The following is a 144,179-nucleotide window of genomic DNA, read 5'->3' as shown; positions in this document are numbered from 1 at the left end:
AACATAAAGATACAGACATAAGGAAGTGATACATCTCATAAACTTTAGCACTGTGTGTGCAGCGAGCTTGAAAGTTTATTCATATCCCCGGCATCGGGCAACTGAAAACTGCAGGTTAGAATGATGTTTCCACTGACTTTGACGCAGGAAAAATTCTGAACAAAAGGTCAACTTGAGGTTTTCTCACCTATGCAATGCAATGCAATATGGGTCTCGAATATGGTGTACGAAATTGCAACTTAACATTGGAAAATTACAGAGTAGGAGCCTATGCAAGGCAAGCCATCAGAAGTGTATTCATAGCAGAAGAAAAAAGAAGAAGAAGAGCAACAACAAAAACAAGAGAAACAATCCCACACCAAATAATGACATTTTTGCCACCGTGAATTTGAGAGCTCGCTCTCTTCACAGAAAATAAACAAAGCACCATTATTGTTCCCCTTTTCGCTACACAACTCTCAACAACACCCTCAAAATTACTTCCGCCCACGTTTAAATGGTCTACTGTGAAACATTTCACTTCTGTTGGGTCTACTGTTCTCTATATGCCTTCACATCAGTGAATGCATGGCATGATGTCTGATCTGTGTGGTTGTGTGCTTGTCTGTACTTTTTCCATCCAGAATAGTTCCACCTTGTTTAATTTTAGAAGGTACGTGTACGTCTATACTAACATAAGAGCTGCCTCACAAACAAGACAATTCCTACAATAAACAAATTGCTACTGTCAAAGATATTCACATCGGCATATAAATCATCTCTAGTGGCTCTAATTCTTACTATGCATAAAATTACAACAACAATACATTCTGATCAGCAACATCGCAAGAATTATAGACATACTTGATAAACAAACCAATGCAAGAACAGAGAGAAAAAAACGAAGAAAAAGTCAGAACCTGGACAGATGGTTGCTAGACAGGAATAAGAGGGTAAATGATTGATTACTACGCCTACCTAAAAGAGCTGCTGGTAGTAGGTAGAGGATGACATGACTGTAGCCGCGGACGAGCCTGAGGTACATCAACAGCACGAAGAGGACTACCTCCAAGCACTGTATATGAAAGGCGGATACAACAGACGAGAATAAGCTTGAATAGCAATGCGTATAGATAACATGCTGTCCCATGTCATACAAGTCGCTCCCATTATAACGAACACAGTACGAAATTTCGCCACAACGATTTAAAAATTCAGGTCTGAACTCACTGTCTCGTGTCATACAGGGCGCTCCCGTTACAATGAGCACGGTAAGAAATTACGTCACAACGATTTAAAAATTCAGGTCTGAACTCACTATCTCATGTCATACAGGGCGCTCCCGTTACAACGAACACAGTAAGAAATTTCGTCAAAACGATGTAAAAATTCAGGTCACCAAATTATTGTCAGCAACGCACACGGGGCAAAGTTCCCTTCGGTTATCATGAAATTTCCATATAGGAAAGAAAACTGTCATTTCCGAAGACTTCGTTACAACAGGAGTTTTCTGAACTTCGAGTTTTGTGCACACTTTGTGCATTTGATAGAGATGGACACTGACAAAGAATTAGGGCCTACATATTCAAGGCAATTAATAAACAGCGTCATAAAGTGCGAAAAGGAAGCATAATCAATTATCACATATCTTCGAAAGAATCTTTCTCCCCTCATTTGTAAAACAGAAATCCCCATTGTTGTCAGGTGAAATATTTAAGTTATTATACAATGCATCCATATATTAATATTGCTGTGGGCAACTTTGGTTGGTGTGGAGGGTAAAGACTACAGGCACAGTGAATTTCTGCGTTTACTCTGCACATTGCATTATTTGAAATAAAACAAAAAGCTTGACTATTTAAAATCCAAACAACTTTTGGATAGGAATGGAAAGTCCTGTGAAACTCACTAAGTCGTGTTACATTGAATTACTTGATATGGAAAGAGTACTATCATTATTCAGGTACACTAATTCATATATTGGTTTATCTATAACTCGGTGAAACAAAGGGTGCATGAACCCCACTTACATGCAGGCACACACTGCAATACAATGCTAGTGTGTACACACATTATATACTGCTGTGCTGTCTATAACTGCCTGAATAAGCTATTAACTGAGTATACATCCGCATAAAAATAATCCCACACAAACAAAATCAAAATGCCTACCTTATTATTGCCAATATAAGCACTATGATATTGCTACCACTATTACCATAATATTCATCATCATGTTAACTATATCATATCAGTATCATAATCATTATATAATATCATTACCATATTTAACATTTGTTATAATAATGTTAAATCATCATAATCATTAATTTTAATCATAACATTGATGATGTTTACAAGATGCCAGTTTAAGTGGATGCCAGACACAACGAGAGTTAACTCTTTTTCGGTAAACATCTGAATGTAGCCTCTGGGCGTTTTTCTTTCAAAATTTGAAAAAAAAAAATCTTATGTTTAAGTACTTAATACTAAATGATGGCGAATGAAAATCAGTTGTGAACATACTTACCAGATACACCAAAAATGGCCAGTAGGCAAGTCTTTGTACAAAGTCAGCGGGGTTCAGAGGAATTTCATCCTGAATAAAAAAAAATAGCACAATACCATATACATAATTACAAATGATGCAACCGCGTCTCATGTTAGGAGGTTTATATTTACACTCTGAGATCAAGGCAGCCACAATTTGGTCCTGTTTTGGAGTTGCTTTTATTTTCATTTTTTTATTTTCATTGCAAATACAATGATAGTAATGATGAAGGTAATAATAACACCAACAATAATAATAGTAATGATATTAATGATAATCATAATTTTAACATCTTAAATGTTTTCGAAACATGTTATTACAGATCTAAACAGTATTTCAGAACGAGATCATTTTAATCTTCAAACTTGTCCCATGAGCATGATTACTTATTTTACATTTTTCGTGGATTGGTAATGCATAGTGAGGTGCAGCTGTCTATGTTTGGTGCTGAGTGTAGTGTGTGATGAGTGCTTATGTTTGATGCTGCTGTACTGTTGAGAACATTGTTGTATTTTGTTTTCTTTCATAAAGCACGTAAAATTACTTTAACCCAATTTTCGGTAACCCAGGGTACAGCTGTATATATATATATATATATATATATATATATATATATATATATACATACATATATATATATATATATATATATATATATATACATATATGATATATATATGTATACATATATAAATTATTTCAACAAAATGGTGGATTTCTATTTGGTACCCCATGATACCAAATAGAAATACCAGTACGTATCGTTTGATGATCATATCACTGACTCCTAGAATGTTTGAGACGCATTCTAATGTGGTATGCAACTCCGCTATGAATGCGAATTGAGGTTGCAACTTTTGCTATGAGGCCGATGTCAATACACATTTTTATCATTATTCAGATACAGCAGGCATTCCTTGTGCGCGCGTGCATGTGTGTGTCCGCGTGCGCGTTTTAATCAACATTTTAATTAGCATTATGATGATGATTGGTGATGGTTATTGTTATCGTCATTATAATTACAACTTTAACTCTAATTATCTTTGTAAACATTTTTGCAGGTTTGCCACAGTATAATATGCAATGGATACCCTTACGATTCTGTAAGTTCACTGCCAAAACACTTTCATTTTCAAAACACATTCACTTCAAATCATTTTCATCTGTATCTTAAGAGCCATTACTTTGTGCCACAGTGGAATTCAATTTAGGGCCCACATCATCAGATACATAATCCTCAGCCTGGGCATAATACATGATTTGTCTGATGAGATGATTGGATAACACAGCGTCCCCAAACTTGATGGGCTATGAAAATGCGAATGATTATAGTGACCTGTTTTTAGTGGTTTTTTTTTTTCTTTCCAGAATGACCTAAAGATAAACACGCAAACACGTACTCACACACACACACACACACACACACACACACACACACACTCTCTCTCTCTCTGTCTCTCTCTCTCTCTCTTTCTGTATGTTTCGACGAATATTTGGTCCCTGTATATAATTTTATGAAAAACGAGGATATTTATAAGACCTTCGTCTCTCTTTGTATTCAAGGGTTGATATATTTGCACTTTGCTATGTGTGGGCGGAATTGACTTTTGAAGCACCAAACTCACTTCTTTTTTCAAATGCTTTCAAATTGACAACGTTTAATGCTTGGATTTGTTTGAATCCTCAGCCTCCTCCTTTTATACTCATATAGAATATTTTCACAATAGCAATGTTGGCCCTTCACCACGTACAAAGGTCCCCTGCTGAACTTTGCAGAACACATGATCTGTTTGTACTGGTCGAAGAAACACTCGGAAGCTGCTCACAGCAGGAAATTAGAGGGTTAGATATTTATGCGGATTTTCTGGATTTTGACTTACTGCCCACTTCAAGAAAAAAGCACCTCGTGATCTATATGATGATTACCATTATTGAATCGCTAGATTCAAGAACAGGATAGGTTGTTTCTCATCATATGACAATTCTGGTGATTCCTACCTATTGTGAAAAGATGTGTGCACACTAAATCAGACTTCCATACGTTGCAATGTACATACAAAACTCCATTTGCAGCCCAAACATTGACAGAGAAGTTTACACAAACTGAGCCATTTCAAAGTTAACAAGATTGCCAAACGAAGGTGGGTCAAACCTTGCTCTCTAAAACCAGAAAGGCAACACCCCTATTACAAGATTTAGCAGCCCTGCCTCTGTTATGATATTTAGAAGTTATCCATGTCATACTTCCTAGCCACGCAAAAATGTTAACCCCCCCCCCCCCCCGCTATGTGCATTCGAATTCTTCTGTGATGCATGAATGACAAAGGAAGATACTTTACAATCTTAAAAAGCTGCGGTTATATGCTGTTTTGACGAGCTTGATCATCTGTGACTGCCACTAATATTTCAGGAAATGTTTCGTATGATACATGACAGGATTTGCTTGCATGGGTAACGTGTAAATGCAATAGCCTGATTTATAAAATCCCAAATTTCACCCTGTTCTGTATATCTACACTTTTACATGAAATCTACTGCTTACTTTGTTAAGAAAACCTTTTTGCAAAATAACCACATAATAGTCCCATGATATGCAACAAAGACTAAGTGTTTGTCCCCGTGCAGCCAGTATGGTATTTTTAGATGATAGACATTATCCAATTATTCTTTTAAAGTACCTGAAAATGTAACTGAATGCTTTAATGCTCCTGTTCTTTACTGCAGGAAGCAAATATACAAACATTGACATTTATCCCACTTCGTATTGGTCGGGTTGTTTGACTTGCAAGCAATCTCTGCTGACTCCAAAAGTCACATCGTTCCGTCAGCTAGTGCCAAGCATCTTTTTTCTTTTGTATTTAAACATGAAGCTTATTCAAACTGCCATGCAAATAAAACACAATCCAAGGTAAAAGACTTACATTCCTTGCAACTATGATTTACACTTTAATCTATATCTCAGTCACTTTAAATGACATAACTAGCGGACTAGTACTTTTAAGGTACGCTCCATGCATTTTACGATTTCACACCATGCATTTTACGATTTCACACCGTGAGAACGATATTATAAAAGAATCAGCAAACAATGTGGTGGATTTGTCTTGAAGGTTGTTACCTGTGTTGAGAAAATGACGATCATGCAGGCTCCGATCACAATTATTACTGTTCCTGTTTGGGAGAAAGGAAAATGTGTGTTCAGTAAGTCTTTTTCCCCCTCCTGCTGTATACAATAAAATAATGTGAAAAGCTCTTCTTGTCTAGCCAGCAAACCATTGGTAATGTATGTTTTGCTCGGTTTGCCAGACACAAAAGATTTCGCAATCATTTTGACCATTGGGCTGCGGACAGTTATACTGGCCGCTAGATGGTTGGAGGACTAGGTAGAAACACGTTTATACTGAAAAAAGAAGATGTTGAAAAGGCTGGTACACTTATGGTCTGGTGCTTCACAATAACGGCCAATCTAAACAGAAGTATTCAGGTGTAACACAATCTGTCACAGGGCTTAAAGGGAGTCACCTCTCATTCTTTTTATTAGATAATAGAGCTTTGCTTTCCTAAGAAATACACACAATTGTAAGAAATTCTTTTGAAATTACAACAAGTCAGTAAACAAAGTAATTGCAGCATTTCATCAACAGCGGTAGCCATAAAAAGCAAAAATTTGACCTCAACATCAAGAATGACTGATTTATTTTCTCTGGAGACTACCTAGTAGACCAATATCCACCTACAAACAAAAAGTACTTTACATTTAGTAGCATTTCATCATGACACGTATGCAGTGGCGGATCCAGGCGGGGGTGCACCGGGCGCGAAATAGAATATAAAGAGAAATAAAAAGAAAAAAATGGGGTGGGGTGCGTGCGCCCCCATCCCCCCCCCCCCCCCTTAATTTTGCAATGGCGCCTCCCCTTTACGGAATTCCTGGATCCGCCCCTGCGTATGTAAGAATAATCATTACAAAACTACAATACAACAATCTCCCATTTTAACAGTGACGGCTGATGCAAAACTATTCAGTGTATGGTAGATGGCATCACTGAACCATCAGGGTGCTTATTCAGGGGTGGTCTGACGATGAATATAAAGGAATTTCTTTCATTGAAAGGACATAATTCATATCCATATAAGAGAATACAGAATATGGCTGAATTTTTGGCTTGCTTAGCCATGCAGGTATGCGTTGTTTGTCCATTGATGTGATGTGATGTCAAAGACTAAAGTTGTTCTATAACATCTCTAGCTTTGATCAATCCTTTATAGAGTAAGACATATTTGACCTATAACCCGTATACAAAGTAGCTCATTAAAGATAAAAACAGTGAGCTTTCCAATTTACTCTATGACGTCACAGCCAAGGACAATTTTCTGTGACATGCAAGAATTAATCGTTATTTAAGGGTAATGAATTAATTAATCAAAAATCTATGAGTTTTATAAAAGTTGAACAGGGACTGGACACATTGATAATATATCTAACATTTATATATGTTATGATACACTGACTGATTTGACGGTTGATCAAATATTTCGAAGTATACATAAAAGATATTTATCTCACCTAAAACGTCTTGACATCTCAGTTTCTCTCCGAAGCATCTTGATATATAAGCATTGGCTGAAAGTACACCAAAAAAAAGGAATAGAGAGGACTAAGCATTTATTGTTTCTTCTTAATTTCTTGTATGCATGTCATTTTGTAATGCGCAGTAGAGTATATCATTATAGTAGCTGCGCAATATAAATGTCCTTTTATTATTATTATTATTATTAATCAATCTACCCCACCCCCCCCCCCATCTCTTACGTACTTCATCTTGACATAAGAATGCCTGACAGGAAGAGTAAGCACATCATACTTTATACAACATCACTTATTTTGCTATGTAGCCTTTAATCAAGTGTATTTCTGCCAGTGAAAGCCTCCCTCATCTTAACTAAAAGGAAATTGTTAACAAAAACAAAAATCCTCGTTAAAGCACAATTTTCTCCACTACAAAGCATTGAATCATGGCAACACATACAAATCACTCTTCATATCACAACACCAGTATTGTTTTGTGACTTTCGTCAAAAATGGTTCTACATACATGCATTTTCTTACTGCTGCTCAAAAGAATACGTATATATACACTAAAACACACCTAGGCCTAATTACAAAGGACGTCACTTCAGATAAATTTTGCCTCCAGTCATATTATTTGAGGGATGAAAAGCACGTGGACCACAGCCATCTACATCGAGACAGGGAGGTGGGAAGTCTCTTCCCACCTCCATGATCGACATTAGCAGTGGCCCCACTTGGCCCGGGGCAACTAAAAACTGATGTAAGGCCACCAAATTTTCAAAAACGTTGATCATTAATGTGGCCCGATTTGGCAACTAAAATTCAAATGGATTGTTCTATTTAATTTTATTTCGGGTCACCAAAACTTTACATTTAACGTTTTAGTAGTCCGAATGGGGCCAACAGAGGAAGCTAAATAGTGTTAAGCCGTGCAGTTATACAATAATGTTATACGTGTCATTGGGCACTAACATCTAACGTTTCTCTCAGCTCAAACTGCACAATTCCAAAGCCACCTATATAGTATAGGGGAAAACGGTGCCTAGACAGATGTACACAATGTATGGATCAGGCACACCGCACCTCCAACAAAATGCCTGATACTCGATCTACAACAGTCCAGTCCATTGTCAATGAATTGAGTGGGTGCATGTCTGCCAGATTTGCAACAAAAGCAGAGATCTGTTTGAACAGCGAAACTATTTCACGTACTCCATGGGGCTCGGTCGTCTCCTTATGACGATTCAAAGAATCTAGTGTGACTGGCATATAATTGAGGAGTGTTGTGTGAAGAAAATAATATATAATAAATTCTGCTTGTGTAACTCTCTCAGGAGCCAGTGAGCTCTGATTCGAAAAGATTGGCTGGGATTCCCCCCCCCCCCCCCCAAAAAAAAAAAAACACCACCACCACCACCAACAACAACAACAACAACAACAACAAAAACCCAGATAAATTCTGTTTTACCAAAGCATTTTTTTCTTTTTACATTTAACTACTGTTGTACTGGGGTGCGGCAACTCCACAAAAAAACTGCATCGAGGTCCGTTCAATTAGAGAGGTCAACCAAAGCTAAGAGTGTAGCTCTCAAATTTCATGATATTTACAAAAGAGTCAGGCACAGAGATACACACACGCACACATGCACACACGCACACACAAAGAGCAAAGCGAATTTCTAGATGTTCAATGCTGGACTAGACTCGCTAGAGTTATAAGGCATCGTAGCAAGGCCAGAAAGCATGTAAAGGGAACACAGCTTTCTCTCTTTTACACACGACATTTCTGCACAGACGAATTTTCAGTTCAGTCTTTGCTAATTGCTAATTTTATACAATACCATGTCCCCCAGACTATCATATTTTGTTTCCTTCTATCCAATACTACTACATAAATTACATAGACTGGGTATATGCCACACGGGTGTACTTTCTAACAGAATGTCGTGTCTGGTCTGTGTGCCGCATTTTAGAAGCAAGAAAAAGAAATGAGCTATTACTGGCATCTGACTGCAGAATAAAAAGTGTTATGTGTCGCTACAGTAATATCTGAATCACAGCAGAGAAAACAGAACAAAACAAATGCTACTTGACATACACACTGGGCTTGGCAAGCATTCAGCCCAATAACAGACTGTATACCGAATTTCGATTGGAAGCACACAAAATCATCGTAAAGCTACGACATTATAAAACAGACTCGCGCTAGAAGTTCAGCACAGATGAAAATAAGTATGGTTTTATTCCAGTTTATTTCCTCTAAAATGGAAGAGAGTGAATACGCATATTTGTCAAATTTGTATATCACAGACCGTGTGTGATAAAGATTATGCAAAGAAATTTGAAATAATTGAAACAGGATTTAAAAAGGATGGGTCATGTGGAAATGTCTTTTATCATTCACAACTCATGTTCAAAATGTATCATTTATGACATATCACTTAGACAGTCAAGTACATTGTTTGGTTTGTACACCCACACAAAAATGTTAGCACACAATATAGTGATGTATTCTCAATCAATAGCTGTAGAAGAAATTACACACAACAAACCATATGGGGCAATGTGTTACAACATAATTATACAACAACATATGGCCAAAATTTTTACAGTTGAACATCTTTAGGTCTTTATGAAAAATGAATAGATTATCTAAATAGTATACATTTTCGGTTCTATTATCTCTTTGCCCCTAATAGGAAGATCGTAATGTGTATACTTTTACTTCTCATTAAAAGAAGATAAATGAATACTTAAAGACGAGAAAATCAAAAGAAATGGTTATGCAACATGCATCTTATAAGCATTGTATGGACGGAAATCAGTAATAGTCATCGACATTAAACATTGTATGCAAAGAACACAAAAGATTTAAAAGTGTTTGTTCTTGTTGTTTTGTTTGTTTGTTTGTTTGTTTGTTTGTTTGTTTGTTTGTTTGTTTGTTTGTTTTATTAAATTCAAATTCTATCACACATAGGACATTTTGGGAATAGATGTTTCCCCAGCATCTCTGAAGGAGAGATGCATATTCTGGTCATTTAAGAGTGATATCGCAAACATGCACACAGACAAAAACATTTAAGCATACATACATACATACATACAAAGAGATTCCACTCTCCCGTTTTCGACGGGAGATCTCCCGCCGAAAGCCCATCTTTGCAAAATCTCCCGTTCTCCTGTTTGAGATTTGATTTCTCCCGCCCTGGCTCTGTGTCTCCCGGTGGAAAGGATTTCTTACTTATTGCTATCGTATGTTGAAAAAATAAGCCTTAGATAGCTCCAGAGAACATCTAGAACCATAGGAACTTCGCGCTTCGCACGCATCAACTTGGAGTCTCCCGTTTGCTAGGGGTTTCGGCCGGGAGAATCTCCAGATCAGAAGGTGCTTTGGGTTGGAGACCCTGTAGAAATACATGAACATGCACACATATGCATATGTATCAACACACACACACACACACACACACACACACACACACACACACAAACAAACACACACAAATATATATACTGTGTATGTACGTATGTGTATGTTATCTATAAACTGACCACAATTTAAATTTCAGTATTATAAAATAACTGGTTTCATAAGATAGATGGGTTATATACTGGCATCAATTCGCTCATCACCACAAAGACATGAAATTTTATATTTGTCATAGTGCTTTCATATGAAATATTTTTCCTCGGGGCAATATTTCTTCTCTGAACACAAGCTCGTAACACTACTGTAACTCAAACATACCAGCTTCTATGCAGCGGAAGTCATATAAACTGCCTCATGTTTCTCCATCAAAAATCATCGCTTTCAAGGAAGAAATCACCTTTCACTTTCCATGGAATATATAGATTATCATACAAAGTTACTTCATGTCCAAATTATCTTAAGAAACAACACAAAAATAGTCTTTTTATTCCCGGGAGAAGTCCCACGGGAAAAAAAAGAAGAAAACAAAAACAGAGACAAACACCAATGCTCAACTGGTTTGAAAGAGATCTATTTTGCATTGTCTTGTCTTATTAAGTTTTCGTTTCTTATTCCTTTAGTTTCCTTCTTTTTTTTTTTCTTTTAGGGGAGGGAAAGAGTTCGAAGGTAATTCCCATCGGAACCATCCACATCCCTTCACATTCAAGGTTGTAATGCAAATTGTTCCAATAGTCAAATAAGTGTCGACTGTAAAGCAGCGGAAAGTTGCATTGCTCTCTCAGAATACAAAATCTTAATGAATTGCATCTGAGTTTAAATGCTTGAAAGGAAACTTTGGTCGGTCTTCAGTTCTCTGTTTCGTTTGTTGTTGATGGTGGCTAATTTGTATTTCTGAGATCACAATTGCACTGAAAAGTCACGTTACATATTCAAAGGATTGAAGATATGATTATGATGCAAAACTCATGGCACTGCGTACAGAATGTACCTTGTCAGAAAAAATAAATAAAATGATAGCCTATGTACGAGCTGTGTCGCTGGTGTTTATCTCCCGACAATGAAACTAATTTTTAATTTTAGTTCAGATTATGCAACGTTGCACATTTATTGTACTTGTGAAGGTTGTGTTGTGTTATGTAACAGAAAAATAGAAAGTAATCCAGCCAGGAATGTGGAGGATATAATCACTTTGGCAAAATCACAACAGGTTGACCAATCTGCAAAACGCCTTTTTTTTTTAAAAGTTGTCTCCTTCATTAACAGAGTAAACAGAACATAAGCAATTAAAAAGAAACTATTGTTGAAAGTAAGGATTAAAATGACTCTTCCGTTCTTATCACAGGCATTTTGTTGCCATTGCGTTTGTCTGTTTGTCTGTGTGTATGTTAGTTTTGGTTTGTTTGTTTGGTTTTTTTTTTGGCTTCTCCGTTTCCGTTTTTGTTTCTTTTGTTTCTGAGCGAGCCACTTCAGTGAATACTAGAAGTCACTGGACACTACTGGACACTACTGGACACTAGGGACACAAATTATTGTGTTGCTGTCCCCGAGACTGCTTTTCTCTTTACTTAGAAGGTCTCTTTCTTCAGAGGGAGACACTAGACGGATTTTTACAGATTAACGTTTGAGGGAATGAAGCTGTTACTGTGAAGAAAGTATGACTTTTTTTTTTTTACTTTCTGAAACCTAATATCAAATGAAATAAAAGAAGTCATGCATGGATCAAGGTAATCCTCGTTCCACTTCTCGGTTTTGAGGTGAAAAAAAAATGGGTTCTGGAACAGATTTTTAGTTTGCAACATTCTTGGGTGTAAATCCTTATCTACTGTAACACTTCATATTTTCACATATTAAAGGTTCTGTTTTCCTTTGGGAGGAGTGATTTAAAAATATGTTCAAGACATCACAGATATATATACACTCTGCAAAAAAAAAGAAGAAGAAGAAAGTAAACACTTTTTCGAGTTCATAGTTTTCAGAGAAGAATTTGATGAAATCAATGTCTTATATACCATATCAAAGGTAATTTAAGTTGCTATCAAGCTAGTAGATCAATACAAGGAAAAACTACGTGTGAGTGAACACATTCATCTTTGCCCTCCAAGGCACTAAAGTCAAAATTGCAAAATTTGACTTGTTGTCTTTTATTTGGCAATGCCTTCAAGATAATAATGACAACAGAAAGCAAGTTTAATACAATGAGAGACATAAATGAAATAGTGAAAAATAGTTTTTGTCCTCTTTATCTCGTTATAACCTCAAACGAAAAATGAAAAGGGGAAATATTCAATAGGGATATATATATAAATAGGGAGTAATGGCAGAATTACAGAATTTTTTTATTTCACTCTTTTTATTTTGTAATTTAAGGGTTCATGAGATAAATTTAAGAACCAAATATTATACACAACTTTCTTAATTTCAAAACAAATTGAAATTTCTACCATTTTCCGTCATATTGCTTCTTATCTTATTTCATTTGAATTTGGGTTTGACACAAAATTCTTCATTTTTCTCCCTTAATTTTGGCCTTTATTGATATTTTGGGCTTCAAAGATATTATTGAGATCAAAGGTTAATTTTTGCAAATTAATTCACGTATCTGATTGTGTTAAATTTATCTTTTGTTTTTACTGTTATATGGAAGAGCAGTTAGGCATGAATGACAACTTGTTCATTTTTGCAGTTTTTACTTTCGTACCTTAGAAAAGAAAAACAAAGGTGTTCACTCATGCGTAAAGTCTCCCTTTTCATTGACCTATCAGGTCGATAATCATTTAAATTACCTTCAATATGGTATGTAGTACATTACCTTTTAGCAAAAATTTTATGAGAAATATCAACTTGAAAAAGTGTTTACTTTGTGTGTTTTTTTTTGTTTTTTTTTTGTTTTTGTTTTTGTTTTTTTGCTGCGTGATATATTTGATATATATTTTTATGGCAAATTAATTACATTATAACTCCTCAATTCATTGAAATGAAATAGGTCGTGCGTGTATTAAAATGTAATCCTACTACATAACTCAAAATCTTAAGGGCAATTTTCTCTTTGGATTCCTTTTTGTTGTAGTTGCTTTTTGGTCAACATTCTTGGCTGTATTTACACGCACAGTAACACTACATTCCTTTTGCAGATTAATGTATACGGGAATGCTGTTTTACAAAAAAAAATATGGCATTTTGTTTGCATTCTGAAACTTACACTACTAAATGAAACAAAATAGTCCATGCTCGCATTACAGTAGTCCTTATCCTAGCTCTATAAGTTTTGAGGTGAACCTAGAAAAAAATTCTTTGACATGATTTTTTTTTTCTGCCATAGGCTATAATTCTCTGAACTGAAAAGGAATAGCATACATTTGCACTAATTTGGGTCTAAGAAGACAGGCAATGATGTGATACACTGTATTTATGCCAACGAGAAAGTGAAAGGATTAAAGATAATTGGATTTTAAACCATATCCAGTACCCCCTACAAATACCTGCACAATTTCCACAGGAGTAACATTAAATTGTCTTTTCTGAACTTTCATGTTCAAGTATATTGACTGATATGTTTTACATGTGAAGAATGATGAAATTGAAATTTCATGAATGAATTTCACAGATTCAATGATAATTTGTCTCTTTCTAATTGTGTGAGAAGATTAACACTAGGGTTAAATAAAATGAATATGAGAGACCAGTTTTTATGTTATACTCCACGCCTAAATTCTACCGCGGTGCGCCATAAGATGTACAGGGCACATTGCTGCTACGGAGACCTAATTTTTTGCAATCGGTGATAACGACCCAAGTGCTATTTCAGCATTATCATGACTTTTGCAACGTAATGGCAATGGTGAAAGTAACACTTTTTAAAATCATTGAGGAAATAACAGAGAGATAGTAAAATTTTCATATCATTGACAGAGTTATAGAGAAAATGTTTAGCTGGGTTAGGAAAAGATGCAGCTTCAATTCTTCTTTTTTAAGTTAATAATTCCACATAGGCAAACTTCAACTTGGCGCACAATGTCGGATTTTAAACCGCATCATTTAAATACATGTAAGAACTACACATATTACACTTTCATGTATATATCTCAAAGTAAACGCACCTATCCTGTAGTTTTAAGCGTGTGTCACTTTGAAAATGAATGAATGTATCCTTTTTATGCTTTACAATGTAATGAAATGAATTCATGTAAAAGGAATGCAATGGGTCTTCTGCAATGTATGCTAAGGTATAGAGGTGGCGGGTATAATATGTTAAAGGACAAGTTCACCTTCATAAACATAAGGATTGAGAAAATGCAACAATATTAGTAGAACACATCAGTGAAAGTTTGAGGAAAATTGGACAATCGATGCAAAAGTTATGAATTTTTTAAATTTTTGTGTTGGAACCGCTGGATGAGGAGACTACTACAGCTTGTGAGTCATATGCGTACAACAGTACAAAGAAAATATAAAAGAAAATTCAACATATTTTCACTTTTTTCGCATAATAAAAGAGCAATTGACTTGCCTCTTTCTAAAGGCAGGGGGAATAATATTACCCATAACATTTATCGGTAACGAGTCAGGGGGATGTGTACTTTTTTCAAAAGATGGAATTTTGTGAAATTCTCTTTATATTTTCCTTATATTGTTGTACGCATGTGACATCTAAGTTATTCATACACTGCAGTAGTCTTCTCATCCAGCGGGTACTGCACAAAAACTTCAAGAATTCATAACTTTTGAACGGATTGTCTGATTTTCCTCAAACTTTCAATGATGTGTTCTACTAATATTGCTACATTCTCTCAATCCTTATGTTTATGAAGGTGAACTTGTCCTTTAATGGACTAAACTTTGATCACTTCCGACTTCGGGCAAGTAATTTGATAGCTTCATACTGAACGAAGCAAGATCATGCTCAAGACCATTTTACCACTTCCTGCAACAAAGCTTCACAGACAGACACACATATACCAGAGGCGGATCCATTGCAGGAATTCCGTAAAGGGGAGGCGCCTTTGCAAAATTTGAGCGGGGCTCACGCACCCCCCCCCCCCCCGTTTTTCTTTTTTTTTTCTTTTGTTTTAACCAAAAATAAAGAGGGGGCCGCGCCCGGTGCGCCCTCCCCCGGAATCCGCCACTGCACACACATAAGCGCACACAGACATACATGAAATATCATGCATCTGTAACCACTGCAAACCACTGCACAAGACAGCAGCTTTCCAATCACTGTGCACGTGTGGCGTTGTGAGTGAATCCTACTCCAGGCATCTACTAGAGTGCGGTACCCTGTTTTTTAACTATTCACAGCCCAGGGGCGGATCCAGGAATTCTGTAAAGGGGGGGGGGGGCGTGACTAATATTTCTGGTGCCACTTCCGGGTTTCAATTCATTTTTTCTTTTGTTTTTAACGAAAAATAAAGGGGGGCGTGCGCCGGTTGCGCCCCCCTCTGGATCCGCCACTGAAGCCTGCACCTTTGTCATCAATTATGAGGGAACAAAAGGACGACAGAATCAGGACATGCAGTAAAGCATAGAATAGTCAAAAATGCACAGAGTGGTTGTAGGTACCAGCACTTCAGCTTTACCTTGAGTGGTAAGCCTTCAGGGCAGGAAAAATAATCATACATGTACAAAGAAACGCATTATGGTTAATCTTTTCAAAAATGCATACGGACGTGAGACATTATTACTGGCTTCGATCGGGATAAGGCATTTTTCTTTCCTGTCTTTTTGGGTTGAAGTTAACGTAGACATGCTGAAGTCCACATTATATTCTCTTTCAATACGTTTGGAAAGTACTGAGGTTCGACTTGATATTTTAGTTCAATCCATCTTATTCAAAATTGTGCGGATGCGAAAAAAAAACCCAACATTTTCATCACATAGACAGTAACAACGACTAATGGATGATAGTCATTACCTGGTTATGTATTCGAATCTCTAAGACTTGAAAAATCAAATCTATACATTTTATAAATATATACTAGTCATGACTTTAACATCATCTTAAAAGCTGCACCTTAAATACAGGAGAATACTTTTTTTGGCTTTGCTGTCCTGCATTTTCAGCAATTTCAAAAGTTTTGTTCAACATGAAATGAATTTCTATTTCCTCAAAATTATTATTTTTTTCTTCGCCTTCTGATGGATAAATTAACAAAATCAGGGATTCTCCTATCCCCTATGACCGTGTCATCACTAGCCCGTTGAAATTAAGCATTCAGTCAAATATACATTATCTTCCCTTTTAAACTTTTTTTTTTTGCATGTAGAGGCACTACTCACGATGGCAACACATTATTTTCACAATATCTATAAATCATCTTTTTCCTGCCAATGCAGCAATCTTTTACGACTGTGCCACATAGCCCTGACTGCTGCTTTCCGACTGTGGTAAGAACCAACCAACCAACAAACCAACAAACAAACAAAAGCAGGGTGTTTGCAAGTGGTAACAGGTGCCCATCCAGGCAGAGAGTTTGATAATAGACTTATTAATTTTGTAATATGATATCACCGATTTCTTTCTCATTGTTATCACTGGTGCAGGAAGGTGTATTTTCCGCACAATTTCTGGGCGGGTCTTGGCAGGATGCATTTTATGCAAAGAGTTCACGAAGAGTTTTATCGCAAAACGACCTAACTCCATTCTTCTTAAGTTGAGATATTTGTGATTAATGCTGCTAAAAGGAAAATAGTAAGAAAATACAGGATATTTTCAATCATAACTTCTAGAATATCTTAGGTCACAAGTGAGGTATTACTGGAAAGGTTTAACTTTGCTCTTATCTGATGATGGACTTGTCTTTGAAATGTTTAAAAATGGCGCTTAGCTCATTTTGCAATAAAACTCTTCAGATATACATAACTTTGGAAATATGACTGAAGGACTTTAACGATATAATCAAAGGGTTACAATATTTGCATAATCTAACAAACATAGTATCTGTATATCTATTCATTTATCTATTTCTGACATCTACGCAAGGGAATCCATTTACCAGACATAAATTATTGTAGGTGATCTTCTTCATGCAGGGCCCTGCTAAACACAACACTTATCATATGGGACACGTGCATTATCAATGATTCAATGCTAATTTTTCCTCTTTTTTTTTTTTACAAAAGAAAAAGAAAGTTGAGGAGACACCTTTACAGGTACTCTTATGCTACTGGGGATTTTTCTTTACAGAAGGATTCTACCCATATGCTGCGTGCTGATAGCAAAATATCAGCAGAACTTTAAAAACTCGAAAGTGGACTTACCCACAACTGTTGTTGTACCAAGAGGTGCGATCACAGAAGCGGGGCCGAAGCCGTAGGCCAAGAAATTACCCCCCTCTCCTAGGATCATGAGTCCAATACCAAGCCACCAGATCCAGCTTTTGAGATACTCGCTGTGTCCAAGAGGGTCAAGGCCTTGCGATGCTCTTCTCTCATGGATCTTCGTCAGAGCATATTTCTGGTGCAGCCAGAATATAATTCGACTTTAGGAACCATCATCAAATGGATTCAAATTGAACTAAATGGTTTGAACGGCATCTACCATGTATTGAATGTGTTTTTCATCTTATTCATACAGACAAGGAGTTGTCTAAAGCTGTGCATGCAGGTAAAGTAACTTTACGGGGAATGTAAGCATGGTAATTATTGTTGGATTAAAGTATATCAGAATGGTATTTTATGACGTGTTTAGCTCAAATAGCAATAAGAGTAATAATGTTATCTTCAGATCCAAAGACAGATTGTATCCATTAGGTAACATCAGCTATGTGTCGGATGGGATACTAAGACAAAAATTTCCTCAAGTATGCTGCATTATACAGCATGTTTCATCTTCGCTGTTTAACTATCAACAACATGTTACAAAACAAGAGAGCATCTATAGTCAAGGGCATTATTGTTAATAGCCTATAGCTCAGGTTCTCCTATAAGGGGGATGCTCTATGACAATAGCAAGTTAGATATATTATGAAAACGTTAGACTGTAGAACATCCATTTAAAAAAAAAATCATTAAAATCGAAGTACATGTATTCTCATTCTCAAGATTCCCGATCGACTTAAACTCTTCAATTTAGATAATAAAAGGACTTTTTGGAATGCTGTCATTCTCGAAATTCTCAAGTGTAATCAGTATTGCAGCGTATTCCTAAGGCAATGCCTTTAGATGCATGTAAACAAAGGGATTGGTCTACATCAACACAAGACTAGAACATTAGTAAAGGAAGAGCATCTTTCTGCAGGTATCCCAGAGTGAAAAGAAAAAATCTAAAAATCGAATACTACTCTGAAAACTAACTGCTCTGAAATCTGTGTCGCATTCATGAGGAACGTATTCAGCCTTTCACATGCAATCTGCTTATTCTCATTTATGAACATTTAGTTTTACGACAGCTAATGTATAAAGTATTTGTGTAGCAAGAAAGTTTGTGTACATGTTGATAAAAGTGTGTGAAGAATATGATGGACAAACATACAATGTAGAGGTATGTAAACATTAATTCCTAATCAAGTACAGCGTATTGCCACACCTTATGTATCACCTTAAACCTTACGAGAGTGACACAGACGTCAACATGTTTTGTATATATCTATATATTCAGGAATGTTGGAACTCTTTTATTCTTTTACCTGTATATTCATGGAGACGCTGATCATAAGGTTGCCTCCAATGGCCAAACATACTCCTAACACCAGTGACTACAATCACAGGGAAGAATAACAAAAACAAAGATCATAATAGTATCTGACCGAATCAAAAGCCCATTTTGTTGTGCAACAATCATAAGGGAAAAAACGGGAAAAAACAAAAACAAACAAAAACAAAACAAGGATCAAGAATGGCATATGACCCAATCAAAGATACAATTTTAAATCTATCTTACTTTGTTGTACAATACATATTATTATATTCAAATTCATGAAATTCTTCCATCGAGATGTTTGGGTACGCACACTCATGATTTCTTTTATCATGGCTACTACTAAAAAACACTGATCAATTCGGTGCTTATTTACGTCGATGTAGGGCAGTCTGTCAATCAGTTACAATATAGAAAAATATAATATACATAACATGCAGACGGAGAGAATAACACACTTTTTAGCATAATGAATCATGAATATGCTTCTCTTCCACAACGGGCAATACAATTATATAACATTAGTTATCAAACTGGATTGCCAAGAACATAAAGGTGGTAGCCCTGCGCCCATATTGCCCTCCTCCACCTGTACATAAAGTGAATAACTAATAATTATGCACTTGAAGGATACTTACCACCGTGACCACACTCACAGCAAGACAATAAGATTTTCATTATTTCTAATAGTCCTCATAACACAAATTTACACCCAGGATTTTTTCTTAAAATTGCATGACATACAATTATTCCACAACTATTTTGCGTTAATCTGATATGATTATCTCTATTAAGTCATCAATGCATGAAATTAAAGAATTCTGGTAAAGGCTTTAACTTGTGCAAGGTTCAATGGACATAACGGAGTAAGCTCACTTTCCTGTTACTTTGGTAAAGAAGCTGTCCCCCCCCCCCCCCCCCCCCAAAAAAAAAAAAAACACACACACAAAAAACACAAAAAAAAACACAACAACGAACAACAACAACAAACATATATATATATATATATATATATATTCATATATTTGATTGGTAGCTTCAAACTCTGATCAATCTTACAGCTACATAAACGTGGAAGAAACAACGAATATTCTCTCGATCACTGGCCTAATAAACTGTCGTAAAGCATGACTGAAATAGTCTGACTTATTGGATGGCATGTACATGCAATGTAGAAAACTACCAGATGGATCTTCTCTTAAGTCGGTGTGTGTAGGTCATTAAAGTATGCACTTTCTGTCAGCCTGTCATTGAAGATTAAGCCTACATAAATGAACTTCCATTAACAATATAATCACAAGAATACAAACGAACCGATGGTACGAGCGGAGTCGAAATTCCCAGGTTTGATCCCGGCGGATCGGATGTACTACCATGGCTTTCCGTGGCGGGTGAAGTTACAGACATCTCGCTTTCCCCTTCTTCCAATGGGCCAGCGTAGGAACGTCAAAACTGGTAGACGCCGATGTCCGGTTTACCGAATACGACGAGGAGAAGGTTCGCTTGATTTGTTACGGTGAAACATTATATCTATGACCGGATTTTCGGTGCGTTGATTTGTAGCACTAAAGTCCATCGTGGTACTCCATTTCACCCGTTTCCTGCCTACCGTTCTCTCACGATCTCTCAGACAATGAACACTAATTTTCACCTCCGATCACATCATCTCTTCAGTTGTTCTTTTCCCATAGATTTGGTCCGTCCATTTGGTTTGACTAATCCCCGACAAAAGTTGACGCTACCAAGTAGGCCTACCGACTGTGCGGCAGGTTTAGTAAAGGAAATCACAGGTGTCTACTCCAGAAAGGGTTGTGGGAAACTTCAAATATTCCTCGACTTTTTTTCAGTCCATGACCATCCGAGCGTGCGAATACACTCAATACGTTTGCCAAGCGAACCGCATCTTTTTCTTATACCTAGTCCCCGCGGCAACTCTCTTCGGGGACGGTAATTCAGCTTTCAGCCTCATGTGATGCAAACAAAAACCTATGGAACAACTTGAAATTTGGCGTACCGCTAACAATAGCTCAAAGAACACTCCCAGATCGCATGACTGCCCATAGAGCCTAGGGAGCCTAGACATGCCATGCTGTCAGTACGCAGCAGCTGATCGAGACACACCCACAGTTATGTCTCCCTCTAGTGCCTGGAACACGCATAGGGGACTTCCCTTCCTTATATTACTTTTACTTCAACGATGCGGCGGGAGACGAGGGTCGGTACTGTAAGAAATCTGCCCAACAACCGCCCAATATCCTGGGACTTTTACGTTTATCTGACCTCATAGCTTTAACTTGTTCTGTGCCAGTGAGTCAAATGAGCACAAATGTTCTACATAAACCTATAAACAGGAAATACACGTGGCACATAGATGGTTAAAGGCATAATTTACCATTTGCAGATGAAACAAAAACCCAGCATTAGTGCTTTGAAATAGTTCTAAAATATGAGTTAGGGATAGAAACAACCACTGTGAAAATTTGAAGCAATAAAATCGATGCTAAGCATTGTAAAATATACAAAATTCGAAAAATAGATATAATAAAAATGCTTCCAGACTAATCCGTCTACAGTTATGGTTTATTGAAAAAATTACTCATATTATTATCTCCTTATATTTTAGGCTTTATTGCAAAATGTTATATGGTAGGATGTTTTGTGGTACAACAGACCTACGCATATGCATCAAATGTGATATCTTGAACATTTTTATAAATCACTGCTCCCAAAGGTAAATAGGACCTTTAATGCAGACGTGGACACCCTTAATTCAATGCAATTCAATTGAAATGAAATTTTTATTCCAATAACACAATCATGTTTGTTGTCGATACAGATTCAAAGAAAACAAAACAATTAATCAATTTAAAACATCTCTTCTTTCATTTCGATCAAAGACCTGCCGTACATTTATGGCACAATTTACTATTTGCAGATGAAACTAAAACCCAGCATTAGTGCCTTACAATAGCTCTAAAATGTGACTAGGTATAGAAACAACCACTGTAAAAATTTGAATCGGTAAAATCAATGTTAAGTATAGTTGAATATACAAAATGTGAACGATAGTTATAATAAAAATGTTTCCAGACTAAACCGTCTACAGTTAGTGAGAAAAATACAGATATCTCCTTATATTTTAGGCATTATCGGAAAATTGTATATGATAGGATGCTTTGTGGTACAGCAGACCTATACATATACATTAAATCTCATATCTTGAACAATTTTTAAATCACTGTTCCTAAAGGTAAACAAGACCTTCAAAGTCTGCATGAATATTGTAGTTCGATAATAGGGTTAAACTGAGATGGGAGAGGAGAGCCAATGGTCAATACAACATGGCTTGTGACAGGGGCATAAACTGCCAAGTAACGGCGATTGAAAACATGATGTTTACAAAATAAAATTGTTATGTTTGATAAACAACTGCTATCAATCATGTTTGTGCAACTCAAAATCATTGTAAACTTGACTTTGGTAAACAGAGTTATGATAGTAAGAGAAATGAATTACAAGAGGCGATAATTTTCTATCTGCATTTTATTTCATGCATCTAAACATGAACGTATGCTAGTTTTTTTTTACGTAGTATTAATACAGGAATGATGCAAGGCAGAATCCTACAGGATATAGATCAAAGGGGATTTGTGAAACACTTTATTGGATAATAATATAATTACATTTTCATTGTAGAACGCTACAAACTTTTTAAAGTGAAGGTCAAATGGACATTACGATCAGAAGATTTTCCCCATTTTTAATCATGGACTGCATTTGACAAAATTTATGGAGTCACAGCCATTTTTAAACACAGCTTTCAAACTTCAATACCTTTGTTTGAACAATGTGTGAGAGGACCCTGGGATAGTTTGATGTTCAACAGTTAGTGTTATAGGAACTGTTTTGAGAAGTCTGCATAAAGTGAAAGTTCTGGCATGATGGAGCTGCTTTCTTTATTACAGCCCAGTGCTATCATTTGCAGATGAAAAACAAATTAAGTTTTAGTGCTTCAAAACAGTTCTAAAAAATGAAAATATTCGTGAGTTTAATCAAAGTCAACTATTGTTCAATGTACAAAATGTGAACAACACTTTTATTTCTTTAAAAAAACCGTTAGCATAAATCCTCTACGGCTATGGTTTTATTCTTATGTCATATCTCATATCATTTTTCTTGTTTGTATTAATATCTATAGTGGTATTAATATTAATATTTATATCAATATTGATATCAATATTATTATTAATATTACCATTAATATCAATATCATTATTAATGTTGCTATTAATATAAACATAAATATTAATATTAATATTTATATCAATATTGATATCAATATTATTATTAATATTACCATTAATATCAATATCATTATTAATGTTGCTATTAATATAAACATAAATATTAATATTAATGTTGATATTCAAAATATATAATATCATTATTATGAGTGTCATTATTATTATTTTTCAGGATTCTTTTTCAAAAGTAGGGTCCACCGTGATATGAACGCTAGGTGGCAGGCTTGTTTTTCGACCCTCAGGGCCATTGAGCTGTTGGGAGGGGAAAAAACGGTGCGGCAGCTCGACGACTAGTCGGCAGTGAGGGTACTTTGTGATGGTCGAAGAATATCATAACAATGCAGATGATGTAAATATAGGAGTACATGCATAATATAGCGTGGAAATCACAATATAGGTGGTAATGAGAAAAGGTTTAATAAAAAGAAAAAAAACTGGAATCTAGCTACGTTATGAAGATTGGCTCTTATACCTGATGAAAAGACAAAGTGAATACACATGCTAAAGGTAACCAGGGAGGTACTTCCCTGTCAGGGAGGTACCTCCCTGAGGTGACGCATGCATAGAATGTAGGCCTATATACCTATGCGTTGATGATGTCTTGAAGTGACAAGTTTACATTCGTTTGTAGTTTGTGCACAAAATATGACAAAAATCAGGTTTTGGGGTCAATAATTTAGCGTCTGAAATGTAACAGTTACAAATAATAATGCGGCTTACTGTAGCACTACAATAATGATTTGCTGTCATGTATACCTCTTAATTTTACTGATTAATTTTCAGACCTTACTTAAGGTCTTTGTACAGGTACAGAACTGTATGTATAAATGGAGATTCCTGATATTATATCAAGAACACAAGACTTCTGTCAATTTGAATAATGTAGTTGAGACTAACATTACTGATTTGTGAAAATATGGGAAAAATCGAAATTCCATGTCTTTGTTATTTTTGTCAGATCAAATAGCTCTTTGGTCAGATTGTGATGGAACCTCTGCCATGTCATTCGCTTGATTTTACGTATCATAGGCATGGGTGTGGAATTGCACCGCCAAGTGAAGAAAGAACGAAAGGAAAAGAACAGTTCGGGAAAAAAAAATCGAATCTCTGGAAGTGGGCTCGAATGGTGGCGCTATTTTACGTCAATCATAGAGACGTTTGGCGACATGACTTTCACGTTTAAATTTACTGTATAATGCAGTGTGTCATTAAATAGGTAAATGGCCAAAACAAACAGGAGAGTTAAAAGTTTCATCATTAACCATGTCACAATGAGGCTGCCTCATATTTCCTCTTCTGGCTCTCATGAACAATAATGAATATATCAATAGTTTGTAAACACAGACAGATAGATAGACAGGTAGATGGAGAGATAATTTAGTAAACACACAAATGAATGATTGAGACAGGCATTTATACTGTTTGGCTATTATCGCGTCAACAGAGGAAATAATGTCACACATCCTGCAAATATTCAGATTTCTATCCTTCTTCGCTGCTGACGTCATGTACTGGGAAAGACATCTTTTTTTTTTTAGAAAGACAGAGTGAGAGAGATTAAAAAGAGTGGGCGAGGGGTGCTTGGTATAACTTTATTTTCTTTTAATATCTTTTATTCCGACAAAATAAAGGGGGCGCACCCGATGTGCCCCGCCCCCTGGATCCGCCACTGTAGACCTCCTGTACGTCCTCAATCAGGTCAAGCTTCTCATTGAAGACAAGATAAACAAAAGAAAACAACACTATCGCCTTTTGCGGAGGAAAGTAGGTCTACTGCTGTCTGGGGTCGCATGGTTCAAGTACTCGAACAGTCGAATCTCTCTCCCAGTCTTCACACTACTGCTGTTTCTTCCTTATACATCCCTGTCCGGACCATTTTGACTCATTCCTCGCACAGACCAGAGAATTCCGGGTGCTTGGTATCACCATGTACCGTGGTAGGCGGAAATCTCGTCGGAAATGCTGAGTGTGCACCACTAGTATACAGAACCGCGGGGTGTCCCCGGGACCTGTGGTGTGTGTTATATTTGTGGTGTCCAGCCTGGATTTTGGAGTTTTATGGTCCGTGGGAACAATATACTGTTCTTCCGACATTCAAGCATCATCGCTGCCCCTATTCCTGCATGCCTGACACATTTTCAATAATTTATCGAGTAAGTATTATTGTCTTTAATCAGCCCCTCAACAACAGTGTTATCTTAGACACCTACCATTTTGTCACAGATATGACTCTCCGCCGAAACATTACATTGATTAGATATAAGTTCCCCTAAACAACATTGCTATACCAGGAAATTATATGAGTCCCTATGTTATGTGAAGTTAATTAGCGCATTTATGAAGTTGTAATGTAAAGCGTATGGTGGTTGCAGGAAGTACTATACTAGTATTGCATGGACATAATGATAGCCTCCCATGCACCTATACGTTCGACATTACGATACAAACAGGCGATCTGACATTTTAACTGGATCAGGGCGAATGAGAGGAAGAAAATGAAGGATATGTCTTTCACATCATGGAAATATGGCGCATGCATGGGTTCTATCTATGCATCGGTACTAATATTCAATTAGAATACATAGATAGATTTTATATAATTTTTCTACATGGACACGTCTGTAGCCAGCTTACTTTGTAATGATTGGGATGTCTATCGATTCTATGCCAAAGTCATTGCTCACAAACTAGGCCTACTTGTATTTTAGCTCGATGTCTCGCGCCAAGGGTTGCCAGATCGTCTTCGTGGTCAAACTAAATTTATTTTACTGCCAAATGTAACCAAACATTTCTCATAGCGAGATTTCACGACCAAAATCAATCTATCTAAGAATTGAAATTCAGGTAGGGCCTATAGGCCTACGCATAGGTCCTTATATGAATGATATTAGTTCATGAATAATGTCGTGTCATAACAACGACAAATAATAATGTTTTTGCCACAATTCATTAATGATAGGCATGATGAACTTCACCACAGCACGTGGCATTTAAAGCCCTCATCATACCTGGCTGCCAATTAAAAAACAGATATCATGGTTTATTGTCTCAATGCTTTATGAAATTATTTCAGCTTGTATTTTTTTTTCACTTTTTAGTCACAGTATGTTGTTTTTGAAGCCCTTTATTAGGTCTCCAAATTTGACATAATTGATAAATCATAATCTATGATTGTTTGAATATTGAATTAATTCATTTTGATGTTGTTGTTGTTGTTGGCTACCAAGAAACGACCACCACCACCACCAACAACAACAAAAACAAAGTTAGTGTCAATCCTTAAATTGCTCACGATCACTTGGGTTTCCTACATTCAATGTCATTTGTCATGGACAAACAGGCTGCGAAACACATGTATTACCAATGCATTATGATCACTTCGGTATAACGAATTTTTATGTCTGAATGTACATATACGTGTATATACGGATGTATGACTAGGTGTATTTGTGTATGTATAATTATATATTATATGTATCAATATAGACATAATTATATTCATTTCCCAAAGATAAGTGTGTATATACTTTTATAAGACAAATGATTTTAACGTATGCGTTTACAAGCTAACGGTTATAAGGGAAGGAGCTAGTATTCCTCCAGATTACTGAATATCGTCTAAATAGCTCATGAAAACAATACTGTTGACTATGAGTGAAGAGCGTGCATAGTCATTGCCCTATGTTATTTGCTTAATAAAGTTCAACTGAGACGCAACATCCTTGGTATGTGGTACATATTCCTCCCCCTTTCATTCTTTACCTCAAGTCTCGGATAAATTACGTCTTTTCAAGATTTGCTGCCTACGTCTATAATCAAATGACCTTTATTGGACTGTCAAATGAAAAAGTTGGAAACAGTCAGACAGTAGGTGTGAACGCGCAGATTCGACAATAATTCAGTATTCTGCAGTCCAGTATGAAGCAATTTCCATGTACATCAATGTATTCCTTCACTAACATTTCGACTACAAATGATAGATTTGATTGTTCTGTTCTGATTTTTTATCTTTCTTGTTCCATGTTGTTTATCTTTGCTTCAGGGTGACTTCAGACGGCAAGAGAAAATACATTTCTTCTTTTTTTTTTTCGTCCTATAGTGCGGGCTACGTCCCGTTGAAGGAAGATGATTCGTATGGGGAAGAGGGTGAGTGAAACCATGGAAACAGGGCAAGCTTTGTGCACCAACCTGAACTAGCATCATTTTATCTACTGTTTCTACTTTTGTGATGACAGCCAACTGTTGCTCTCTCTCTCTCTCTCTCTGTATAATATTATGTTAACAAATGTATTATATGAGTGAAAAGTGAAATTCTGTTCTTAGCTTAGTTAAGACCAAACATTAGAGAAGAAGAAATCAAAATTGTGAAAAAGTTACAATTATCAAACGGCCGTAGACACAAAGTATATGAAAAATAAGCATATAATATATATATATATATATATATATATATATGCATAAGTATTGGAACAAGTTCGCGTGGTTGACTGCAGGTTCATCCGTATTTATTGCTACTCGGAGTTTCATGCAACCTCCATGAGGCGCAATCATCAGGCAATAATAATAATTATTGCCTGATGTTTGCGCCTCATGGAGGTTGCATGAAACTCCGAGTTGCAATAAATACGGATGAACCTGCAGTCAACTGCGTGAACTTGTTCCAATACTTCTGTCTAAAGCTCTTCCTTTGAGGATATCGAACACTCTTCATAGAAGGATAGAATCACCAAAGGTATATATATATATATATATATATATATATATATATAATATATTTGTATTTACATGATTCTTAATATTATGAGTGTGAATGTGTGTGCGTGTGTGTCGGTGTGTGTGAAATTGACTAGTTGTATTTTGTCTGCGCTTATGGAGAAGATCATGATTACCAATAAACAGTAAAATGCGATGTAACGACTCTTTGCCCGCTTTCACCGTGTTCACTTGAACCTTTTTTTTTTTTTTGTAAAGGAGGTTTAATTCCGATTTGTTTTAACGTATTGAAAACTTGTTAAAGGACAAGTTCACCTTCATAGACATGTGGGTTGAGTGAATGCAGCAGTATTAATAGAACACATCAATGAGAGTTTGAGCAAAATCGGACAATCCGTTCAAAAGTTATGAATTTCTGAAGTTTCTGCTCAGTCATGGTTGGAGGAAAAGACTACTATAGCTTGTGATGTCACATGAGTACAACGATATAAAGAAAGAATAAAGAAAATTCAACATATTTCCATTTTTCTCGCATAATAAAAGAACACTCGACTTCTCTCTTTCAGAAGGCAGGGGGAATAATATTACCCTTAACATACGTCAGTAGCAAGTCGAAGAAATGTGCACTTTATTCAAAAAGTAAAGTTTTGTTAAATTCTCTTTTTATTTTCCTTATGTAGTTGTACGCATGTGACATCATACACTGTAGTAGTCTTCTCTTCCAGCAGTGACTGCGCAGATACTTAAAATATTCGTAACTTTTGAACGGATTGTCCAATTTTCCTCAAACTTTCACTGATGTGTTCAACTAATATTGCTGCATTTTCTCAATCCTTATGTATATGAAGGTGGACTTGTCCTTTAATGTTTGCACTTTTTTTGGGGGGGGGGGGGGAGGGTTCTCCTCTGTCTAGGAGTCCAGCCTGATCTTTCTGAAAGGGCCCCTAGTGTTCCTGGCAGCTCCGATCTCCTAGTTGGATTCGAACCCCGGGTCCGAAGTCCATGTGTTCAAAGTTGTACCACAGTCCTCCCATCAAAGAGCAGTTAGACCTTACATCAGTGTTAATAGATCTTGATGTGTTTACCCTCCTCTGACAGTCCTTGGGCAAGATCACCATCATCTTGCTGACGGGGCTCTTGGTTTTCCTAGCCGCCCTCTCCGTCTGGACACCGGGCACCGAAGAAATGAAAGACAACAGGTACATAATTCAGTAAGTCCGTCCATCTCCTTACATCGGCACTGCCTTCATTGTCATAAGTTTCCATGCTAATTGTCATTTGTAGAACCAAAGAACGGAACATATGTACAACAAAATGTCAAGACACGTTTATGATACATTATTCAACTGGTATATATATATCATTCATGATACGTCCATCCTGGTCTTTTCATCGGCATTGTCATAAACATCCATTTCTAATATAGTTTGTTTGAATTGCCACTTGTGCGACCTAAGACGCCTCATGTACAACAATACACATTTACGACACAGTGTTGAATGGGTAAATATAACTTTAACGTTTATCCTCTTCTTATTATCTGCATTGCCAGTAATACCATTATCATCATTATCATCATTATGACTATTATTGTGGATATTTCTTAATACAATTTTGTGACTTTGTTCGACCTAGCAACAAGTTGCTTACATTCTATAACAAAGACACAATGATGCAATATTCATTTTCATTTCAATTCATATCGGCCTTGACTGATTCGTTGTTCAGCATGAACAAATCAACGTCGTTCCCGGACTTGCAATGCCAAAATAATTTAATCCATGTGTTCAAACAAGGATTATAGGCATATAAAAAGGTCCGAAGCTAATCTTCACGTCAGCAGTTGATTATTATTTATTATTACCTATACGAGGTAGTTTTGCGAGGCAATTGCAGTTGGTATTTTGCAGGGTCAAAAGGTCAGCAGTCAATATTCGTTGGTATTTTCCGGGTTTCGCCACTCACTTTACACAGGGAGATGGGAAGAGAAGGAGTGGAATCTCTCTTCCCACACCCCTACTTTACATGTAAACATTCCGATCGACCACGAAAAGAAAACAATACAAGGACGTCGCTGCGGTGTCGGTTACACACACCGCAGAAGAACGCCGATAAATCAACTCGTGAGGTCGACCACTTCCAGCAGCACTACGCGTCAAACAATGACTAGTCCATTTGTGCTCAATAACTGCACAGTGATCATCAGTTACTGCAACTCTCCAAATTGAAACAGAAGCAAAAATAAAGTGTAAAAGCGTTCAGATATTTGAAGTTCGGCTGTTACAACTACATAAAATATGCATCTTTGAAGTTGGAGTTGAATGATATACATTGATGAACAATTTTTCAATTATTCGACATGTTGGTGATGATCTACAGGTAGTCAAATATGGCTTGATCTATATCATAGTGTATAGCCGTATTCACATATTTTCCAAATTTACCTAGGGAATAGGTAATGATTATGATATTGACTGGCCTTGAGGGAGATACCAGATAAATATTGCCCGCACTGAAAGAATATTGCCCTCGTCTTCGACTCGGGCAATATTCTTTCAGTTTGGGCAATATTTCTGGTATCTCCCCCAGGCCAGTCAATATTATATAATTTTCATCAGTTGATATTGGCTCGGAATATCCACGTAGATGATATCATCCCTATGTTTATCAGCTTTATCCTATTAGATATCAACACGCTACAAGAAAGGGACACACGTTCTTGAAAACAAAGACCCCAAAAATAAACTGTCATCATGACAAACTATGGTTATGTTAATACTGTTATACATTGTACCTTGATAGTCATTTTTAATCATTGCCAGTAAAGAAGAGATTACAAACGATCTAATTTTGGCCGAAAGCATGCCTTAATTGCCGGCCTGTGCTTGCGTAAAGGTATGTATATTTCTATAGAACGTACAGAAACTAACACAATTTCATCAGAACAGTAACAAGATTAAGAATAACATGTTCAAAACTATTGTTTCCAACATGAAAATACATAATGGTATAGGACATACAAAAATCTATGGCAGCACCTTCATAAATTCGAGATTAGTTTTTAGGAAGAACATTGTTTTTGTCGTTTCTTTTTCAAACAGCAGTAGCCACAATCAATCACAAACAACTGTCATAGCCCTCATGGTAGAGAAATTCACCACAAGCGTTGATTTTAAGATATCTTTTTTTAATAGTTTTATTCAATATCGATATTTCATTCAAATACAAGGATTCTTACTGTTATATTGAAATCATAATTTATGCCATTTTGCCTGGCCTGACCACACTGACGACCACTGGGGAATCCTTTATATTATTATCACTATGTCAGCCAAAAGTATTAGTGTTTCTCAGTCATCACACACACACACACACACACACACACACACACACACACACACACACACAAACATCATCATCATCATCAGCAGCAGCAGCAGCAGCATCATCATTACTTACATGACCGTCTGGTCCAACCATCATCACCTTTATCATCATTCTGGAACACCAGCATCTCTGTAATCCACTAGTACTCCAGTACCATCAGCATAATTGTCGTTGTCATACTGAAAGAGAATACTCCCATAAAGCTCTTAATTGGTACAGATATTTGAAGGTGTGGATATAGAGTAATTCCAACATTCTCATCCTCTCAAGTTGATTGGATGACTGCAAGCCGCTGCATCATTCTGAAACTGTAAGATATTATTACGGTCATGATCATGGTTATATAGGATTCACATGTAAGGCTCGATTCTCCTTATCAGGAATTATGATTGTTATTGTCAAAATAATCATGTTGAAACAGATCTTTAAATTTATCCGTTTCATCCGGTTACCGTTTTGTATAATGATTTATAGATCCATTGCTGTGTGTTTCTTTTTTTCTTAATTTTGTTGTATGCTTTGATAAGACAGAAAAGTATGAATCGTAGTGTGTAGACCGCTTTTCAACTCTATTCACATTATGTCCGGGCAAATATTGGTAAGAGCTGACTTATATTTTGTTTTGGTTTGTTTTTTCTTCACAGATTGCGTATTCACCCAGTCAAACCCGGCAAGACAGCTGTCAGAGATCCCAAGAATTTCGCTGCCAAAAAAGCAAGCGCAAAGTTGGTCCGGGCGCGAGGACCAGGCCCCAACAAGCTCCTATCGCAGAACGTCTCGTGGCGTCGCAAGAGCGTTTTGAGCGGTCAACGTGGTCCAAGTAAGACCAACATTTCCCTTAGGCATGCCAACGTTTCGCAACAGATGCCACCACGCGCAAAATACAACGTGCTCAAAAGTAAATCTGACATTCGCGCAATGATGGAGAACTTGAAGAAAAACAAGGAACAACGCATGAAGGCTATGTCCCCGCCCCAAAATAAGTCAGAGCATCGCTTGGTTTCGAAGAGTCGGGGTGGATTCTGCCTGCCGCACTTCAACGTGGCCTACATCAAAACGCATAAAACTGCTTCAACCACGCTGCAGACAATTGTCAATCGATTCGGCTTGTTACATAATCTTTCGTTTGTGTTAAACAAAATCAGTCCCACGAATGGACATCTGGTTTATATTCCAGTTACAAAATATTCTCCAAAGATCTTCTTCCTTCCTCCTCTAGGCCACGACAATAGCAGCTCAGAGCGATTTCGGTATAACATGGTGGCCGTTCATTTACGTTATAATCGATCAGCGATGGATTCGTTTATGATGCCAGGGACTAAGTACATCAGCATTATTCGAGAACCCAGTGCTCACTTCGAATCTGCTTTTAACCACTTTAGGTTCACCGACAGCTTCTCGCCAGCTACGAAATGCAGGGTCAAAGGCCGCGAGATTCAAGAGTTCATGCGAAAGCCCGGATATTATCGGCGTCAGCTGAAGAAACTGCCGTGGGATACCACTCGTGGTCTCAGATGGTATTATGCTCGAAATAATCAAATCTTCGACCTCGGTTTGGACTCCAAGTATCACGGCAATGACACGGTAGTGCGACAAACTGTCGACACGCTCGTACGCGATATGGATTTCGTCCTCATCAGTGAGTACTTTGACGAGTCGCTGGTCGTACTTATGAAAATGTTATGCTGGACCTTCGACGACATCGTCTACATATCTAAAAATCAACGCATAAACCGAATGGAGCTTGACGAACCTACCAGACAGAAGATTCGCCAGTGGAACAGGGCGGACGTGATTCTCTACGACCGTTTTAACAAGACGCTGTGGAGAAAGATCCGCGAGTATGGGCCAAGCTTCGGCCACGATTTGGCCACATTTCGCAAGAGGAAAGAAGAGGTGTTTTCCAGATGTGTCGGCAACTCAACCATCAAATCGCACGGCGTGTTCAAACACAGGGAGTACACCCCCAGTGCGAATTCCTCCACCTTTTGCACCTACGTTGCTGAAAGCAAAACGCGACTTTTCCACAGGATATGGCTTCGGCAGGCCGGCTCCTGGAATGACAAGCTAAAAGCAGCGAGGCTGAAGGCACTCAAGCTTCAGAAGATGAAAAAAGAGAAAATGAAAGAGAAACAGTCGGGAGACAAAGTTGTAGTCGACGCGCAACAAGATCGACGCGCTAATTATGTGGCCAATCCAGATGGCGTAAGAACAAGAGAAAATGAAGATGATGATGACGATGATGACGTTGAATCAATCCACAATGAAGAGGAACGAAAACCCGACAATTGCCGGAATCTTCCGGAAGAAGACATCAATTTCGCCAGCTCAGAAGGAACTAATCTGGTATTTCCGGAGGAAATATAATTTTTTACATGCAAGTCTTGAATAATTGAACTTGGACTTCACTGGGCTGTGTTTCTGTTCTTCTGGTGCTTACAATGATGCACGATATGTGAATACCCGCAAATGTGCTGCATTTCCATTAACATTACGAGCTTAAAACCGGGCATTATTTGTTTTATGAAATGGATCATGCGTTATGATATCAGCTGGTAGAAATTTGTAGTGCAAATAACGGGGTCACTCTTCGATACACCGTGCAGACGACCATCATAGGAATCAGTTTAGGGCTCGTCCGCGCGCACAAAATAATAATCCAGCTTCACGGAGCAATCGGTAGTCGTCGCAGCTAGGATAACAAGCGCAGTCAGCAGTGAAGTAATCTTTTTGCTCCACACTTTTCTTACCATACTTTGCATTATCGAGAGAGAGAGAGAGAGAGTGTGTGTGTGTGTGTGTGAGAGAGAGAGAGAGAGAGAGAGAAAGAAAGAAAGAGAATATCCCTTGTTTAAACACTTTGAAAAGTAGCAGATATTAAATGAAATCTGATGGTGCAAATTGTTATGTAATAACAGAAGTGGAGGTTGTAGTTGAATATGTTGTTTTTAATTGAAAAAACGTCAAACTACAGTTAGTGTTTCTTACTTGGCCCTCCCCCACATGCAGATGAGCTTCCAAAAAACAAAACAAAACAAACAAAACCAAAACAATTGCGCGTCTGTGTGTGTGTGTGCGTATGTGTGTGAAGGTGTTTGTGTTTCATAGTGAAAAAAAAAACCCTTGCAGGAGTTACAATGTATCACAATTGCCATCGTTTTAGTTTGATATGACTACTGCCATTACATGCGTAACTGGTTGCTATGTATCCGGATTCGATTTAGACAAGATATGACTTTTTCGACTGATACATTGTTCGTTTGTTATTATGATAATCGTTATGATCATTTCTCGTTAAATAATGGATCGTTAATGATGATTTTATGAATTATATTCTATAAGCATATGTTTCTATATCTTCAGTTCCATATGCTGCCATTACACTGCGTTGATGTGGCAACAATATAATACATGATGCAAAATGTCTATAATATGCCAAAGTTGCGACCATTCCATTACTGCGAGGGCAGCTGATGCGGGCAACAACGACAAAAAGAAAGATAGAGGGAGAAAGGATTAAGAAAAAAGACGGAAGAAGAAGAAGAAGAAGAAAGTACTTTTCGAAGGTAATTTTGTTTCCACATTATAATGATACAGCGCTTTGTCAGAGACTTGCCTTATACGATTCATGATATACTATTAAACTGATGTGGTGATATCTGCCAGTAATAAATACGTTTTTCTCCTAATCAATACCTATTAACTTCTTGCGTTGAGTTTTGTTTCTGTTTTGTGTTGTGGTGGTAATTCAATGCCACTTGGCATTGGCGGAATTAATACCTTTCCGTTACTTATCCTGTTTATCCTACCTTTTTTGCATTGTGTTTTGTTTCTGTTTTGTGTTGTGGTCGTAATTGAAACAAAAAAATAATTCACTGGTTGATTGTTATACTGAAATGAAAAGTAACGTCCATCATGAAATGCTCTCCTACTCATATTGAAAAAGATAAGTTTCTGGTGTTTTCATTAGGAAAATTTAAGTATCTGTATACGTTCAGATGGGGAAGGGGTGGGAATAGAGAAAAGAGGGGGCGAGTTGAGTTTTGGGGAGTGGAAGGTGGGATAGATATACATTGTATATTATAAACAGATGTATCCTTACGGAAGGGAGGGAAGGAGCATTCTTTTTCTTTTCTAATAACATTTCATTTAATGAACATTGAGATGTTAGATTAAGCAGAATGAATGTGTTGCTTTTTTATGACAAAGACACACACACACACACACACACACACACACACACACACACATACATATATATGGAGAGTTTGTTCGCAAAAACCGATAAGTCCATTTTTGAAGATTTTGAAGTATGGATGTCATCAGGTACAAAATAGTACCTTTTAAATGATATATTGGTCACTACATATAAAGGTATATTTTTGAAGTTATGGTCAAAAGAAGCAAAAATTTTCGTATTATTCTTTTTATGTTTCTTGACCTTTAATCGCAAATATCTCCATTTGGCAAATATGGACTTATCGGTTTTTGCAAACAAACACTTCATATATATATATATAATGCATGTATCGCTTTGAAGAAAAAAACAGCCTAAATAAATGATTCAGTAATTGTTTTGATATTAAGAAAAGATCTCAATGAGGCATTTTGGAATGGAATATTGACTTTTTAGATAACGCAGTTATGATTGTGAAATTAGTTATTGGTCAGATGATAACAGTGTAAAAATACTCTAACTATATTGTTTTCTTAAATATTTTGGTTCCGTTGGTGAAGACTAAAACAATATCATATTTTGAAATCAAAAAGAAAAAAACAAAATACTGAGTCACGTCTTTTGCATGCATCTGATACAAATCACAAAGATAAGGAACTGTGTACTAGTATTCGGTTTACCTTTTCTTTTCTTTTTTCCTCCATATCTGAGTGTGCATTATATATTGTGCGATAATCACCTTATTTTTTTTTTTTTTGTAACAAGGTGGCATACAAAGTATGGCTACTAATTTGCCCTGTCACCTCGGAATGATGGGTTTATAGCTCATTTAAAAAGAAAATAATACAATTATGACTATCAACTCAGTGATTTACTCTTACAACCATGACAATCGTCTCACATTAAAGGGGTGGTTAATAGCACTGGTTGAGGTGAGGATTCAGCTTTTAACTCTTTGCGAGATACTTAGAAAGCACCTCACAAAATATTAAAAAAGAACCCTAACAATTCCAAGAGGAATTCAATGTTTCCTTGATGAAAACCGGCTATATACTAAATGGCTGAGATATCCAAAAACAAAGTAAATCAAAGTGATCCTACTCAAAGATGTGTCCCACCTTTACTTAGGATCGCTTTATTTTGGATATCTCAGCCATTTCAAAACCAGATTTCTTCAAATAGACTTTGAATTCCTCTTAGAATTGTTAGGGTTTTTTAAATATTTTGTGATGTGCTTTCTAAGTATCCTGCAAAGAGTTAAAAGCTGAATCCTCACCTCAATCAGTGCTATTAACTATCCCTTTAATGTGAGACGATTGTCATGGTTGTAAGAGTAAATCACTGAGTTAATAGTCATAATTGTATTATTATTGAATAATAATGTTCTTTCATATTTCATAAAAGGTTTTTCATTATCTCAAAATACTATCATCAAAAGAAGTTGGAAATCTGAAGCCCCATCTCAACTGAGTTATACCATCCCTTTAAAGCTTGTTACTTCGAATTCGACGCCATTGCTTACAGAAACTTTGAAAACGGAGACATGCATTACAGTTAATAGAAATGAAAGTGGGGGGGGGGGGGTATTCAGATGCTCAATTCATAGCATGACATCTGACGGGGTAATAAAATATTATGGTAACAAAGAAGATTTGCTTATCTATCATCGATGAATCACATGTTGTACGATCAATGATAAATATCATGTGAGAGGCAAGGCAGTGTCAGTGTGACCTGTCTGTTATATACTCTCTCTCTCTATACATATATATCTCTCTCTCTATCTATCTATATATATTATATATATATGAAATATATACATATATGAAATATAATACATGTATATAACACGTACATGACATTTCAATTTTTTTTTTTTCGGAAAACATTTTTTGACCAGTCCTTATGAGTATTCAAATGAGCGAGTTGATGATGTCATACCCTCACAATTTTTCATATTATTATAATATATGAAATTCGTTAAAAAAAATATTTTTAGCTAATACAAGTAAAGGCATGCATGTTTCCATACCAAGATACAAGAGTAAACATTGAATTTGTTCTGTTTTAATTTGGATGGTTTTAAGACAAGTCTTATATTTATGGAACTGAAATATGTCGTTTATGTATAATTAATGAATAAGAAGAGAGCATGACATCGTCACTGGTAAAAAAAAAAGAAAAAGAAATTATGTTTCCCGAAAAAATATGAAATTTCAAAATGTTATATCTTCCTAAAGTCTTATTTGATTTTAGTCATTGTTGTATTATTCTGTAGGGAATATTTTTCTCTTTCTTTTGAAGTTTATTCATTTTTGGGGTGGATTTCCTTTTTAAAGCTGCAGATAACAAAGACAACAATATTTTGTGAGCCATATGTGATAACTTTCAAATCGTCAGACTCATTATACGTGATAAGTGCAACACAATTGATTTTTTTTTTCTGTTTGATTACAACCTCACTTCAACAAAAATGTGAAGATGGCGTTTATCTGTTTGTGTGTGTGTGTGTGTGTTTTTCTTTTGCATTCAGACCCTTCCACGCCAAGCTCTGCTTGTGATGACGGTCCCTGTACTAGTGATTTCTCCTTTGTTCATGTATAAATACGGACGTATGCCGTAACATGTTGCTTTGATTCATGATTTATGTTATTACAGACTGATGTTGTTATGAAATGTACATTTCCTATTATTGATTTGTATGTTATACTCTCCTTTTTTTGCATACTCCGTATCACTTTGTTTTCAAATATTATTGTATTTGGAAAAAGAAAACGCAGAAATAAACCAAACTAAATCTTTAGTTAGTCTCTTCATAGACTCTACCACAGCCTCAGTGCACTATTCTTATACTTGGAATATTCGTTATGAACTCAACAATATTATAATTATGCTCATAAAAGCCTCGGCCCTACTTGTGTAATTATAAGGCAGGGCTGCCAACTCTCACTCATTGAGAGTGAGACTCACTCATTTTGGTCCTTTCTCACTCTAAAACTTTATTTCATTTGCATGCATTTCTAGCTGATCTCACTCATTTTGACTCCTAAATTATAGCATTGGCCTATGGGAGTCTCACTCTCAACTAGTTTCCAGTAATGCCAGCCCTGATATGGCCTCCTTCTTGTCTTTTTTTTTAACCTCGTCCCTATGTTTCACCTTTTTCTTTCTTGTACTTACTTTTCCCTTGTACCTTGCTAATTAGCCTTTATAAAACCCCATGTCATCATTACTTACTTGGTGACCTAACTATCTCCCCACTGCGACACTCGTGTACATTGTATTCACATTTTGTAATTGATGTCTGTTTCTTGGAACCCGCAGTTACTTTCTAATCATGGTCTACTGTACATTTCATTTCGCATCTTTGTGGCTGTCTTATTTGTTTCTTGTTTGTTTGCTTGTTTAGTGTAATGTATTACATGAATGTGAAGTGAAGTATGAAAATAAATGGGCTAGAACTGTTCAATGAGTCTCGAGTTTAAGACCGGTGCTATTGCAGTTTTTATCAAACATGGCCGGCGCCATGTTTTCAAAAGTGGGCCGGGGCTCTTCAGGCTTGTGATGCCACTTTCGGGTTTCATCAGCTAAAAGGCTAAAAAAAAAAAAAAAAAAAAAAAAAAAAAAAGGAAGAAAAGAAGAAAAGAAGAAAAAAAAAGGTCTTCAGCTCAACTTCTGTCTTCTGTAGTTCGGTAAGGTGCCACCTCCGGGTTTCTTCAGGTGACAAGAAAAAAGAAAAAAAAAAGAAAAGAAAAGAGGCCTCCAGCGCAAAAACAAAAGCCTTCTCGCGCTCATCACAGTCATCAAAGTTTCTTACTATTTCATTTTAGTGCCACTTACGCACTTCCGGGGTTAAAAAAAAAGGGGACCCAAAGTGGTGACACCTTATATATTACTTGGTATGGTGCAAATCAAATTCGAAAGCCAATTTATTCCATACAAATATAACAGTTATCACGATCATAATGGGGGAGGGCTGTTTCAGAAAGAAACCACTGATTGTGATCGTGTAGGGCCTACCACACTGACATTCCATTTATTTCTATAAGTTGTCAATGTGGCGTACTGAACTCTAATTAGGTAGGTTTGAAAATCGGTAGATAATCATTAAAATGGAGCTGCATGAAATTAAACTGGAAAGGTTATTATAGGCCTAACGCAAAATGGCACACAGCTCGATCAGTGAACTGGCGCACAGAGAGTTCTGTGAACTGGCGCCGTTTACTACCAGCTTTCAGTCCCATCTCGCAGATGGCGCCTATCCATGGTCTGCGATTTCACTCCGTTTACATCCTACTGTACCTGTGTGCCTGTCCGTAAACCACGTACAACTCCATTGGCGCAAACAAGGAAGTGGTTGCGTTGAAAAAATAACCAATGTAGCCGCGAAATTGTGCACGGAGTCTGCGAGGTAGCAGTGGGCGAAAATCATTCATTCTCGTCAGAGGAGCAAACTAAAAATTGGTTTGCTTTGACGGGTTTGTCATTCGTGGCTGCTTTGATCACCGTGGACATATATTTATCCTCACACCCTTCCAGTAAGTATGATCTCAATTATATCCACAATGACTGTGATTTGGTGTATCATTAATTTTGGCTACAGCATTCAGCTGCTCAGACACGTAGTAGCTGGCACCAGCAGACAGGTTTAGGGTGGGTGCTTGTTGGTCCTTTTCTCGACCGTGACGTTCCCCTGCCCCAGCGCTGAGCTGCACCTCTCGTCCGTGCTCGGCCGCTTTATAGAGACGACCAATCCACTTGGACTTGACTTCCCTCCCATTCCAGATACAGTCGGCACTGCTCGTTAAAACTATCCTGTGGGCTGTATAGTTAAAGGAGAAATATAAAAAGAAATGATAATGAAGTAATGGGGAAGTTGTTCGATGTTAAACGCAGCCATCGTGTCGTATTCGTATTGCTACTCAGTACCGTCGGTAAAGGCTATTCTAAAATTTACACTACAGACCGCCATCACTGCACTTCATGCGCTATCTACGCGTTTTCGTAGTATTATGAGTGACGTGATCTTGAGTTCGCTTCAAACTGTTTGCACGTTAAAGATATCAATTAGAAATAGAAGACTAAATATAGTATCTTCTTCTTAGTCGTCCTGCGTCCTTCAGGCTTGAAAATCGTTCCAGTATGACACTACACTGGGTCACTGCACTGTGTCAGTAGCAGTGCAGGGGCGGATGTGGGAATTTCATAAAGAGGGTTGAGGGGGCGCTTAATAACAAAATTAAAATCAATTAAAAAAAATAAATAAAAAAAAATAAAGGGGGGGGGGGGTGTCCGGTGCACCCCCTCCTGGATCCACCACTGAAGTGTTGTAGCACCAACCACTCAGTACAATAGCAATAGTCATATTAAACGTTACAGCAGGTGCCGAACTACAGGTGGTCAGTTGAATTGACTCAAACTGCATGATACTTGATGCATTTTAGAACTTTGTATTTCAGTATCTTTTTTTTTTTTTTACTGCAGCCTATGCAAAGAATCTGTATTAAATTCTTGACATACAATGTACTAGACAGAAAGATCCGTCTGTCCGGAGGACTCTTTTGTATTTTGCCATTAACGCCGTCCTCCGTAGACAGACGGAAGGTTGTAGTACCCATTGCTGTGTGGATGTTCTTAACCACTGTCTCTATGGAAAATTGGGTGAGGTACCTCACCCTTCTCGACTGCGTCTAATTCACGGCCCTAGGTCGGCAAATTTAAGCTTGAATAGTTAAATCAACTATTCAAGAATAGACTTCACTCACCAGATTAATGAATAATCCAATATTTCGGTCGAATTTTCAACGCAAAACACACATCAACCAGCCCGTCGCGTCGTCACGTTCAAACTGCAGAAACATACAGTATGAATCTATTAGCCAATCACATGCGAGGTAGGTTCTACGTGTTTTTTTTACTTAATAAAGTACCTCGCATGTGATTGGTTAACAGATTCAAAATGGTGACCTACAGCTAGCGAACGGCGATGTTGCGATATGGATAAAATTTCTGCATTATAACCGCGTTACTGTGAGTATTTCGATTGCAAAATGTGAGAAATTAACCCCAAATATTGCTGCATAATGTGTCATGTCATGTCAAACTTGTTTGAATATAAAAAAGCTGTCTGAAATTTGGTTTATCGTAACGTTTGATTTGTGCGCTACTGCCACACAGGAGCTGGCATCATTGACTTCGGTCTGTATACGGAGGGGATCCGTGAAGCCAGACGCAGTCTCCGCGGAACATTCCCCGACGGACAGATACAGACCGATCTTTCGGTCAAACAATGTACATGTACGTAGGTCTATAGTACACTGTATGATATGTTTCCAAGACTAAAGTGTGGATAGTACCAAGGAAGTTACACTTTGTACATGTATAGTGGGTGATTTCAAGTTTGATGCTAGTGCTAGTGCTAGTGCTATGCGTATCTTCCAAACAATAAATGCCTTAAATCAAAGCTCCAACACCGACGGTCAGAATATATATTAACAAAGCGATACCAAAATTTTGTACTCTTGAACATTGTGTGTTAACTCGCTTACAACTATCAGTATTGACCCTACTCTCTGTACACTTTGTTCAGTTGTATGCACCTAGGCATAATTTGTAAGTTGTAACCACTTGTTGATTATCTGTAGTGTAGGCCTTAACTGATCAGCTAGCAGACACAACAGGAACTACATAGTATGTATTTGAAGTCCTGAAGACTTGTCACGAGTATTTATGCAGGCAGGCATCTATTTATGGGGAATGCATGTTATAGCAAAATCAGCGAAATAAGGTCCTTATGAAACAAGTTACAGACCGATGTGTTGCCTCTAAACCCCATACAAGTGCGTCAGTGGAGTGCCCACTTTGAATAAATAGACAGAACCAAGAAAACATAAATTTGTTTTCTCTCTTAAAATCATTCAGTCAGGAATATGAACTGATGTAATACACACTTGAGCTTTTGTACAATCACACCATGCAATGCATAGTATTCCTTTAATATACGGTACTAATAAAAGACCATTATCAGTGTAACAGAAAAAATATATTAATCAGAGGAGTTGAAGTTGACAAATTGAAGAAATTCACACCACAACCTTCAACCCTCTGATTAATATTCTCTTTAATACTTTCATTTATAATGCCTTGTCTGCCTATTAAGTGGACTCACATTTAACAATTTTCGGAGCTTGGGTATTTGTTCCAAGTTCATCGTCACTGCCGGCAACCACGGAGAGCCTAGTGGTAGTGTCACAGCCCGGAAAGCAGTAGATGACAGGTTCGAGTCCCATGGTTCCTTTTTTTCTGACTTTTTTTGGGTTAGATTACAAATCAGAAGTTGCGATCTTACAAATTTCATTTGTTACGGGAGACAAATTGAAGAAATTCACACCTCAGAATGGTTAAAATTACGATTGTTCTGCAGCACTGAATATTGTACATTGTACATTGTACAAAGCGTACATACTGTCATGTGCTATTTATTTAATTACCAAATAACAGGAAATTTGAGTTTGATGACCCACTTTCACGAAGAGCACATGCTCACATGTTTGTTGTTGAATTGCAGAGGTCAAGGTTAAACACTAGTTTTGGTCTCATCCACACGCCCACATAAGGGAGAACTCCAAAATGCTGCATAGTATACAAAATGTGTATATTGATGAGTCTACAGGTCTCAGAAACAAAGACGTGTGGGTTTAATTGGCAACATTCTGCCCAGTGGAGGTCACGATTCCAACCACCAAAGAAAAGGAAAGTAAAGACAAAGCCACCTCGAAGAATGTTTTCATTGTTTTGAATGAAACTGTTCTGTTGAAATCAAAGGGACAGAGTTTTAAAAGTCATTCAAAACAACAGCAGCCTACAGTTTAGTGTAAGAATGCTGTGTAGAGAGGCATTCTTTCTTTCTTTTTTGTGAGGCAAGTGTACACTTTGTAGTCATTGCATTAAATATCATTCCTTCAGGTTTAATGTCCATAAACTGTTAAAGCGTGTAACTGGATATTTAATGAGAAAGACAATAAAGAACATAGTCTTTACCTAATTTCTTTTTGACAAACATCAAATGAAGAACTTTGTAAAGTAATCCTGGAGTGGTACATCATTAGTTCTAATCAAGTATTTTGTTTTCTTTCAAGACAAAGGTATGATTTAGAATTATGCCCATCCTACGGTTGTAAACATACTTTTTCCAACAAAAAGTGTGATATATGATGTACATTGTGTACCATGTAGTGGGAAAATACATGCACCAGACATTACTGTACATGTACATTGTATTGTATTCCCCATTGAATATCTACTAAAAGGTATAAGATCTATAGAACATCAAATGTGCAACAGTTTTACAAATTATATTGATGTGAATGAAATTTGAGTTTCATCATGTTTGGGGTATGTTCATTAAAAAAAGTAAACTCTAAAATTGAATTTGCTTCATAGTTTTAGATGTAAGAGTTTATAACTTCCCTGCAGATTTATTTTGTTTTGTTTTGTTTTGTTGTTGTTTTTTAATTTAATCTCCTTGCCATGGATTCATTAACCCCCCCTGAAAGTTCAGATTTTGTTTTTAGGTCACCCACTGGCCTTTGCTTTTGCATTATACTTAGGCTTACAATTCATATTTTACTGTATAGTGGGAGGGATTCAAACACTGTAGTCATACAATGTACACATTGCATTCACATTGACTCAGAACTCTGAACTAAACTGCGTGTGCGTGGTGTGGTGCAGATAGAACCACTGTCATTCATGACAGATGTAGACAATTATTTGTGCCTGATCAAAATCACAGGAAATGAACAGGAAGAGCAAAGAGGGGACAGATTCCTATTTTGACGTGCGAAGGGTAAAGGGACTGTCGAAGGGATAATGCGGTTGGGACTATCTGGCCCAAAATGATAACCAGCCGACCAGTGTAAATACAGCTGTATTTAGGATTTGCTATAAAGTTTGTTAAACATTGATTACACCGTAGATTGGTATACAGTCAATGACCGTTCGAAAGCTTTGATGTGATGATCTACCAAATATTCATTCTTGTTTTAAATATGATGTGGACAAGTTTAACAAAGACAGCACATGTGTAATGATGTCAGTAAGAAAGCAATTCGAACTAGATTTTCATCAAGCCTGACAAATTAGGTGATCCGATATACAAAGACAGTGTACTACAAGTTCCCAGTACAACAAATGATTTCTGAGATTCTCATTGAAGAAAAGGGGATCAAACCTGTCATGCCTACAGATTTAAAATGGAAAGGGCATATTGTATATCATGTTAACAAAGAGACAAAATGAACCTCATTTTGACACACAAGATGGCGTCTGAGGAAAAAGCCATTTTCTTATGGAATGATCCACTCGACACAAGGTCCATATCTGTGTTAAATATGGTGCAATATGTATGCCATGTATTTACCAAAATACAAGACAACATTTTTTTGATCCTTGACTCTACTTTAGACAGCCGAGATGGCATCTGATTAGAAAGTTGTTATTTCAGGAAACTGTATTTGCTGTTATTTTTGGGTACAGATATTTTTGCAAATTAGAAGGTCACAGACATTGAAATTGCGAGATGTTTTTTTTTGCGAATCAACACTGAAGCTATCATAAATGCATTGCTACCATTATATAGCATATGGCAACATTTTCACGTCTTGTTAATTTCTCGATCCAGTAGTGATTCGCGAAAATTTCAAAAATTAAGCCATCGCAAAAAAACAGCTTATACAGGTTGCTGTATAGTGTATGTGGATTGCCTGTGAAACCTGGTGTGATGTAAAGTGTGTGAAGAGTCCACTTAATGTAATGTTAGCTATCGCTCAAAACTTAAAATATTTGTATAGATTATCTGCATACTGCATACTGCATTTTCTTCCTGGTAGGACCGCTCTTAAAGCATCAAACAGTGGGCTGAGTGTTGGGTTCCCAAGTCTGGCAACACTGACAACATGGATTGGACGTGATGAACATGTTACATGCCAAACAGCCTTCAAGGCCTTTTTTCGAATATTTCTTAGAACTTGATTGCGATGTTTCAACGAGGAAGTAAAAGCCATGCGCCCTTTGTACATAATTACCATCATAGCTGTCACGTTCTCAGCTCAATTTTATTAACAGTCCATATTGCTGAAATTTATATGTATATTAAACACTTTTGAGGACTTTTCAAACTTTGCATGAAATTGTGGATATGCCATGTGTATCATTGAGCACTATAGCTTTAATGAGGTACTTTTATGTAAAAACAACAACCAAGAAGAGACAGAGCCATTTGGAGTCATGAAGTATGGTCTTTTTTAATAATAGATTTGAATGTACAATTTATCAAAGGATAAAATGTGTACTTTGATTGGAAGCCAACAGGTCTGTACAACATACACGTGTACCATCCTGCATCTTTCAATCTTAAACATATCATACAGGCTGTATGCATGTACGGTGTACAAGTTTCACACTGTCAATAAATTATTCTTAAAAAATGAAGGTAATAACTTCTCATTCTAGGAGCTTCAATGTGCACTGTAGAAATCTGTCATCACTAGTCTCGGTAATGATACAGTGCACCCATTGTGAATGCAGTTTGTAATCACTTGTTAACCAATGTGCGCTTTATTTTTGGAATGGTGCATGAATTCATGCCCACTGAACCATGATTAGCATACTAACTGCTATGCTATGCAAACTTAGATAGTAATGTATGTGTCTGTGTGTCTTTCATTGCTCTTCTTCTATTTGCAGACATTTCACTAACATACATTGTAGAACAAATGGAGAGAAATGTTTCTATAGAACCCTACAGGGATTGTGGAATTCAGTATTCTAAATGCAGGCATGCACAATAAATGTTGCGAGGGTGGCATTGGTCTTGAACAGTATTCAAGTGGGATGTAGCCATACAGCAGTTGTGTACCACAGGGGACATTTTGTGTAAATCGGTATCTAAAACTGTACTGTATCTATAGGCCAAATATGGGTTACCCACTTGTAGGTTTTTATCTTTAAAATTGGGAATTTCTCTAGTCTGATACTAAACGCAAAATTAAAAATAGTGGTACATGTATGCAAATATAATTGTCGGGAAGTCTTATTGCAAAATATTTTTGCCATCTAGACCTTCATCATTATATAGCATGCAGTGTATGTGTTTGCAGTTTGTATCACTGACCATTTCAAGCTTTTTTTTTCTTTTTTTTGCTCTGTGGGAAAAGACCATGTTTGAGTCGGCAAATATCTGCAGTGCGACGAGAATAAGGAAGGAAGTTTGTCCTGACCCAAAGCCAAACCCACTGATGGTATCACCACATGTTTCCATGGGAACATATTCTTTTCTTTGTTTTGGGGGGCTTTTGGGTATTGCTCATATTGAAAATTATTATTCCTTTTATTTGCTTTTTTTAGGATTGTATAGGGCAAGTCCAAGATAAGGTCCCCTCAGAAGGCAAAATTTCATCTTTGCTCAATATTGACATGTTTGGTATCATTTTGAAGCTTATGAGTTGAAGTTTTGATTTCCATGGAGGAAAAAATGCTATTATGTAAGTTTATGCAAATTTCAAGGGCTTCATTTGCATAAATGTGAAACACAGCGTTACGTATGGGACATTTATAAAAATTCATATTAATTCAAAGGAAAGCAAATGATATTTGATTAATATGTGGACATAAGAAGTTCATCAAATAGTTTAACTTGGTATAAAAATTTAGGGATTATGCAAATGATTATGCAAATTAGCTCGTGTCCTATCATGAGATGTCCCATACGTAACAAATTGAGGTCATTTTTTTAGGTTTTTTCTGACATTGCTAAGGATATTTTAATGCCCTTTTGGAAAGTTCTAATTTATTGTTTAGAGAAATTAAATACCATAGAAAAAAGAAAAAACAGTAAAAGAAATATATTCTATTAGGCATTGAAATAATGTTACGTATGGGACAAATGCGTTACGTATGGGACATCCTCATACATATTGCATGTGAATGCATGTAGCTAGCTGGGAAGGTCTCTCAGTATGCAAATGGTCAATCATCCTGAAGAAAGCATCCCAACATTGTAGCTACTTTTTGAGTTTTAGACACTTGAAACAATGCATGTACTTGACTGAACAATTTTCAGAAAGGGGGAGGGGAAAATGGCAAAATACACAATGAAAAATCAGCATTAAAGGGATGGTATAGTTTTTGTAGAAATGGGGATTCAGTTTTCAACATTTACAAGAATTACTAAAGAGCATACAATCCTAAGACTAGAGGAATTCAAAGTTTATGTGACAGAGATCCAATTTGAAATGGTTGTGATATATACAAAAAATATATAAAGTAAAATGATTCCTTTTTATTGCAAGTAATACACAATTCAGTTTCAATAGTAGCCACGACAAAATTCATGGGTATACATACTGAGGTGTGACTCGAATCAATGACCTGACTGCTAGACAGACATCATCTACTCGATCACTGGGGTTCCACGCAGCAGGTATTTCTTATTTATTGAAATTAATATTTCTTGTGTCAAGTCATTTTTTATTGAAACTAAATGGCAAACTGCCCTTCATCAATGGAAGTAAACACTTTAAACTATTCAATTTTTCAGTAGTAACTATCCTGATAAAAATAGGGCATACATACTCAGGTTGGTCATAAAAAATATAGAATATGATTAAATATGATTATGATGGTAGATATATGGGGGATATTGTTCCCATATCAATCTGGAACAGCATTTGAGTAATTTCAACTGATTCTACCTCAATGATTATGCAAAAATTTGTTTATGGGTATTTTGCAAAATTATTTTGCAAAATACTCATATAAACTTGGTTCTCCACACACTAAACGAATGGGGGACAAAGGGCAGGCATACTTAGGTTGGTCATAAAAATATAAAAATATGACTGAATATGATTATAATGGTGAGTATTCGGGGAATAATGTTTCCTTGACAATCTGGATCAGTATTTGAGTAGTTTCAACTGATTTTACTACAATAATTATGCAAAATACTCATAAACATGGTTCTTCACACACTAAATGAATGGGGGACAAACTGTCCCATACGTAACTGTCCCATACGTAACACGTCATGTCTGTCTTTAATTAGAACCTGTAATTAGAGTTTTTTGCCTAATGACATGAAACTTACCTGTGATAATCTTGAGTGTTGTGACTTTCATCACAGTGAGTTACAAGTTGTAGAATGAAACACTTTCAGAGAGTTTTGAGATTGAAAAAAATGTTATAAAAAACAAAAGTTTTCTGGTCCCATACGTAACGGCACATATTTTCTCTTCTAGAATATAATTGTCACGGTCATTTTTCTCAATTTTTTACATGTTTATACTTCTCCTAGATATCAATCACCATGATGAAGTTCAATATGATCAAAGGCCATTAACACTATTTTTCAGGTCATAAAAGTCTCTGAATGTCCCATACGTAACGCGCGCATTATCTTGGACTTGCCCTATATTATTTTTGAGTCTCTCAATCTTCACAATTGTTGAATAGTTTTGGGTTGAAGGCAGACATACAAATTGTATATTTCTGAGTGTCTTGAGATTGCTTCAAATGCCATTTTAGTAAATACATTGTAGTAAAAGTCGTGAAGAACTTGTAGATTAAAACTCGTCGGTGGTATAAGTGTCCTTGAATTGTGATTAATGTTTCTTTTGTCATCTGTCTTCCACAACTTTTATCATGATGATAAAAAAATGTGTTGGGGAAAGAGGCGGTCACTGTTTTCACACGTGTATACTGTTGAATGAATGAGAAACAATAGGTGTTTTCACATCAGCCCGATAAAAATCCAAGCTCGAGATATTTTCCAATTTCCCAAGTCAGAAAATAGCGCGCTATTTTGAAACATCGGGCTGATGTGAAAACGCCTACTGTGCCTTTGAATATAGAGAATAGGCCTCAAACCTACACATTTTACCCATTGTACAAAGTGTACATTCAAGGAAAATGTTTAACTACCAAAGTGTAGTATACATGGATTCAATTTTTGTAGTATTAAATATGACGCATCCATGAAGTTTCAGGAAAATACACTACTGTGTGCAGATCTACGCATGTATAGCAGTGTGCATGCATTATGATCTACACTGTAAATGTGCACATCGGAAAATAAATACTCATCATTACGTACATGTACATTATAAAGACAAAATAGCTAAAATTTGATTGCACTGTATGAGTGCACAAATACATTTCACTGTATGGGTGCACAAATGTTTGGTACATGATGGATACAAATATAAATTTAACATGGTTCCTTCATTGTACAAATACATCGCATCTGTAGGGGCTTGCAAATTGTACTCAATCCCTCATTGAGCTACAGGTACAAGCATGTACATGTACATGTAATAGTATGTATTCACAGTGCATTAGAATGGCCATGGGTTGTGTGAGAGGTACAAATGTACAATGTACGTATTGACCAGTTGAGGACAGACTGATTTTGCTACAACATGCATTTCCCAAAGACACTTGCCCGAGTATACTTGGGACTCGTCCTCAACGGTTAACTGAGTGAGAAAGAGAGCCATTCAGATCAACTGCACAGTACTCCAATTGCTTAGGATTGTTTTCCTATATGTTCTACTGTAAGCACTTATAGGATGGTGTACACTTTCACATGTTTCTTTACAACCTACAATGTGTCAACAGAACCGTTGCAGGTCATTTTACACTGTTTTCAAAGAGGTAATGTGAATTGCAATGTTTTTCTTTTTTTCTGTAACAGAGTCAAGTTACTATTGTATGCTACATACTGTACACATTCCTTTAGGGATTGTATAGCATTTAGTGGAGACGAGGATTTTGCTTTTAACTTTTTGCATGATACCAAGAAACCACTTATATGAAATAGTACAGAGCATACCGTTCTAAGAGGATGTTCAAAGTTTATTTAATGAAAATCAGTTTGGGAATAGCTGAGACATCCAAAAATCAAAGTAAAACAAAGTGATTGTGATAAAAGGTGGGTCCCACTTTGTATTATGATTCCCCTGTTTTTGGATATTCTCGCCATTTCAAAACCAATTCTCGTCAAATAAATATTGAATTCCTCTTGGAATTATATGCTTTTTTCACATATCATAGGAGGATTCTCATTATCTCACCAAAAATATTAAAAACCTGAAGTTATATGTCTCAACCAAAACTGTATGATCCCTTTAGGTGTGAGTTGACAAGGAAACCAAATTTCATATGATGTGGGTCTAAAGAGATGTATTGATATTTTACAGTGCATGATGTGAAGCTGACAATACATGTACAACTAACACCTTGGAAAGGCTTAATGTGAGAATTGAAGGGAAAACAGTTTTTAATACCTATTACCCATGAAAAAAGAGTGTCTGTGATTTGCTGAGATTGAATGAATAATACTCAAATAGCTGCATTTCATGAATCTCTTTCCTCCATATCATTGATGCTATGCCATGGATCCAATGTATTGAAAGCAGAGATGGGCAACCAACCCATTTAAAGTTTTGTTCACCAGACTGGATTGAATTGAAAAATGGAAATTGAAAGTCTGTATGCTTTATAAATGATCAAAGTTTAGAGTGATGGCAAGCATCATTGACTATTAAAAAAAGAGAGAATATTGATAAATCTATAGGCTTCATTTTTTTTTCCTCAGGAAGCAGAACTCCTGAATTGCTTGTGTATCGTTTCTCCTTTGATTATATGATACTTCCTCAAGTCTTGCTAATGAAGTATAGACTGCAGCAATGGTTTGTGTGGGGCTGTGTGTGTTTTACTTTTGTTTGTTTTGGGGGCCTGTTTTGTTTTGTCTTTAAGTTGAGCATTGTGGTTATTTGCTTAGCTACAGACTGATAAAAAAAAATGTTACTGTTGCCAGTAAATGATAAGACATTGTCTTTTTAATAGTGAAAACTGATGACAACTTTTGCTCAGTGCACTGCTTGCATCCTGAAAATTGACAATGATAATTAGAATAATTTTCCTTCTTTTTTCACCACTTTGTGCAACTCTTCAAGCTCAGCAACCACAACAATTTATGAGCAACAATATTATAGATAAAGACAGTGCCTGTGAATGTCATTAAAATACTTTGTCTGAGCACTTTTGTATTTACCTTTAATACTAAAGGAGTCCACTTTTTTAATAGCCCGTTGAGGATGAGTCCTGAATATACTCGGGCAGGTGTCTACATATGGGGGAAATGGGTGTTGTAGCAAAATTAGTCCGTCCTCAACAGGTTAAATTTGTTTACAAGTAGTGATGAGCCATTTTTGCCTTTTGATAAGCATTGCTACATTGTACACATGTATGACTGAGTAGAACATTTATTTGTATTGGTGCCTTTCAATCTTGTACATGTATTTATAAATTTGAGGCAGCCAAGAGTTATAACATGGACAACTACGTTGTAGTCAATAGCTTGTCCTAATTGATGGCAGTGTGCATCAGTAACCAATCATTCAGTTTGCCATTATGGAACATATCAAGTGTGGAGATCTCTGTCAATATTGTGTGTGGTAGTGAAGCGGGGACGGGAAACTGACTGTGTGTAAACAGTCTGACTTTGTAGTACTGAAAATGTAATTTATCAGTGTTCACTGGCTGCCCGCCTCAATTGATTGCTATTTGTTCGATTACAGTGTACACATCTGAAAGTGACAAAAGATGTGTTGCTGCAGTCTTGCTTGACATTTTGTGCTATTAAAATTTGTGCTATCAAAACAATGGTATACAATATTGTTGAGGTGTTATTATTAAAAAGGATCATCATATTATGCAGTAGCTTTAGTCAGTAGCCTATACATGTACACTTGTATGTTACAAACTTGTCTTGATAACATGTAAATCTGTATCCCCCTCGTCACTTGACATTTAAATGCAATACATTCAGTTCTACTGTTTGTTTGTATTTTGATCATGTACATGTAACTGCAACCTTTAAAAATGGCTCATTGGTCTTTATTGCAAACTATTGCAAAAGTTGATGATGAGTGTATTGCCATTGGTCTGTGTATTACAGTACACTGTATGCCTCATGTATCGCACAGATGGCCAGAGGTGGGGAAGGATGCATGCTAACTAGGAATAATGGATATTTTATCAGCTGAGAATGAGAAGGGCAGTATAGGTGCCTCGAACACCATGGCTTTAGTGGCAACTTAATGCCCTTTCATTCTCAGCCAATGATTTGCTGGTCAAATCTTCCCTTTATAGATTTAGTAAAAACTGTAAACACCGATATTTTTGCGCGATTAATTTTTCGCGCTGGGCAGCTCAAAAACATATTTTTGGGTTCTTGAATTCCCGCTGTGCAATTATTACCCCATTCTAAACATGCAGATAAAATCTTGAAGATATTTTCGCGGGTTTTAGAATTTGCGCTTGCCAAAAGTAGCATGAAATGCGCGAAAGTTAATGTATCACAAAAATTTGAGTCTGCATTTACAGTAGACATTAACGTATACTTGGCCAATGGCTATACAGTGTAGTTGGAATCCGAAAAGTTCAAATTTTAATGCATACAACTTGTAGTTACAGTAAATAAAGTTTCATTCCTACATGTATATACTCTATCATGTCTTTCCACCTCCAGGTGTGCTATGCTGTAGTCGAGAGTGATGGGGTGTGTCGGAAGTAGCAACAAAGACAGGGGGGAAGACTACAGGCCGTCCCCTGGCCAGCCCCCCATGTCCATGAACCCTCCCCTGGCTTTTCCACAGTCCTACCCAGACCCTAACAGCAGCAGACCTTTGTCAAACCCCATAATGTTCCACACGCCAGATGCCATTATTCCCTCTGCTTCACCGAGACCAGGTATGACCGGAAGTACACAATCTATAATTTCACTGAATTTCATACAAATGAAGAGTTTTATTGCAAAATGAGCTAAGCACCAGTTTTAAACATTTCAAAGAAAGTCCATTGATCATCAGATAGAGCAAAATTAAACCCTTCCAGTAATACCTCACTTGTGACGTAAAAAGGAATATTCTAGAAGTTATGGTTTTAAAATATCCTTTGTTTTCTTATCATTTTCTTTGTTTTTTCAGCAGCTTTGATGTATGAACTTAATAAGAATGGAGTTAGCTCGTTTTGTGATAAAACTCTTCAAATAGTGAATGGTCATGAGTGCAATTCAAGATTTTGCATGAGGTGAGAGATAGAGGCGTATGGGTAGAAATCACTGATCTCTACGTACAGAAGAACAAGATCAGTGGTGAGGTACCACAGCTTGCTACAGAAGAACAAGACGAGCTGCTTGGCAGAGGTCTGTGCTCTCAGAGTGCTTCTCTAGTTCATTATGTACGCTGGCTTGTACATGGGTAATTCCGTGAAGTTGGGGCACAAAGTGTGACATTTTAGCATAACTCAATACTAATTATGCTATACATATATTGTTTATCTAGGCTTTACATTTGTATTGAGACCATACATTTTCATGGAAATTTTGTGCCATTCAAACTCAATTTTGATGAAGTTATTACACCTGTAAAACGATATGCAACAGTGTCCTGTAGCATCGTGACGTGTCCATGTAGCATCGTGATAGTTAAAATCTGATCCTAAAAGACAAATTAATGCAATTAGCTTGACCAAAATTTGATATAATATGCATAATTACTAGATTAGTCAGATAGCTAAATATCTTAACTCTCCTTTCCACAGTTTTACTTTTACAAGAAAATTACACAATTTGTCACTATGCTACGCGGTGTCCACCAAATGTCACAAAAAAAGGACACCGCATCGTGATACATTTCGTAATTTTCTTTTAAAATTAAAACTGTGTGCAGGAAATTTGAGATATCTAGCTATCTCATTCATATCTTGTAAATATGCATATTGCATCAAATTTTGGTCAAGCTAATTGCCATAATTTGTCTCTTAGGACCAAATTTTAAAATATCACGATGCTACAGGACACTATTACATACAAGGTGTATTGTTTGATAACTTCATCAAAATTGAGTCTGAATGGCACAAAATTTCCAGGAAAATGTGTGGCCTCAATGCAAATGTAAAGCCTACAAACAATAAATGTATAGCATAATTAATATTGAGTTATGCTGAAATGTATTTTTTAAATATCACGATGCTACATGGACACTGCCCCAACTTCATGGAATTACCCACATGTATGTGTACGTCATGCATAGTATACATTAAATATTTGATGGTGTTTTTATTGTCACAAATTTTTTTAGTTCACTGAAGTATATTTTGCAATAAGTTATATAACAAGAAAAACACTTTGAGAGTGCAGACCTTCACCAAGCAGCTCATTTCTACCACTGATCTTGTTCTTGCATAGATTTCAGTGATGTCCATGCATGCTGAAAATCGCCCAATTTACCAATAAAGAAGCCTTATAATGTTTATGTTTCATCATCATCTTCCTGTTGTGCGGTGCCTCACCCGACCAGAGCATGCACTTTAATGGGCGTATGCAAACCTCAAGTACGGGCAGCTTGAACTCCCAAGTTCATTGATCCTATCTGCTAAAAGACCAAAAAGCCGTCAAAAATCCATTAAAATTCCCAGATCAGTACTGTCAAAATTTATTTGTTTGTCCTTGTGTTATAATAATTTTTTTTTTTCTGCAAGTTTCATTCAAATTCGTTTGAAAATTGTTGAATTATTTTGCAAACAGATGAACGGACGTCGATGAAAAGATTTAGCCTCCTCCTTCCTTGGAGGTAAATATTGTGCATGGTAACAAAACTACATTTGTGTCAAGCGTTGTATAAAAGAACTGATATATTTCATTATTAGTCATTCTGCTAGTTTGGTTATGGAACTTGATCACAAATTCCTGCAACTATGAAATGAAATTAGTCTCACAAGTGCCAATATATATGTGAAAGTATTTCTCCTTTTTCTTTACTTTTCCCCTCTTCTTATCAAAGCTGTCGTCCAAAGTTTTACAGCGCTGTACGACTATGAAGCAAGATCAGAGGATGATTTGGAGTTCCGCAAAGGGGACGTCCTGGATGTCACAAAAACGTAAAGCATTGTTTGTTTTCAAGCATTGTAAATTAGTTTTTACTCCATTCCCGAAACATACCATTTCATGATCAATTTTGAAAATTTAAAGGTGCTGTGAAAACAACAGACTGTAGCTTGAAATTTAAAGACAAGTTGCATTGTTAAAGGGACTGTACAGTACTGGTTGAGGTAGGGATTCATGTTTTGAACATTCCTAAGTGAGATAATGAAAAGCCTCTTATGAAATATGAAAGAGCATGTAATTCTAAGAAGGATTCAACGTTTATTTGATGAAAATTGGTTTTCAAATGGCTGAGATATCAAAAAAAGTGTTAATAATAAAAGGCGACATGCCCCAACTTTATTAGTATCTCTTTGTTTCACTTTGTTTTTGGATATCTCAGCCATTTCAAAACCGATTTTCATCGAATAAACTTTTGATACCCCTTAGAACTGCATGCCCTTTGACATCTCATAGAGTGGTTTCTGAATATCTCACAAAACGTTAAAAGCTAAATGTTCACCTCGACCAGAACTGTACACACCCTTTAATACTATAAGTCCAGTTGACTCTTACCCTATAAAATAATGAGAAGGTGACTATTACTCAAAGCTGGTCATCCAATAGTTGTTGGTGAGATTCTCTTTTATTTCTCAGAGTAATATTGCATGAGAAAAATGTTCAATGCTGAAATTTTACAAAAAAGCGGTTAAAAGATCGCAACATGACATGTAGATTGTTGTAATAATGATGTACGTAATGCAAATAACATTACTGTATTAAAGTAACTTTGATATTTCATTTCATTTTTGGGGCATTACATAGTTAATTTAGAGTTCACCCAGTAAACCTTTAAAGTAAATGATTGACAAATTACCCTACATCGACGTAAATTAGGGAAACCTATTCGAAAAGTAGATGAACAAAAAGGAATTTGTTGAATGTGACCAGTCAGGGTTACGTGTTCTAACCCATTTTTTCTACTGGTCCGACCTGTCTGTCGAACCAGTAGGTACCCAATTTTTCATGTTTTACTGGTCTATTCCTGAAAAGTTACTGGTCCGACAGGGACTTTTAATTGTCAGGGACTGTCGGACCAGTGCCAGTGTGCAGTGTTGGTGACCTACAAAATCTCTCTCTTTCCATCTAAAGGGATGGTATAGTATTGGGTGAGATAAGGATTTAGCTTTTAAAATTTTGCAAGATACGTAGAAACCATGTTATGATCTGTTAAAGAGCATGCAATAGAGGATTTCAATCTTTGTTTGATGAAAATTGGTTTGAAATGGCTGAGATATCCCCAAAACAAAGAAAAACAAAGCGATCCTGATAAAAGGCGTGTTCCACCCTTTATTAAGATCGCTTTGTATGGGGTATCTTAGCCATTTTAAAACCAATTTTCATCAAATAAACTTTGAATTCCTTTTAGAGTTATGTGCTCTTTCATATTTCATAACAGGTTACTCATAGTCTCAAAAAAATCATTAAAAAAAAATCGACACATGAAGCCCCATCCCAACCAAAACCATACCATCCCTTAACCCCTTCATCCTCTCTCCTTTTCCTCTCTATCTATCTCTGCAGAGAGGGAGACTGGTGGATGGCCCGCTCACAGAGGACTGGCAGACAAGGCTACGTACCCAGCAACTATGTCGCCCCCATTGACAGCATGAAACGAGAAGAGTAAGCGATTACATTTTATAGTAATAATAGATATAATTATATTCCACATACTAAAAATCTTGCTATAGTATTGGTCAAGAACTGATCACATGATAAAGTGACTGTAGTTTCGCCCATCACATCACCTGAGAAGAAAAGTTCGTTACACTCTATGTTGATAGTCCCTTTCGTTTCGCTGATCTCTTCAGTCCATACAGTCCTAACGCGAGATGAGTACGCGCAAAATAAAAGTGCGTTGCACTGTGGATCTGTGGATAGTCCACAGTGCAACGCACTTTAATTTCGGTGCCGCGGTGCGCGGAGCAAATTCGTTGTTTTGTCATCTACGTGCATACGTCTATAGTAAACTACGTAGCCTATAAAGCCCTAAGGATACCTGCAATGTAAATACAGCTAAAACAGTTTTAGATGTGGAATAAAATGGGAATATCTAGGACCCCAGATGTGGAATATTTAAAGCAAATAATCAACTTTTAGTTTCAGGCAATGAGACAAACTATCACCTCGGCGATCTGAATGTGTACGCTATCTTTCCTCAGCTGCGCTTCGGAAAGATAGCTACATCCAGATCGCCTCAGAAGTGATAGTTTGTCCCATCTCCTTCACCAACGTTGATTATTTGCTTAATATCTGTCACTAGATAATATCTGTTCCTTTCAAACCGTAATTAACAGGTCATTGTCACCTTTGCCATCACGAAGGGGGGGGGGGGGGGGGATGGGCAGAGGGGTCATCAAATGAGATGAGCTCATTTCTGCTTTTGGTGACAAGCGATACATGAACACACTCCTGTAATCACATTCATATGATTATTGCTTCATCTATTTATCATTATGTTTTTGTCGTTGTTTTGTATTATCTTTTATCTTTTCTATGACTTTTTCATTATCTGTGCTTCTGTTCATCTGTCTAAATTTGAAGGTATATAGTTGTGCCTTTTTTTCTAAATCTAGTTGTATGTTTTCAAAGAATTAAATTTGATGTGTCATATCAAATGAGACTCACAGTTTAAGATTATTCTTGTTCGGCATGTGGGGCAATATTCGTTGAAAGACGGCAATCAAATTTCACTGTCACGCAGATTGAGGGTCAATATTCTTTTGTGTGACCAGAAAGTGCTCTGTCTAAATGTGTTTAAACAAGTGCAGGTGGCTAAAGAAATTGTCAATTTTTTTAGGAAGAAACAAGTCATAAAGTCACAAGTCATACACTTTCATTTTGTCCTACAGACAGCATGTTTGAGAGCATAATTGCAAACTTGATGTAGGTGGGGGAAGATATCTTTTACTTCCCCACTCTATTTGAAAACAACATACATTTTTAACCCGTTGAAGACAAGTCCAGAGTATACGGTGGGAGATGTCTACGGGAAATGTGTGTTGTAGCAATATTATCCCGTCCCCAATGGGTTAATAGTTGCGCTGAACTTTTTCCCCCTCCTGCTCAAATGTATGTTGTGTCTTTTAAAGGTCCTGTTTACCTTTGGGAGAAGTGATTTTAAAAATGTTCAAGATATTATATTTGAAGCATATGTGTAGATCTGTTGTATCACAAAACATCCTACCATATAAAATTTTTGCAATAAAGCCTAAAATATATACGGAGATATCAGTATTTTTCTCATTAAACCGTAAGTGTAGACGGTTTAGTCTGGAAACATTTTTATTATAACTGTTGTTCACATTTTGTGTATTTAACAATACCTGACATCGATTATATGGATTCAAATTTTTACAGTGGTTGTTTCTATCCCCAACTCACATTTTAGAACTTATAAAAGCACTAATGCTGGTTTTTTGTTTCTTCTGCAAATGGTAAATTATGCCTTTAAGAGTCCCATGTCCCAAATTTTAGCAGTGTTTTATACCGCTCGCATCTCATGTCAGTTGGTACACACTGGTGACTCTTGGTTATGAATCCAGACCGTACTTTAATGACATTATACACCCAACTGTCTGACGCGTATAATGTGTTCGTCAGGCTTTGCTACACTCACTACAGTAAATCTAACTGCAAGAAGTTGACATACATGTAGGCTTGGCTATTACTATCCATGCGCTTCAAATTTCAACCCCGCCCTACCCTTTAACCGGATATGTGGCAAAGTCAACAGAAACTGTCGGGAACGTCTGAGCAACTGGTGTGTTCAATCTTTGGCATGGCATTGCATACAAGGAGACACTTGAGAATAACAAGCACTCTTGCTTGATAGACCTCAGCATTCTGGGCACTTATGGTATGGAATGCGGTTAAGTAGGGAACTTTCTCACAAGTTCAGTCTGTTTTTTTTTTTCTTTTTTCACAAAGTGCCCGTAATGGAACTTTTAGTCTTTAGAAGTTTCTGTTTATTACATGAACACTACATTAGGGTGAATGTATCTTCCATTCTTTCAACACACCTTTCAGACAATGATTTAGCTTGTTGGGTTTAACTTGTTTTGTGTCTACCTTCACATTTTTAACATAAATTCATGTGATTGTCACCTTTAAATATTTTGCACTGTACATTAAAATGCCCATTCATGTACTTGCAATAGATATTGAAAATCTGTTACTCTGTCATGTAGTGACTATTTAACATATTATGATATGCTAACATGAACATGTTTCATTTTTCTTTATGTTACAACAAAATTTTATGAAAGATTTATATATCTGCCTATATATGCCTTCCTTGTGTCATTCTTATATGTTCTTCTACCTACTGTAAAGCATTCAATTATTTCTAAAGGAAATATTCCAAATTTTAACAATGATAATAAAATACCAAGAAACCAGAAACTTGCATAAAGTACTACAATATTAAAAACCTCATTGTCATGTCACTACTGAACTTATTTAAAAATAGAACAATGTTTACATACATGACTTACTTTATATCACAATAAAAAGAAAACAGTCAGTTGATGTTAAAGATTATATTGAAAGGAAGTGGATGTATGATATAAAAAAAAAGCAGCTGGAATGTTTATAGGCTTTTTCTACGACCTTCACACCGTAGGCACGAACAATTAGGGAGCAGAGAGAGCCATAGTCGGGCACATGAATAGCATGAGGGATTTTTAAGATCTTCAATTCTCTCCATGATCGCTTATAACTGTGAAAACTCAAATGGCGATGGTGCTCTTTAATTTCAGAGTCATTGTGTCAACAGGGCTGTGCTGGTGCACAGTGTGAGCTCTATTTGATCGTACATGAAAACATAAAGTACCATCTCTAGATTTCCAAACTTCCATAGTTCTGTAGATTTTTTTCCAGGTGTGGGGAAAAGAGATATCAACATATAAACTCTGAAAAATGCTCCTCTTTAGCCAAGTGACAATGTTTTGATAAATCATGATAAAAAGGGACAAATTAGATGTGATTCCAGCATATGTAGATGTGCTGCCATGCCTACTGAACAGGAACTCTGCATTACCAAAAGGTTTACAGTAGTATCATAAAAGGGATATTTTTAAACACAGAAAGTTTAACTCTGCCTGACATCTGCTTGTTGTGGGTGGGTGCATAAGATAACTTTATTCATTTGCACATGGCGTGTGGCCAGTGTACAAACCTGACCACTAGTAACAACATGGGAACAATATCAATAGTCCAAGGAAACTACAGTGAGCAGATTTATTTGACAAACACCAGCATGGGGATGAATGTATGGGACAGTGATGAGTAGCTGATGCTATACCTCATCAGCAGGATTCTTTCTGGGGCTTGACTTTGATGATCCCCTCTCTTAATTACTACAGCAAGACAGTTTTTGACAAAGACTATAGTCTGTAGACTATCTATAGACTATAGATTAAAATCAAGGTTTACAGTGGTATCATAAAAGGGATATTTTTTATCAAACAATTTGGCAAACTGAACATTTTTTCTTTCTCTTGAATTACGTCTTAAGAATTTATATATTGTTCATGTAGCGGTTACTGGCAGGGAGCCAGCTGAGGATTTTTTTCTTACATTGTGGTTGTTACACTTGAAGATAAAAAAATGTAGGACCTATAGTGTATGTTTAGCACATTCCAAAAAGCTGTTTGCATTTGTACCTATACCTGAGCAAATATGCAACATTATTATAACAGACACATAGCATCCACAGGATTAATCTCAGGACTATTCAAGGAAAACCTCTACATCCCCCTTTTGTGGGTTAAATTTAATGTGTGTGTAGGCCTACATAAAGAGGAAATGGTTTCAGGCGAAATTATATATAAAAAAAAAATAATGGGCAAATGCAGTAACTGCAAATAGATGTACTTATTACGCCACTCGGGTACAGTCTATTGTTTGAATAGGGAATTTCCCTACTTTTGTGACCTTTGGCACTGTGCCAGAGAGTAACCACCACCTCAGCCTACATTGTACCTGTCGAGGGATTTTTTGTAATAGTGTGGACAACTTTAGGCAGGAGGCTATGACTGATTAGCAAATACATGTATAGAAAGATTCATATTTTATGCATACCACTCTTTCAAATGATGTTCCTGACAAGCAAGAAAACTTCTGTTAAAGGAGACCTCCGGATAGTTTTCAGACTTTTACATGAACATTTGAACAACGATAAATTAGTTATAATACCGAGTACAGATTTTCAGAATTTATAGTGATTGGGTTGAGGAATAAAACTGTTTTCAAAATTTATAACAAATTACAACAAGCAAGGGTGATGACATGGCAGCCTCACCGTAAGAATGAATGGGTTCGGGCTCAAGGAAGCAGAACAAAAGAAGAAGGCGCGCATAGATTCTACATTGTTCAGTGATTTGTGAACGATTTTTCAGAGTATTGGTTTCTCTAAAGACCACAATAGATTTCACAAATCTATACATGTAGCTGTTGATGTTTACATGATGTGAAAGTATAAAAATCATCTGGGATGCCCCTTCGATTAGGCTTGCCCAACATAGTCCTATAAAGCTATTGCAATGCCATGGACATAGAAGGGCCTATTTCACTGGAGGAGACAACCCCGTGACTGCCACAACTGATTAATTATGACGACTCCTTTGACTCCAAAGACAAAAAATGGGTTAAATTCAAATTCATTAAATTTTTGTGTGGGATCGTTTTAATAAGTAAACTTGATGCAAGAACTTCATGAATTTGAATAAATATGCATTACCTGCTGAAAAAGGATTCAAACCAGCACTGGCCGTCAGTTGATTCTTGGTAGTCTAGTGGATAAGACTCCTGTGATCAGGAAGGCATTGGTTTGCATCTAGCACGAGTATGTATGCCCGTGATTTTTTATCATGGCTACTACTGAAAACACTGATTAATTCAGAGCTTTTTTACTTCAATGTAGGGCAATTTGTCAATCAGTCGCAATGCAGAATGGCTTGCACTATCACAAAGATTCCAGAAGAAGACAGCCGAGATGTCTCAAACAAAGAGACAACTTTGTCGTGGGGAATTTTTCAAGACTTCTTAAGAGTTTTGGAGACATGTCTGTGACGTCTCCACATCACAGTCAGCAGTGTGGCCATACCTAACTGACATATCTCCAAGATTAATTGGAGACTGGAAAAAGCCTCCAGAAAAGTTGCTAGATTTTCTCACAATTCCCCCAGAGACCTGGGTTATAGACAGTAATGACCACGACAAGGTGTGAACCGTTTTGTTTCATGGAATAACAGGGAATATTGCTCTTGTTACGGACAAAGTAGATTGATCAGCTGGTACATGCAACATGAGTTCAGACATGTCTGAGCAAACAAAGTGTTTACATTTTAAAGTACATTTTCATGTATTTGATACTGTTGTGTGGTGTACACCAATCCAAAGTACATGACATGAACTCTTGATAGGCTAGAGCAAGATATATTTGTACACAGCTTCCCCATCTTGATCACATTTATGAACTACAGTGTACCGTAAAACATGATATATTTGCGACACAAAAATTTTCGCAAATTGGAGCCGACTGCCTTTTTTGTGGCATGAAATTTTCACAAATTGCCACTGGCATTCAATGCATATAGTGTAGACAAGAAATTTCGTGAATCTTCGCGCTCGCGAAATTCGGGAAATTAAAATGCATGCGAACATTCCTCGTTTTACAGTACCCTAGTCTTCCTTCATCACTGAGAGATCATATTGCATCAAATTTCACTCTCTACCTGTTGAGTAGCAATCTGTTCCAATATAAAGGTGCAGTGCCACACTCTGAACGATTTGGCTTTGAGTGTATTAACCTATTGAGGACAGGCAGATTTTGTTTCAAAATGCATTTCCCATAGACCCCTGCCCGAGTACTGTAAAACATGATTTATTCGCGGCATGAATTTTTCGCGAATTGGTGCCGATGGCCTTTTTTGCGGCATGAAATTTTCGCGAACTGCCACCAGCATTAAGTGCATGTAGTGTAGACAAGAACTTTCGCGTGCTTTTTAATTTCGCGAATCTTGGCGCTCGCGAAATTCGCGAAATTAAAGTGCACGCAAACATTCCTCGTTTTACAGTATACTCAGGACTCATCCTCAATGGGTTAAAAGTAGAGTATATCAGACAAATATAATGCATGAAGTTTCATCAAAATTGTACCAAAACATGAGAGGGTTTTGAAATTTAAAAGTTTCAATGTTTTCATGAGGCCGTGATTTTTGAAGCAACAGTGTGTGTAGTAGTTGGTATTTGTCTTTTGTTTGGTTATTTTTTATATGAAATCAATGACAAAAAAAAAATTATCCTTCTTGTCAAATTGTGGTCTAGTCTTGCAGTACCCTAGCATCAGTGACTTTAAAGGACAAGTTCACCTTCATAAACATAAGGATTGAGAGAATGTAGCAATATTAGTAGAACACATCATTGAAAGTTTGAGGAAAATTGGACAATCCGTTCAAAAGTTATGAATTTTTGAAGTTTTTGTGCAGTAACCGCTGGATGAGAAGACTACTGCAGTGTGTGAATAACTTAGATGTCACATGCGTACAACAATATAACGAAAATATAAAGAGAATCTCACAAAATTTCATTGTTTGCAAAAAGTACACATTCCCCCGACTCGTTACCGACAAATGTTATGGGTAATATTATTCCCCATGCCTTTAGAAAAAGTCAAGTCAAGTGCTCTTTTATTATGCGAAAAAAGTGAAAATATGTTGAATTTTCTTTACATTTTCTTTATACTGTTGTACGCATATGACTCACAAGCTGTAGTAGTCTCCTTATCCAGCGGTTCCAACACAAAAATTTAAAAAATTCATAACTTTTGCATTGATTGTCCAATTTTCCTCAAACTTTCACTGATGTGTTCTACTAATATTGTTGCATTCTCTCAATCCTTATGTTTATGAAGATGAACTTGTCCTTTAAGAGAAAGAGGGTGTGCTTTGCTATCAAAGTTAATAGTAACAAGAAATATTTTATGATCAAATTTGTTGTATTCAAACCATTGGAATAGTTGTAAGGTGATGACACACTAGCCTTTGCTACTTTGAGTTTGAGGATGCAGTTGATGTTATTAGCTGTAAAATCCCATAAATTGCTTATTTTTGTACAATTTTTGAAATTGTATTGAATTCTTTTCACATTTTCTTATATAATCCAAAGTATAAGATGTCACAATATTTCTTTTTAATTATCCAGAAATGATAGATCAAACTTTTAAAATTCAGAATTTTTAAAGGAATTGTCTGATTGTCCTTAAACTTAACTGATGTGTTCTATCTTGTCTGCATTCATTCAATCGACATACTGTACTGTACATGTTTAGGTTTCATTTTCTCTTAAAGGGGATTTCTATAAAGTTGCAACAAATAGTTTACATACAAGTGAGACTACGGCACCTACTGCGTAGGTGGACCCAAATATCAGCGCTTGTATTATAAAGAGATTCGCTCTATAGATCGCTCACTGCTGTGTGTCATGGCCTATGGTGAAAGAGAACACGCCAACTTGTACATTGAGCTCATCTTGGCAGAAACAAAAGGGTGGGGAACAATTTTAGGGGGTGCACATGTAGTTGCTGTTTATAGCTTGATTTTGATGAAGAAAAGACACAGTGCAAAGTGCATGTTCCCTTTTCTGTAAATCATGTATAATAATAGATCTCATAGCAATGTGGGATTTCATATCTTACCATATCTTGTAACTTTTTATGAGGATATGTGCAATTTCCGTGTGCGGTGTTACATGAAAGTGAAAGTTCTCTATTATAAACTGGAGAGCACTCAGCAATCATTATATAGTCACATACAATGTACATGACTTTCAAGTCATAGAACACATTAAGCTTTTTATCATCATTAGCAAGCTTGTAGAACATGTGCATGAGGTATTATACGTACTGTATGTACTAGTTACCCTATTCACTGAGCTCTTTCAGATTAACTTGAATGACACAAAAACAAGGTCTGTATGGCAGAAACCCTCTGAGTGTTCAAACTTCTGTACATGCGCGGAGACTCCAACTCTGCCACTTTCGACGGGAGATCTCCTGCCGAAAGCCCATTGCTGGTTGCACAGTCTCCCATTCTCCCGCTTGAAATTTAATTTCTCTCGCCCCGGCTCTGTGTCTCCCGCTTGAAATGATTTCTTACTCCGTGTCATTGTATGTTGAAAAATAAGCCTGAGATAGCATGAGAGAGCATCTAGAACCCAAGGAACTTTGTGCTCGTGATGTGCGCGAAGCGCACATCCAGTTGGAGTCTCCTGTTTGCTAGGGGTTTCAGGCAGGAGAATCTCCAAATCAGAAGGTGCTTGGGGTTGAAGTCTTTGCATGCGTGCAGGGCACATTGTAAGTACATGGTCATGTGTCATGTATACACTTAGTATTCCATCTGTTGCATTCCAACTTCCCTGTGCCCTGCTTTCTATACTACATTACATGTAGCTCCTGTGCAAATTGACTTGAAACCAACACTGTACTCTATCAGGACTTTAGTGGCCAAAGTCTGTATTGCTGATATCGAAGCAAGTTCTTTCTGCTGTCAATAGTTAAAAGAAAATACTTGTGGTTGATTTCTTTCATCTTGTGTAGTTCTCCTTTCCTTTTGTTCTTTGTTTTGTAATAATATGGGAGGGACTTTAAGGACCTTCAAAGGTTCTCCCCATTGGCCACTCTCGTCGTGCAAATGAATTAAAATTCCACTTCTTACTGGTATTATAAAGAGGAAGTCAAGCTGATAAAATCATTCCATTAGAAATCTGCATTATGAGGCATATTGTAGGCCTACAGGTACCTAATATCAAATAGAGAATACCAAGGTGCAATATACACATAAGTCATACACTGTACATATCATTTTCACAGGATACTTTGATACGTACAGCATACTGTAAAAGTGGAAATTTTCGCGGTGTTTAAATTTTCGCGCATTTCGCGAATTTCGCAAATCAGTAAAAGGAAGTTTTGAAACCTTCTACTTGGACCAGTTTATATGAAACAGTTTTATGTTTTGGTGAAAAAGTACATGTACAAATTACAAGAGTGAATGATGTCATTCCCACATGCTTTTCCCAATGGTTGTGTACTAAAACAAAAAAGTCCAAGAGTACACAATAAAACAATATGTTATAGCCTGTTGAAGACCAGTTCGAGTATACTCGGGCTGGTGTATACATGGGAAATGTGTGTTATAGCAAAATCAGTCCGTCCTCAATATGATAAGATGTTTATGGTTGATCTAGTAATCAAGTGGCTGCAACTACCCCTTCTCATTAAAAGTCATCATGGAGAGAATTAGAATATTAATCATCACAATCCATCAGACCAAATGCATACATTTGTAGATACAATTCTATGCCATGCATGATTGATTAAATCCATGGTCACTGATTGTCAGTGTAAGAACAAATTACTACTGGCTACACACTATGCACATTATTTCATGTGAATACATACATTTTGCTACGATAGTACTGTCATTTGATACTATGCCTAGCCTAAGATAAATTTCACTGACTTTTCATAACAGGAAATCACACGCTATTTTTGGTCTTCCCCGGAAAATCCCACTGATTAATCTACCGTAGCATTGCTGGATATATTTGTTTTAAGACAGTACTGTGCAGAAGTTTCCCATGCCAATTGTCTGTTCCTTGGCACCCACACAAAACATGAGAAACAATTCGTGTATCAACTGGTGCATCCAGCCAGTTTGATTTTGTTCTTTTTTTAACCAAAAAAAAAAAAAAAAAATCAGTTTTGCAAATTGAATAGTCTACATATGTTGTACCCACCTGAGATAAGGACATTCTTGAAAATGTTGTACTAGAGGTACCAAGATGATGCAGATGAATGATCTATTTGTCTCCATGACAGACTTTATTCATTGATTTTAGTACCAGAACTGGCATAGATGTGTGTGAAGTTCAAGCTCTAAAGCCATACTTGAAAGTTTGCTCTTAATAACATGTAGTGATAAATATAATTATATCCTTGCATATTGATGAAGATTAGAGGGCTACATTTGGCATAGTATAATCTACTATTAAATTGATTCAAAATATTTGGGCTATGTGAAGAAAGAATTATGGATTGTTCTGTTTGCCAACTGTCATTTGATGTCAAATGCTATGGGCACATTTCTATTCTAGAGTTCCACCCCCCACCCCACGCAAAAACATAATTTTGCAAAAACACATCTTTCACAGAGATGCGTAGATTAGCATTTCAATGCAAAAATATTCAAACTGTGAATTGCCTGTTCGCACACTCCTATTGAATGCAGAAAGATAACACACATTTTAAAGTTTGAAGAATTTAAAACTTTCAAAACAATCTGATATAGAGAGTCAAAATTTAATGTGAACTCCAAAAGTTATAGTTGATACCAGGGTCCTGTTTGATAAAACTTGTTTATATAGGAAACAACTGCTACATTTCTATGACAAATTTGCTCACAGCCAATCAGATGCAAGGATTTTAATAGCTTATTAACAACTATTGTAACTTGTTATCATTGACAAGTTTTATGAAACAGGACCCTGAAGTGCTTTCAAAGAAGATCATCTCTTCCAAACAGCTATAAAACAATTTTTGATGTCACAGTAGCGGAAATTTCACAAATATCATGGCTTAATGGCACCAAAAGAGCACTATCCCTACATTTTCACCTGATATAGGCATGGAAACTGGAATTTACAAGATCACTTTATTGATGACAGGTCAGAGGAACTTGTTCATGTTACTACAAAAATCAAGATTTTTAAAGTTCTTATTTTCTTTTGGTCATTGTACTGTATTGATGACATCATGAATTGTCAGAGGATTTTTTTTTTCATTGAGAAAACTTGAATAATTCAGAACTTTTGAACATATTGTCAGATTTCCATCAAATTTTCACCTTGTGTTTCATTATCAAATCGCCCTGCATTTACTGTATTCAAATGTGTTTTGAAGAAATTTCCCCTTTGTAACAGAAAAACAAAATAGACAGCTGAGTATGCACTAAATTGAAGTGAAGCAACAGCGGTGGAGCTGAAAATTAGACTCTGTCCCTCGCCTGTCGGACAAAAGCAGTTAGGGGGATGGGGGAGGAAAATGTGAAAGTCATCTGGAAGTTTTTAGCTTATAAATGAACTGGAATTGTAAGTGTGGAAGGACAAAAAGGATTTCATTTGGATAATGGAAGTGGTCGTTGATCGGAGCTATCAAATTTTGTTTGTTTCTTTCTGATGATGCCCAAACGATGGCCTTTTACTGCAGAGCTTTTTGCCATTTAGTCTTTTTCGGGTTTTTATTTCTGTTTCTAGACATTATGTAGTTTACATTTGCAGAATGCAAAATGTGACAAAGCAAGAAGTGCATATTGTGTACCCTATAGAGGAGACTCTTATTCTTATACTACAAAAAAATTGTACGTATACAAAAGGAAGTAAAAACAAGATTTAGTTTATGTAATTGAGAAGTGTTATGTTTGCATAATAAAACCAGTTAACTGTACAATTGATCTGTCATAATCACCAGATGTAGTGCTTGGCATTCTCAGTGCTCCTCAAAAATGTTAAACTATTTTAGACCCATCCTGTTTTATGATAGAATCTAAATGATGAAGGCATCTGAATGCATGTTCTTTCTTTTTGTGGGTTTGTGCATTAAATGTCACTCCAATGTTGCACATGTACAAATACCCACCTATCCTCAATGCAGCTTTAGTGTGGGATTATTCATTATGTTATTTACAAGAAATGAATGGTTCCTCCATTGCATTTCAATGTAAAAACAACAGCAACAAAACTCTCCTCCTCTTTGAAAATACAGCTAAGGAAGTTTATTTCAGAAATGTCTAAGAAAGTGACCACGATTTCTGTTTTTAGCTATTCGTGGCATCTCGTTACCATGTTTTTGTTTTCTGTTTTGTCTTGACTTTTGAAATATTACTCTCTCTTTTTTTTTTAAGCCATGAAACTTCCAGAGAATTTTCACTGATCTGTTTGCACGCATTTGTCAACTGTGATTCTAGCTACTCTGTCTGATGGGGAAATCGGCCTCTAAATCCTCTGGAAACTTTGAGGAAATTCTCACTAATCTGTCAAGTTAACTTTCCCTTTTGTTTCAAAGTAATTCTATTGTTTAAGTTTGTGTTGTTATTTTTTATAAAGGATGAGGTACAGCACAATGGACTGCACAAGATACCAACTATCATACAGACAACAAATATTTGAATTTGTTAATTTCCTGATATTTTTTCTTTTAAAATCAATGCGTCATCCAGAGTTTTTCTGCAAGACCCGATCATGAATGACTATTTTAGTGCAACCCTTGATTTCACCTCTCTATTACAGTATTACAGTACAATTGGTTATGGGGATTTCCAAAGATATATGACCGACAAAGGTTTGTGTCAGCAAACTATGGTCTCACCATCCTTCAGGGTCTTTTATCCTTGTACTGACAGAGATGAATGACTATGATGAAGTCCGACGAGTAGTCATCTGCACAGTTTCACACCAACATGGCTGTCTGTCCGAAGTCGTCAACCATGACATTATTTGATGCTCTGGCAATTTTTTTTTTTGTGGAGACAAAAGTGAAACTACAACATGTACCCCACTCACAACACTGAGACCATCGTGGACATCGCTGTTGAAATCTGAGTTTCATTGTTTCCATGATATCCTTGACTGCAGTCAGTGCAATTACCCCCCCCCCCCCCCTTCCCTTGTGTTTTTGAGATGAAAGTACATATCAAAAGCCATATCAACGAAAATTAGCATGCATGATTCAAACAAGAACAATAAATTAGAAGACAGTGAAAGTTTGAGCAAATTCTGATCAAAACTATGAAAGCTATATAGATGATTTTTTTTTGTTGATATGTTGCCAATCATGCACAAAATATTAATGTTCAACTCCATGGTGCAGCATAGGAGCTCACTTTCACTTGCCCTGTGCATTGATTCCATAAAATTTCTTTCTTTTTTGTCATTAGTGACAGAATAGTTCCTTTTTTCTTTAAAGATGTATGGGATTAGAGAAAAAATATATATATATTTGCAGTGATTGTGTCTTACTTTACATTACAGAGTTAATGGGCGATGTGCATGGTGTGTGACATCACACAATTTCTAATTTGTTGATTAATCACAACTTTAAAAGAATCATCGTTATCTCTGTTTTGTTTCGAATATATGCTCAAACTTTCACTGTCATCAAATGCTCCTCTAATTTGTTTCCATCTAATCACTGTTTCAGGGTGGAATCTTCCTACAATGTATTAAAAGTGGTTTTTTTTTTATGCCTCCGCCAACGAAGTGGCTGGAGGCATTATGTTTTCGGGTCGTCCGTCCGTCCGTACGTACGTCCGTACGTACAGTGTACGTACGTCAGTCCCGTTTTGTTTTTGTCGATATCTCAAGAACCGTGTGGTGGTTTTACATCATACTTGGTATGAGGGTATATCCTGGGGGGATAATACTTTGTTTGGATTTTAGGGTCACGGGGTCAAAGGTCAAAGGTCACAGGTTTTGTGAAAAAAAAAGGTTGAAAATTCATGTTTTTCTCCATATCTTGCAAATGGTTCAAGGTATCTTCATGGAACTTAGTATATATGCTTGTTCCAATGGGCAGTGATTATCTAGGGAAGTTGGGGGTCATGGTTCAAAGGTCAGGGGGTCAAAGGTCAAGGTCAACTCCTCAAAATATCACTACTTTCCTTATATTTATGCAATGCCTGAAGGTTTTTTTTTTTTTAACTTGATGTATGCATGTATTACCCGATATATATTCTGTGGGAAGTTTCTTGCCAAAAGGTCAAAGGTCAAAAGGTCAAAGGTCAAGTGAAAGTGTTGAATTGCACTTTTTCCTCCATATCTCAAAAGTAACTCAAGGTATCATCATGAAACTTACATATTTATGCATGTTCAACCTAACAGTGATTCTCTTTAGAACTGTGAGGTCAAAGGTCAAAGGCCAGGTTTAGATAATGCTATTTTCCCATTTGATACTGAAATTATACTTAATCACAATACCTTGAAAATTACTCAATGCATAAACTTATAAAAGGGTCAAAAGTCAAGTAAAAATCATCAGTTCCCCAAATACCTGCACTCTGACATTTTAATCATTCGTCCAATTGAACCTAGTTCTAGGAAAGTGAACATTCAGCACATTTTTGTGGTAAACCTGTCATTTCAATATTTTGCCAATTGTGTGAAACTGTCATCACACATTGTCAAGACATTGTACTATAGACCTATTAGGAGAACCATGCATTATGGCGGAGGCATATCAGTCGCCGTAGCGATATATCTAGTTTAATAATGATATCCATTTGAACATATGAATGACTCTATGTAGCAGTCCTGGGCAAAGCTTTAATATTTAATGGTATGAGTACAAGACAGTGTAATATATACAGTTGTTGTATGCTAAATGTAGGTCATTGTACTGTGCACAATACATTGCATGTCTTCAATGAATCAAAAGTTATGTATTGTATTACAAAAGTATCTTCAAACTATTCCCTGTTTTCAAAGGATCATATGACAGATCAGAACTGTCTTTCAATGTGAAAGTAAAATGTAATGTGTTCTTATTTCAATGTCTCTAAATCTGCTTTAAAGTAGAAAATAACTCGATAGCCTAGGACCAAAACAGGATGCTGTAACTATATCTTACCTCTTGCTCGGTTGGGCAAGTAGATTTTCATATTGCTGCAGAACATTCACCCGAACATGAATTTTACTTCTTTGAAAAGAATGTCCAAAAATATAAGAAAAGAAAATCACTTTAAGGGCGGAATAAAAAACAATCATTTGAATAAACAGCACACGTTGATCTGCACGCTTAAAACACAGTCACTGTGCTGGTTAAAAGTATTTGGAGCCTGTGCTGGCTACGGGGTCCCCTGACTTGGCGGGGCATTTGCCCTTGTTATTGTGTTTTATAAAGAGAGATTGGTGGGGAGCTGTACACCTTAGTCGACTAATCTGTATTTGACTCTTTTTTCTTTCAAAAGTGGCACTCGGCCGTTATCTCAAGTTATTGTGTTCAAATGCTTTTCCCTGTTATTGTGTGATTTCAATACTTGTAATTAATATTTTATTGAACGTAATTTATTTCCATGACTCTTGTTATGGAGGGACTCCACTGCTATATGCAGGGAGACATTTTCGTTGTTTTGTGTTGTATTGTATTGTATTGTATTGTCTTGGTTGTGTGTTCATTTATGCTTTATACTTTCACAGGTATGATATTTACTTTGTTTCATGACAAATGTTTAGTTTTCAATAAAAACAGAAATACAAAACAAAAAAAAAAAACCCACAGTCATTGGAGTGCACAAACTTACTTCAATCAAGTTTTGGTATTTCTTTTCATTAGGGATTCTTCATGTAAAGTGAAAGTTGCTGAAATGAAAACAAAGCATGTGGCATCACTAAACAGTCATTATATTTAGGCTTCTCTATGGTTGACCTTGGGGGTTTGTAGGGGAAAAAAGTGAAAAAAAGGTGACTTCAAACTTTTTGCATGCTCAATCAGGCAGGCATCTTTTCCTCATTGCTCCAAACGCTAGCCGGACTTTCATTTTCACCGGGCTAGGGTTTCCGGAGCACCTCGCCAATAGTTTTGGACTTGTATCACATTCTATTCCTTGAAAAGGGAAAGAAAACATCTATACACTTGCATCATTGACAGCAGTAGTTGTAGCTATTTCTCAAAGTGTTCAGACAGTGTGTATTAAAACAAGTTGTGGTTCAAGTGGGAAGAAGTACATGTATACCTGGAAAGTACATTTGTACTCGCTGTCATGATTTTTGTATGAATTTTGTGGCGCGACAATGTTCAGTTCCCAGTGTCTGCCCCGATGCATACTCTATATGCTCACTCAGGCTGCGTATCAAAGTCACTTCACTTCTTGCCGCACATGTCATTCTAATTTTTTAGTGTTCCGGGGTTGGGCGTGATGAGAAAAACATACAGCATTTTATGGCGGAAAGCGCACGGTTGATTAGTCATGGCTCCAAATATGGGGGCAATGGTAGAGATGCGAAAAGAGACAAGACGGAGAAGGATATTGGGAGACGAACAGAGAGAGCGGCACATACACAGACACAAGAACAAACATGCACAGAGACAGACAGACAGATATACACACAAAAACAAACACATTTTACAGATAATGAGTATTAAAGTATGGAGTTACAACATAATTTAATACTCTCTGTAATCGGAGCAAGACAAGGAAACTGCATAACAGAAATCCAAATGTTACTGTGTCATGAGGCTTGGCTAAGATGGTTTATCTGAAAAAAAAAAATGATTTGAGAATGTCTTAATAAATGTTGGCAATAAAATTTTTTAAGAATGGCATGATTATACACGTACGATTGCACATAAAAAGACGATTACAATCATCACAATATGAAATGATTGAGTTAATGTTCAGGGTCATGAGTTTTGTGTGCATCAGTCAATTATGTTTGGAGGAAATGGGGATTTTGCAGGGAAAATGGAAAAAAATTGAAAATTTACTACATGTTCAAATGATAATGAGTGAAGAACTGGACTTGTTACGTAAAAGGAAAGCTTCACTCAACAACTGGAAATGTTAAATTTCTGCTCAGAGTACATAATTCAAAACTACTTTGGAATAATATACCATACTTTGGTATGATGGCTGTGAAATACGTCCATGTACAGATGTACATGTACCTCGTTTGTGCATTACCAGAGGTGAAGGGGGCAATGTCCAGGGTTACTGATCAATGTCAAATGGATTTTATCTCTTGAAACATATAAAATGAAGGGATCGTACTCCTAGCGGGATATTGTACTTACACAAGAAGGCATCCCAGAGGACTGCAAACTGTGGTTGAACTACTCTGCTTCCCTATTTAGGCTGTATGTCTCTGGTGTGATCATCATTTCCTTGTTTGTTTAATGCTAAAGGGAAATTTTTGTCATCTGTCCCTCCAATCTCACTTTTCCTTTTTTTTTTTTTCTTCCTAGCTATCTATATTTTCAGGAAACATTTCTCAACACACTTTTCCCTATAAAGCTTTAACAATTTGTTTGTGTATTGTAATGTATGTCAGTGTCTTCTGTTTTATAGTCAGTTGTTTGTACCAAGAGTCGACATCATGAATGAATTGGTTATCATCATCTCTCTTACTCTTTCAAGAGGTGGTATGATTGGCACCTAAAAGAGTTGCAAAAGTAAAAATACAGTTTCCGTAATACCGTACAGACTTATGTCCAAAAACAAAAACAAAAAGATAAAATGGGACCCTCTGCAATGAAAACTTTAAAAATAACGAATCAATCCAAATCCAATTTCAGGGTATGAAACTATTACCCACATCTTACAGAAAACCCCCATTGCTTCAGTGGTCAAAGAGAAATGACATTTTTTAGAGCATGTCAGAAATCCCTTCCCTCCAAGTTCTGTTCATAATTGTGTTCACATTCATATGCAGGATCCAAGTGCTGAACTTGGAAGAGACATGCCTATGACATGCTTTACAATGATCCACATTTGTCCGTGACCACTTAACCAAACTGAATGTTTTTGTTTTTTTGTGTGTGTGCAAAATATAGGTAAGATGTTATATTTTTAGACCCTGAAATAGCATTCAGATAGTTTAATCATATTCATGAAAGTTATCAATGCAGAAATCCAATTGTATTTCGTTTTCTTTTCTTTTCTTTTTTTTTTGGGGGGGGGGGGAGGGGGACATTCTGTATACATGTAGTTCCATTTAAGATTGCCTTCTGCAGAACAAAATGACTACAATGTATATTCATACTTCATAATTTGCTGTGTCATATTGTCAAGAATCACAATTGTCAAGATATGCTTTCAAGAGATATGACTTATACTTAATAGTTTGTCTTTCATTTATGTTTCTGCATAGTACAAGTTAACAAATCATATTAAAAATATGCATCAATTGGTTATATGTGATGAGATTGGGTTCCTTCCCCCTTTGCCCACTCAGCTGAATGTTTATCCCTGAAAATCTGTGCCATTTTATTCTCTATTTGTCTCTTTGTATTCAATTAGATGGTACTTTGGCAGGATTGGCCGCAAAGATGCCGAGAAGAAGTTGATGGGACTGAATCTCCCGAGGGGTACATTCATCGTCAGAGATGGAGAGGCAAATCCAGGTAACTTCCCCCACCCTAACCCCTCCCCTGCCTGTTGGAAATGGAGGGGACTACTAAAAAGCTTTAACCCATTGAGGACGAGTCCCGAGTATACTCGGGCAGGTGTCTATGGGAAATGCTTGTTGTAGCAAAATCAGTCCGTCCTCAACGGGTTAATAGCTTGTCTATACTGCAGTCCCCTCAAAATAGAACCCTCCCCCCCACCCCCCACGCCAAAAAAAAAAATAAAAAAAATAAAACAAAAACAAAAACAAAACAAAACAAACAAACAACAGACAAACAAACAAACAATGGGGGAAAACTAAGGAAACCTTTGCTGCTTGTTGGAAACAAAAAGTGGGATAAAAAGAGAGTGTGCTCTGGATGTACATGTACCACATGCAGGAAAATACAGAAATTAATGGGGGGTGGGGGAGAAAGTGGATCTTAAAAGGCAGTAGATGAAGAAAGGAAATACACAACTTTATAGAAATGCAGAGACTCCAACTCTCCTGTTTTCGATGGGAGATCTCCTGCCGAAAACCCATTTTTGCAAAATCTCCCTTTCTCCCGCTTGAGATTTAATTTCTCCCACCCTGGCTCTTTGTCTCCCGTTGGAAAGGATTTCTTACTTATTTCTATCGTATGTTGAAAAAATAAGCCTTAGATAGCACCAGAGAGCATCTAGAACCCTGGGAATTTCGCGCTTCGCACACATCAAGTTGGAGTCTCCTGTTTGCTAGGGGTTTCAGGCGGGAGAATCTCCAGATCAGAAGGTGCTTGGAGTTGGATTCTCTGGAAATGCATTGTTCAAAATGTATGTTATATTTCTTTGAAAGTATGTGGTAATGTGGGATTCCCTTACACGAGATCTAAGACTCTACAGCTCTGTAAAATCTTGCTTGACAGAGCCAGAACATGGGGTCCAAAATTAATTTCCCTGTACTCTTCTTGTTGCTTTCCCTTCCCCTAGCAACTAGAGACTTAAACAACCATGTCAGCCTCTGCTTTAATTCAAAGAATGAATTTAAAAAAAAATACACACACTTTTAAGTGGGTCAAGACAAAATAATCACGCATTCTGTACAAAGATTGAATGGCAAGGAGGACTGGCAGAGGAATTATTTAAATCAGGCAAAGAAGAAATAAAGATCATTGCAATAGAAGTTAAAGGCACTCAGTCGTGGCGAGTGGTTTGTGCAGCACGGAGACGAACGCAACGCGCTGCCTCCCCCATTCTGTATCAAATGTAGTGACCCCGAATGAGAATAGCGCTGGCTCAATGGGTCAGCGAACAAAACGCGTAGGTCACAACAGCGCTCTCTGTGCTTATCTCCTAACCCAAAATGGCTGTCCGAGCGAGCCACGTGAGCTTCCAAATGGACGCACACACTCAGTGCGCATGCGCATGAAGAGAGGCCAAAAGAGCCATGCGTTTTCTGGCCTCTCTCCTCCAATCACCGCAGCTCGCGGTGACAATATTTGTGTATGATGCGTACACACACATGCACACACACATACACACGCGTCTTCTGGCCTCTCTCCTCCAATCACCGCAGCTCGCGGTGACAATGTTTGTGTATGATGCGTACACACACATGCACACACACACACGTGTCGCAGTGGCAGCATTGTCCCACACGTTTATGGATATACTGACTGTTGTAGCACCGAGAGTCTGGCATTGCGCAATTGCATGCACAAACTTCGGTCGTTTGGAGTTTACGTACCATTAGGGATGGCGATCAGCTGCCTTTAACTCCATTTATGTTAAATTGAGATATTTGTGATTAAAGCTGCTAAAAAAAACCATAGAAAATATTATAAAGTATATGGGATATTTTCAATCATAACTTCAAGAATATTCTTTGCTATTTAATAGCAAGTGATGCATCACTGGAAATGTTTTATTTTGCTCTATGTGATGATGGGCGTCCATTGTACCTAATTTTTTTTTTCAAATTGGCACTTACACTGTTTTGCCATCAAACTCTTCTAACTTGTTATGTTTTCGCACATCTTTATGCTACAAGCATGCACTGAACATGAAGACACACGCACTACATAAAGACAGTCCCAGGAGGATGAGTGGTGATCTTTGACAGCTCAGGGGTCAAAGGGTTAAAGAGCCGTTGATATATTAAATTGCACTACATTTCCAACATGAGCAAAACTCCCCACCTGCCTACAGCATGTCCCATGATCTCTTGTTCTAGTGTAGTTGTTGAGTTCTACATTGGTTTTGATTTCCTGGTTTACAGTTACAATTTATAATAATACAGCCTCCTCCCTGTAGTCAGTGTTGTATATCAAATGCAGTTCTGTAGGATACCTCACACCATTGGTGAGAGTTACTAAGAAAAAAACAAAAACGGAATGTAGTATACAGTATGAAATTTAGCCAATTGAAAGATGATCTCCTCATAAGATCCATCAACTAAGTCTGTGCTTTCAATGTGCATATTGTTGTTCTTCATTCCTTTTTATGCAGAAGAAAATGTGATGAAAACCTACGCATATAGAGTTACTGTTAGTCTTATGTTTATGCTACTCACTAATAGCCATGGTTGTTGTTTTTTATAGTGACGCCATATCTTCATGAATTACTCATATATCCAAGAAACAATTCAAGACAAGATGAAAAGTCCAGAAACACATGACGTAAATCCATTTTCATGACTCACCTACGTCTTGAAAATTTTTGTCAGTGTCAGCTGTGTGCATTCTTTCTTTTTTTTTCTTGCATTGCATCAGACTGTAACAGTGAGCTATTGCTTTTCCTCCATGGAGATGGTGTAAAAAACAACAACAAACAAACATGTTTTGCTGGCATCAAGGCACGCCACATTGATCTTGTGCCATCAGGCTTTGAGTATATTCATGCATAATATATTGATTTTGTATAAAATTATATATATTTATTTTGTGTGTGTATTCATGTCACATAACAAGAGTTATGATTGGTTGCATTAGTACCACGTGTCATAAATTGATTTTATTACAGTTAAAGATTGTGAACTCTTCTTTCACAGAAAATCCTGTGTTACACAGAGTTGAACTGAATCATGTCTAGCCTAGACAAATCAGTGTTATAAGTATGCATTATTGCTGTATAGCAAAGGTACACATGCTCTCTCTTTCTAGCCAATGTACACTCCAAATGCCTAATTTGCCCCCTTTGCAATTCTATTTTACCTGAGCCTGTAGCCTAGGTTGAGTACAACTGCACTGGTGCTCATTATGCATACATTTGTTGTGCTTAATCTACTATTGTGCCTTCAAGTTTATGTAGGCCTACTTCTTGAATAAGTACAATGTATGTTATTGATATTTGATATATATCGAGAGAAAAAATAGTAAGAGTGAAATCTATTTTGAGAATGATTATTTTTCATAAAGAAAGTATTCATATTTGATATATCATAATCATTGAGAAAAAGAAATAGTAACAGAGAAATTTATTTTGAGAATAATTTCTTTTTTCATTTGGAAATATATCTGTTGAGAGAAAGAGTCAGGAGTTTCTCAAATGATTCCAAATGATATTAGAATAGCCACATATCACATTCCGCCTCTCAAGGTTTGAAACTTGTGTGGTGAAACAAAGAGTCATTCTGGGATTCCCTTTCACTCTAGTTAGGTTACACGCAGTTGCCAAACTTGAAGTTTAGCTCCAAAACTTAACTGTCGATGATTAGCTCCACTCATGAATTCACGCTACGGGTCCACACGCGCACCTAAACTTTAAGTTACAACTTACGAGTTTACACCAGAAGTGCGGAGTCTTTGCTAGATGACCTTGTATGCCCATACAAAATAGCGCAGCTGGAGGTTGACCTGGATACAAACATAAAGCGAGGTTCATGCTAACTCACAAGCTCGTTGATTATTGTGTCCACAAGGAGCGAAACTATGAGTGGGTACCCCCCGTGGCTCGTGGAGAGAGTGTAAACCCTGAGATGTATCTTGGTTCTAATCATCGACTATACTGTAAGATTGCTAACTTTCGAGTGCGTCCACACGGTGCTGAACTATATACAAGCTAATCATCAAGAGTTAAGTTTTCGACCTAAACTTTAAGTTTAGGAACAGCGTGTGAACCTAACTTCTGTTTTCACGGAATGTCTTGGGGTTCTTGTTACCATATGAAGTCTACTTTATATTATAGATCAATCTAGCCATGATGGTCGGAGTATGAGACCAAACTATCTCACAAGTTGCTATTTTAATCAACACTGAACCAGTCATGTTGCTAGAGGCAGTAGGTGTAACGTGTTGTGATAATTAAATGACTCATACATCTACAGTGCCGACCGCGGGAAACGTCACGCTTTTCCGAGATCTGGACGAGGCCACTGACGCGTATCCCCGCGGGTACCCGCGGGTATACGCGTTCAGTGGACGAGTCCATCCGCCCGCACGGATAATCCATCCTCGGGAATTTGCGTCTCGATTGACGCGGGTTGGACGAGGGTGGACGAGGGTGGACGAGGGTATTCAAGGGCACATTCCCGTTAAGCTTTATTTTGACCGCTCAATCAAAATACATTTCATGGAGTTCCGACTTTGCCCATTTTCATCAAATTCCGATTTCAGGGGCTTCTTTTCGATTTAATCACACTCTGATGTCCACTGCCTTGATTGTTCGCTACTTTCTAAAGAAGTACACCTGCGGAAGTTGTGCACATGCGTTCATCACTCAAGTATCAATAATTTTATTAGAACATATCGACATCGGTTACGATCATCTCGCTATTCACGACTTTTAACGACCTGCGCCACCAAAATTTCATTGCTGAAAATTCGGTGGCCCAATCGGGCTACAAAAAAAAGTCGGATGTTTGCCTTTACTTTTGAAAATGAACAGCGGTAACAGTCGGCTCCGTAAGACGCAAAAATGAATGTCGCATGTTTACTTTTGATTTTAGAAATGAATCACGGTGACATTTGACTCCGTATGATACTGGAATAAATACCGAATGTTTGCTTTGGCGTTCGGAAGTGAATGATAATATTCAACTCCGTAAGACGATAAGATAAATGCCGGATGTTTGCTCTTACGTTCGAAAGTAAATAGCAATAACATTCAGCTCCGGAAGATGCTTGAGTAGGCTATATGTCGAATGATCCCTTTGACGTTCGGAAATGAATAACAAAAATATTCAACTCCGTACGATGATAAAATAAAAGACGGATATTTGCTTTTACTTTCGAAAATAAATAGCAATAACATTCGGCTTCGGAAAATGCTAACATAAATGTCAGATGATTGCTTTTACGTTCGGAAGTGAATAGCAGTAATATTCTGCTCCATACGATGCTAAAATAACTGTTGGATGTTAGCTTTTAGATTTCGAAATGAATAACAGTAACATTCAGGTGCGTTCGGTGGTAAAATTAATGTTCAATGATTGCTTTGATGTTCGGAAATGAATAACAATGACATTCAACTCCGTATATACGTTTATAAAATATACAATGTATATCTGATGTTTGCTTTTACGTTCGGAAGTAAATAGCAATAACACTCAGCTCCCGAAGATGCTAAAGTAAATGTCGAATGATCCCTTTGACGTTCGGAAATAAATAACAAAAATATTCAACTTCTTACGATAATAAAATGAATGACGGATGATTGCCTGTACTTTCGAAAGTAAATAGCAATAGCATTCGGCTCCGGAAGATGACAAAATAGATGTCAGATGATTGCTTTTACGTTCGGAAGTGAATAGCAGTAATATTCTGCTCCATACGATGCTAAAATAACTGTCGGATGTTCGCTTTTAAATTTCGAAATGAATAACAGTAACATTCACCTGCGTTCGATGGTTCGGAAATGAACACAATAATATTCAACTCCGTGTATACGATGATAACATAAATGTCTGATGTTTGCCTTTATGTTCAAGAGTAAATGGCAATAACATTCAGCTCCGGAAGATGCTAAAATAAATGTCGAATGTTTGCTGTGACGTTCGGAAATTAATAACAAAAATATTCAACTCCGTATATACGATTTTGCGTTCGGAAGTGAATAGCAGTAATGTTCTGCTCCATACGATGCTAAAATAACTGTCGGATGTTCGCTTTTAAATTTCGAAATGAATAACAGTATATACATTCAGCTGCGTTCGATGGTTCGGAAATGAACACAATGATATTCAACTCCGTGTATATGATAACATAAATGTCTGATGTTTGCTTTTATGTTCAAGAGTAAATAGCAATAACATTCAGCTCCGGAAGATGCTAAAATAAATAACGCATGTTTGTTGTGACGTTCGGAAATGAATAACCAAAATAACTCCGTATATACGATGATAAAATAAATGTCTGATATTCGGTTTTACGTTCGAAATATAACAATAACAATCAGCTCCCTTCGACTTTCGGAAATGAATGATAATAATATTCAACTCCGTACGATGTTTAAATGAATGTCGGATGCTTGCTTATAATTTATATTGCTATGTACTTTCGCAAATAAATAGCAATAACATTCGGCTCCGGAAGATGCCAAAATGATTAATGTCACATGATTGCTTTTACGTTTGAAAGTGAATAGCAGTTACATTCTGTTCCGTACTATGCTAAAATAAATGTCGGATATTTGCTACATGTGTATTACATTTCGAAATGAATAGTAACATTTGGCTGCGTTTGATGGTAAAAAACAAAACAAAAACAAAACAAAACACACACACACACACAAAACTGTCTGATGTCTGCCTTGACGTTCAAAATTCGGCCCCGTACGATATGATGAAATAATTGTCAGATGACTCATTTCACTTTCGCAAGTGGACAACAGTGACATTCGGCTCCGTACGATGATAAAATAGATGTCGGATGTTTGCTTTTATATTTGGAAATGACTAACTGTTAAATTCTGCTCCGTATACGACAGAGCTGCCAACCTTTCGAAGCACAAATTAGTACTCAGCAGCTCCAAAATTCGTATTTTCCACCAGAATTCGTATTTTTTTCAATCTCCCTCTTTTTGCTATGAGGCCTACAGGCTCTAAACATAACGTTATGACACATGCCGAAGCATCCAGCTGGTCACCAGCACGATAAAGATTCTAAACTACGCAATGTTCAGCGTTGATTGATTGCTTTCTCGCAATGTGTACAAGTGCAAGTTTATACCTCCAAAATCTTTCTGGGCTGATTATGGAAGCTTCCATTTTCTAGCAGGGGACGGGGAATGCTTGATCTTCTCAAGAGAGCTTCTGTGTGAGCGGATGCAAAACTCTGTTCTGTGTTTCCAATTATGTACTATCAAAACATAATCATGCGTTGTTTTCAGGCTTTTTTCATTTTATTGGATTTTAAACATCAGTATTTTTCGAAGTATTCCAATTCCTTTTCCCCTGACTGGAATCGGAAAGTCTGCTATAACGATGATCGCAAAATGCCGCGCTGTGTGTGGAAGCGCCGATGTGGTGCAAACACGTGGCTTCATTTTCAAGTTTAAATGAATGCGCCATGTGCTCCTGCCTATAAGAGGTTACTGCAAGTTCGATGGATCGAATGCGCCATAGCTGAGCTGAGCTGAATGGCTTGTTTACGGTAAACATGCAATTTACGTTCGATATGAAGAAATCATTACGTCTTTCACGAGGGAAAAACACACAAAACAAACAAACAAACAAACAAAATACACCCACGAACGAATGTTGATAGCCAAAACTTTGAAAAGTAATAAGCAGTTTTGATGCGCGTGAACTGAAATTAATTGTCATTACACGTTGTATTTTGCTGTCTAACCAGGTGATGACTGCATCTCATTGGACCTTCTCGTAGTGAATTTGTCTGGGCATACGAGACCTTTCATGTATTTCTGTGATTGCATTTTTAATTGACTAAATAATCAATCCTTTTGTTATTGTTCAGGGAACATTAGATATTCGATCAAGTACACTATAATCGACTCTTCGATGTTCCCTACTATGCGCCAAAAGAAAGGCTATAGACATAGAACCATGATATCTTTGGAATTTTTCCTTTAATTCAACTAATGAGCTGGTTCTTCGATCGATATTTCCAGGATACTTACACGCTGTTTATTCCAATGCGCGCATTCTTTCGTCTGGCACGCACCTGGGTGTGGCACCTGCTTTTGTGGAAATTTCCACAAGGGAGAGGGGTGGGGTGTCAAGTTTCTTCGAGCCGAAGAGACTGCATACACAATCTCTTCGCTTTTATTTATTGTCATTCGTGTTTTCGCCTTATTCTTTGCTGATATTGAACATTTAGATTTAACTTTACGAAAGTTGCTATAGCACATGGTTCGTTTTGTTGTGAGGTGTACGTAATTTCTTTTTTTTTAATCATTCTTGAGAGGGGAAAGAAGAGTAAGGGGGAAAGAAGACTAGAGGGAAAGGGAAATAAAACAAACGTCACGTACGCTGAGCATTCACAGGAAGCCGTCTTTTTACACCAGTCACCAGCATAGTTATCATCACTATCAGACATCACTCGAGATCATTTTAGCCTTTTCCTATGATCAACATTAAGAAACACGCATAATCCCTCGAGATAAATACCTAGGAAACTCAATAATAAATACAAAGTATCAACACCTCCCAACAACACAAACATTTAGAAAAGACAGCAAATAGCACATCGAAGCGACTGGGATCAAACTCCGTCGCTTCGATTGCAGCGAAGCGGAGAAATCGCCGTTACGAAAATAACAGTGCGAGACACTAAGAGAATTACGTTTAAATACTTCAAAGTATAAAGGGAACAGATAAAGTGATATAAAATGTAAGAAATCGTACTAAACGAGGTGTGAGAAACGACGGAAATAAAACGAAGTTTAGTAGTAAGCTTAGGCCCTAGCAAAAGTTTTGCAGCACCGAAAGCTACGCGAAAATAAACACACATATAAAACTCGGTATTGCGACGAGATCCTATGGGATCAAGTCAATAAACGATACAAAACAAAGGAAATTGATTCATTTTGACGGGAAAATAGTTTGTTATAAGTATTCTGTTATATGAGATCTCCTTTAATAGGCCTAGAAATAATCGAGTTTCCACGATACTCTGGAAAGAAAGTTCGAACGCTTTTCACCTGCACATATACTGCAGAGGGCAGTGCACATCAGTCATCAATACACGAACAGAAACTCACCTCTACAACTTCCTCGCAGAAAATGATGCAATAGCGTTATAAAAAAAAACAGACAACACTCTAAAAATCATTTCGTACTTGGGAGGCAAGGGACAAGAGGATGAAAAGAAGAGAAAAAGAAGCAGACATTGCACAACGGGACGCTTTCACCCCGCCTCATACGGTACTGTAGTGGCAGCTGGCTAATTGGGATACCACGGCGATCCATGTAAACATCCAGGGTCCGTAGGCGACAGGGATTCACGCGCGCGAAGTTCTGTTCGGTGTACACAGTACGCAAGCAGCGATATGCGTGTGCGCACATTTTTTCTATTCAGCGCTTTCCACATACGGTGCGTACGCGTTGCATCGATATCCCAGCTGAATACAGATAACATGGCACATGCGACGAGCGTTTGCTATATTTTTACCCATTATTTTGCCCCACTGTGAATTCGTACTTTCTAAGGACGTTTTCATATTGTCGTATTCCCTTCGATTTTTCGTATACGAATTTTTCGGAACGGTTGGCAGCTCTGGTACAATGCTAACATAAATAACAGATTGTTGCTTTCACATTTGAAAATGATTAATGGTATACATAGGCTCAGTATGATGCTTAAATAAATAGAGGATGTTTGCTTCACATTCGGAAATCAATAAGGGTAACATTCAGCTCCATAAGATGCTAAAATGAATGTCGGTTGTTTGCTTTTATACAGTGTATTTGAAAATGATTAACGGTAATATTCGGCTCCGTAAGGTTCTAACATACTATAGTAAATGTTGGATGATTGCTTTTACAATCAGAAATGAATAGCGGTAACTTTCGGCTCTTTACAATGCTAAAACAAACAATCTGGAAATGCTCCCACTTTCTCATCCCAAAAGTAAGCTATGACCACCTAATAGCATAGGCATCAACTTTTATAATTATCTTTATATAAGCCTATTTGCTAAATCTTAGAATTCAGAATAATGGTGATTGAGATGATCTACTTTTGTATTCATTTATTTTAGACATGGGTACCTGTCACGTCAGTAATGCTTAATAATTGTTTTTAGTAGGACCGATTTAGTTTTTCCTATGTTTTTCTTGATTTTTTTGGCCACCAAAAAAAAAAATAGAAATCAATGATTTTGGTGGTCAAAAATAAAAATTAGTTTGGAGCCCTGCGATATCATTGGGCTCATCATTACTTAATCTTTCCCATGATACGCTAATATTTATATCATCAATCTGCCGACGTCATCCGACAATTCATGATTCAAACCTTTTTTTTTTCATCGTCCGTAACCCAACTTTGAACACAGACAGGGTATTCTTTCTCATTCTAGAGTAATGAAGGAGCGCACTTTCGGCTGTGATCTAAGTCCTATTATCATCATGAGTTCATGTCGCCGTTTAGTGATCTAAACTTCAGCTTTGCTGAACTGTTCAATGTCTTGAGCAGGAAGCGAAAACAATGGCTGGACTAAGGAACCTTCGTTTCAAAAGGGGGAAATAAACAACACTGAAACCGAACAAGCCGGCCGAGCATTGTTTAGGTTAACCACGCGTGGTGATAATCGCGCCCATTGATCGCTCTGTCCAGCTGGCTTAACCCTATTCTAACTGGGAGGAGTTTTTACTGGGGGTGACCCCCCCCCCCCCCCCCCCTTCAGATCTCGGCCACCGATCGCGCGATCGCTGCGAAATTTTTCCTGAAGATAGAGCTGGATGTCAACTACAAGATTACATGGTCATACAATAGAAAAATATTGCCTTTCTATTTTTAATAAATTGATTATGCAAAGTTGTGCATGAAATCATATTTTCACCTATAACTCCATAAAAAAGACTGAAGTACTGCTAAATTTTTGTGTCAAAATTCCTCAAGACATATAAACCAATTTTCATTTAAAAATAAAGCACAGTCAAAACCAATTTCTTTTGTTTTTTATTGTTTTGTTAATTTCTTATGTATTTTATTGATTGTTCGACCTTGTGTTTTCTGTTGTTTTTCAAAATTTGTTGCAGGCACTTTTTCAGGCTTATCTACACTATATAGAATTGATTAATTTCAATGGTTCAAAGATGAAATACTATAATTTATATCAATTTAACCCCAAAAACACAATTTACATTCAATTTGCACACGATATCATGAATTTGAGCTGTTTTCCGGTTGACATGCATTTGCATAACATTACGTAACTTCAGAACGGTGTACTCAGACGTCGCAAATTTGGTCTCAAAATATGCGGAAGACTTCAATGAAAAAAGTTGTGAAACGACGCGGCAAAATCTTTGCGCGTTGCAGAATCGTGACGCGAAACGTGGGGGGGGGGGGGGTCAATTTGACCCATTTGACCCCCCCCCCCCCACCCAGTTAGAATAGGGTTAAGAGTATGCATATTGACCAAAAATAGTCAGAGGGATGCTAATTTACTCTTACAAGCTATCGCTACTATTTAAGTTGAAAACTGGAACTTTCTGAAAGGTTAAAGATGATCGTAAAATCAGTTCTGGCTACAGGATTTTATTATAATTATAATAGCATACAACATGTACCAAGTTTTCATCGTTTACCTGTCTTATCACTCCAAAGCAGTTCAGCTTAACTGTTGGCTTATAGAAGTGATCATCAATCGGTAAGGATTAGTCAGATGAATTCATGAATTCACCTTATGCATCACGGCTAATCGAACTATTCAACATCGTTGAAGTAACCATACTTTTTTATTTTCATAGTTCAAACTATTTCTTAACATTTATATGCAAAACGAAAGTACTCTACACGTTTTTCAAAATGCTCAGATGGGTAATGAGTCAATTCCACAAAGATTGCATTACAGCAACCTTTACTGACCTAAACAAGTTTTCTATAGAGCTATCAGTTCTATTATAATGGCATTCTGATAACTTCGACTGCGTTTTGAACTCGTACCGAGCACAGCATTCAAAACAACGGGTTCCTCAGGTCCTCTTTAGGTACTGGTATACTTGCTAAAAGCATTCTCTTTAGCTTCCATTGACAACAACATGCCATGGGAGGAGAATGGAAGCGATCAACTTTCTCGGTAAATGAGGCTTTTCGTATATAGCACACATTGCGTGCCTCTTTCTTTTTTCTGTTTCTGTTGTTTCAAACTACACTGCAGCCGACACACAACACAAACACACCAAAGTTTACATTCAGGCAACCGTATTTTGGTATTGGTTAGAATCGAATTATATCTGTCTTGTGATTGGCTAATTATCTGTAGCAAAAACAAAACAAAACAAAACAAAACAAAAACAAAACAAACAAACACAAAAATGCTGAAAACTGCTTATCGAATATCAGTGGCGTGCCAAAGGAGTAAAATGGAGTCTATACTCTAAAGGGGCCTGAGCTTTTGATTCCAGAAGAATCTTCGTCAGAGGCAAAATGATAATCAGGCAGGGAAAGCAATCACATTATAAAGAAGTTCACACAACACGAACAGTCAGGGACAGGCTAGGGACACGGAACAAAGAAAACAAAAGGAGAGGATGGGAGGTCATGGGCAAGGAGGCCAACAGTTGAAGGGAGGGGGATTAAAGCAGGAGGGTGGATAGACAAAAGGCATAGGAGGGTCAGTGATAATCCTGAATGCCACGGGGGTGCATCCATTTAAGAATGAATTTTCTCACACACCCAAGCTGTCGCCATTTATGTGTGTGCGATGAAGCGTTAACGCCGTCGCTAAGCAGGACTGTTGCATCGGGGGGGGGGGGGGGGGGGGGGGAACGGGTTGTGAGCTTGAACATAACCTGAACTTTAAGGGCGATTTTCTTTTTTTTTTCTTTTATGACTTCTAGGGATGCGGAAAGGGGTTATTTTATATATTATTGTAAAGATAAAACTATACAATGTATGTAGAATTCAAGTATTTATATATACATGTGTAGACATGCCTAAAATTTCGTTTACTGCGACATACGCATTTCGACCGAGCGCATCACGACCTGTATGGACTACGCACATGACAGGATTGTATTCTTTTATCTTGCGCTCTGCTTTTGTGGGAATTTCTTCAAGCATAGGTGTCAGGTTTTCCTACGTTACGTCTGCGGTCATTAATTCCATAATTGTTAGTTTGTCTGCTTTCTTATTCTGTGTTTTATGCATTTTACTTGAACTTAAAGGTCTAGACATTTCGTTTGCTAAATGCACGCGAGTCACGTTGCATTGTATGATGTATTTTGTTTCGTTGACCATTCATGAGAAGCGTTTCTTTGAGCAAACTCTCTTTTCACACCAAAATCACTTATAGAAGGTAATCATCCACATTGGTTATCAAAATAATAATTCCGTCATTTTCCTTTCGTTCAGAAACAGGAATCAGAATTCTCAACACGTCATCCACATTGGTTATCAAAGCAATTCCGTCATTTTCCTTTCGTTCAGAAACAAAAATCTGTTATTCTCAACACGTTATTACAAAAATTACATCTCACAGCGATAATAGGGCCTACTAGAACCAACTCATCGCAGCAAAATGACACATTACGGTTACGAGGACATACACAATGCTTGAACAAATTACTTTGCTTCAAAATGTAGAAACAGATGAAGTGACATAACAAGAGAAAGGGCGCACCGAAAGAGGTACACTGTATCAAGATCAACTAAGATAAACTCTAACACAAAAGAAGAAGAAGGAGGAAACTATTCCCCCCCCCCCCACACACACACACGCACACACATACACACAAACGAGTAGATACACAAAGGTCATATGTTTACCTTTGGGAGCAGTGATTTAAAAGATGTTTTAGATATCACATGTGATGCATAATAGGTCCGTTGTGCAAAGCATCCTACATAATTTTTTGTAATAAAGCCTAGAATATAAGGAGATATCAGTATTTCTCTTATAGATTGTAAAGAACCTTCGGAATTAGGACCTTTGTTTCATTTTCGGATTAACGAACCTTCGGCATAACGAACCTTATTTCATTTTTTGATAAATGAACCTTTGGAATAACAAGTTACAAACCTCATATTTTCGGATTAACGAACCTTCGGAATAGCAAACTGTAACCGTTCACATAGTGTACTGTATTTTCGATCATACGGATTCAATTTTTTTTTTTTCCAGCGGTTGTTTCTATCCCTATAACTCACATGGGGGTTTTGTTTCATGTACGTGGTGAATTAATACGCCTTTAACGCAAGAGCAAAAACATGGGAAAGTTTGAATGCTTTTCACGTGCACATCGTCACATAAAGAGAATCAGGTGCTGACGGACCATAGAAGTGTCTCAAAATCAATACTGCCATGCAGCTTGCACCAAAATCACAATTCTGATAGGTATTATCCCGTAACAGGGGCGGATCCAGGAATTCCGTAAAGTGGGGGCGCGTTTACAAAATTAAAGGGGGGCGCACGCACCCCTCCCCCATTTTTTTTTTTTTTACATTTCTTTTGTTTCAACAACAAAAAAAAAAATAAATAAAGGGGGGGGGGGGCGGGCGCCGGTTGCGGTCCTCCCTGGATCCGCCCCTGCGTAACCAAGTAAGTTTGAGAGAGAAAAGTTTGAGCCAAAAACACAGCGTTGACAAGTACTACCACAAATTGCATTTTAAATATGGTATATAGTACACAGTACGAGAAAGTATACAGCACGAGATCTCTAGTTTGATTTTCATTTCGCTTCGAATAGTAGACGAGCAGTGACAATCCGTCAAAGTGCAAACTACAGCTAGGGCCTAGCGGCACAGTTTACAGGTCTACCTTCTGTTCACTGCATGGTACACATAAACAAGAACAAAAGCGTTTTCTTCTTTTGCATGTTAGCATGGGGACGATAGTGAATTAAGTTCACCAAGATTCAATGTTTGTAAACAAGAAAGCAGCGCGTAGCAAAGACCTCAGATCGTTGTTATAGCACACGTGCATCTATTGCGGTAACATTTTAATCAACGCACTAACACCATCTGAACATACTGAACGATCATGCCACACAATCACTGTGAAGGGGAAATGTTCAGCAACAACAAGAGCACGAGTATGTAGCCTACCATATACTGTACGCGCATTCATTCCGTGAGTGCCAAATACAAGCTAGAAACACACGCAATAAAGAAACATTGCAAGTTCATGAACTGAGGGACTTTTTTTTTTTGTCTTATATCTTAACAAGATAAAGACGTTGTGATTTCGGGTGCTGTTCGTTATTCCGAAGGTTCGTTATTCCGAAGGTTCGTTTATCCGAAACACATAAATTCCCTAAACCATAGAGGTTCGTTAATCCCAAAACGAAAAAAGGTTCGTTAATTCGAACATTTGCGGCGTTATTTCGAAGGTTCGTTAATCCAAAAATGACATAGGGTTCGTCATTCCGAAGGTTCGTTAATCCGAAAATGAAATAGGGTTCGTTATCTCGAAGGTTCGTTGATCCGAAATGATATAGGATCCGAAATGATATAGGGTCCGTAACGAACCTTCGAAGTAAGTCGAGCTTTGTTTCATTTTCGGATTAACGAACCTTCGGAATAACGAACCTTATTTCATTTTCGGATTAACAAACCTTCGGACTAAAGAACCTTACTAACGAACCTTCGGAATAACGAGCTGTAACCGTGATTTCATATCCAATTTGTTTAATTGGACCTTTTAAAAGCTATGATTGTATCGAATCATTGAAATGAAATTTAACGGCCTTCTGTCCGCCGTATCAAAAGTGTGATGATAAAGGGGATGTGCGCATTGTCATTCGAAATACATGTAACTACATGTAACTCTACATTTAAGTAATTAGTCTGATTATTATATAGCAACTGATTTTGGGATTGATAGTCACTACTGACAGTTTTTATTCTCGTAAACGGCACCTGTCAATCTCACAGGCGTCAAGTCGAAGCACTCACACGTCATGAATTGACCATAACGTAAAAACGACAGAACTCTACACACAAGAGTTCTGTGATAAAAACACGCTGGGCACACAAGATGAGTATGTTGGAACCACATGGCGCACTCACTGCTGGCAGGGCAAGCACGTGCTTTGCTCATCGAACTGATCGTTTTTAATATCGCTGCACAGCAGAGATTCGTATTCCAATGCACAGTAGGCTTACTCTCTCTCTCTCTCTCTCTCTCTCTCTTTCTCTAAAAAAAAAAAAAAAATGAAAACATTCACACTTGAAGGGGTGGATACATTTAAAACGGAGTCAATTTAGAGTGAAATTGGAGTGAATTTTGAGTGAAAATGTTCATTTTCACTCGGAGTGACCTCCGGGATCACTCGAAGATTTTGGAGTGCTATTGATGTAGCGCGATTCCGCTGCTTAAATGCATTCAGTTTTGCTCATAATCATTAATTTCATCCTTCTTTTTTTTTTTCTTGGAAAGCAAGCACTCCTTAAAGAGGGAAAACCCCGATTGGACAAATTGCGACGTAAACATGCATTGACATAGTTATGTGATACGTATAAACAATTTATCATGAAAGGAGAGAAGGGTACCTACAGTACATGTATCCAAGATAAACATTATGCATGCACGTGTAGTACCACTTCTCGGGGACTCGAGTGAAGTTCAACGCAGCTTTGTTGATTACATAATGCCACTCTGGTGGTTTCGCCATACCCTTCTCTCTCTCCTACGTTTTCTTTGTTTTCTCCCTCTCTTTGTCTTTTTTTTCCCCTACAAATCGTGTACTTTAAGAATAGACAGACGGTGTTAAACTTCAACTCAAGTGGCTTCTTAAGATCTGCGCCTCTTTCATCCATCTTAGGGACCGTGACACTATTGTGAATGACACAATTAAAAGCATCACACAAGGACTTTCACGCCTCGTTAGACCTTTAAGACTCAGATCTTTTTCTTTCTTTTTATGTGTGTGTGTGTAGACGTGGACGCCATTGGGAAATATCAAGCTCGAGACAATAAGTGGCCACTTACAATATAATGACCGACCGATGTTGAAGGTAGATTAAATCAGTAACTAAGTCAGAAATTGGGGAACCAGTAAATAAATAGGCAGCGATCGACACTTCGACGGTTTGCCAATCTAATGTGCAGCGATCGACGTCGAAAGTGTCAATCAAATACGTTATTTACGGTCGACGTCGAAGGTTGATAAAATCAGTAAGCAGCGATCGATGTCGAAGGTTGATAATCGGATGGGTGCTGTTCGTAATATTCCGAAGGTTCGTAATTCCGAAGGGTCGTTAAATTCGAAACACACAAATTCCCTAAACCTACAGGTTCGTTAATTCGAACGTTTGTGGCGTTATTCCGAAGGTTCGTTATTCTGAAGATTCATGAATCCGAAAATGAAATTAACGGAACAATATACCTTCTGAATAACGAATCTTCGGACTAGAGAGCCTTCGGAATAACGAACATCGGAATAATAGCTACCGATGTGTAAGGTTGATGAAATTATTAAATAGCGACCAATGTCCAAAGTTGATTAGGTCATACCGTCCGACGTTAGTGATCGAGAAAACTATAAAGTAGCGGCTGATGTCGAAAGTTGATAAAATAAGGACATTTAAATCAAATAGGTATAGCGTCCATAATGTCGAGATCAAACAAAATTGAGCAGCAACGAAGTGTCGAAGGTTTATGCAATCAACTTGGTATCGCACGACGTCGAATGTTAAGCAAAATTATCTGATTTATCCGACATTTGTTTTAGCATTGTAAAGAGGCTAAAGTTACCGTTATTCATTTCTGATCGCAAAAGCAATCATCCAACATTTACTAGTATTTTGACACCTTACGGAGCCGAATGTTACCGTTAATCATTTTCAAATGTTAAAGCAAACAACCGACATTCATTTTAGCATCTTACGGAGCTGAATGTTATCCTTTTTCATTTCCAAACGTGAAAGCAAACATCCGCTATTTATTTTAGCATCTAACTGAGCCGATTGATACCGTTAATCAGTTCCAAATGTAAAAGCAACAATCTGTTATTTATTTTAGCATCGTTCGGAGCAGAACATTACCGTTATTCATTTCCAAATTTAAAAGCAAACATCCGACAATCATTTTAGCATCGTACGGAGCCGAATGTTACTGTTTTTTCATTTTGAACGTCAAGGCAGACATCAGACATTTACTTTACCATCAAACGCAGCTGAATGTTACTGTTCTTCATTTCGAAATGTAATAGCAAATATCCGACATTTACACTGTTAGAACGCTGTGTAAAATTTCGTTGTTTAAAATATTGTTGTTTAAAATTCTAAACAATGTTGTTTGAATATAGAAAATCGCAGCTTGATTGCCTTAAACAGCGGTTGTTTAAAAACAATTCGGAATGATTGATGTGATAGTCATGAACCAATCAGCGGGCCTGCATGTATATCCTTCGTCGCAATCGATCGCCGCCGCGCCGCCGGGCGGTGCCACCGCGCCTCACACACACACGTACATATATCACACGTTTATGTACGTATAGCTATACAGTAGCGCGGCTATTCATCATGATGGACGGCGGTGACGATGACTGCAATGCAGCTAGGAGTCACGAACATTTTCAGCAAATGGGGTCTAGCTATAGAAGAACTTTGCCAGTCATTCCAAGGTATTTATTTATTTAACTGATAGTTACATCGCTTCATGCCCATCTGTAATTTGCATGATGTATGAAGCTAGTCACGGCTCACGCTTTGGGTTCTTGGCCGGGCTGCGCTACGCCTCGCCTTCATGCATGTAACGTTAGATCTAACAAACTGTTAATGTTAACGTTAACGTAGGTCGTCTGTACCGGTACGTACATTATGTTTTTCAACCAACTCGTGCTTGAATAACGAACACTTGCATAATTCAATCCTTACATACATTTTCAAAACTTCACATCAAAAATACGAATTTCTTTTACAAAAACTAATCATCTAAACCAGCGTACGGAATATTCCCATTGTTGACACAGAACAGTAGCCTATTCGTTTTACAGTACTGTAACAGGCACCGTATCACATCATGCACAATTTATAGGCGCAGTGTCCGAGTTCAATGATGTAGAAATCTAACAAGTTAGTTAGGCATAGCCACGGTCTAACGTGACGGTTAGGGCCTAGCTATAGGCAATGCTAGGACCTAGTCAAGGGCTAGGGCCTATATTTTAGACTGCTAGTGCTAACTAAGTTCATAATTACACAATGACCTGTCTCGATCATTTCCTACCTCATAATTTAGAACTTATGGTCGGCTGTATGATAGCCCTACTACATCGACCACCCTTTTGTAATAAACCGACCGTGTGTTAATTGGCGCACTGAACGCTTTATTAGTACGCACTTCACTGCACGCAAAGCACATAAAAATGGATTGGCTTTGACTGTTGATGAGGATGGTGTGGGAAAACGCGAAAATTCACCGTTCATTAACAAAGTTAATGGTTTTAATCAAGGACAAAATTTCGAATGAATATTTTCACCGAATCGTAATGTAATGTCTATAGATCCTTCTAGTATGGAAGTTTCTAAAAAGCTTCGTACAACACGGTGCTCATACAACTCGGTTTGCGTGCATTGTCAATGCAAAAACAGCGGTCGATCTCAATAAGGAGCTTTACCGCGGGGAGCTGAAACGAGGCCCCGCAAGTTCGACGGCGATATTTTTGCACTGAAACTTCGAATCAAAAAGGGAACAAAGGCATTTACTGATAGCCTAGCTCTGGATTTTCTCAATCACGTAGGTCAAGTTTTTATTTGCATGAATTTCAGTGTTAAATATTCTTATCAAGCAAATAAACATTAGGCGGTCGATGGGTAGTAGGTCCAACCGTACAACCAAAATCTACTGTAAACATAACGAACCCCCTAAAATCCAATACTAAAGTGCAAGTTAAGTTCTGCTACTTTTGCTGGAACAATTCATTCTGTACTGAGCATCATTGCCATCAATGATGCTCGATGAATTAAGGTCTACGTAAGCTTCCAGTAGAAAAAAAGGCCTAGAACCCCTATAGAAAATGAAGATAAAGACAGAAAACAGATTGTGGTGTTTTTAACGCACAATATAGTCTATGCACCACACGTACCACCTTAGTAGAGTTCTATTTGTTTCGTGTAGGTAGGTGGTTTGGAACCAACTTTTGGCACTTTTGTCACTTTTGAATAAGTTTCTATGCAAAGATTAGGAGCTTTCTTCTCAGTCTGTCAAGATTTCCATGCCAAACGAAGCACATTGTGCAAATTCACACAAACTGGTGAGAAAAATGTTTATAGAATGAACATTTTTGCAGAAGCTAATGATCATGCATAATTCACTCCATGTTTTTGTTATTAACTTTAGTATTATATTTTTTTTCCATTTGGTTTATCATTCTTTCTGGGCCACCCTTAATATGATTACAAATGCAATCTTGTTCGCTAATTTGTACAGATCAAGCAAGACTTCAGCCAGGAGATCATGGCTGAAGACAGGATGTTTGCAGCATGGCCATGTATGCTGACAAAGTACTCTAGTATGGGGAATCAAGATGTCTATCGTAGCAAACGCTGCTTATTCGTCACACGGGTGACACCGATGGCCTTTCCCAAGGTACATTTTAAATAGTATTGCTCTGTGTAGAGATTATCTACAGCCCCAGTACCACCCTTTCCTTTTTTGCATTTCAGTTGAGGTGAATTTATTAACAACATTAACAAAATACTTACAGTATGTACATGACTATATTAAAAAAAAATTTTCGATCGAGAAATTCATTCAATGCTTGTTAATTAATTTCTAAGACTTTCGCAAAAACCTGCAAAAACTGAAGTGGATCTGTAATTTCAAAGCCAATATCAAAGAGATCATCCGGGCTCTTGATGACTCTGCTTTGTCCATCATTCAACTTGCATGTCATGTTCCCGTATTTGGTTTTGTTGCCGATTCGACATTCCCCTTTTCTTCTCCACTGCCTGATCAACTCACATGATAATCAAGCTTTTGTCATTATAGGATAACATTAACAGAGAAGTCTTTTATGAACTATTGAAGTTTTTGCATTCTTTTTCCTACTACTTGGAATAAAAATCACTGGACCTTGAACATCCCTTGCTCTTGCTAATCTAATTAAGATATATTCATATCAACTGATCTTGCTTTATGCAATGCCAGAATATGACATGAACCTCCTGCAAAAGCCCAAATGTCATTCATATTGCAATAGTCTTTGTTAAGCACTTAACAGTAGAGCAAGATTATTCTTATTAAGGCACTGGCTGTCAACACCATTCAACTTTCTTTCATCCAAGTTCATGGTAACTCTGATTGTTGTTTTGTAGAATAGCATGAAGATTATTAAAGCATTATAATTCTAATGCTTGGCCTTACAAGTTTGGCTCTACTCATCCACAATTACTTGCCGTCTTGGTAGTAAATGCCGTTGCCAGAATCAGTCTCTCATTCAAAATGTGTAGTATTTTCTACAATACCCTCCAGACAACTTTAAAACAGCCCCCCCCCCCCCCCCACACACACACAGTTAGTAATCCTGGTTGCAATCAAGTACAATATAAGTACCTAAGCTAGCATCTGAATATGAGCTGATACTTGTCAGCATTTCTCTTTATCAGCCTTAATTGTGTTATTTTTAAAGGGTATATTTGTACTTATCATTCAAAATACTCCCCCTGTGTCATACATTTTGCTCCACAGAGGAAAAAGAGACGCTTGCATTCAGCATGCTGCCGCTAGTTTGCCGAGGCTGGACTGCTGGGGTGTGGGGCAAGTGCTCTTTTCAGGAGTCGTTGGAGTTATTCTACGACTTTCAACCTGTAAGTACCTAACTGTTCGGAGGCTTATCTTCTAAAACAAGTGATGTGTTGCCCTCTTATTAAAATGATGAGATGGACTTTGACATTGCAATACAAAATATAAAAATCATCAAGCTGTGGTCCATAGTTACAGAAATTCCCAGTTTATGCTGTTTCATTTGTTAGTTTAGTCCATTGATTCTACATATTTATGCAAATTTACTATGTTGCTAATGTATGCTGTGAATCACAATAATTTTTTTTAATGAAAAAAAATCTGATATTACATAGTCAACATACATATTTACTTTATTTTGTGCCTGACTGCTCAATCACACACTTGTCCAATATCAATATGTCCTTTTCATTTTGATAAAAACGGGAAAACATTCGCATGAAATGCAAAATTGGTCCCAAATGTCGCCAACAAGGAATATTCCATTCATCAATAAATATTGCACTTGACCTATGGTATCATTATATTCAGCAAGATGCTGGAAATATATTACATACCACTCGTATACATCCAATGTGATACAGGGTGTCTCCCCCCCCCCCCCCCCATACCAAAAAGAAAAAAGACCTCGCATACTCCTTAATGTTCCTACAATGTAAGTGGACAAAATTGTTATACTACTAGTATTGGAAAGAGTAACTTACCCAAAATAATGAAATGCAATTCAGAAGTAGTTTTTGTTTGATAATACTTTTTGCCTGGGCTTGCCAGCAATAAAATTAATTGCCTTTCAGAAGTTCCCATAGGCCACACAGTTGAAAATTCATTCAGCCAGGTCATGGTTAGCCCTTGCAAGAATAGAAAATGTAATACATGGATGTTATATACTACATAAAATACCCAATTTAGGGTATATGTTTGCAAATGAAATGTTGCAGAATTTGGCATGGCACTTTATTATGAACTCTACCTTGAACATTGGAGAGGTGTGGGAAATATATCTGTTCTGATGGACTTCATTATACCAATGCCTCAACCCAACACTTCTGCGTAGTTTATTTCAAGATTTTATTGAGATGTTATTACGCATGTTTCTTTTCCACTTCCATTTCATTTTACAGGAGGGCACAGACCTGGCTTTCTACATTGGACAAATTGACAGGATGCAGAGACCACAGCCCTTCATCTTGCTGATGGGAGGATCCTGGAAGAAGCCTCTGCAAGTTTTTGCTACACGACGCGAAGACCGAGAATACAAGGAAGCGATCACTTGTGACAGTCCCCGTACCCCGTCCCCATATCTATGCAGTTTCGCTTTCCTGTACAGGACGGAGGCGTGGGGACAAGATTGCTGATTGGTTGGCTGACTGGCTGGCTCACTCCTGCCAAGCATCGGGACCGAACGCTATTTTGGCCAAGTACCGTACTCGTTTCCCCCCAGACGGGACGTTCCTCGGATTTGATCATGTGCAGAAGCAAATTTCGCACACGACACGCTTAACTCCCGGCCGCGTTGTGCTTGCGAAAACTCCCTATTGTAGAGAGACAGGGATTCTTGTTTCCAACTTTGACAAAGGCTGTGGACTGTGCATTCAAAGTGCATTATGTCATAGATGTAGAGTACCAGGCTCAATGTTTTGCTGCCTGGCAGTGCTTGGAGACAGTTGTGTACAAAATGCCTGTTAAAGTGACGTCCAATTCTGTGAGAGAGATCAGGACACACCTGAACTCTTCAAATCAGGAAGATTAGATGCGTAGAATGAGATTTTCGTGGTCATCAGAACTTTAATTGACAAAGTTGACTAATAACCCCTGACTTACTATTGCAGATGTTCCCCAAAAGCATTGCAACTGAATTGATTCAAAATGTTGTTACATCAAATTGAACATTGTTAAAAATGATCTAGTTAATAGAGAAGCTGTGTAGTGCAATACCTTCAGTAATATTTTCTTAGTGGGGCAACAAAGTACAGTATTGGGACAGAAAAGCAAATCCTTAGAGGGCCATTCCCTTATGCTTCGCTTATGAGATTTCCAAGCGCATGTAATAGTGACAAACACTTCAAGAACAAAGTCAGTGGTTCTAAGAAAATCAGATAATTATTCCAGGAAATAAGACTCATTCAAGATTTATCTTGTCTTGTCAGGGTATGATCACTATAAAACTGGATAATGTGTCTGTAAGGTGTGCATTGGACTGTAAAAGCATTCTGAAAAATTACATTCTCTGTGTACTGTTCATTCAGTTAGCCCTTTTGGACCCATCTGAGGGCAACTGATGGTCCCCATGCACCCACACAATATGAGAAATGAACCAACAAAATATTAAATGTGGCACAGGTACAGTTGTATACATAATCTCAAGCTGAACACATCCATGTTATGCATAATTAATTCTTTAATTATTGCATGTTTCAAATTCAATTTGCCATTGCAGTTTAGTTGAAATATTGTGAAATGTGATTTTTACGGCGTTAAGCACCCCATTTGTATGTAAGTGGAATCAAAATGTACATTTGACAATACACTAAGCTTTAGATGAGTCGAGGTCAATTCAGCTGGGAAATCACTTCACTCAAGCATAACAATAGCTCGTGATTTTTCCTCTGCAGTCAAACTGCATATTTTTACTAAATCCGCGCAATTCGACACATTTTTCTCGGTTCTCGAGAACTTCGACTTATCAAAGGTTAACTGTATAAGAAGAATTGCTACTCTGTATATATTCTGAAAATGGATGAGACAATTCTTGATTGGCTCAATTTGTTATTTGTTATTTGCAACAAGTTTGCACATCGATGGACAGATTGACCGATTGAAGGTTTTCTAATGATACGCTGTCAGTGATATAGACAGTGAAAATGTGCTGAAATATATATTGGCCAAAAACATAAACATTTGTGTTATTGTGCTTATATACAAGTGAGTTGAACAGTAATATGGGATTAAGAACTGTTTAAATTCTAAACATGAATATTTAATATTTGCTTTAAACAACCCAGTTGTATAAAATTACTTTTAAACAACCCGGTTGTATAAAATGACTTTTAAACAACAGTTGTTTAGAGTTTTAAACAACTTTTTTTAAACAACTCAGTTGTATAAAATTACATTTAAACAACAGTTGTTTAGACTTTTAAACAACTTTTTTTAAACAACCCAGTTGTATAAAATGACTTTTAAACAACAGTTGTTTAAATTTTTAAACAACTTTTTTAAACAACCCAGTTGTTTAAATTTCTTTTAAACAACAGTTGTTTAGAATTTTTAAACAACAAAGGGTTAAAAGTTTAAACAACTACGTGTTGTTTAATTTTTAAACAACAGTTGAGCGATTCACCGGTTAACTTGTGGTTGTTTAAAATTTTAAACAACCTTGTTGATTTTTTTCTAACAGTGTATTTTATTATATGGAGCAGACTGTTACTGCTATTCACCTCCAAACGTAAAAAGCAATCATCTGCCATTTTCTGGGCATCTTCCGGAGCCAAATGTTATTGCTATTTACTTTCGAAAGTAAAAGCAAACACCCGACATTCTGTTTAATCATCATACGGAGTTGAATATTAGTGTTATTAATTTCCGAACATCAAAGGGATCATTCGACATTTATTTTAGCATCTTCCGGAGCTGAATGTTATTGTTATTTACTTTTGAACGTAAAAGCAAACATCCGGCATTTATTTTTATCATCGTACAGAGTTGAATATTATTGTTATTCATTTCCGAACGTCTAAGCAAAGATCCGACATTTATTTTAGCATCTTCCGGAGCTGAATGTTATTGTTATTTACTTTTGAACGTATAAAAGCAAACATCCGGCATTTATTTTTATCATCGTACAGAGTTGAATATTATTGTTATTCATTTCCGAACGTCAAAGCAAAGATCCGACATTTATTTAAGCATCTTCCGGAGCTGAATGTTATTGTTATTTACTTTTGAACGTAAAAGCAAACATCCGGCATTTATTTTTATCATCGTACAGAGTTGAATATTATTGTTATTCATTTCCGAACGTCAAAGCAAAGATCCGACATTTATTTAAGCATCTTCCGGAGCTGAATGTTATTGTTATTTACTTTTGAACGTAAAAGCAAACATCCGGCATTTATTTTTATCATCGTACAGAGTTGAATATTATTGTTATTCATTTCCGAACGTCAAAGCAAAGATCCGACATTTATTTTAGCATCTTCCGGAGATGAATGTTATTGCTATTTACTTCCGAAAGTAAAAGCAAACATCCGACATTTATTTAATCATCGTACGGAGTATTATTGTTATTCATTTCCAAACGTCAAAGGGATCATTCGACATTTGCTTTAGCATATTCGTGAGCTGAATGTTATGGTTATTATTTTACTTTCGAACGTAAAAGCAAACATCCGGCAAATTACTGATACTTTTCAAAAGATTTTCGCGGATCGATTTCAGCTAATTTCCTTCATGTAGCCGATGGTTGACGGGAGAGTTTGATTTTCATATCATTAATTCCGCGCTGGAGCGCTCGGGCAAATGCGGGTGTTTAGACGAGCGTGAAAGTGCGGGCGACTTCCCTCGTCTGTACGCGTCCAAACGCCCGCGTATTACCTAGTACGCCCGGACGAAAGGGCTTCCCGCATTTGCCCTAGGGGTTTTCGTGACGTTTCCCGCGGTCGGCACTGTACATCTAGCAAGACTAGCTATGACTGTTGGGTTTTCATGGAAACGTAAATCTCAAATAATCAGAATTGATGGTGATTTCATGCCTTTTATTGCAGGTCGTTATGAATACGAAAGTGCAGAAAATGCCGAAAGTCACTATCAAGTGAGATAGACATTGTTACAAAGCCCAGATGGAAAGGATGACAGTGATACAGCAGTTGGTGTATCCATATGAATTTGGAAAGGTTGCAAAATTTTATATTTGTCATTTAATAAATAACTTCACTATCATTTCTTTGTTGTTTTCCAGGCACATTTTCGCTGTCAGTAAGGGACTCGGACCCTAACAAGGGTGACCATGTCAAACACTATAGGATACGCAAGATGGACGGCGGGCACGGTTTCTTCATCACACAGCGCAGCATCTTTCCTACGTTGATCGAACTCGTACGCCACTATCAGAGTAAGTCCGCTCTTGTCTTGCCCACATGCTGTCGCTATTCCAGGTTCGACAGGTGAAAGCAGGGACCAGTCAGGCTAAAGCCTGCCACACGCTGTACGATCCGACCAGTCGTACGACCTTAAGACCAACCTTGCCAGTTTCAGTCGTACGACTCAGTGCCAGTCGTTGAGATTTGATATGTTGAATTTCCACAACCCGGTCGTGGGCTTTCAGCCAATCAAGATACAGTAAAATGCAAGTGCACGCAGTGCACACTGCTTGCGCTTTAATACTCATTGGTAAAGTGTACTGAAGCCAGAACAGTCGTAAGCCTAGTTGTAAGGTCAGTCGTATAGCGTGCGTTGCCAGGTCGCACGACCTGGTCTGATGGTCATATTGAAGGTCGTAGAGTGTGCGGCGGGAATAAAATGTTCAAATTTGTTTCACATTCTGGAGGTTGTAGCCTTGCTGTAAACTGATGTTCAGTAGTTGCTGCTAGAGCAGGCAAGCCAAACACAACGTTCCATCAAAGCTCTTTGGATATCACAATAACAATGGGTGAGGAATTATGACTTTAGAGATCTATTCTAAACACAAGCTTGATCAAATCTGTCTATTCACAGTTGTAAAGTTTGTAAATTTGGAGGGAATTTAAAGAGTATGACAGGATGTAAGGGTCTACATATAAAGGATAGACTGGTGTCCGTGAGGAAAGATGGTTCTGAGGGGAATCAGTAGTCAACAAACACTTCATAATGCAAAGAAGATAAATTAACATTGAATTACCGATGATTAATTTGATAGTTTCAGAAGCAAAACAAAAAACCAACAGCAAAGAGGACATGTGCTGCTTGCCAGGACTTCGCACAAGTACATTTCTGTGTGATGAAAGGTCCATTCCATGATACAGATTGATAGAAACTGTGTAACATCCATCGCATATCAGACTTTATACGCGGGTCTTGCTGTTGGTTATAAATTAGTTTCGTATTCAAAGTGAAATGTGACATCAGATCCAATCTACAGTATCTGTAGCACGCTTACCAGCAAAAATGTTTGATGATAGAGCAGTAATTGCTCTTTCCTTTAATAAGCATGTATAGAATAACAACATAATCCTATTCATTTTGTGAACTGAAAACCTGCTCACAAGAAAACATGGGTATTGGGAGGCTGGTGGTTTTGTCCTGAAAAAGGTACCTCATCTCAGTTTAGCTTGGAGGATAAGAGAATGTGCAGAAGAGTTTTCTGTTTTTAGCTGCAAGGGGGTGGCTAACTTCAGTGAGAAATGGCAATTTGAATGAAAATAGTGGAAATCTGAGGGAAAAAGGTAATAAAGTATTAAACAATGATGGTTGAGGTTGTGGACATTTCAAGTCTAGACTGGTGTAAATTCTTTTCAACCATCTGATCAAAGTAGGAAATAATGTCTATTCAAATAAAAAGAAAATGGAAATGAAGCCGCTTGAAGTGATATTTCGCCAATTGCCGATTGGCTTCTTCGTGCTCTTGAAGTTCCCGTAGAGGAAACGGCCCTTATTTTGCTTGAGATTGTACAGAGTCTTTGTACTGTGGCATTTGGCGATGTATCAGTTGATCTGGGTGGGTTTGTGCATTTGAGCAGAACATATATTTCTATTTTCATAATCACCAATATGTCAAGTCAAGTCATTTTACAAACATCTGAAACCAACCATCAATGTCAGAAGAAGTACATTCAAGAAATTCCAAATTATATCATTTTTATCATGATGTATGCAGAGCAAACCAGAAAAAAAAAAATGGCTGAGAGACATTATGTATGACATTTATGACCAAATACTGCTACTTCAGGAGACAGAGAGAAAGAGAGAGAAAGAGAGAAAGAGAGAGAAGAAACATGACAGGAAAGAAAAGAAGAAATTGTTACATTTGTTAGCTAATTTTTTTGGGGGGGCAAAAAAAATGGTAATAATTTTCTGATTTTTTCTTTGTACAGAGTGTGCAGCATCTTAGAGAAAATAGATGTGTATGACATCATCATCATCGTAATACTTGCACAGCATACAAATAAGCCTTCGAATGTAATACATGCACATAGTGTAAACAGTGTACATGAGAATTATCTGTTGTGATGAATAATGAATAAAAAGGCAACAGTGAAATGATCAATCGAGAGTGAAAAGCTTGTGTGGTGTGAACAAATTTTTGCGAGACATGAACCCTTTCTGCTCTTGCTTGCAGGTTCAGTGGATGGACTGTGCTGCCTACTGACCAAGGCATGTCCCAAGGAGAACCCCATAACCTTTGGTCTCGGCAAGGACCGGTGGGAGATCCCGCGCGAGTCGCTGCGGATGATGAAGCGTCTCGGACACGGCCAGTTTGGAGAAGTCTGGGAAGGTATAAGACTGGACTTCGTTTATGGATCACGAGCCTATTCACAAAGGCACAGAAAGATAATTTGTTTGCCCTCCCTACTCTATGTGACAGACACATGCGAGATTGAATACACAATGCCTTGCCAAATATCTCTGTCCATCATAAGTGTTGCATGCCATTTATTTCATGCCAATTATATTGTGCAATACAATCAATGTAGTTCAGGTGTTCTCCCTTTGCATTGGCAGTGTAGTCTCAAGGAAGCAGACTGGTGAACTTTGACTTCATTCTTCTATCCCTCTTCACTTCCATATTGGTATCTCAAATCAGGTCAGGTTTAATAGTACAAGCAGGTTCGAGTTGACTTTTGTTGTGAAAATCATGTCATGGTCTATATTATGATCTGATTGGTCAGTGCTTCCATTTCCCATCTGTTTCTGACCAATAGGAGTTTGGAATGGAAACACGCCGGTGGCCATCAAGACCCTGAAGGAGGGGACGATGTCACCCCAAGCCTTCCTCGCTGAGGCCAACATCATGAAGAAAGTCCGGCATGAGCGGCTTGTACAACTCTACGCCATCTGCTCCGATAGGGTACGTCACTAATCCAGCAATCTTGTGCTGCGCTGAATCAACGTGTTCAGCAAGCTTAAAGGGGAACCCCAGACTAGTCAAAATTTAATTTGAAAGAAAAAGAAAAAATTTCAGGCACAATTGTGAAGATTTGATCAAAATTAGTTTAGTATAAGGGAAGTTATGGAAGTGTGAATGTTCCTTTTTTTCTTCCTCCGTAAAACAGTTCTTGAACAGTCAATATGAATATGCAAATAGTAATTGTCATTGCCTCACAACTTGCCATATAGTTTGTGCAAAATCTTGAAATTCTCAGGGGTTTTTTTTTTGTTCAAACATGATTAGGCCACATTCTCCAATCCCATTATATCTGACTGATCACTATTTTGAAGTTATTCAGCCAGGAATGATATACTATTTTATACTTTTCTGGCAGAAAATTGAATTTTCATCATTTGTTTTTTCTATTAGTCAGTGGATATGAGATGATGGCACTATAATCTCTCTCATTTTGCTTCTTCAAATAAACTGTTTGAAAACTGTTTTTTCAAAGATTAGTGAATCGTTCAAATTTTATACTTTCCTTATACTTTTGATCCGATTTTGATCAATTTTTTTTTACTGTTTTGCAGGCAGCATGTTACTCTTTCTTCCCAAACTAAATTGTAGCTGAACTGGAATTCCCCTTTTAGTCATCAGCTGATGTGCCATACTTACATCCACTGGTATCCAAAGATAAATGGCAGACAGGATGACGGATGATGAAACAACGGGGAGCCATTAATCTTGTGTTTGATAGATTTATATTACATCTATGACCAGCTAGGAAGCAATTTATTGCTATTAAATAAACATGGACTCATGGAATTACACTGTAGGTACTCACCAAAGACCGCGGCACTGAGGATTAAGTCCCTTGGCCAGAGGCATTGCGACTGCTTCAAAGAAGCTTGAACCAGGGACCTCAGGATGTAGAGTCTTTGGTTCAATCCATGGAGCCAAAATAATTCTTCATGAGCCAGGCTACTCTGTCCTCATACTGTTTTCTGAATCTCTTTTTGCCAAATTTATGGCCTTTCATTTCTCTTTTTTTTTATATATGCATTTTTGTGACAATCAATGATCTACAACCTACCAACTGCAGTTTACATGTTGAAAAGCAGTTATAATTAAAAGGGGGAAAAAAAAACTTGACTGTTTGATAAAAGACAACGAATACATTTGAAGAACATTCTTAGTTTGTTTGATGCATTTTACTGTAGATGTCTTTCCCTTTGTCATTTATTGTCTAATTTATGTCTTTGAGAAATGACTCACTCAAAAAGTGCTAAGTGGAAGACCTTAGTGTGCAGATGGAGGGGGGTGGGGGGGGGGAGGGGGGGGGGGGGGCTTGTCAATCCCAAAAGAGATTACACATTGTGGCTGTTTTATGCCACTGCATGTACTGGTATGTTCTGCAACAATGCTGCTGTATGGTGGCCTGATACAGGTCTTGACAAGTACGCGTACAACACAACCACAGCAAAGCAGTGTTAGAAGGTTTACATATGCTGTAAGCCAGCGCAAGTGTAATGCGTGTTGTGAGAATGCCCCGTGTACAGACTGCGCCTTGTGAACATTGAACACGCACACATGCACATATCTGTGGCAGCTTTATAACATGCCATACGAGAATACACAGAGCCTCATTATCTATGTGCCATGTGTGTACAAGTAGAATTTGTATGGCAATCCATACTGGGCTGGGACATGTCAATGACAAAAGCGTCGACAATGGTACAATCAGCCGAACAGTGGTTCTAGGGGAAAGAGCTCTGAGGTTTTGGTTTCACGTCGGTCTGAAGTGGATGTTTCGACAAGGCGGCAGACATATTTGTTACATTGCAATCTTTCGATTGTGGCAGCTGATTTGCAGTTTGAAATAAAGGATTTCATTGAACAGTGAATTCATCATCATTTCTCAGATTCCATAAAATGTGCTGGCAGTTAGACTGTTTATTGATAGAGGCGTGACCTTCAAATTGAACATTTTGGTAACTTAGCACTCATTGTAGTTTCACACACCATGTAGATTCTTTTACAGTGAAGATTTTTCCTGCAGTCTAGGTTAAACCAGATATGTATGATAACATTACCAGTTACTGTAAAAGTGGACATTTTCGCTGCGTTGAAATTTTCGCGCATTTCGCGCAACCCGAAACTAGCGCGAAAATAAAAGCACATGAATATTTTTTGCTTGCCATATGTTCCAGTAGTTAATGTCTTGATTCCGCGGAATCAAAAACACGCGAAACCCTTCTTACCACGCCGAGCGCGAAAAATTAGTCGCGGAAAATATCCACTTTTACAGTACCTGATTTCTCAGGTGACACTACATTTTGCTCCTGCAACAATTCCTCTGTTTTTATTTTCTCCAAGGACATAGGATTAGGGTTGTGACAGGGTTTTAGGATTAGTCTGATGTGAGGATTAGGATAAGGGTTAGGGTCATGTTGGTGGGTAGAATTTATGCTCGGCGTAGCGTGTAGATATTTCATGGGCGCAATTGTTTGCAGGAGCAAAATTGTCATGGAACCAATTTCTCTACGTGCTGGTTCATTTTCCAAGTCAAATTTAGCCAAAGTATTCAATGAGAGCAGAGCCAGCTTTACTGCAAGTTTGAACTTGAGATTTTGCGCAATGAATACATACAATAAACCCTTTGACTTTGAGTTGTTGTAATGTCTCATAGGGTTTCTGCAGTGTTCACTTGCTTCCTGTCTAAAGCCAAGGGTTTAAGTTTCCTGTGGCGTGGGAAGATATGGTTGGTCCAATTCTCGGTATTGCCAATGTGCAAAAAGCTTCTCTGCACACTGCAGAGCCTGTCACAGAATTAATGCACTGTGGGATTCCTCCTGAGCATTGTCACTTCCAGTCAGTTTGTGCGTGTCTCAGTTCCCATGTGATTCAATGCAACTTTTGTCTGCTTTTCTTTTGTTGCTGCTTTTTTCTTTGGTTAGGATTAAGCTAAAAAACAGTTTAAAACTCCTAATTATTTGATACTCATTTGCGGTCACGAGAGTCATGGTTCACCACTGCAAGGCTTCAGTGCACTGGTAACATAACGGAAAGCAAAGAAATCTTCAATGGAAAATACCCCTGGATAAAGACGGAAGCGTGACTTTTTTTAACAAGTGCACATATGCAACCAAAACAGAGCTATCCCATAATGCATCTAAAAATGCTGCTCACCGCATGGCACCTTGGTACTGGTGATACTGAGGATTGAAGCGATCTTCGTTACCCACTGTGGTACGGTGTATTCGAAAAACGGGAACAGCGCCTGTCAGTGAATATGCATCAAAGTGTATGCTCATTAGTAATGGTCAACTCCAGTCAAGAGTCTTTGGCTGTGTGTGCAGTCGATAAAGCTGTACAAAATTTGTTATTGTGGATTCTCACATATTTCCGAGCCAGACCAACCTACCCACTTCATGAATGCCCACACTACTTCTGGTCTTTATGGACATGATGGAAGAAGATGATGACATGTGTGTTAAATGTGAAAATGGTCAAAATCCTGGAATTAAGCCCAATTACAAGGTATATACCAGATTGTGTGCGAATTGAGTGAATGCAAAAATGTTATTAAGACACATCAGTGAAATTTGAGGAAGATCAAACAAAGCATTCAAAAGTTATGAATTCATAAACTCTCGTTACCACCATGGCCTGATAGGAATTTTGCACTGCTAGTGGTATTTTGCTGAAGGGTTCCCCTCAATTTGCTTGTATTCTGATCATTAGACCAAAGATTAGTGATAAATTTTATCCTGAATCCTTCATATGATTCTCTCTTTCCCGTAATTATCTGTAAAAGCATAAACATGCTTGTGTAGAAAAGAGAAGCACCGGTACTTCAGAAATTTCATATTAAAAGTAGATGTCAGAAAATGCATTTTCTTGCTGAAATGTGACATGTACACATCTTGTGTGCAATCTCTGTCTGCGTGATAGAAGAAGAAAAGCGAAGGTTTTGATAATTACTTTGCTAACTGTTAGTGTTGTCATTGTCCTTGCTCTCAGGGGCATTCTCGAAACAGCAGTACAAGCTTTGCATGTCTTCCTGTCTTTGGTTTCCCTTGTCATGCAGGAGCCCATCTACATTGTCACAGAACTCATGTCCAATGGCAGCTTGTTGGATTACCTGAAGGACGGGTCAGGAAAGGACACCAAGCTAACAACTCATGTGGACATGGGTGCTCAGGTAGGGGCAAAAGATTTGAACTTACGGGAAAAGTTACCTCATGAGGCAACCCTTCGTTTTTGTGTTTGGATTTATTTTTATGCCTCCGCCACAAAGCGTCACCAGAGACATTCAAATGTTTTTTTGGATTTCTATCTGTCCTTCCGTCTGTCTGTCCGTAAGCAATTTTGTGAACAGCATAACTTCAGCACTGTTTGAGGTATCCAAATAAAAGTGGCATGTGTATGCATGAGTGGATGAAGCTGTGCCTATCAACTTTGGGTGCACATGGTCAATGTCAGAGGTCATAGGTCAAGGTCAAATACAAAAATTTGACCATAATTACCTCCGCAAAGGAAGGAGGTTAAGTGATCATCGGCGTTGGTTTGTCTCTTTGCAAAATAACTCAAAAAATTGTATATGAAAAATGTAAATGAAACTTGCATAAAAAGTCAATATTGACACAAGGAACACCTCTTCAGTTTTGTAGTGATCCAGAAATTTTCATGGATTTTTGAAGGATTTTTCATCTTTTGGCATATAAGGTCAACAAATGTGGGGTTCAAGCTGCACGTACTGCAGGTTTACATACATGCACTTAAGTGTGTGCTCTGCTTGGGCGAGGCGCCGTGCAATGACGTAAACAAAATATTTCTATTTTTGGAAATGAGTTGCTGGCTTGACGGAGGTTTGTGCTCTCCGAGTGCTTTTCTAGTTAATCAATTAATTTGATGTATTACACTTTGGCATATATGTCAATGTATTATTACCTCCGCCAAGGAAGGAGGAGCTTAAGTGATCATCAGCGTTGGTTTGTCTGTTTGCAAAATAACTCAAAAAGTTGAGTACAGATTAAAATGAAACTTGCAGGAAAAGTCGATATTGACACAAGGAACACCTCATTCAATTTTGATAGTGATCCAGGAATTTTTATAGATTTTTGAAGGATTTTTCATCTTTTGGCATATGTAGGGTCAACGAACTTGGGGTTCGAGCTATGCGTGCTGGAGGTTTAGATACTGTACGTACACTATTAATAAAGCGTTCGCTCTGCTTGGGCAAGGTGCTGTGCAATAACGTAAACAAAAGGCTTTTATTTGGGGAAATTGCGTGTGTGTAAGGATGGAAATGAGTTGCTGGCTTGGTGGAGGTCTGTGCTCTCTGAGTGCTTTTCTAGTTCATTTTGTAATCATGGCCAGAAGAGAAGAATGAGTGTCTTGCTTCGGTTGCAATGGGATAAGTTTCATCAGATGCATAGTAAAAGGTTTCTTTTGAGGAACAATGTAATTACAGGAAGTGACATGACAGAAAGATTGCAAATGTTTTAACCCCAACTTGCTGTGTATAAATCAAACACAGATTGCAAGTGGTATGGCGTACCTGGAGACCATGAATTTTGTCCATCGTGACCTGGCGGCTCGAAATGTCCTGGTCGGCGAGAACAACATTGTCAAGGTGGCAGACTTTGGTTTGGCGCGACTCATCGAGGAGGATGAGTACATGGCAAGAGTCGGTGAGTTTTCCGGGAAATTATTTCGCATATTAAAGAACATTATCAAAAACTCAGTAGCATGGAGATACCATGTAACGGCTATTAAAGGCTATATAGTCCGACTTGGGTATATTCGGGAATCCTTGAAATTAATCGTGGAAAAAAAAATCAACATGAAATTTGAAGTGAAATCTATTAGACAGTGATAGTTTTCAGATGTTGAAATAATTTTGAAGGTAATCAGCTGTTCAATTGCAAAACACATTTCATCGTAGTATTTAGACTTGGCAGCTGTTCCAGTATTGGAAGGAGTCCCCATACACTACAAATCACAAACATCATTTAGTGCAGGCAGAATTTCAGAGACCCCTAATACAATTGTAACTTATCAATCTAAACATGCAGCATGTATGTGCATGCAGGGCAGAATGCAAGCATGCATACATACATCCGGGCTCGAGATTAGCTGTGGCCCAGTGGCCTGGGGCCACTAGCGGCTAATATGGGGCCACCAAACTTCCAAAAAGGTTTATCTGTTGGTGGCCCGACCAGGCAACTACGATTCAAAACGGATTTTTATATTCAAACAAACCAGCAGCAACAATCCAGCATCAACTTAGACCTAAACACCTGTAAGAAATATTAAAGTTCTTTTTCCCATTCAAAAACTGTCATACAGGCTGTGATATGAAGAAGGGCACATTTTCTATTTGTATTCCCGCAGGAGCCAAGTTCCCCATCAAGTGGACGGCTCCCGAGGCAGCACTTCATGGCAGGTTTACCATCAAGTCAGATGTGTGGTCGTTTGGTATCCTCCTCACGGAGATCGTCACCTTTGGCCGCATCCCGTATCCTGGTACGTCAGATGATGTCCTGAAAGTTTCATTGTCATCATTTTTAAATTTCTGTATCCATCTGATTGTTGTTTATCTAATTGTTACACAGCATAAACTGTGACTGCCCAGCTCTAAACCCCACAAAAAGTAGGCCTACATGGATTTCCACTTTGCTGCATAGTTTACAAGAATAAAAATATAGGCCTAAGCTCATAAAGCTATGAAATGCTTCATTTACTTAACCCATTGAGGTCGAGTCCTGAGTATATGGGCAAATGTCTATGGGAAATGCATGTTGTAGCAAAATCAGCCCATCCTCAACTGGTTAAAATTGAATCATTCTAATCTAAACAAAAGCTGATAGAAATAGAAGAAAGTTAGGATCCGCAGTTTCATAGAAAAGGGAGAAAAGAGGATTTGAAGATTATTGTCACTCCATCGTGCTGTGCAGATGTATCAATTAAAACATGTTTTCCCCAATGAAAGCAGCAACAGTTCAAAGAAATATTGTCCAGAAAAACTGCTCTTATTTGAATTCCTGTTTTATACTAAGCCACCAAGTTTTGACAGAAAAGAGTACTCTTCTGGGTAGTAAAGACAAATTCTAAAAATTTGAGTAGGTCAACCCAAGTGACATATTTTGGTCTATTACAGAGAATCATGATCTGCACCAGTCCTTTTTGTGGGTTTTGAGCTTGACCGTCATTTTTCCACTAATAAATTATATTAATTTGTAATCAGCTTTCTTCTGTTTGCGTTTGTTACATTTTACACCTGTCTAGATTATCATTCAGATTTTCAGTCATATGCAGGGATGCCAACCTTGTAAGCAGCATTGCTGTATTCTGAGGGCTGAAAAGGCGTAGCTTTGGTGTTTTCCATGAAATGTGCCATATTTTGGACAAAATGTACAAAATGTGGCAAAAAAGTAACAGTTGGTATCTTTGTACACATATGTGTGCCTCCCTTTGATAATGCAGTTGTTAATATTTGATCGTAATCACTGATGCAGCAGAATGTATTCCTGTACAGGGTAGACTTTGTCTAACAAGAAACAAGCTACAATCAAGATGCTCAAAGATAGGTGTACATACTGGAGAAGTGGAAATTTTGTGCAGCCAGAAATTTGCTCCTTGCAAAATTCGCAAAAGGTTTCATGCACTCGAAAATTTCTGGTTTTCCAGTGTTTTTGTACATTTCCTCTCATCGGAATTGAATTGCTCCATGGTACAATTGCACGCGGACCTCAACCGTTCTCTGAGCAAGTGTCTTTTCCCCTTTTCACTCCTAGGAATGACGAACCGAGAGGTCTTGGACCAAGTGGAGCTGGGCTACCGCATGCCCAAGATGCACCATTGTCCCGACTCCCTCTACGAGATCATGCTGAAGTGCTGGCACAAGGACCCCCAGCAGCGACCCACCTTCGAGTTCCTCCACTTCTGCCTTGATGACTACTTTGTGTCGACAGAGCCCAACTACAAGGAGGCAGACTAGGGGAGAGGATCCCACCCCACCCCTCCCCTTCTCCCTGGCCTTCTGAAGAAGGAAAGACTGTGAAGGGAGCCCTCGTGAGGCAAAAAAATTATTGCCAAATGGACAGTGGTTAGGATGATTGGCGTCGAGCGAGCAAACGAAAGAGAGAGGGAGAAGTAAGAGTGTGACTTGCCACTGAAATGACGAGGAATGAAATGATTTTGCGATGGAATGATGAGGGAAATGAGATTATTTCTGTTCTTTCATTTGCCGGAGTTAACAATATTATATCAAATCAATTTGTACAATTACAAAGAAACTCCACCGGAAAAGTGGCTTATGAAACAAAAGCAAACAAATGAAATAGGGAACGTATACAAGCAGAAATGGTTTTGATTGCAGAAGAACATTTTATCTTATTCTAGGATTACAAAAGGCATACTGACGACGTAATGTATATACAAATATTTATGCAAGGTTAAATGCAAAATTTGATGTCGTTGTTTTGTATAGTTTTGCTATGACCAACCTTCGGCCTTTCATTGTCCAATCTGTGAAAACTTTTGAATACATGCAAAAGCATTAGCTTGAGTGCCTAGTCTGCCCTTACTCTAAATTTGAGAACATTATATTATTTGCTCACTGTACAAACAGCAAATATTTTGCACAATCATGTTTATTGGTCAGTCACTAATAGGGCCTACAGTGTACGTGCAAACATTAGGGGACAGGACTTTTGTGTTCACACTCATTGTAGACATTCATGACCGGTGACTATGTTTGGTCATGTTAATTGGTGTTGAAAGACTTGTCAGCATTCCTCTTTTAATATGCACTAGGTTGCAAACTTTCAAAGAAAAAAACTTAGTTAATGACGCAAGAATGGGCCCACTCAGCCATTGATATTTTAACACTTAACAGATTTGTAACGCCAAATGATATAATATAATCTTAATTAAAGAAGAATGTGCAATTATCTGGCTCTAATCACTTCAGTGTACTTGCAAGTTTGATCTTTTTCACAAGGACCAAATACATGTATGCTTCTGTTTTTTACACCATAGATATTTTCAGTGATAATTGACAAAGAGTGAGATAATAGACCTGTGCTACGTTTGGTATTTGATGCAAATAATTTAAGGAGGAAAGTCTCCGGTCAAATTGGCAGGGTCCAATGTGAAAGTGTCCCGCGTCGGCTTTACCTGAAGGCTTCTAACTATAAGATGCCGGCCAAGTACTGGTAAGCACTGGGTGAAGCGTGTAGAGAATCGCTGTATTTTTTGTACCCCTTCCCAATCCCTCCCACACAGCACTTTATACATGTAGTCATGGCCGTCGTATATTGGAACGCGCTTCCTATGCTGCAACCGCACTGTCGGAGTGCTCCACGATAGGCCTATTTACACAGCCAGTAATACAAAGTTGCGATTATTTGCATCAGAATTTGACTGCGACATAAAACCATTTTTTTAATGTGTGTGGACATAATAATTGCAACTACACCTGTATTAGTGAGATTCAAATCACAATTCACACACTATTCAAAGAGCAATGTTTCCGAATTAGTTGCGTTTTTTTCAAAATAGATTCAGTTATTTGCATTACAAAGTGTGTATGAATGCTGTGCAAAATGGTATTGTTTTATTATATCGCAAAATGCAAGGCACGCGTGGGATAGTCGGATGAAAGTCAGATCTAGCAGTTTGGCTTCGCTCAAACTGGTGCAATTTGGATGGCTTTTTTTTTTTTTTTTTCTTGCGAACAAGTGCACAACAAAAGCGCAATTTAAATAGCGATTCGAATCACACTTTTCCTGTGTACATGTGAATGTGCCTAATACACTGTACCAAGCTTCAGTCACGGTCCGCCAGTCTCGAGTAGCCTCCAGGTGGGCCTGCGTGCATTATGCTAAATGCGCACTGTGCTAGATCTCCCTTTCATTGCAACTTGATGAGAGGCATTGTATATTGCACACACCACATTGAATACCAGTACAACTGCTCCTGTGCACATGACATGGTAATTTGACTGACTGCATGCTGTGTATCAATGACCAAAAGTCATGCAGTATACAAATGCATACGGTATTTATGTATTTTAGAGGCTTTTTAGCTGCTATCAAATTGATACCAAAAAGTCATTTTCAAGGTGTGTTAATTGCCTAGCATTAATGCAACTGTTGATTGGAGCTCTTTGCATATTTTTTTGTATTTGCTCAAGACGCCAGGGCCATCAGCATACAGTAATTACTTGTTTACTTTTAAATCTAGATATTAGTGTGAGCCGCCAAATGAGTTTCGTGTTGTACTTTCAGTTGCAAGAATTGTCTGGAAATGTGAGCCTGTTGCCATTCATATATTTTTACCAAATTCTTACTGAGATCAGAAAAGAATGCGCGTTTGTTAGGGAGACTAGGTCATATTGGCCTATGAAATAGGAAAAAAAGTAAAGAATATTTTTGTGAAGTGAAGCTGATCCTATCAGTTGTTGATCATGTACGCGTAACAATTGAACCTCACTACGAATCGGTAATCAGGAGATTTTGAATATTGCATAATCTTTTTGCACTGTCGTAACATGCAATATATTTTTTAATGATTGTGTGTACTGTGCCACTGTAAATATTGAGGCTTTTGATACATCACATTCCATTATTTTGTATGACTGGGGTCAATCAATTTTGCCCTTAATAACCTAATTCTCTTTTTTTTTTTAAATCTTGGTGGGATTTTTATTTTGTCATTGTTGTTGTTCTGACATTCTTTATGACCAGACATGGTGATGCATTCTTAGGCAAAATTATATGTATACATTTCTTGGAAGCATTTCGCATCATCAGCAACTATCACATCTTCAATCGGGGTGATCTTGCCTGGCAGTACATGGATAACGTGTACATACAGTCATCTGACAAAGCATGTCAGCAGTGCACAATTGTGTAGTGTACATATTTCAATCATTTCTATATGGGAAGTGGGCTTCGGTGAAAATAGACATTTAGAATGTAGTACAGGTACAATGTATTAAAGCAATATTTTCTGTTCTGAGATGTGACTTTGTCTCACTATTCTGCAATATGAAAAAAAAAAGAAGTAGGCAAAAGATTACATTCTACATTTTTGTAATTATGCAAATTTGAACTTTGACCAAAGTATAAATCTTTGTGAAATGTGGTATAATAAGGGTTTTGATCTGGCTGCAGGTTTTAACATATGTCAGCACACTTTTGGTACAAAGATTTTGAACCGACTTTGTTCTTCATTATTAAATGTGAGCGTTTGTGCCAGTCTCGATCGCATTGTTTGCACCTTCCCACTGTATTTCAAATGAGAGAGTGTGTGGTCAAAATCAAATCAGCCAGCTTCCAAGCCGGTGCCATCATACTTTTGTTATCATACTGTGAAAAACAGTGTGCATTATACTGTATATTCCTCAAAACTCAGTGGTTCCGACATGAGTTAAGCTTCTGTCTTACTCTCATGTGGTATTAGGGGAAATTCTGTTACATTTGTACAAGAATGTTGAATGAGGTCATCAGGTCCAGGTAATTAACCTTATTATATCTGGATACTTGTCATTGTACGCTTGGAACACACCCACAAATGCACACTGCATGACTGCGTTCTTGTTTGCACCAGTGTCATGCACATGACAGAGTTATTGAAATTCAGTACTTTTATAAGCATGCAGTACATTGTGCAGGACATTGCATTGTGTCTTTTTTTTTTTTTTTTTTTCAAAATGATATTAATATGTAGATTGCTGTTTATAGAGAATTGATATGTCCATTGCCAAAGACTTTGTCTTATCAACAGATCTGATCAATAAAACATTTTCTTTTTAGAAATTCTGCTCCCTTACACCCAGACCACCATAGCTGGCAATAGTAGATGTGCTTGTACAAGACATTTGCAGAATGCTTTTTATTAATACTTTAATACATGTTTAATACGGGATAGTGCTCGAGCTTAATCTGACCCTTGTGAAACTGCACAACTTTCGCTTTTTGTACATTGATGCAATGAAACCCTTATTTCATGAATTTTCAAGTAGATTGGATTTTGTTTTTCTTCTCTCAGGCAGAAAGGCAAATGAATTGATATTTCTCACAAAATTTCTGTTGGTGGGAAAAGTTAAATGCCTGCTGCAGGTCAGGTTTGGAGTATGCATGTTTCTCTCAACTTGTTAATTTCAGCTGAATCCTGGCAATTTGTCCTGATTGTACAGAATTGTGAGATGAGCAGGGCCGGCGCAGTGTTTTCAAAAGTGTGGGGGCCCTCTTCCGGGTTTCATGAGCTAACAAGCAAAAAAAGAAAGAAGAAAAAAAAAAAAAAAAGCTCATCTCTTTTCCGCGTCCACTTCCAGGTTTCTTCGGCTGACAAGCAAAAAAAAAAAAAAAAAAAAAAAAGGTCCTCAGCTCATCTCTCCCCGTCCACTTCCGGGTTTCCGGGTTTCTTCAGCTGACCAGCAAAAAAAAAAGAAAAAAAAAGGTCCCTATCTATTTCTATTTTAGTGCCACTTACGTACTTCCAGGTTAAAAAAAGTGTGGGGGCCCGGGCCCCCACGGCTGCGCCGGCCATGATGAATTTCAATGACTCTGAATTTTGAAAGAATGGGCACAGCCACAGATGGAAGAATGGTTGTGTATGTGTACAATAAGAACTGTCGTTATAAAAAGAGGTAGTGTGTAACATTATCCTCTTTCATGACAAGGTGATTTTGAAGGTCCGAACTCTTTGTATTTCATTGGTTTTGCACCCTGATGTGCAAATGTAGTAAGAAACCTGATATAACAAGGTAATTGTCATGGTGTTTAATAGGTCGTTGTTATCTCAAAGCTCCTGTGTCTTTGCACATTGGGTAAGACTTTTGATGTTGTTCCTGTTGACAATAAGTGTAATGGGGTCATGATGTTGTGTGCATTGTAGTGCCTAGTTGAATCAAAGGGTTTGCATATAGGGATGGAGTGCTTGTAATATGATGCCAAACATATAGTGCTGCCTAGGGGATTTTTTTGTGCCAATGTTAGTACAGTGGAAACTCGATATAACGAGATGGTCGGGACCGAGTCATTTTCCTCGTTATAGCCGATATCTCGTTATATCAGTAGGCATAAAAGAAGGCATAACATAAAGACATTAATTTGCACATGTGGGACTACCCATCATATTTCCATCACTACTGATAACTTGATATTGTGTGTGAGGGAATTATTCACCTGTATGGGTAAGAAGATGTTTTCGCCAAGGAAATCCAATATCAAGAATGTGTTTCTTATTAATTGTAGATGTTTGAATTTATAAATTTATATAGCTTGCGATTGTATCAAGATCGTCTGTGGATTGCCAGTACCGTATGTGGTTATCGTATGGGTGTGTGTTGTGTGGAAAGCTTGAATATGGTCTGTACAATACTGTGTGTGTATGTGACACATTCTGTATGTACATTATGACTGCGTGTGTGTGAAGATGGGGAATTCCCTACGTAGGAGGCCAATCACAGCATCAGATTGCCTACCTCACACCTGCTAAACGTCATGATGATGTCATGTATACATAGGGCCGTCCCACCACATTTTCTGCATGTATCAGTGTGCGCGCACACACACTTTAATACACGTAAAACATGCAGTGCTAGCTGGAGTGCACTGAAGAAAATGATTATGTGTGTACAAGACAGTTTTTGGCGCATCAAGCTTTACAATATCGGAAGATGATAGCACAGGCGAAATAAAGCTTTACCGAAGACATTTTGCTTTACCTCGCTATAGCAGGTTTGATTGACTATGTTTTTCTTTGTTTGGAAGTCACAAAATTTATCTCGTTATAGCAGTTATTTCGTTATAGCCGATCTCGCTATAAGAGTAGCATTTTACATAGACTTGTGTGGAAGGAAATTTGGGACCGGGAAAATTTCCTCGTTATAACCGATATCTCGTTATAGCAGTGTTCGTTATACCGAGTTTCCCCTGTATGTGGTCTTGATTCCTTAACTGATTCCCAACAAAAGGAGAAAAAGAGTTTGTAGGGAGCCATAGTCAGCAGTATGGGGCGATTGGATTTGGGTAGCTATCTTGTATGTGTGGCTGCGAAGTTAGTACTGTTCATAGTGGAAATCAACAAACGTAATAACATATTTTTGTGGAGGGCAAATGTACAAGCACAAGGGACTCAAAATGTGTGGTAGAAGCAGCATGAAACTTGATAGGCTGATGCATTACATCAAACCGGTTTACACCATGAAGGATAGCAAATCACTAACATATTGTATCATTTTGCATAGACTGACTTTTATTTAAATAGTTTCTCTAAAATAAGGTCTCTAAGGAAGGGAATCATATCTTTTTTTCTACAGTTTTTGCTTTAATAAAAAAAAGAAGAAGAAATTGCTGCCTTTCAAAGCTGACTCGAAGATGAAAAATAGATATTGCACAGGGGACACAGTGGAAATGGAAACTTAGGATCAGAGACTATTTTCAAACAAACTTTAACATCTGATACAAGACATAGTTTATAGTGATGTATTCCCCACCCCACCCCACTTTGTTTTCACATTTCATTTGTTTTCTCTTTGGTTTTTGCTTTTGTTATTTTTAATGAATGTTACAACATGATGTACCATGTAAACTTGCCAAAATATTCAAAATTGCCAGTGTGCAGATAGTGAAAGGTGGCTGATGAAATTGATGTCAAGAAATGAGAAATTAGTTGAATACGTAATTTAATAGCCAGTATCGTAAAGTGAAGTGTAATTTCTTATTTTGTACATGTTGCAGTCTTATGATGGGATTTCTGTTTGTTTTTTTTCCAACTGCTGCTTTTGTATTCGGAAAGTAGTTTTTATAATAAATTAATCATGAAAAGTTGAGGCATTGTGGTGATATATTTTGAGAAAATATCATAAAAGACACACAAAGATATTTGCTGTTCTGTGAAATTGAATCAATTTGAGTACACTAAAGCAGTGATAATCATAATGTAAACAAAGCAGGTCAGGTTACAGCTTGCTTGCAATTAGATGATAATCACATCTTTTTCTTTTTTAAATTTTTGCATCATGTGCAAGTGAAGCTGGAATCATGTATGTAGCAGAATTACAATTTGCAGGCCTATTATTGATCAAATTTTTACATGTACTAGCAGTGTCTTGATGAACCATCAGTTTACCTAAGACCAGCTTGGTCTATATTATTATTAAACAAGTTTCATTGTCTATTACGCAGTGCCCACGTTTCTGGGTTATGTACTACTTTTTATAGAAATATGAGGTATTTTAAGTGGATTTATCATGGTAAGAATTTCTCATATTGTGAGCAGTATGATTTTGTACATAAATGGCAAATATTTTATGCATGTATAGTAGCACAGTTTCATACATATGATAGTTGTACAGCGCTGGTAAAAAAAAAAAAAAGAGGAAAGCCTTTTCCTATTAGTGTCAACTAAACCTTTACTGTCATCTATTATAAAAGAAAATAATAAAAAAAATAAAAAAAAATAGGCAAACATTCCCACCCTATGGGCTCGTCCTGGTAAGAATTACCAGTACGCTGTATCTGATAATCGAACTACAGTGTGTATATATGTCAACATTGCACTGATGTGTCTTAAAAAGAGAAAGGGAACAAAACAAAAAAAGTCACATACGCATATTCTGCTTTGTTCATTTCCTATAATAGTTGCATTATGAAAAGCTGAAGTTGTTGTGCCCCCAGTGTTCTGTATGTTTTGTAGGAGGTCGGAGGTCACGACTAGAAATTGCAGGGTCACGTTGAGTTCCAATTCGGTCTCCATCCTATCAGAAGTTGGCTGTGTGATTTTGGCCGCAATTCCACAATGTAAATTTCATTCTGTGACATATACATGTACGTGTATTTGACCAGAGAGTACATTTGTAGGTTGACATTGCTGCAACTCACCTCGACTCTATACACCGATATGCACTTGGCCTTGGCAATACATTAGATACATGTACAGTATGTGTGATATTGTAAATGACTCTATGTTAGCCCACTGCAAACTCGTCTTTTGTTTTATTTCCTTTCATAGACAGTTCTCTCATAGCTTACAATTCTGCAATTCTCGTATGAATTTTTGCTTTATCGATGTCAGCTTTTGTACATGTATGCTGTCTGTCTTGACAATACGGAAGTGATGTGTTTTGCAATTTGTTTATTTCTTTCCTGTTGGTTTTTAAATACACAACATACTCCCCCCCCCCCCCCCCATTATTTATGATCCTTTTTTTTTGTATTGATTTACCCGTGGCGACATCTACAATTCTCAGCAAAAGCCATGGCATGAGTGGTCTTGTGTGAATGGTCAAAAGAAACTTGGTAAACAGTGGGAAATATTTGGTTCAACCCAACATGATTGATACTTCTTATAGCCACCAGGGATTTGCAAAGATAATAAATGATGCTCTATATATGTCTCAGTGTTTCTTTGATTGTCCCGCATTCAGATGTGTCAGAATCAAGCTAGTTTTGTACAAAAACAAAAGGAAGAAAAAGATAATGCACACTCTATTACAAGGTCAACCTCTGATCTTTTTGTAAAGTTTGTCTTCGGTAACCATGGCAACTTTTATGCAACTCTCTCTTCCACACAGACTGTTATGTTTGGGATGATGCGAAGGTTTAGAATGCCCTCCATCGTGCTCATGGATGAAGAAGTAGTGGAAGATGGGTCTAAAGCTATCAGTTTTATATCACTGGTCACTAATTATCAAACCCTGGTGTGATATTTCAATGTGATGCATTTCAGTTTGGTTATATTCTGTTTGACAAACCCACTGTGCCTGTTATATTAATGCTGAACATGGATGCATGCTACTTTGGATCACACTTTGTGTGTTTTTTTTTTTTACTGGAGACGGTGGGAAGATTTTAAAGCCAATTATTTTTTATCAGTACAATGTACATGAATCGTGGAAATGATATATCTGTGAGGTATTGTACTAGCTGTATTTTTGTAAGACTAGATTGCATTTGGACTGTCACACAAAGAACTATTTCTGTCACATTCTTCTGTTTCATACATGATGCAACAGACATGAATAAAAATATTGATTTCTTTTTTCGTAATAAAATCAACTAATTGACTATATATTTCTTCTTTCATGCATCATTGTTTGCATTCTTTGGTCAAATTTAGGCATTTCACTGCTCAACACACATACAGGAAACGTGCAGTGACTTGTCAATAAAACACCACCCATATTCACAAGAAGAGGTACATTCAGAGACTCCAACCCCAAGCACCTTCTGATCTGAAGATTCTCTCGCTTGAAATCCCTCGCAACTCCCAACTTGATGGGCACAAAGTTCTTGCGGCCGGGGGCCAAGATTTAGTGTTCTACATGTAGATGCTCTCTTGTGTTATCTCAAGCTTATTTTTCTACACGAACATACGATGACACGCAAAGTAAGAGATCATTTTAAGCAGGATACGCAGAGCCTGAGCGTAAATCTCAAGCGGGAGGACGGGAGATTTTGCAAAAATGAGCTTTTGCCGGGAGATCTCCCGTCGAAAGCGGGAGACTTGGGAGTCTCTGTACATGTCCAAGGAGATGACACATCGGCCAATGTTCATGAAGGCGGTTTTAATTTAGTCCATGGTTTATGCAAATTTCTTCTGCGTAAAGGCATGTGACAAAACGCTCATACATAAAGACATCCAAAAATAACCGCATGTTGATACTTGCATGTTTACTTCAGTTCCTGGACTCAATTCAGATCTCTGTTTTTATTTGAACCACCTTCGAGAATATGGGTTGTAGACCCATTTAAAAAAAAATGCATTGTTTTGTTGTTTTTCAGGTTCGTGCTAGCAGTTTTCCCAACTTGCTGTCTTGAACCCTAGGTAGCTGTAACTCTCCAAAGGAGAATGCAACCCAAATCATACAATGGACTCCCATTATAACAAAGTCCTCAGGACCAGCAGTTTTCTTTTGGTTATATCGAAATTTTGTTATAAGCGAACAAATAAACAATAAAAATACATAGAGTTGATAATGCTGCGACCTGAATTTTTACTTTGTTGTAACCGGACTTTCGTTGTAACCGTAATTTTGTTATAACCATGTTCGTTATACACATAATGGGAGTGCACTGTATAGTATACATTGTACATTATATAGATGATGACTGGCGGGGGAGGGAGCATACCGAATGTTACACCTGAAGGGCTCGAAATGCTATTGAGGGAGGTTATAAGTCCCAAGACGAAGTCGAGGGATTTATTGCCTCCCGAAATAGCATTTCAAACCCTGAGGGTGGAACGTTTGGTACATGTTCCCGACAACAAAAGTCATCATCTGTTATATTATATGGGTTAGTCAAATACGTCAAATACATCAACGTCAACCACCCAGCAGAACGCGGTTAACGCCCTCGATCGCTCGCTCGCGCAGAGCCAAATTCACTGTGCACGCGCGGTCCTAGGCCTTCTGTCATTTGTTACGTGAAAATGTTTTCCCACAGAACATTCACATGAATGTTCACCCATGGGCGAACATAACGAATGTACCTCCATCACGTGACTGTGTTTAGCCAATCACTATTAAACTGGTATTTAACTAGCCTATTTAATATTGTACATTGTACATGTATACTAGTGGACTGGATGACTGCAACAACAGAAGAATACATCTGTGAAGTTTGAGGAAATCGGATGATCCATTCAAGCATTTATACAAACTTTCAAAGTTTTGGTGCCATCACGGCTACAGTAAGAAAGCAACAACATTTTATGACTTCACTCATGGACAACTTACATCGCTCAGTCTCTGGGGCCTTGTTACAATAGGGTTTCCCTGTGTTTGGACATATCAGTTTTCCCCCTACTGCCCACTGAATGAACAAATAAAACAAATGCAAGATCCAAATGCTTTCACCAGACTGTCTGATTTACAGGTCCAGAGGTATTACATCCTCTCCACCCTTCATCCTATTTTTCCCCCAACATCTAATGAGTACTTTGTATATTGCAAAGTAGCATTATTATGACAAATAAACATGGTCCAGATACATTTCACATTTCGTCGTTGGGGTGACAAGACCTTGTATCTGCAATTTTGGTGAAAATGGCCTTTTTGGATTAATGGTCAAATAATGGGTTATGTGATGTCCTGTCCAAATCCAAACTGTTTTACTCCAAAAATGAAGCCACCAGGGCATGTCAAAGGAAAGGCTATCCCATTCGCCACAGTGCTTTGGCAGCCATGTTTTTTGGCTCTCCTGAACATTTGACATTTTGTAGATACGAGGTCTTGTCGCCCCAGCGACGATTTGCATCATGAAAACATATTGTGTATCAAAAATTTACAACGGCCTGTAGTGCAGAACCTTTGCCGTATGTTTTGATCAATGATAATTTATGCATATTTGCATAATGGAAAAATATGAAAAGACAATTATGACCTTTCACGCTAAAACCTTCACTTTCTAATCAAGTGCTACATACAATCTGTATGAGCAGTTGTTGAACACAGATTGACAGAAATTTGAACAATAATGCTGCGCCATTAGATTATCATTCATGGTGATCGCAAGCTACCTGATATACATGTCTTCTAAAAGAGTCAAAGCCTGGGCTTACTTATTGATCGGCTGTCACATTTCTTTTTAAGAGAGAATGAGGTGTCAGGATCCCTTGGATTTTGTTGCATGACATGCATGCTATTACATTGTCATATCTGCCATAAAATACTGTATACAATCACAGCCATCCAGCTTTTAAAAGCAATTTCAGCCTGCAGCTAAGGTAAAATATCATTATCAATAGAGGTTAAAAAATTTTGGATGACAATAGATGTTATCAGAAGAACATGATAATTTCTGCCGAGAAGGTTCTGCCCTGCTTTCATTGTGACCCATCAAGTACAAGCTAGTAGATCATTTCATGGCAGTGGCCGGGTTTATGGCAAGATTCGGCCAGTTGGGTGAATGGTAAACAGGTCGCACAGTATTAATAAGGAAGACATACACTGTACATATGTTTAAAAGTGCTTCCATTCTTCTTTATACTCTCTGACTGTTCGACCAATTCTTCTGACCCCGCTCAGATGGCTTTGAAGACCGTCCCTGGATGCTCAGCCTCCCTGAAACCAAGAGTGAATCCTGGTTCATTGCTTCTTCACTGCTTCTAATGATCCCAATTAGGATTCGAGTGACCCCACTCAAATTGCCAATCAGGTTTTCTCCAGCACACATAACGTCACTCCCGCGATGACAAACACCATACCCACGTAGATGTCTGTAATCAATGAAATGTGGTGGGTGATTAAAATGTCAAGGAGGTGGTTGAATCTTGAATTCAACAAGGCCAGCAAAACATGGTTTACTTTTCCTTCATTTTTTCCACCCTGTCATGATCATTGACTTTTCCTGCTGTACGCTAAATTTCAATTATGGTTTCAGGAACAAACAAGCAAAAATCTAATGAGTGCCATTGCATGAATGCTTTAATTGTGGACTCAAACCATTGGCTGCCACTATCAGCAGCATAACCGTATGTATGTTTGGTTTGTTTGTTTGTTGTAGTTGTTGTTGTTGTTTTTGTTTTGTTTTATTCATTTCTCCTCCATGTTTGCCTGCATTCTAGGACTGAAAATGTTTTATTAAAGTTGTACTACATATTCTCAGCATTCAGCTGATAAGCAGTCCACACATAACCATGCTCTATCATAATTTGAGCAAAACACTGGACAATCAAGGTTAGTTTTCTGTTTATCCAATTCTGGCAGAAACCATGCAACACTTTCATGCCACACTTCTGAATATTATGTAATGGTCGCAAATTCTGCGCTACAGTGGAATCTCGATACAGAGATCTGATATAACAAAATACCGTACCTGACATGAAATTAACAAACTAATTTCTCTGGTCCCAATCAATTAATTTCCTTTCTTTTATACTGTTTGACTACTGATATAACAAAAAAATATATAAAAAGAACAAACAAATTGTCTTGGTCCGAGGGATCGCGTTATACCAAGTTTTCACTGTATCTGGACAGTACTGGTACTAACATTTAAATGTAGAAAACAGATTTTTTGAGGTATATTGTACATTGTACATTGCCCCTTGACCCCACCCACCCAACCACACATAAACACAAACACACACACACACACACACATACACACATACATACATTATACATACATAACATACATGAACAGGCCGTAAACAAATAAAACAGTGAATGGATCAAACGACAACCAGTAGTTGGATATATCACCCACCTGTACCCCCTACTTTTTCTCCGAGCAGTTTCCCCGACAGCGTAGTGAAGATGAATGTCAAAGAGTTGGTGATTGGAACTACTAAAGATAGCTCTGTATCAGACGGAAAAAAAAATAGAAGGAAAAAAAAAACAAGAAAGCAAGATATCAGGAAAAACATGACAACCTACAAATGTGTGCAGAGGGAAAAAATGAACACAAAGGCAGAAAAATAATGATCACTGCATTAAAGGTATGATTTACGATTTGCAGATGAAACAAAAACCAAATTCGTCTGTTGAGAATGAGAAGGGCGTTGAGAATGACAAGGGCGTTAAGTTGTCTTGAACACTATGGCTTTAGTGGCAACTTTTTAACGCTCTTATCATTCTCAACCGACGAAATGTGAGTTAGGGATAGAAACAACCTCTGTATAAATTTGAATCGGTAAAATTAATATTAAGTATTGCTAATACAATATGTGAACAATAGTTATAATAAAAATATTTCTAGACTAAACTGCCTACAGTTATGGTTTATTGAGAAAAACACAGATATCTCATTATATTTTAGGTTTTATCGCAAAAATTTTATATGAGAGGATGTTTTGTGGTACAACAGACCTACACATATGCATTAAATGTCATTTCTTGCAAATTTTTTAATCACTGTTCCAAAAGGTAAACAGGTCCTTTAAACCTATTTCAACTATATCATCACAAACATGACCTCCTTGGACCCTTTATGCGCCCAGACACTTGGATTAACTTGCCAAACTTTTTCATGAGCATTCAGTAAATCTATCCAAGCTTGACCAAGGTGCAAAGGTAGCATGCCCACTCATGTGTAGCAATGTGCCTCAGTCTAGATAATAGGAAGGCCAAGGTGACACAATAGGGATTAGGGGAATTAGGTAATCTCTATTCCTGGACAATAGTTTCCAGGCATCTGTGCCAGATAGGAACAAAGCAATTCAGCCTGGTGCCAATCAGTTTTTAAAAGCAAAGCTAAGTGATTGTTAGCTCTCTCACTGTAAGGGTGACCATTTGTGTGCAGAGACCACAGCATTCTAGAGATGATGTTCATGACTGGGTTAAATATGGGGATAGCTGTACAGTCAAACTTTACTTGTTCAAAAAAGTAACAAATAGTCGCAACGAAATGTAATTATCCACTTTGATATCATGGGATTATAGAACAAGCCAGTTACAAACAATTCATAAAGCATGCTTTCAATTGTCCATTAAAATTCATTTTACTGCTGCTCCTGCAAAATTATTAACATGAAAAAAAAAAAAAATGTGCCAGTCACGATTGCGCAAGGGAAAATCAGAGAAAAACAATAATATGTATTTATAAAATGGAAGTAAATTTAATCTCCAAGTCATGACAATGCTTCACAATCACATACTACATTGTACGCACAAACTTACATCGGCAGAACATCTCCAACGTAACAGTGTGCCTGGTATTGACCGACCTACCTGCAGACGCGAGCGTGAGGTAGAAAATGACTGACCCACTTTGGTTGATGAGAAATGCCAACAAGTACTGGAGGACAAAATGAGATTGAAGCAATACCAGGTAATCTACATGACACTTATTGACTGGATTCACACAGATACATGTAGAATGACAAACAACAATGGCAAACAAGACGCATACTCAACCTACAAGTGTCGCACAGCATAGAAGCAATTCATGTGCCCAAACCCAGATTTCAATACAATTTAATGGGAATTGCTAGTGAATTTAGTACAACAACATAACTTTATCTGGCCTACTCTTCTGTATTAAAGCATTTTTGACTTTTTGAATGAAATGAAGTGACACTGCTGTTCACTTTAATATTCACAACTTGTGCCCAAATTCTGCAATATACAATGTACAGCTTGAAAAAAAAGGAAAGTAGAGAAGCATTTTACATTAAAATGACTTTATGGTGGCACATCAATTTCCTCTGCATATGAGTGAATGAGAGGATAGCAGTCTTTTGACAAGTGTCAATACATTTGTATAAGACTACCTGTTTGTATCTTTGTTCGTCAGATTGTAAGTTTGTGTTATGGAATTGGATACGTCATGTATCATAATACAGTGCACTCCCATAATAACAAACACGGTTAGAAAAAAATTCTCGTTACAACGAAGTAAAATTCCAGGTCCCCAAATTTGTATCATCTTATTTTTCCATACACTGTACCAGTACTTGACTGTTCGGTTATTACAAAATGTCCATACAACGTGTACTAACACAAGAAAACTGTCGGTCCCGATAACTTCATTTTAACAGGAGTGCACTGTATATACTATCTGATACCATCATACTTTTAAATGTGCAGCTATTTGAATTTAAACTACTTGTAGATATGTCGCTGGTATGCCTCTACCATAATGCATGGTTCTCCTAATAGGTCTATAGTACAATGTCTTGACGATGTGTGATGACATTTCCACATAATACCTTTCGGCAAAATAACAACATGACAGGTTTGTCGCAAATGTACTGAATATTCACTTTCCTTGAACTACACTGTAGGTTTGATTGGATGAATGGCTACATTGTCTAAGAGTGCGGGTATTTGAGGATTTTTACTTCACTTTTGACCCTTTCATAAGAAATTTAGCACTTTCACTTGACCTTTGACCTTATGGCAAGGTACTTCCAAGAGAATCTCTATTGGGTACTGTAATACTTGCATTATACACTAAGTTTCAAGAAAAATCCTGCAGGCATTGCATAAGAGGAAAATAGTGAAATTTTTAGGAGTTGCCCTTGACCTTTGACCCCATGACCCTTACATTCCCTACATAATTACTGCCAGTCAGTGCATGCATGCACTAATTTCCATGCAGATACATTGTATCTTGAACCATTTGTGAGATATGGAGAAAAAAGTGAAATTTTAGCATAATGCCTACTTACTCAAGTCTCAGACACGAAACTCTCTCTGGAGACCGTTGATTTGGTAGTTCGTGTATACACTATTAAGTTTCAAGACTAGAAATGTCGCTATGGCGACTGGTATGCCTCCGCCATAATGCATGATTCTCCTAATAGGTCTAGATAGTACATGTGGACAATGTGTGAGTACATTTTCTCAAAATTGGCAAAATAATAAAATGACAAGTATGTCATGAATGTGTTGAATGTTCACCTTCCCTGACCTACGTTTAATTGGATGAATAGGAGAGCATGTATTTGGGATTTAAGGACTTTAACTTGACTTCGACCCATTCATACGTTAAATGCATTGAGTAATTTTCAACAAAGTGCAATTTCTGTATTGAATAGTAAATTGTTGCCATTTTCATCTGGCCTTTGACCCTAAAATTCATAAGATAATCACTGTCAGGCAGAACATGCATAAATATGTAGTATGTTTCAAGATAACTTGAGCCAATTCCGAGATATGGAGGAAAAATTTAGTTCAGCACTTTCACTAGATCTTTGACCTTTTGACCTTTCAGGCAAAAACAAAAGAAAAAAACTTTCAGAGAATCTCTATTAGGTTATACATGCATACACCAAGTGTAAAAAAAATCCTGCTGGCATTGCGTAAACATGAGGGAAATAGTAAAATTTTGAAGTATTGCCCTTGACCTTTGACCCCATGAACCCTAAATTCTCTAGGTAATCACTGCCAGTCAGTACATACTATGTTCCATGAAGATACCTTGAACAATTTCCAAGGTACAGAGAAAAAGGTGAAGTTTTAATATTTTTACTTGACCTTTTGACCTTTGACCTTTGACCTCATGACCCAAACTTTCACCAGAAAATCTTAATCGGGTAATACATGTATACACTAAGTTACAAGAAAATATCTTCAGGCATTGCATAGATATGGTGGAAATAGTGAAATTTTATGTATTTGACCTTGACCTTTTGACCTTTAACCTTTGACCTCGTGACCCAAACTTTCACCAGAGAATCTTAATTGGGTAATACATGTATACACTAAGTTTCAAGAAAATATCTTCAGGCATTGCATAGATATGGTGGAAATAGTGAAATTTTATGTATTTGACCTTGACCTTTTGACCTTTGACCTTGAGCACGTGCACCCAAAAGTTGATAGGCACAAGTTCACCCCCTAATACACATACATGCCAAGTTTCATTAAGATACCTCAAAAGGTTTTGATAGTTACCCTGTCCACAAAAATCATTACAGACGGACGGAAGGACGGACGGACGGACAACCCGAAAACATAATGCCTCCGGCACCACTTCGTGGCGGAGGCATAAAAATACCTTCAGGCATTGCATAGATATGGGGGAAAAAGTGAAATTTTGTGCATTTGCCCTCGACCTTTTGACCTTTGACCTTGAGCATGTGTGCCCAAAAGTTGATAGGCACAACTTCACCTACTCATACATGTACATGCCAAGTTTCATTAGGATACCTCAAACGTTTTTTTAGTTATGCTGTCCACAATATTGATTACGGATGGAAGGGCGGACGGACGGACGGACAGACGGACCGATAGACAACCCGAAATCATAATGCCTCCGGCGACACTTCGTGGCGGAGGCATTTAAAAAATGTTGGAAAAAGGTTCAAACATAATGTGGGATCTACAGGAGCAAATTCACTGAGTTTCAAAGTCAGAGAATCTTTACCTTCTTATAGCACTTTAGCAATGTACAAAAAAAAAAATGTTCGATGAAACAAAACAAATGAAGACTGACAGAATGTCACTATCTTATTTTTTGTTATCATAAACAATTTAAAGAAAAATCAAACACTATATTCAATCAACTAGGAAAAATTAGTATCTCCTGGTATAGTTCATCAAGTTCACTGATACAAAAGCATGACAAACTACATCCCAACACGCAATCCTGTCAAGCCCTCCTATAGCATGTCCTTCGAGACAAGGAATAATGACATCACATAATCTCAAACAGAATATAAACTTGCTCATACTATAGATTAAATATTTTTCCTAGTAACATCAAACAAAAGACATGCAAGCTACCAAACATACAATAAATATAGTTTTTGTCCCTAACCTTCCAGTTTAGAAACAGGTGCTTTATTTCATCAAGAAACTGGAGCAGGGCATTCCTGCGTTTGATCCTTTCGATACCGGCGCCCTCTCTCTTCAGTAGAGGGTTGGTTGCACCCCAGAGAATTGCCACCATCACCAGAGACATCGCCTCCAGAAAACCTCCATCAGCCATGTTGCCACACAAGTGGAGATGTCATCAACCCTTAGTGGACATAAAAGATATAAGGAGGGCAATCAGCAAAGTTATACAATATGCAACAAAATTAACAATACAACACAAAAACAAAAACAATATGTAATTATGTGCACAACTTTTTTGTTTTACATGAATGGGGTTTCTACAAGTGTGTATGCCAAGGACAGGTAAAGTAGGATGGGGGGTTGGGTGTCCGGACACTTAAGACTCTCGTGTACTGACTTGCTTATTTTACTTTGTGTATACGCATTTACGCACAGCTCCTCAGTGACAAACAACTGTTTATGTAGGTGTGTCACTGTCAAACCAGACGCACTTTACAGTACGCGTCTGGTCCCACAACCTGTCCGGACGCCCAATGACTGGGGATAGTACTACTAGTGTAGTGGACCCTGAGTAGATGTTATACAAATGATGCACAGGATAGAGTGCGTTCTCCACTAACGCCACGAAATAATCCTGTGCATCATTTGTTTTATAAAATGGGTCGAAAACTAACAGCATTTTTCACGTACCTTTGTGGATCAAGATGTCCGAAGATGTTCGACCCAAACATTTACGCACATCGCACTCGGAAATCCTGCACTCAAGTACCAGGTACTGTACATTTAAGAGTATACGTACGCCACACATTACGTTATGCACACAAGAAAGGCCGGCCGGCAGCCCGAAATAGAAGTTGTTTACAGGATTGACTAGCGCGTATAGTAGCGCGCGACGCACTTGTAACAACTGATTGAGTGCGCACTGCTAGTGCAAACATTGTGACGTCAGCCGTGGATGTTAGTGAGAAATTAATACAAGCACACGTGACTCATTTCAGCGCTTCCAATTGGCTACATTCTTGAACCCATTTTACAATATGCAATATTACCAGCACAAGTGTACTGCTGGTAGGCATAGCAGGGCCTTGACCGAAAGATCGGTCTGTATCTGTCCGTCGGGGAATGTTCCGCGGAGACTGCGTCGGGCTTCACGGATCCCCTCCGTATACAGACCGAAGTCAATGATTGCGGCTCCTGTGTGGAGCAGTCGCGCACAGATCAAACGTTACGATAAACCAAATTTCAGACAGCTTTTTTACATTCAAACAAGTATGACATGACATGACACATTATGCAGCAATATTTGGGATAAATTTCTCACATTGTGCAATCAAAATACTCACATAACCTCGGTTATAATGCAGAAATTTTATCGATATCGCAACATCGCCGTTCGCGAGCAGTAAGTCGCCATTTTGAATCTATAACAATTGCTAAGCCAATCACATGCGAGGTACATGTTTTAGTAAAACAAACACGTAGAAACTACCTCGCATGTGATTGGCTAATAGGTTCATAGTGTATGTTTCTGCAGTTTGAATGTGACGACGCGACAGGCTGTGTTTTACGTTGAAAATTCTCCTAAAATGTTGGATTATTCATGAATATGGTGAGTGTAACGTATTCTTAAAAAAATAAATCCACCATACAAGCTTAAATTTGCCGACCTAGGGCCGTGAATTAGACGCAATCGAGAAGGGTGAGGTACCTCACCCAATTTTCCATAGAGACAGTGGTTAAGAACATCCACACAGCAATGGGTACTGCAACCTTCCGTCTGTCTACGGAGGACAGCGTTAATGGCAAAATATAAAACAGTCCTCCGGACAGACGGATCTTTCTGTCTAAGCAGGGCCTACCTACATACATACCATGAGGCATGACTCATGATACTCACATTAAAAACAAGCACCATGACAAAGATTCGTGTGAAATACAATTTGATCATCATTAACATTTAATATTGTCTGTAAATATACTGAGACTCACTTCACTCTTCAGCTGTTCAGGTCTTTATTTTTTTTTTTAACGACCAATAATGTCCACAGTCCACAGACAGTGAAAACAACTGAATTGAATTAGTGTGAATTACAATAAAATCTTACTTTCATCATCATCACCAGCACCTATGGTTGCAGAAGGTCATGCACAAGTTTCATGCGTCTTGCTGTAGATCAAAAACTCGAGATATTAACTTTAGTTAGCCATATATAGAGATAGAATCTATCTAAATGCAAACAACAGCATACTACAAAATACTAAAGTGGGAGTTAGGTCCACTTCAAGGGAATATCAACTTACCAACTACGCCAGGCTGACGATGGGCTTGATTCGGGTGGATTAATGCAGGTGTATGCCTTGTAGTACTTTCCTTTCCCAAACCGTGAGTCCATCAGCATCAAGTCAAGGTCGTGGGGGTCAATTGTCACCTGATATAGAGTTGGATGTGTCAGTCAGGTGACCCCCTAGTCATGTTAAAGTCACAGTCCGGGTCTGGTTAAGGTCATGAGGTACCGTCAATAGGAGGGGAAGTCAAAGCCGACCATCCCCCAAACCAAATCCCACTACAGTCTCCCCCGTTTTATTAAATAAGAGGAGCCCCCGTACTGTGATTAACAAACCCAAATTAAATCCCATTAAAATCGTCTTCAACTATGTCTACTTAAAACATCCCACAAACAGGGGGAATTCACGTCCAACCATGGACAACTATAAAAACAGTTAACAATTTGTAAACACTGGGAACAGAACGTCCCTATTCAACACTAGGCGAACACTGGCTTGGGCAACAACAATGACCCAAATACTCAACAACAGTGAAACATTTTAATCGCACCTATTGATTTGTAATTGTCATCCCGGACTATGATTTAGTCCCCTGTTTTTTCTTTGCTTGCAAACTCTAACAATAATTGGAGACCAAGGTCCCCTCAGCATCCAGAGGTTTTCCCTACATTACAAAAACCAAATTTGCTCTAAAAATACACCGTATTATCCAAAATAAAACGGGGATTACCTGATTATTTTTGCCACAAATTCAATTAAGCATGTGCAAAATTGTCTCCCATAAGAAATGGAATAAAAACCATAACACAATAAATACCTCTGGAACCGACTTCCACTTAATCGGAGGCCTATATGCATAGCACCTCAGGTATCTGCCCGCCAGCTTAGCGGGGTCCAGACAATGGGATGGCATTGTCCTGGCTGGTGGCATCAATGCCCTGTGCCACCTGCTCCTGCCTACCCTCTGCCACCAATACAACTCTAACAAAAGCTGACTTAGTGGGACACCCACTGAGGCATTTCACTATTCAGCTCCCATACGGGAAACCGTCGTGTTGTAACTGAAGTAAGCATGTGGAAACGCCTTCCTCCACGCCACTGCTTCAGTTGCAGCCGGCTGGCAGCAATGGATGTGGACCCGCTGGTGATGGGAGCAATGCTCTAGCTGTCCATACCAATTCAGTAGAATTGGTGACTGTGGGATCCACACACCCAGTAGGAGGATCCAATTCTGGAGTCCTTCTTGGGCTATGAAGGTCTTGGGCGGACATGATGATCCAGCCCCACCTCCCAAGATTGCATTGGTCCTGGAGTCGCACATTGGCACTTGAAGGCGATCCAACGTCAATGCTGTAACATGTGAAACTTGTCGCATGTATCCCCCGTCACCTCCCACCTGGGTCCCACACCATTCTTGTTTTATCCCTTGGCTCTATGCCAGTGGATATCCACTCTTGAGGAGTTGCAAGGTTTGCATCTCCCTTCTGCGTGTCCTTCCACCTCTCCCATGGTAATTGGATGGTATTGGGAGGGTCGTCTGGAACCGACAGAAGAACTTCACTCGGGTCAGCAGGAGTGGTTCCCAACTTATCAGGCTCAGAGCTCTGATGTGGGTTCCCATGGTCTTCATCACGCAGATCCTCCACAGTGGATCCATCAGGGTTAAGACTCTCCTGCAATCCCCTCCGTTTCAGGTAAAATGAAGTTGCTAGTCAAATAACTTGAGCTCGCATCTTCTTCCTCAACGTTATCTGTAGCTGGAGCTGTATGATTGATATTTTCTACGAATTCCATGAACTCACGAAAATAATCCAATAGCTCTGAATCCTTGGTAGACCTATCCTTAGAGGAGCGAGATTGATTCACAACCCTCGACTCCTGAGCTTGGGAAAAACAACCTCGATCTCTTTAGGTGCCATATCCCCTAGCTCCTCTAATCCTTCTTGGGACTGGCCAACTCCTGCTCGGGCCAGGGAGTGGCCTCCTCCTCTGGCCCGCTGTCGTTTGACAGCTCCTCCTCATGGAGAGCCGCTTTCCTGTCCACCTCCGGACAGTCTCGTTTGAAGTGACCAAATTTCCCGCAAAGGTAGCACGGATTGCAGTAGGGGTCAGCTGTGGATGTGGTGGTAGATGGACTGTGCGAGAGCGCTTTGGCTACCTTTGCTGACAGCTGATTTACAGTGTCCTGGAGAGAAACAAACTTCTGCTCTAGGCTCTGTATTCGCTGCCCCACACTTGGCATCGGTCCCTCAGGTGTGGCATGCTGCTCAATCTCAACCTTATCAAGCTCACCGGAACGTTGACAGGGAGACCTTGGACAAACATCTACCTGGCGGACACCTGCTTCTGCAGGCTGGGAAGTATCCCAACGTACAGAAGCACTGCACACTTCCCTGTGACTGCGAATTCCTTGAGAACCCTGTCCCAATACCGCATGTCGGGAGTATACTAGTTAGGTGACTAACTCCAATGCAGCTTCCACTGTCTTGGGTTTCGAAGTAAGAGCAGACAAGCCTGCCTCCTGTTTGCGACAACCCTGACAAAAACGGACAACAGCTTGGCGCTGGACGAGGGGCTCTGGTACTCCTTGAAATGCTTTATTAGCAAGAGATACCACTCTCCTTGACCATTGTAAGGTGGTTTCATCCTCAGACTGTTTGGCCTGGGAGAATTTCATCTGAACCATTTCAGGTGAATCGGTAGCACCAAACTGCTTCTCCATGCACAGCACCAATTCCTGGTAACTAGCAAGAGGGTTTCTCTCAAGGAGCATTCGGTAGTGATCGCTCCCTTGCCCCTTTAGACACCACCACATTTGGTCACGTCGCTGCATGGGCGACCACCCACTCTCGTCTGCGAAAGCGGTGAATTTAGCATGGAAGGCTCCCCAATTTCCCTTCCCGTCAAATGAGATTGACCTGGGCAAGGATGGGAGCTTCCTTACTTCCTGAGAGGTATTCCACCCACTCAGACTCATGTTTGCTAAATCTCGCCAGCTAGAATGCAGCACCCCATAGCGGGTTGATCCCTCCACATACAAATGTGTAAGGTTTTGGGATTGAGCTGTCCCCTGTGAACTGAGGTGCAGAGTAACTATACAACTGCTCCTCCAACATGTCATTATCAATCCTACCCCCTTGACCCTGTGGGTAACACTTAGTAGGAAGGGACTGTAATGGGGTCGATACCCGTGGACGTCCTAACGGAATGCTACCTGCACGTCCGCCTACATGGGTTCCACGCCAAGAGGGTGGATAGCTGTCGTAGGGGTGTAGATGTCCTACTTCCCCCGTTGTTGATGGATGCCCTCCTGGAGAACAGGACGGGCCTGTCTCCAAGACCTGATAACTTGGGGTGGCGAAATGGCTGGCCAACCCCGAACCTGGTCTTGCACTAGGAGTATACATCCCAAATCTATATAATTCACCTTTACTGGCTGTACTAACATCCCAAACCTACCAAAAATAGTAGTTATATACCAGAATACTTTATCACAACCTTTCACAACTTATAATCTTACAATAAATTCTATACCCTCAAAACAATTCACCTTACTTTAATAAATTCCACTCACTAAATCCAAAAATATCTCCTTTTAATTTTAACTTTATACTTCTCAACCCTACTCAATTAAAATATATACTCACTCTATTTATCTAATTCTTCAACTTTACCTGAAGAATTATTTCCCTATCCAGCAGTTAACCTGCAAATAATACACTTTATCAAATCTTACCAAATTCTCTCAAACATCTAAATACAACCTATTTAAAATGACTAAGACATTAACCAAAACAATCTTGCCTCAAAAATCCCCAAAATTATCTTACTATTTTAACAAATATTCATCTAACCTCCTTAATAAACTAACTTATCCTTCCAAATAATTCCTAATTATATTTCCTAACCGCTTTTTCCTCTTATTCCTTTATCAAAAGTGTTATCCCTGACCAAATCAATATCTCATGTAAATTGAACATTAGTGCCAAATAAATATCCAACTATTACTCCAAACCGGACTTTTGTCTATTAAATAAACCTATAAACCTACCTAACAATTAAAATGTTGGGAGCTATGGGTTGCACAAAAGCGATCCAACCCCCTACCAATTAGGGAGGAAAGGGACAAAGATAGAACACACTAGAACAGAACAATAACAAGTAACAAGGTTACAATATGACAGGAGTGCACCGCAAAATACACGTAAACGAATACGGAGTACAGCCGACAACGCACGAAGAGTCAGCTGGCGTACCATAGACTGCTATGCTCCGCTATGCGCTACGAACGGCTGTCCGCTGTTCATTCACACTGCGCGGTGTTCCAACACACCGCTAGATGCAAGTACAGGGGTAATGCGGCCGTAGATGGAATACACAAATGCGGTTAACGCAGCGTCCTAGCACAACGTACACCGCGACGCGCGAATGGTACACAGCTGCAGTGTGCAAACCACGCTCACGATGCGAAACTGATCGGCGTTCCGTACTCCGTTTGGTCCAAGATCCAAAGCGTGCGTAGCGCCGCATGCAACGCTACTAGCCCGCGAATAACGATGCAGTGTGCAGTAAGCGACCGCGAACCGCGTAGCAACACAGTTGGTAGCACACACACTCGCAGAAAACTAATGAGCGCGTAGTACCACCAACCTTAGCTACGGATCTAAAGTTAGCTAGCTCCTACAGTACAGTGCGCAGCGTGTGTATGCACTCAAAAGTAGAAGTTAGACCAAGTGCAGGTCCTGGTCTACTACGTCAAAAGCTGACAGTAACACTACAAACAGAACAGTTACTAGACCTAATTAAACGTGGGCTAGCGTTCCTGATATTCGCGTGGTAAGCTTAACGCAATACAAAAGCACCAACAAACACAAACACAAGCGAGACGCAAACGCAACCGAACACCAATCGACTCGCAAAATGACTCGCTCGGGCAAAAGTGTTCTTGTTAATTTTGTTTTTGTTCGTTTCTCTTTTTCTTGTTTCTGTTTCCTTTTCTTCAACCCCGAGCGGCTCCCCAGACGTTAGCTGGGTGGGCACGTCATACACATGAAACAACAATCACAGAATGTATTCACACACACACTCAACAAACCTAGAGAAACAAATCTAGGTCCACAGAAACACCAGACAGTATTAACGTAGAACAGCTAGAAATGAATAGGACGGTCTGACTAAACAGTTGCCTTTACGAACGTCAATCTATCTCTCACTTAGACGACGATTTGACAAATAATACGATGTGATGCTAAACAGTAACACGAGTTCGCCATCAAAAATATCGTTCCAATCACTCGCTCGGACGTCGCACAAAACACAACGATGATAACAATCAACACGTAAGTTCGCACACAATCGTTCACTTTTGATTCCCCGCCGGACGCTCGCCCCTTTCAGCGCTACCGCCCTGAGACAATCCCCGTCTCCCTGCAGTCAGCGCCGACCCGGTCCGCGGACCGACAACTTACAGTACAGTAATTATACACACAGTGCAACGCGTAATGTGCGAACATTGATACACACACATAATGTATTCACGCGGCCATTGCCCTGCGACTTACCTCGCAGCCCAACCGATACGGTTGATTAAAATCGGCAAAATTCGCGCAAATAGGCCAGCAATCCTGCCGAACTACGCCAATAAAGTGGGAGTTAGGTCCACTTCAAGGGAATATCAACTTACCAACTACGCCAGGCTGACGATGGGCTTGATTCGGGTGGATTAATGCAGGTGTATGCCTTGTAGTACTTTCCTTTCCCAAACCGTGAGTCCATCAGCATCAAGTCAAGGTCGTGGGGGTCAATTGTCACCTGATATAGAGTTGGATGTGTCAGTCAGGTGACCCCCTAGTCATGTTAAAGTCACAGTCCGGGTCTGGTTAAGGTCATGAGGTACCGTCAATAGGAGGGGAAGTCAAAGCCGACCATCCCCCAAACCAAATCCCACTACAATACTTAACGTGTGGGACTAGGGGATTTACTGCCGATTGCATAACTTGTCTAGTACAGAGGCCTTCATGTGGTACCCTGGTACATTGCATGATAAATATACCACCACCCAAGATCATAACAAAACATGTAATTGGGCGCTTAGCGCCTGAAATTGCTTTATCACACAGAAACACCCGAAACACTTACCAATCTTACTCTGAAACGAGGAAATATTCTTTCAGGTGATAAAACTGTGCAAGGTGTGGATATCGATGGTGAGCACGCGCCGCCGATCACGATTACCCCAGCCACCCCGCCGCACGGCCGGCCGCGGGCCGGCCGGGAGGTGCTGGCCTGGGGACGCCAGCCCGGGCGGAGGTTCCTGAAGCACAGCGAGTAGCTGCAGTTGCTGTATTTGTACTCTAAAATGGAACGGGTCAAGACTGAAAGTTATGGTATGCCAGTGGTTTCCTTGTTCAATGTCATTAGCCTAATCACCACCCACTTCCAATTATCATTAGTGTTTGCAGAATAATTCAATTTATGTATTTTATCTACAGAGTAGAGTAAAATATCCCGTTTGCGGCAGTTTAAGCATTGTTAAGGGTTTTTCCAACTTGTAAACAAATCAGGCAAATTATTTTCAACCATTTCATATACCATAGACAAGATTATTCATTAACGAAATTGTTTTCATGAAAGAAATTTATCATTGACCAACACAGTTTTCATGATTTACCAGGGCAAAACCCGGCACAATTTTCGCCGATAAGGGCGATATGCGACGTAGTATTTCTGCTTGCGGCACGATGTACAATCCCTATGCAATACGCGCGTGCTCCGCGATCTTTAGCTGAACGCCTTCACATGTCTCGCGAACATTGCGTAAGCGCCAATTCCCATTGCGAAAGCACGTGAAAATAGCGGGCGCACATGCATTGGCCGCAAACAAGATCGCAATTCTGGCGGTGTTGTTGATGTCTTTCTCGTGTTTTTCTGAATTTTTTCGATGGTAACATCCACTTTCCGAACAAAAATGGCGGCCCACATCGGCTCGCGAAAGTTCTATTTTATATGAGGATATGTTTTCAAAATCCATGAGCATCGGGAAAACGACAAAAAATCAAATTTTTTGGACCATTATTTCTTAATTGTTATGTTAAGAAGTACAGAAAATTTTATTTTGGATGCGAAATGTTGTCATTTAAGTGAGAAAATTTCACTTTCGTCAGAGATCGTGCCCATTTTATCGGTTGGTTTTTGTTGATTTTTAGTGTGTTAGTATATGTGTAGTGTGCATGTAAGAGTGCAATGCTGTGTTTAGCTGTATATTACGGTGTATGTTGTACCTGCCGCGAACGGCTGCACGGCCGCTTACTGACGCAGTTACTCTATACTATTATCAATGGCTTGTAGCAGCACGTACCCCGTTAGATTGACAATAAGTCACCGGCCGAGAGAGGGAGCTATTTTTATCGGTATAATCATGTCACTCTCTCCGGACGCTCCCCGATGGCAAAAAGAAACAAAAGAGCTAATTTTTGCTGACCAGTCCTTTGACCACGGTTATGTAAAAAGGTACACGTAGGCTTATCCCATAATACCTGCCACGTAGCCCCCTTTCCCTAACATTAACCGTGGACATAGCTTTTTCTCTGACTCTGGCTCCTCAACCTCCAAAGGAGATGGACATAGACCATCGCTCTCCTGCGTCCGATACAAAAGGGAGATGTAATATTATGCTTTACAGAGTCAAGTCCATCCCGTATTGAGTCAGTTTTACATTGTACTATAATTCTTGGAGTTCATACAATACACCACATCGGTGAGGTGCATGTTTCAAGCAACATTAATTCTAAATAGTTGTGGAACAATTACTACGAAGATGAGATGCCTTCCTGTCATATTTGCGGACGCTGCATGAGGCTTGCATCAAAGCTCATCATCTCGCATCTCCTCCCATCGACAACCCCGTCGTCAACGACTAAGGATGAACTTCATCCATGTCCAGCTCTCGACGAATTAGCGTAAATTTATTGTGAATCTCCAAGTGGGATCGCATCCGTAACAATCGATGTCAACGCTATTGATGTGAGTGCCGGGCGACGTCGAGCGAACACCGGTCCGTTCCAGACAGTGCGTGTACACGTCAGCATCTCGACCCGGAGCTCATCGTGGCAGTGCGCACTGCAGTTCGCGATCGCGATCGAGGTCCCCTTGGAGAGTGACGTGGCCGCTATTTCACCCTGGAAGCGACTAGCTGACTAGGGACTCTGTTCGGACTGTCGCGGTGGTTCGTAACTTATGCACCCTTTTATATGTATTACCGCTCCTAATAATTATAATCACATGTATGTCCCCTCAATTTTAAGACCTCCTTTTAAACGTTTTGACCAAATATAATTTGGTGTGATTGCTCATGGAGAGTCGTATATAACCAATACCCTGATTGATTCATATTCTGGGGGAAATACCCTATAAATATCACCTGCGTGTGATATAATGATGTACACGGCAATAAAGCGTGTATAGTATTGAAACCTTAAATATTCTGTTGTCAACGCCCGTTATTACAATTAGTAAATCGAGTCGAATCACAACTCAAGACGTTGGAATATGGCTGTATGATGAGAGTGTGTTTGGTGTGTAGTTTGTTACATAACGATAATGATAATTATCTTGCCACGTTTAACACGTTCCGAGGCCTATCTTCCAACAGGCTACATGAAAAAAAAAATGTCTCCAAATTCTTCACTTTCATTAGAAAGTTGAGCAACATTGAAGACACACACAGCATATATAGGCCTACCATAATTTTTAGTCAATCAATTTTAAAGAAGAAATCCCCCCAAAAAATGAATAATCTTCAAAAGAAAGAAAAAAATCCCTACAGAAAGATGCAAAAATTACAAAAATCGGATGAGAAATAAGGAAGATATATGACATTTTGAAATTTCACATTTTTGGGGACAACCATTTCTTGACCAGTCCTTATGAATGATTATTACCTATACGAGGTAGTTTTGCGAGGCAATTACAGTTGGTATTTTGCAGGGTCGGGAGTTCAGCAGGCGACATTAGAGCATATCACGAGCATCCGGGTGTTTTACATATACAGTGGACTCCTGTTATAACGAAATCCTCGGGACCGGCAGTTTTCTTTCGTTAGATCGGAATGTTGTTATAACTGAACAAATAAACAATAGAAATACATATAGTGGATGACATTGCAGCTCGAATTTTCACTTCATTATAACCAGAATTTTGTTATAACCGTGGTCGTTATAATAGGAGTGCACTGTAAAACAGGGAGGTGAGAAGAGAAAGAGTGGAATCTCTCTCCCCACCTCCCTGTTTTAAACGTAAACATTCCGATTGACCACCAAAAGAAAACATTCCAGGACGTCCAGGGTGTCAGTTTATACACGCACCGCAGAAGAACGCTGATAAATCAACTCATACAAGGTCGACCACTTACAGCAGCACTAGGCGTCGATTTGTGCTCAGTAATTGCACAGTGACCATTAGTTTTACAACTATCCAACTTTAAACAGAGAAGTAAAAATAAAGTGTAAGAGCGTTCAGATGTTTAAAGTTTGCCTGTTACAACTACATGTATCTTTGAAGTTGGAGTTGAATGATATACATTGATGAACAATTTTGCAATTATTCAACATGTTGATGGTCTACAGGTAGTCAAATGTGGCTTGATCTGTATCATAGTGTATAGCCGTATTCACATATTTTCTTAATTTACCTAGGGGATAGTTAATAATTATGATATTGACTGGCCCCGAGGGAGGTACCAGATAAATATTGCCCGCACTGAAAACATATTGCCCTCGTCTTCGACTCGGGCAATATGCTTTCAGTTTGGGCAATATTTTCTGGTACCTCCCTCAGGGCCA

At 38.0% G+C, this 144,179-nt stretch overlaps 4 protein-coding genes across 4 annotated transcripts in view; 2 read left to right on the top strand and 2 right to left on the bottom strand.

Annotated features, from left to right (window-relative positions):
- LOC139720488 (NIPA-like protein 2) overlaps window positions 1-21,051 on the bottom strand; it is a 31,735-nt gene extending 10,684 nt beyond the window's left edge. Inside the window, exons 1-7 of the mRNA XM_071631841.1 lie at window positions 20,480-21,051; window positions 19,155-19,223; window positions 17,788-17,983; window positions 7,098-7,154; window positions 5,649-5,701; window positions 2,510-2,578; window positions 958-1,054 (exon numbers count right to left, since the gene is read on the bottom strand). Of these exons, the coding sequence (XP_071487942.1) occupies window positions 958-1,054; window positions 2,510-2,578; window positions 5,649-5,701; window positions 7,098-7,154; window positions 17,788-17,983; window positions 19,155-19,223; window positions 20,480-20,572 (634 nt within the window). The 5' untranslated portion in view covers window positions 20,573-21,051. The remainder of the gene's footprint in view (window positions 1-957; window positions 1,055-2,509; window positions 2,579-5,648; window positions 5,702-7,097; window positions 7,155-17,787; window positions 17,984-19,154; window positions 19,224-20,479) is intronic.
- A 6,543-nt stretch (window positions 21,052-27,594) lies between these two features.
- Window positions 27,595-33,936, top strand: LOC139720486 (uncharacterized). The gene is made up of 3 exons (XM_071631840.1): window positions 27,595-27,615; window positions 29,281-29,381; window positions 32,214-33,936. Exons 1-3 carry the CDS (start codon window positions 27,595-27,597, stop codon window positions 33,934-33,936), a joined length of 1,845 nt encoding a protein of 614 aa, XP_071487941.1.
- A 6,227-nt stretch (window positions 33,937-40,163) lies between these two features.
- Window positions 40,164-117,365, top strand: LOC139720532 (tyrosine-protein kinase Fyn-like). Its single transcript, XM_071631884.1, has 12 exons — window positions 40,164-40,284; window positions 53,340-53,560; window positions 55,654-55,750; window positions 57,318-57,416; window positions 75,866-75,969; window positions 102,699-102,851; window positions 105,054-105,209; window positions 105,637-105,782; window positions 109,894-110,007; window positions 111,346-111,499; window positions 112,203-112,334; window positions 113,606-117,365. The coding sequence occupies exons 2-12, from the start codon at window positions 53,365-53,367 to the stop codon at window positions 113,806-113,808; spliced, it is 1,554 nt and encodes a 517-aa protein (XP_071487985.1). The 5' UTR covers window positions 40,164-40,284; window positions 53,340-53,364; the 3' UTR covers window positions 113,809-117,365.
- An 8,251-nt stretch (window positions 117,366-125,616) lies between these two features.
- Window positions 125,617-132,820, bottom strand: LOC139720535 (transmembrane protein 234-like). The gene is made up of 5 exons (XM_071631888.1): window positions 132,745-132,820; window positions 132,035-132,235; window positions 128,500-128,566; window positions 127,037-127,129; window positions 125,617-126,044 (listed from the first exon to the last, which is right to left on the bottom strand). The coding sequence occupies exons 2-5, from the start codon at window positions 132,203-132,205 to the stop codon at window positions 125,980-125,982; spliced, it is 396 nt and encodes a 131-aa protein (XP_071487989.1). The 5' UTR covers window positions 132,206-132,235; window positions 132,745-132,820; the 3' UTR covers window positions 125,617-125,979.
- Window positions 132,821-144,179: the final 11,359 nt, after the last annotated feature.

The sequence above is a fragment of the Diadema antillarum genome, unplaced genomic scaffold, assembly GCF_040938485.1.
Source record: "Diadema antillarum isolate AM-2024a unplaced genomic scaffold, OU_Dant_1.0 scf00000128, whole genome shotgun sequence".
Classification (NCBI taxonomy): Eukaryota; Metazoa; Echinodermata; class Echinoidea; order Diadematoida; family Diadematidae; genus Diadema; species Diadema antillarum.
This window is presented reverse-complemented; position numbering and strand designations above follow the sequence as displayed.

Excerpts from the sequence above, each read along its gene's own strand:
- LOC139720532 (XM_071631884.1), top strand. The coding sequence starts at position 53,365 with ATGGGGTGTGTCGGAAGTAGCAACAAAGACAGGGGGGAAGACTACAGG. Across the intron at positions 75,970-102,698 it reads AGATGGAGAGGCAAATCCAG|GCACATTTTCGCTGTCAGTA; the intron begins GTAACTTCCCCC and ends GTTGTTTTCCAG. Across the intron at positions 105,783-109,893 it reads ACGCCATCTGCTCCGATAGG|GAGCCCATCTACATTGTCAC; the intron begins GTACGTCACTAA and ends CTTGTCATGCAG.
- LOC139720535 (XM_071631888.1), bottom strand. The coding sequence starts at position 132,205 with ATGGCTGATGGAGGTTTTCTGGAGGCGATGTCTCTGGTGATGGTGGCA. Across the intron at positions 128,567-132,034 it reads ACCTGTTTCTAAACTGGAAG|TACTTGTTGGCATTTCTCAT; the intron begins GTTAGGGACAAA and ends TTTGTCCTCCAG. Across the intron at positions 126,045-127,036 it reads AGAAAAAGTAGGGGGTACAG|ACATCTACGTGGGTATGGTG; the intron begins GTGGGTGATATA and ends CATTGATTACAG.
- LOC139720486 (XM_071631840.1), top strand. The coding sequence starts at position 27,595 with ATGATTCGTATGGGGAAGAGG. Across the intron at positions 27,616-29,280 it reads TGATTCGTATGGGGAAGAGG|TCCTTGGGCAAGATCACCAT; the intron begins GTGAGTGAAACC and ends CTCCTCTGACAG. Across the intron at positions 29,382-32,213 it reads GAAGAAATGAAAGACAACAG|ATTGCGTATTCACCCAGTCA; the intron begins GTACATAATTCA and ends TTTTCTTCACAG.